Consider the following 144,179-nt stretch of genomic DNA (forward strand, 5'->3'; position numbering starts at 1 on the left):
TGTTGTTGCAAAAAACATTACCCCTTGTGTTTTCCATCTGTCATGCTCCCTAAATTCTGGGAGAAAGAATTGCTGAACATAATTTTTTCCTTCCTGTAAGGGGAGCGTGACCTTTTTAATTTTAAGCCTGTCCACCTTCGTCTTTTCCAGAACAACTGGTTAGGGGATCAGAACTCCTCTCTCCGGACCCCACGGGGCCCCTGGAATCTGGGGACCAGGCTGGGAGGAGGATTCCGGGACCATCTGCGCCGGCTCGGAAAGTCAGAATGTCGGCACACTTCTCCATCTGTCGGGAAGCGAGGGGGGTGGGGGGAGAGCAAACGACGATGATCCCCGCATCCGAAGCCAAGACAGCTGAAAAAGCAACAGATGAAAAAGAGAGGGAGGAGCCAAGCATTGGTGAGGGTCACTAGGCTCATTTCCCAAAGTATGCTAAGATGTTTAGGGATAACCTGGAGGACAGGGTGGTGGTAGAGGGGCAAGACAATGAATGAGAGACTGTCCCAGAAGGGGTGGCCAGAATGGCATTCGATTCACAGCCATTTTAGGAACTCCTTTGTTTTCCCCCTTGTTCACTTTGTCACTTTGGGTCAAACGAGTTTTAGTTGAACTGTTATGCATTTCCTCAGCATCGTAAAACTAAATAAAAATCAGCTCAGACTTCTGAGCCCCGTTTCCTTGGTATCATGTTTTCTGCAGCAGTTCAGAATGTTTCTTGGAAGATGAAAGTACAAAATGGGGTTTCGAATGGATAAGAATAGAAGAAATTCATACAAGCCCCGGTTTTGAATTTCCATTTCAAAGGATCTGATGACAGGCTCGGATGTGTGGTGGTTAAGAAAAGGAACAACCACATGATACAGCCATTTCAGGTCTGGATTCTGAACCCAAAAGTTGTGAATCCTTGAAGGAGCACTTCACTTGTCCCCTTGATAAATGCATATGTTAAAACTAAATAAAGAAATAGAGAAATATTGCAAACAAACAAATACATGTAATATTATAATATTATATATCTTGCCTCAGTATGTTAGGATACGTTGACAATTAATTCAGTTGTCTATACATCTTGAGAGGCACTGAGCATCCAATGAAATGTGTAGTGCCATTCAACAACAAGAGGGTAGCAAACCCTGACTTACACAGGTTGCTCGGTTTCCATGATTATTAGTCTAAACAATTGTATCCATTCCTTGGCCCCCTAGCTTCCAAACATCAAATGTACATCTAAGAATTATGAGATGTTATCTAATGGGTTAAGAACATAAGTTGTAAGAACAGCAGTGGTGTCTGTAGACTGTGCAGAGGTGGAGATCATTTCTAGATCCGCAGGATGTAAATATAACACTGAAAAATGGCATACTGTCACTTTTAACCAGAGAGAATGGATATAGGTTTTTAACATAATATAGAAGGGAAAAAGCACTTGCTATATGTAACATAATACAGAATTCAGTACAATATCAGGTGTCTCTGTGCCAATGACATCCAACAGGTTATACCATTGCCTTTTTTTGTTAATTTCACATTGTTAGCTTATATGTGGAGAATGATCTACCAGGAGAAACTGCAACTATCAAAATTAGAAGATGTTGAAAGATGACTTGGTTATTCGAGCAAAACCTCAACTTTTGTCTCATATTTCAGAGCAGATCTAATTTAATTGATTTCCTATGCATTCCTTAGCATGTTGGCCAGTTCCTTCCCCTGGACATCATGGATAGCCTGTTTAAAGGGAAGAATAGGAGAGCATCATTTTATTTTTATTTCCGCTTTGGTGATAAGTTCAAAAGCTCTAAATCTAATTCTTGCAGACCATACTAATAGACCGAGGCTATTTAAAGTCTTCCCAGAGATCTTTCAGGTCAGATGTGTCCATAATGGGTAAGGTTTGCTTAAATCATAAGCAAACCTTTACCATAGATCATGCGAATCGATTGAAATCAAGTTGAAACCAAAGCTGTCATGTGCTTCCTCCAGCTCCGGTATTCAGAACAGATGGTCAATGCTAAATAGTTATAAATTTGATTCCTTGTGTGCTAGGAGGGGAAGAAAAAAAAAACATGCCACTGGAATTTCATAATCAGACGATTCCTCACAAGAACCGCTAGTTTATTTCCACCTTTAGAGGCAGAAATGTAATCATTTTGTATTGATTATATAAATACATACATACATATATATAGTATATAGATACATACACACTCTCTCTCTCTCTCGACACAAAATGTTTTGAAAGTAAAACTAAACTACAGTGTATGAAAACTTTGCCCACAGACACAAGAGTAGCATCCACTCATTTTGAAACTTGTGATTGGTTTCACTTGTAAACACTTACACGGTATATATGGTAACACATGTAAGCCTACCCATTTCCTGCTGCAATAGGCAGTACAGTATATTGTACATACTATATGAATTCTGGAAAGAAAAAAACATAAATCAAAAAAATTATAATATCCCCGAGTCAAATTACCATGAAATGAAAATCATAATGAGCAGTGTCAATGTATGAAAAGCCCAGTTCACTGTCTCCAGGGTTCATATTAACCAGTTCAGTGGTGTAGAGACTTGAACACTTGTAGTGCTATAGCATGCCATGTAGTGGGATAAATATCTTTTTAAACAACACTCCTATAATCCATATGAGGGTGCCTGGAGTTGCGTAATGAATGATAGTGCCACACTTCCGCATGAACATTCCCGTTTCTATCAAACATTTTATGATTCAGTACCGAGAAAAAGATAGCAAACCTGCATTTGTACCGGGACATACAGTACATAAATGTAAAATACTCTGGTTTACTCTCGTAGTCTCTCTGTTTCCGAAGCTACAATAAATGTGTTGTTCCGCAGGAAATCATTTGTAAAAAAAAAAGTCAATTTAATTAATTTCATTCATGAGACTATACAGTACTTAAGTGTAAGAAAACTATAAATTAATATTGCCCTTTCTAAACAAAATTCCCTGCCATCAATCTTTTTTTTATCCCCATGAAACCCTTGGATGCTCCTCCTCTCCCAAGGTTACAGGTAGGACATCCTAAAACAATTCTCCAATACTGTCTACTTAATTATAAAATCAGACCAAGGGCCAGCACAGGGGTGGCAAGGAAGCTTCTGGAAAGACAAATGAGCAAAATTAAATAAGCCCCTGTATGAATGCTGAGGGAATCAGTCAAAATGCAGCTCGTGTGAAAATTTAGAAACCACTGAATCAGCCTGTCTTCAATACATTTAGCTGAGATTGCTACCTAGAGAATTCTACATTGATACTTTTGAGTTGCCCAAGTAATCCGATGTATATTGGATATGTGTTTTGTTTTTTTGGTGGCATAATGACTACAGCATTAAATCTAGAGTGAACATGCTTATTGGCGGAAATTGGTGGTAGTGTTTGTGGGATCTGGGCTCTGGACATGTTGACATCTGTTGTCACCTTGTTACCTGGGTATCATGTAAGATACAAGTCCATGGAAATACAAGAATGACTACATAAAACACTTTCTTTGTTCGGCAAAAATAAAATGTCTTGCATACCAAAACGTATGTAAGAATATTACATTGTTTTTTTCATGTTGCGGATGGTGTTATCCAGAGTGGCTTAAAACATAAGAGAAATAAGTGCATCCAACACTTCAGTTATCTGAGCAACATTTGCAGCCCAGCAAGTGTACGTACAACATCAATAAAGTTATAAATGTTAATTTACATTAACTTAACTTCAAATCAAATACTAATTACTATGTAAAAACATATGTAAAATAAATTATACATTATATTATACATATTAGACATATTAGAGTGTAGAATCAACTGTCTGAATAGCAGCTAACAAGCTAACTAAAATTACTATTTTTACCCTTTCTCTCTTGCTTGCGCTGCTTTAAAATTTTAATGGAAAAAGAAAAAGTTTCATTCATTACTTATATTGTGGTCTAAAGATGACTTTTTAAGACAGTCTGGGAAATGATTTTGTGTCAGTTGCATTGAAAAAGACAAGGAGGGCTTTTTATGCTTATTACCTTACTCTATGAGGGTTAGATTGCCAATTAACTTCCACAGTGCAGGATCCACAACATCTTTATTTTCTTCCACCTCATCAGCACAAATTACTTTCTCCTGGAATCCCTGTCAATCTGTCATTCAATGCCCTGAGTGAAAACAACTTTGCATTGATTTGTATTGAACTTTGAGAGGTTAGGTACGAAGATCTAATCTCGCTTTTATCTCCAAAACAGAGAAGAGAAGTTTGTGCATGTGTGCATCTGTACATTACTTGAGTGTAGGCATGTATGACCACACGTGTATCTGAACAAAGTACTATACCTAAATCATTAGGGCAAGTAGTAAAGACTTACAATAAGTCAGGTTTGGATCTGCTAGTCACCCAAGCACAGGTGACCCAACAGGTGCATTTTATAACCAAACACCTTGTAAGTAACTAAGCTTCCCAGTTCTCTTACAGCATATTCTCCATAGGTCTGACAACTAAAGCAATGAAAACCTCAACCAAAAAGCCCTGCCAAGTTCCAAGACCTGCTAATGTGAGGAGCATAGTAAGAGGTGGTAGAATGAGCAATTGAGCTGGATGAACCATTTCCTGCCTCTTTTAATGCCAACAGGAAGTGTGTTGTCACACCCTCATTGGACCAGAGAAAATGTACCACAGCTGTTGACTGAATCCACAGAGCCCTGTAATCAAGCACTGAGTCAAAGGAACCTTCAAATTGAGTTATGAAATCGAGATTATGAAATCGAGGAGAAATAATCGACCTAAGCAAAAATGAAAAGATGCACTGACGCAAGTAGCAAGCTGAACAGGATAGGTGACTGCTATGCTTAAAATTATGAGACATAATTTTGATCTTATAACTGCATATTGAAGGTGATTATGTATTGAACATTATGCTGCACACCATGAACAAAATGAATGCTCAGCTGTAAAAAAAAAAAAAAAAAAAAAAAAAACTAATGTGGTACAACAGATGGTTTCTCAGGAGGCACAATTAACTTGTGACACCCCCCCCCCCCTCCTCTCAACCCCCCCAACCCCACATCCCCCCTCCCTTTCACTTCCCATCTTGCTGGATGTGCCATACATCAGGAAGATTATCTTTTCTGGAACAGGAAAACAAAGCTTAGTCTCTTCTGCGGGTAATTATAAAACCCAGGCTTGATTTTTAAAGCCTTCACTTAAAAGCATGTGATTCATGCTCAGAGAGGGTGCTGTGACTGCTCCACAGATAGCTTCAGAACAGCCTCACTGGGGTCCATGGCAGTTCTCAGTCAACCAACAGATTGACCTGAATTAATAATTCCAAATGAACAACTTCTGAGGGATTTCCTTCCGATTTATGTTCGCACTGATGTTCCTGATAAATATTCATTGATGTGGGTGTTATCTGCTCTGAAATTATTATTTGCTGTGCATATATCCCATTCCTAGATGCATGTCCCACTTCAGAAACCAATTTTGAACTGATTTCAATAGCTCAACTGTAACATTTCCTAATAATATAGCAAGAATGATCCATGAAATCATATTTATCTTACTTATATGTATAAAAAACAGCTATATCAGTCTATTCTTTGTGTGAAACATTCATAGTTCCTGTATTACTCTGTTGAAAATATTCATTAATATGCAAGCCATCATCTTGACCTGTCTGGGCAGAATAGGTCCGGCTGTGAAAGTGACAAGAGTGGAATAGATGCATATGATTTATAAATTCTGTGTGTTGATTTAATAGATGGGCACCCACTCAGCTCGATGACCTGTCTTTTCTAGCTGGAGAAAGGTGGGTCATAAGGTTGCATCTGATTATTCCCAGTCAGGTCAGATCAGAACATCCAATGTGCTAATGTGACCTCTATCCAAATACTGAAGATAATAGGTTAGATTTATCACAGAAAGCACGCCCTTGTCCCTGCAACCCTGGATGAGTCAGACATTTACAATTGCTGTTATTTAGAACAAAGCCTCAGCACAATTTATGCATTCAAAGAGATATCCAATGAGGAAGCCAGAGTATGCAATCTTAAATGTGTCTATTGCAAAGGCAAATGTAAGTGAATTTTATAACCATGTTATGAGTCATTTCCATCTGCAGCACTGTAAAGCACTACAGACGAAAAGGGTCAGCTGTTCTCTCGAGTTAAAACAGTTGTCTCGAGGGCAAGAGGGTAGAATAAAAATGTTGAAAGTGATACTGCCTTTCACCCAAACTTACAATTTTTGGCAGAGAAGCAGTTTCCTGATAAGTTTAATAAATTAATTCCACTTCCTTTTCGGTCTGACTTTCAAAGCCTTCACAGAGAATGCTGCTTTAGCCTCTAGGAAAGGACAGTGCAATGAATCAACATGACTGACAGGGCTGACATTTTGGTGAGTTAAATCTGCTTTAAAAAAACACAGGGATGGGCCACTTCTGGGCTGACTGTTCAAGACCTGTCAGTTATGACAACAATGAGCAGAGAGGGGTGGGGAATGGGGGTGAGGGACCCCGCTCTAATGTTTGTCCCTCCTAAACCCCCCCCCCCCTCCCCCCACCTTACACCTGTGTTATCTTTTGTTAAATGACTGTAGTACTTCCCTCAATTATACAGTATGTCATATGAAGTAACCAAGAGGTGGCCTACTGCATGTAACAAATAGGTATCTTGAAGACTAATTTCCACAACATTGATTAACTAGTCATATCTTGCTTTTGTGCAAAGGTGTGTTGGTACAGTTTGTGTGGGCATGTATGGAGAAACTGAAATTATCCTGTGAAAATAGCAATAGAATTCTTTCAAATTCTTGATGCTATATTGTGAGCAGAAAGTGATGTGACTGTTAATATCAGCCTGGCCTCATAACTGAAGAACTGGGAGGCTTAATTAAAAGTGGGATGATTGAGTTCTTCGCAGGTTCATAGATAAATATGGACATGTCAAATTTCGACCTATCAGACTTGACTTACTTCACCCACATTGTGTCAAGGCATGAAGATGTTTCTGCGTGTGGGAGCATTGGGTATTTTCAGAGTATGGCTGCCGCATTGTATGAGAGATGTTTCGAGACTATTGCATGAACAGTGACACCTCTTTAAGGTTTGATATTGGAGCACTTCTGTCCTATGAGTATTCTGACGTTACAATATGATCCAAAATGATCCAACATAGTAAGAAACATCAATATATATGCTCATTTATGATATATATGATATAAATGTAATACATATTACATATTTATTACGATGCTAATAGTACATATTTTAGAAAGATCAATTGCCTTTTATGCCTTGCAGTGATATGCAATATTATGTACTTCGATACTGCAGTGATAGCTCTCACATAACTACCTGTCTAATTGGGTAATTACAGTGATTTAATCAACTACAATCCAACCCCCCTGCCCCCCCCCCCACCCTCCACCAAAAAAGAAGTGCAGAACTGAATATGTCATTATCCTACAGGTTCTCAGTGTGCAGAGCTCGCTTCCTTCCAAAATCACCTCACGCACCGACATCAACATGTGGCATTCCACCTTTCTAATGCATACATGATAAATGAGCTACAGCTCCCAGCAACAAGCCAATTTTTCCTTGATATCTGTTTGAGCCGTCAAAGCATACGGCTGCCTGTCTTGAAATATTTAAGTCGTCTCACTTGGGTCCCGACTTCCCCTAGCTTCAGGAATGTACTGTGAGGCCGGTTACGCCCTGTCGGCTGGGCAGCATGAAGCCAAAGAACTTTTAACACGGGTCTACGTTTAATCCACACACTACACGACACGTCTAACTACATCTAAGGTTTATATAAATGCTTCTTTTTGATGTTAACTGAGTGAATGAGTTGAACAATGAACAATGCCAAGGTTCCAGATTTATTACGTAGCAATCCACTATAAGAAATCAATACTGGGTTTTGTATTTGTATTCATTACCTGAAGTATTAAAAAATGACTTTTCAATTAGGTGTTTTTATTTGTTATTTAAACCCTTTCATTATCACAATCAATAGTAATAATAAAATAAAAAATAATTAATTTAAGTGTAGGCTATGAGACATGCATTTATGTGTATGCATGTCTCTCATTGCCTACACTTATATAAATGACTATTATCAGTAACTCATAGCAAACACAGAATAAAAATAAATGATATTTGATGGAAAACACATTTTCAACATATAAAAATGGCAAGATATTGGCTACCATGGGTTATTGTACCATATAGTTTTCATGTTAATCCCGTTTCCTCAAGTGTAAACTGTGGCAATGATGCTGCCGTGTCTGACTTTCTTGCAATTAACCCTTTACTTACCAATTATTTAACACAGTGAAACCGTTAGCAACAGACATATCATGGGATAGGCTATGTTGCATGTGCCCTTTTTGTATGTGCTGAATCTCTGCTAGCAGAGCTTGCCTCTGTTGCCCCCTTCTTTAATTCTTGCTGCAAATTGCAGCAGGTGCTTTCATCCCAAACGAATGAACACCTGCGCATTAGTGCAACGCACGCTTGTGCGACCAGGTAGATTGGCAAAAAGGGGATAGATAATATCATTTTCCAAAGATAGATTTTATAATTTTCATGTGATTCATTTGGTTTTGTCATTTGCTCTCTCTCTCTCTCTCTCTCTCTTTCTCTCCCCCCCTCTCTCTTTCTCTCTGTATGTGTGGGTATGTGTGAGCATATGTATGAGTGTGCCCCCCCCCCCATCTTTAGACTTCAGGATATCTGCAAGTGGATTTACAGTTGTTGGTGGGGAGACCCTTGTGGTGGGAGGGGGGGGGTGGTGGGTTGGGGAGACAAAGGAGCAGTTGTTCTTAAGTGTCACAGAGCAGCATGTATCGGACACAAGATTAAATGTCCCTCAAGCATAATGGGAGGCGAAGCAGTGCCAAACAAGCACCAAAGAGGCTTTTGATGGAGAGCAAACAGATGGCTGAGAATTTGGAAACAGGGTCAGACGGACAGAAAGGACGGCTCTTTCCCCCTCCTTTCCCCCGGCTACATTCGATACGCTGCAACATCATCTGATGTTTGCCTTCTCCTTTTAATTAAAATAGATGATCCGGAATAGGAGCTTCGTTGTGTTCGCTCGTTGGAGTTGGTTGGGGGGGGGAGGCCTATAGATTAAAAAGGCTACTTTGTGCGAGCCTTTTTGAATGAAAGGACTGCTGTGTCATTTGTCCGGTGTCAGAGCAATCAAAGATAACCGCTGTTCTATCGATAACAACCATTGTCACGTTTTAATGAGTTGTATCTACATGCCAGTCTGATAGCTGGTGGTAAGGAGACCCCAGAGCTATGTTTGTGGATCTAATATATCTTATCTTATTTGTAAATTTTCATTAAATGTCCATGTATTACACATTCATAAAATCTTCACTCAAGCAGTTAAGGATTTTCTGGTTTTGTATGATTGATTTCCAGATATGAATAATTAGTCATAATCTGAAGAACAAATGGCAGTTTAATTGTAGCTTGATATAATTTGCATATATATTGTATATGTTGTGAACTGGTGATAAGCATTACATGCATGTGTGTAATGCATTATATTCAAATATTAGCTACACAGAAAGAGTTATCAAAATTCTTAACCCTGTATTCCCCACCACTTGATACCAAAGTTAGTTACAGACACTTGTAGCCACAAAAGTTACAAAAATGTTTGCAATGACATAACTGTGGGTCTAGCACCAACACCAGAAAACACTTTTTCTTTGCGCAAACCCACAAACACATAAGCAGTATCCATTTGTGATTTCATTGTAATTTTTCCCGGTGGACTCTGGCCTTAAAATGTTGACTCTGCATTTCTAGGATGATTTTGGAATCCTGATAGCAAAATAGTTTTATTTTTTTCCACACTTAGCAGAGAAGGTTGAACACCTGCATGGTGTACTGGAGCCAAAATGGACGTGATTCCTCGTTCCAGTGAATGCACTTCTCTGGTTTATAAGCTGATGCACAGGAGAGAGTGGAGCCAGGGCTACACGCTCTATCAGTGAACGAGGCCAGGCGAGTCCACCTTATAATAACAACTGAAATGCAGAGCCCATTCTCTCTGTTCTCGACTACGGTCGAACCGTGTGCCGATTCTTTTTCTTCACTTTTCTCTTCAAGTTTATTTATGGTCGCGAGGGATAATAGTTTTTAATCTCTGCATGATCTTCAATCTTAAAGGACCACCCCCTTCGGTTTCCGTTTGCTACAGGAGTATGCTAGCAGGTGTTGCTATGGGCTTGATTAATGAAAGGGCTCGTTACCTGACGTGAGAGGCCGTGTTTGTGCGAGGGCGTGGCCACGCTGACTTCAGACACTGGTGCCCTTTGTTCGGCTGAATGGCGCGTTGTGCCGAAGTGGTCGAGCCCCGTCTGGGTTTTCTTGACAGTTCGATGCTGGTAGCGGCATTCACACCCCCTGCATTTCCGCGCCCTCGGCCCCGGACGGGACTGTTTGTGAAAACATTTCACGCCCCGAGTCCCCTGAGTGGCTGTTTTGAATGTTGCAGATTTTTCTGAAAGGCGCCTCCGCCGATAAGGGCGGCCATGTTTTGCTACGCTGCAGCGGGGCGGAAACAGCTCATCGGCAGATATAAAATGGCTCTCTTCTGTCAACACCTTTTTCAAGCCGGAACATTTGACTCTTAACATTTGGGACACCTTTGCTCTAGTATGTGATGAAATGCATCGCAAGTAAGAAGGGAAAGACAAGAAAATTGTCTGAACTACCCTGAACTACCACAATTTTACTATATTCTACCTGAATAATTTGCCCTCTGACAGTGATAATAGCACAGTGTGTGACACAATATACATTTCATGTAATTACATTTTATCATTCCTGAAGGGGCCCTTTGGAGTAACACAGTATAGCACAGAATATGGTTTTCAGCTGTCATAAGCAATAATATTGCATATCACATTAAATATGGCTTTACTAAATTTACTACAATGAGTTTATTGAAATCTTATATTGATATTTCATTTGAAATTTAAGCTTTCTGAACACACACATACACATATTGTACAAAAAGTTTCAATTATATATACATACACACATACATACAGCATATATGGAATATAAGAAATAGCATAATGAAATATTTAGCAATGAAAGACATTAGTTCTTGACTGCTAGCAGTACAGTGTGCTGTACACGGTGCTTTGAAGTTGCCCCCATTGGTCAGAGCTATAGTCGGGTCTTTGTTGGGCCTGTGCTGTGAACGCACTCTGCTTCGGCTCCTGCAGCTGTGCTCAGCAGGTCAGCGCAGGGTGAGAAGGGGTCAGCCGGGCCCTGTGAACCGAACCACGGCCTCCGGAGCAGAGGAGGTCCTCCACGCGGGGTGAAAGCAGGAATGAGGCTGCTTCAGGAACCACTGCCTCCACAGCAGAAAAGGAGGTGGTGAGTCCAGAGCAGACAAATATATGGTGAGTCCAGAGCAGACAAGGAGGTGGTGAATACAGTGCAGACAAGGAGGTGGTGCATCCAGTGGAGACAAAGAGATGGTGATGAAATTACACCTTACAGCTTATCAGTTCACGACGCGTCTAGCGGCACCAATAAGTCAAAAAGCAGACCAAATTTAGAAATGGTATGGAGGTTAAGTGTATGTAGTACTGCCAGTAAACAAAAGCCTTTGAGGAGATTTCATTGTGTTTGATTACTGATAGCAACAGAGCGATACCACGGCGTCTGACTGCACTGCACAGAATGTAGACACAGACTCATTGTAAAGTGTGGGGTTAGTCACCAGAACATTATTCATCTCTCTATAAAAAGAATGCAGATTATCATCAGATGTTTGGGACCTGCAATTTAGCACTCTCTGCGAACAGCCTAAGGCTGGCTAACTCTGCTATCTGTCATACGGTTGAGTTTGCTAAGTGACAGTGAACGTCTCCTCCGACCAGTCAGAAGTCTAGCCAGACAAAACACGAGATACTACGACAGGCTTATTCATTTTGACTACAACGTTGTTATTGATAAAGCACAACAACAACGTCCATACAAAAATACTCTGAAATTCAGCTCGGGCTGGATAACGTCATATATGCCATTTGCTCTTCAGCAACAAATCACATGCACGTATACGTTGGTTCTTACACAATAATCCTCATTTTCTATTCACTAAAAGGAAAAGCTGTTGAAGAACTGCCTAAAAAACTAATAAGAATTTAATGTTATTACTTTAAGTCACAGATGAATTGCTCTATATTTAAACTGAACCTATATGTCTGCCCATTCAATGCAAAATGTTAATAATGAATGTATTCGGGTTAAATCAAACTTTTAATCATGGCTGCATTTGGAGAAAATCTGAAGCTTCCTTTTCATCCCCATTACCCAGGTGCGTGAAACAAATGTGGTTATTTTATGCATCACTTTACTAGGTAATTATATTTCCACATCTTATGTTTCATTAAAAGTCACCTTGTGGCTCTGAAGATCACTTGCGGGTCAAGAAAGCCTGTGACCCTTGACCTGTGCTCATGCCCTGACCATACAGCTGCAGGTCTCCTCAGATCTTCATGTCATTAGCCAATCAATAACCCATTAGGGCACGGGTCTTCTTCCAATGTGTATATATTAGTGGCCCAAGCCTCATTCCATGGCCTTAACAGATAACCCATTTTTAATGCTAAAGGTCCATGTGTGGCGGAGTGTGGCGCAGTAGGTAAGGAACTGCGCTTGTAACCGAAAGGTCGCAGGTTCGAATCCCGGGTAAGGACACTGCCGTTGTACCCTTGAGCAAGGTACTTAACCTGCATTGCTTCAGTATATATCCAGCTGTATAAATGGATACAATGTAAAGTGCTAAGTAAAAGTTGTGTAAGTCGCTCTGGATAAGAGCGTCTGCTAAATGCCTATAATGTAATGTAATGTAATGTAATGTGATGGGGGAAGAAATTCAAGCAAAAGGCCATCATTTGAGTTCATATAAATGCAAAATCAAACCATCGCTGACGCTTTTTTTTTTTTTTTTTGGAGGAAAACGGAACCACTGTTATCAGAAAGCCGCTACCAGCTAGAGGCGGTCCTGTTGGAGTTATCACGCTGGCATTCTGCGATAGGTGACGTAAGGCTCTCTCCACGCTTCCACTGACCGCCCTGACTACAGCGGTAGATGAACTACAGATGTGCTGTAGGTGCTCTGTCGCAAGTGAGCATTAACACGATAAACATGCAGCTAAGATGGGTCAGTGTGGAAACCAGGCGTGGAATTAGCATATGGCCATCTCACTGCCGAACAAACAGCTGGCCCAGTTGCCATTCATGATTGCAACTCGCCTTCTGTTCTGCCTATTACTGAAGAAAATCCCCACTGCCACCAGATAGCAAGCCTCTGAGCACCTAACTAGTTCCAGATCATTCTATGTGAAATGTATTGCTACACACAGTCATGATTATATTTTTCCTTCAATGGTGTGGTTTGTGATAGAACAGGGTAGATTGGGAGTTCATCCACTGATTTTTGAATTTAAGGTTGACTTGTATGATCTCAGGGTTTGCATCTCCACAAAATCTTTAAGTGCTAAGAGTCTTTTATAAAATATTGAAATTATCTCAAGCAAAATGTGTAATATTTTCGATTGTGATCAACTAATTAGAATTTGTGAAAAAGCACAATAAAATATAAATAGCTTTGATTATTGTCAGTTTCTGATTAGCCCACACATAAGAAACTTCCAATGGTTTGAGTTCTATGAATGTTTTTCTGTTTTAAACAAAGATTTTGATATTTTTTTCTTAAATGATGAATCACGTTCATTGCCATTCTTTAATGGTCTTCCAATTAAATAATGGTCTATTTCACCGAGGCAACCTTCGATTTTGATTTATGTCGTATTTAAATGGCGTGTAGCTGTTTACACATTACTTTTATTGTAAGTAATGGTAAATATTTGATTTAACAAAGCACTGTATTGACACAGCCATTATGTCACATATAATGCTGCATTGCGTACAAATGTGATGTGGTTTCCTTTGTGGAAATGTTGTGTTGGTATTGTGTGAAGGCCACCCTCATTTCTTTTAAAGTCAACTTTCTAAATCATTAACCATCCCCCAGAGAGATGGAACTCAGCAGTAAAGCATACAACCGGCTACTCGCAAAGATCAGAGAAAGATACCAAGTCTTGTAGGAATATTAAATTATTTCATTCCTTGTGTAGAATGCAGGAAATTAAGACGAATGTACGTTGATTAATTCTATTTACACAGTATTTACTTAAGTGTTAGATGTGTATTGCCATAACTGGTGCCAAGGCAAGTCGTTCACACTGGAGATAATAGAAATTACCCTGACCAGTTGCCATTCATAATTGGTATCTCACTTTTTTTAGTCTTACGTCACCCAAGATTTAATCAGAAGCTGATGGGTACTGGGATATGGGAACACTCTGATAACAGATTGGCTTTTAATGTTTTATTCAAAAGCTAGTGTTCTGGAACTCCATTGCTTCGATTGACCAATAGTGATTGTTACATCAACGTTGTTACATCAACGTTAGAATATTCAGTTAAGAACATTCTGATAACATATTTGTGATCTTGCACCTTAAAGGGTTAATCAAACCAATCCTGTAATTCCCTGAAAGAGGAAAACATATTGCACATTTCAATCATACGATGCTGTTCGTAAGATAACATGCTATTTTCTTTTAACATTGATGCAAAGAGAATCTGTGAATTCAAGACAAACTTCATTCCTGCCACCTCCATAACAGCACAATACTTGCAAGCAGCTAAACTATCGGAGTTAAATGAACTAACAGAGTTTATATGTGTCCAGTAGGGACTATGTGTACTCTATTACAGTTAAAAGACTTTATGATAATTGATTTTACTCTGAACATTTTGCACTGGTAGTGGTGATTGCGTTGAGCAGTGGGGACACTAACTTGAACAGAAATCCCCACCAGCTCTGCCAAAAGTGTCTCCCAACACCTTGCAGAGCTTGAACAGACCACATATACTGCGGGGGAGTGAGGGGATTAAAGCAATAAATCCCAACCCTGCACACCTTCCCCCAGCTGTTAGTCTGAGGCAGAACAAGGCAACCACTCCACAGACAGACCAGCTTTCTCCTTCCCCCTTCGCCTGCTAAAAAAAAAAAAACATCTGCGCTTTCCAGAGTGTACAATATCCACACTGTTCAAGCACACAGGCAGCCAGGAAAGAGAGACAGAGTGAAGGGGTGGACGGAAGACAACAAGCGTCAGGCAACAGCTGTGGGGACATCAACCAGGCAGGGAAATATGGAATAAAAGCAAAAAGGGGAAATGAAAGGCAAGTACACTTCTCATCCATTTTACCGCCAAATTGGAACTGGATAAAAGGCCGTGGCCGTTGTCTGTCAAAGACAGGTTTGACTTTTGAGTGCGTGTGTGTGTGTGTGTGTGTGTTACTGGTCCTGTGGCTTTCATATGACAAGAATTAGCCCACACACTCGCCGCCGTCAGAAGAAAGGCCTACGGAGGTCAATCATAATTAAACCCGAGATTGCCGCGCTCAAAAGCAAACGCGGGAAGACAGCAGGCAATACTTCACTCCGTTCTCAAAGGGTGCATTGTGGGTACCGGGCAAGGGGTGAGGGGTGATGGTGGGGGGGCTTGTGAGGCATCTTCAAAGGAGGAAACAGATGATAAAACAGATGCATTTTACAAGCCGCAATAGCAGAGAAAGAACCCCCCCCCCCCCCCCCCCCCACACACACACACACAGTAATGGCTACCAAAGTGAATGGGATTACAGTTGCTTCCTGAACAGAAGAACACATGCTTTCGCATGTCAAAATGGCATCAAATGGGACTTTACATTTGTATTATTTCAAATGTTTATGGAAAATGAAGAAAACTGAATGAAGAAGACTGGAATATCATTCTTTTAATAAAGAACTTCTTTGTTTGGTGTCCTGGTGGTTAAATGTTACCCCCACCAACAAATTTAACATCCTCAGTTACAAAAGAGGAGATGCAACTTGTAATTGTGCTAGAAATCCAGCAACACAATAATCATCTCAAACTTCTGCAAATGCAAACTATTCGTGACAGCATAGACTACACTATGCAATCTCTTCTGTAAATAAAAAATAAAGATTCACATTTTTTACTGGATAAAATTTGAATTCTGGATCTCATGTACACTTTCAATTATTTCAATATTATCCAATTGATACATGATTTTTGGGAGTCACATCATGCCATTATTGACCTCCCAAAATCTCTGATAAAATGGTAACAGCATATGAAAACATGAATGAAAACCACAGCCCATTTTGAAAAGCATTTAGATCAATGACCTATTTCTTTAGATATTGCAATGGCATTATGAGGGAAACAATAGAAGATAGATAAATAGACAGACAGACAGATAGACAGACAGGAATATAAAACATGTATTCCTACAGTATTCTGCTGAATAAAATGCTTATAGTAAACTTCCATTACACATCCATATATCAAATGCATGCATGCATGAATGACTGCACGGACACACACACAGAGGTCATTTTTAAAGACTATACACAATCAAATTTGAATGAAAGTAGTTCAGAGTTAAAACTATTCAACTGAACAAACATGAATTTGATGACAGTAAATAGATATTTTATTCTGAGTAATAATTTACTACATGGACTACTAATCGTTTTGATTATATATACACACGGACATCACATAATCGCTGCTCTCCTACATTACGTTCACAAATATGTTTTAATACAAGTGAGCATATAGCCTACGTCATATGTGGTTGTTACAACTGTCCCACATGGTCATTTTACTGAGGTGAGTTTTTCGACTCTTCTGCTCCCCTTGCGGCTACTTACAGTGGTACAATTTTGTTATTTGGTTATTTGGTGGCACTTCAGACGAATAAATTGACTTCTCTCACTGCAGTTGTCCCGCCTCCGCAAAATGAACCTTCGTGCAGGAACAGGCAGTAAATTACTGAACTTGAAGTGTAGCCTATGCATTTGTACAACAGATTCCTTGAAACGAGCCAGATTCTGTCATTGTAATAAATTGTTAAACAACTTCAGTAAGTTTGGACTCATTCAGTTCACTTCAGGCGAACGCACCTTGTTTTCACAGACATCTCAGTTTTTTTATCATCAATTTCATCTATAAATTGATAGCTTCATTATAAAATAAACCTAAATATATGTAATCAAAACAGACATTAACATTTATTTCAGATGGCTTGTTTTTCATGGGGTCTTTTTTTTTTTTTTAGTAAAAGGACACAAGTCGCATAGTTAGTGTTTTTGAAAGACGCATGTTACTTCAATTGTGAATAACTAATGACAATTTACATCGGGACAATCTCAACCTAGCTTGATAGGGGAAATTCTACAATCACATATTGGTTAAATAGAGCGCAACAGACTTACCAATAACCAGTCCAAGGTAAATCTTACGGGTCTTTGGGTTGTAGTTTGCAGCGGGGCGCCAAGCAGGCGACATGCATGCCTTCTTTACAGAATGGTACAGTGTTGGTGTAACACAGTACAATTTCTTATTTCTGATGTGTCTTACGTTCCTTTAACCAGAAGTTTGAGCATGTGCTGTGTTCGTGTTCGCTGTCTCAAATGTGTTTTTTGGCACTATTAAAATAAATAGTGGTATGCATCTTGCGTTGTAAAGCTTGATTTAACAGGACAATGGCATATAAAAACACTGACCGGGGCATATTTTCTCCGTGGGGTATCATGCGTACTTTCCCGTTGGGGAGTAGACACTGCCCCGTTGGCGAATGCAAGCTCACGGGAACTCTACGACTGCCTGGGCGGTGCTAGTGTTCATTAGGGGCGGGTGTTCCGCTCAAGCCAAGGGTTAGGTTGATTCGCAATTGATCACTTGGAAAACGGGGTTGTGGGGGAGGCAGATTTTCCTGGTGTGAGATGTGTTTTGTGCGTGTCCATTCTGAATGCACAGCAGAGATTGATCGGAGCACCGAGACGAGGAACTACGGGATACTGCCAATACCAAGCCAAGGCAAATCCTTAAAAAACATAAACAAACTAACGCCCACGCAGTTGACTAAGCAAGGACTGCTACTGATTGGACTTTTCGAACCAGTTTTGTTTTGCCCATTGCTTCGCCAGTAAACTCGTAGTTTTCTATCACGCGCTCAGTTTTTGATGCAATTGCTCGTCAGAGGCGTCGGAAGCGCAGTGGAAAGAAGGAGATCAGAGGCCCGATTTCCCGGCATCGCCGCAGGTCCACCTCTGTTTCTCCCGTGGAGTATTTGAGCCACTCACTACCGCAACCTGGATGGATGGGTATGGGGAAAGCAGGATTTTACTACCCCGGGGCTGACCGCCTCCTCCATCCCCCTCCACTTCTATCTCTCCTCGTATTGATCACTTTCTCATCCAGGGTCCAAATAGGTAACTTGCTCTTTTATTTATCGCTAATGTGTTTTACTTATAATGTGTGAAAGATGACACATTTGGGGATGTTTAGTTGCGACTAAAATTTTAACTGAAACATTGACTATAAGTCACTTGATCATCAGTTGACGGTGATGACAAAACAATAAACGCGTTACTGGATTTTGGTGTTAGCCTAGTCATATTCGCTTATACCACCTAACACTTCGCCTTTTTATTGTTTATGGAAGTTACTCATTTCTCAGGGCAATTTCCTTCTAATGCGGCTTACCCTGCCCTGTTTACAGAGTTCGGATCGTGTTTCCTTCGACAACCTTATGATAAGAGGACTGAGGATGCAAAAAGAATCACCTATACTTAGAACATAGCTAGTTTACGCATTGAATGATTTCTTACATGCGACCAACCGTATGGAAAACAGTCATTATTCGGCATCTGGTTTATGTTATTGGTTTTGCACAAATAAGTAGGATCTTAATGAATGATTAGAATGTTTTTCCAACATAATACGAATGAATTCAATTTGTTTAAGAAAATATGCAGTAGCTTAGTATACAGTGAATCTGTTTTTATGTCAACTCGACCGTACATTTTTAAATGTTTTCAGTTAATAGCATGTGTAATCTGCATCACTTACACGTAGATTTATTTTATTTTTTCTAATGATCGAGCTGCTGAAACTGACTGGAATTCGCAACAATGAAACCAATGCAACATAATTATGTTAAAAACAGTGTAGTGTGGTATTACTGTTTCAACGTTTTACAGGATTGTTGTGAATAGCCTTCCGCCATATTCAATCTAAGACATTGCTTTTGTGCAGTTTTGGGAACTTTCAGTCTAACAGCAATTGTAAAATAGCGAGTCTCATTTATGTCTTGCAATGGTGTCGTTTCATGAATCCATATCATGCCTCGTGCATTTTGAGTTGGAATCTTAATTAAATGGACTATTAAGAATGTGGAGTTCACTCCTAATTTCTACAAATGTCTAGGAATTAAAAATGGAAATACAAATAAATACTCTGTTGGTTGCAGGTATTTTCTGAAAGAGATTTAAATGAGTCCTAAGTGGCTGAGTTGGCCAGTGAATAGGGGACTGTTATTTCTACACATCGGGTTCGCTGTTTTCTCCTGGCTCTCTGACAGTTTCTCCACTTTGGGTGTCCTGACCACAGGCAGCATGCGTTGCCATTACAAATTAATGGAGAAGGAATGCTACTGGGTGTTCATTGAGCAGTCGCACCTTCATAATTAATTTAACATGGCCCTGGGCAGCTGGACGTAATACACTGTGATAGTTCTCATTGGAAAAAGAAAAGGAGACCAATAATCTTTTTCAAAAGGCTTTGGAGACTTTCTTAAAATCCCAAAATGAAAGCATTTTGTAGCATCTTTGTTAGGTTAAATTTTATGAACCTTTCTTTCCAAGATTTTGTATTATACTGTAGCCAAGAGCGGGGAAATGAGTCATGATTTTTGTTTTCTTATCCCAGATGGGGGTATTCTGGAAGGTGTATTGGCTTAATTGTATATCTGGGCATTCCAAGTATCTTATTTGCCATGAAACCACAGATGCTAATTGGAAAATTGCAGCAGGTCACAGCCACCTCAATGTCCTTTTCAGTTACACACAGTACTACAGTGTTAGACATTATTGTATTGCTCTTGTCATGCGCATGTGCATAGAACACACGTGTAACAGGCAGCAGATGTCTAATAACTGCCTAATATGTATTTATTATTTATTTTTTGTAAACCGATAAATGGAACAGGATGAGAAGAATGAGAATGTTTGATAATGTATGTAGCCCACCAGTGACAGCAAGAAGCTTGCTAAAATTAGAGACGTGAGATCCTGGATCCTATCACTTTTGATCCCGGCATTAGATTGCAAGGTTATTACTGTGGTCCATTACGCCTGAGATATTGTTATTTTCAAACTCTAGCTGCTTTTGATGGGGCTAAAATGGAAGGGGCTTTTTTTCTGCTGGTAGTGATTGTGACACATCATTAGAAGTGGCGAGGGGGAGATACTGAGAGATTGACTGTATTATGCCTGTGCATACTTCTGAGTGTCTGCATTAAAGAAATGGAAGCTATCACAAAGGGTTTGCAAAGGGATTGTTTCTTCCTCTCAAACACTTACAAAGACCATTTGGAAAGTGGAATGTTTTAGGCCTATGTATGAAATATGTAGTAAAATTCCATTTTCATTACAATGGATCATTTCTTAATAATTGAAGAAAGAGGGAAAACTGAAACAAAAGTGACTTACTAGCTTGACAGAAGGTTCAGTAAATGTGAAGACAACAAAACATTTTTCATGGTTGTTTAAACTCAATATGTTTTCATTTGAACATAACCACACAGATAAAATGAGTATGGATTTTTAAGGTCTTTTGAGAGTTTAAGCTTGAATGTTTGACTAGAATAATCTAGTTTCGAGTTTTGGTTTTAATGCAAACTATATATATTTGTGTGTGTGACAAGTAAAAAAATATGCAAGTATAAAATTGTCTAAAATAGAAATTGCTTAACAGTCCATTTTCTCTGAAGATATATTGTGTATCATTGGTAGTGCTGGCTAAAATGGAAATGCCTCAGTCAATCAGTTAAGACTGAATATGAAAATATATTATTATTGGCCTATTTCAAGTGGACTTTATTCTTGATTAACAAGACCATAATAGCAATAATGATTTGTAGAATAAGAATTGTTGCTATAATCCAGAGAATTTGGACTAAAACTCTGACAAGCAAAATTTGAATAACTATGAATTACGTTTTTATTGGTAAACCTTATAAATATGTCAGCGTATGGGTGGAGCAAACAAGAAAACAATCACATACAAACAAGAAACAAATTGGCTAAATTCTGTTCTCAGGAATGTGCATTAATGTCCAGTTAGCATAGAAGCCTTTTAAAGAGAATTAGAGCATTTTATAAAAGAGAAAAAAGGCTTCAGCACATTCCAGGTTCACAGTTGCTCCTAAAAGACTAAAGCTCTGGTAAGCTGAAGATGTTCAGTCAGATGCAGAGGCTTGTGAAACTGGCCTCTCGCCTACTTTGCAGTTGTTAAAATTCACTCCTTGAGGAGGTGTGGGGGCTGTTGACCTCCCTGCCCTGGCCAAATTCCACGTCTTGAAATTTCACTCCAGTACACACAGACTGGGCCCCTTTGCAGCTAAGGATTGGTTGCTCTGAAGAGTACCTTCAGAAAATATTTCCAACTTTGGCTAATTGCATTGGGGAGCATGTTGTGTGCTCTTACCAGACACTGAAACTCTCTTGGGCTGGAAGTGAACATTAATTGACTAGTATGGGAAGAAACAGAAAGCTATATGTGTTATATATAGTTGTTGCTGTTATGTCTAGTTCGAGTTTAAGAGGCTGTAAGAGTAGCTGTGTACAAACACGCAATGTGTTTTCACTTCAGTCCCCCGGGAAAAATCTAGTTTTAACTGGTATTCTGCAAGAAAAGAATGGCAGTTCATATTGGTCTATTTGTTAGCAGTCAGAACGCCATGAATTGTCAAATTTGTTGTGCTGTCTCAGAGAAAAATGCTAATCAATGATTTCTTTATGTTAAAGACAAGTGAATGGGGCTTGAGTTTGGAAGAATCTAGAACACTAAATACCAGCTTTCAGAGTCACGTGTCACTTGTAGCGCAAGGGTGCGTTCCTGGCAATAGTCAACAAAGTCTGAGTGTTGATATGTTTCAAGTTTCCTTAGAACTACCCGTGTTATCAGTTTAGTCTTGGAAATGAACATTGGCTACAGACAAATTAGCTGAACCCTTTGAAGAGTAGGCTTTTTGGAATGGCTTTTTGAAAATTCTGAGTCAGTGTTCTAGAAGTCCATTGTTTTGAAATACCAGGAGTGATTGTGCCATCAGCATTAGAATGGACATTTAAGAACATTCTAATCTCATATTTGTGATCTTACACCTAAATGCTTGGCCATGGTTTTAACTGCATATATTTTAAATTGCAGCTGAGACCTGAATCTGGATTTTTGTGCTCATAAAATGGGAGGCACTAAGTATAATCATTTTGGCACATTAATGTAATTCTGAGAAGGGAATTAACTGTAATATGCATTACATTAGTTTGATACCTGAACAAGATTCTACTCAAAGTTAAATGGCAAAATATTGTTGCACTTAAACTGAAAGAGCCATTTATGTTTGGGGAAGTTAAACTGTCTTTTATGACTTTTTGGAGTGTCAATCCAACAGATCAAATAATCCATCATCTAAAGGAACTGTTAAATGTTCTGTATTGGAGTTCTAGTCTTTAGTACTGGAGTTGCCATATTTTTTTTTTACCATTGTGTCCTTATAGACCTTATAGACTCTTTTTTAAAATGACAGGTCAATTAATAGGTTTGTAGTTGGGCATAATTAAATGTGAAATAGTGAACAGAGTGAAATATTAGCAATGCAATTTTGCACAGAATTGAGAAATTCTGACACTCAATGTGATTGCAATTTTTTGTCAACATTTTTAGCTTGGGGATATGCTGTCCCCATCTGGTTAGATTTGTTTATTTTTGTTTCCTGTTTTGCCAGAACTGACCAATTGAGATTTTGAGTTTCCGCTTCCGACCTGCTTGTACCCTATAACATTTGGAACATATGTACTGTCCCTGTGAACTGTTTCAGCCAAGTGATGTGAAAAAAGATTTGCACTTTCAGTAAAGTGCAGGTGTTTTGAGCACTTGGAGATTTTCTGTACATATGAGGAGGCTGTGTGATGTAATAGTTACTGGGTTTGGAACACAAAGGTTGTTGGTTCATTTCCCAGCTAGGGGGGCTGCATTTGTGCTGTTGAGCTAGCTGCCTCCTCTGAATCCTTTCAGTGAAATCTCCAGGTCTATAAATGGAGCGTTTGTGAAGATGCGATCGGTGTAGTTCCCTCTGGATAAGAGAATCTGTTAAATGCTGAAATGACATGTAATGACAGTTGCTTTAATCCCAGGGGCTAAAACAATGTGTAGTCGTAAAACGGAGCTTTTGTCAAATCAGTGAGATAAAACTGAGCCTTTGTTGTACCTGCTGAAGTTTTCTGAGGGCCAGACGGCTGTATCCCACCCCCCCTCGGGCCACTGACTGGTCGCTGATACGAGGCTGGAGGCTCGCGAGCTGAATGGGGAGATGGGCAGGCGTGAGTCCGCCTGGGCCGTGGTGAAAAGAGCCTCTGTTCTGCGGCGGGCTCGCAAACCCCACAAACACGGCTTACGTTTCTTCGCCGAGCGAGCCTTATTGACGTCTCCCTTCAGTCACGGCCCCCCTTTCATCTGAAAGCGCCCGGCTCGCAGCGCAGGCCCGCGGCCCGTGCGTAGGGCGGTTTGCAGATGACTCGTTACCCGGCGCGTCTCTTGCGGCGGCTAACGGCTATCGTGACACGAGGAAGGCCGGCCGACCGCTTCAGCCTTTCAGCTGAGATAACTGACAGAAGGAAGTTGTTCTAATCGAGCGATAATTTGCTTTCCTTGCCCGGAGGGAGGGGATTTGAATTTGTCCTGCAGATTTGCTGATGGTGGAGGCGATAGCGAACTCAGCAGGATGATGGTGTGGTAGGTGGGGGAGGATGGAGTCACTGCTTATATTGTGCTGAACATCATACTCTCTGTCTGTACTGTCATACTGCCAAGATGGTCTCACACAGGGCTTGGTTTTGGCCTACATAATGCAGGCCCTTTTTTATATTTAAAGAAAGTAGAATGTTTTTTTTCTTTTTCTTTTTCCTGTTGCATTCTTAAATTCAGCTGTCAAAAAGGCTTTGGTGTGTTTGTCAGTTCCCTGGCAGTGAATTACCCTGTAACCAAATTAGCTGCCTTTGAATCCATCCCGGTGTGAGTTACTGGCCGCTGATGCAGAGATGGGAGTCTTCCTACGTGTAAGATTCCGTGATTAAAGGCGTGTTAATGGACAGAGTGCGCTTGGCATCGGGTCGGATTAGAGTGCCTCTCTCTGTCGTAATTTGATTTCCCTACACTTTGCTGTTGCATTAAGGCGCTTGGATATCTCTGATAAACGGAAGGGGTCTGTTTTTATGTTGGACGTAATGCCCCTGTGCTGTTTGTTTATGTTAGGGATATTTTTGGGATAGAACTCTCAGGACAGGGTGTGTGAAAGGGTTAATTCTCAAAGGGCAGATATCTGAGGCTAAGTGGCTGTAACTGGGTCATGACTTGAACTAGAAGTCTCGAAGTCAGGGCTGCACTTCCGACTGCAGTCAATATACAAGGCCAAGTTTCTGTGGAGGCGATTAATAGAGCTGGGGTTTCAAGGTTCAGTTTGAACTGTAGGCTAGATGTAGCCTAGGCTAATCCCTTCCAACATCGCAGTTTGCTGTTTGTCTTGAGCCCTTTGCACTTAAATTATTTTGGATGGCTGCAAAGGAAACCATGAACTGGTTATATCCAAATGATATGTGATAACTGTATGCTCAGTGTTTGAAGTATTTGTTTCATTTTCATTGTGGTTTTCTAAGTTCACGCAGCATGTAGGCTATGTATGTATGTGTGTATGTATGTATGCATTTATGCATGTATGCATGCTTCACAGGTGTTTGCAAAAATCTGTAAACTTGCAGTTAGATAGGCTACACCTGGGAAAGGTGTCTTCAATCACCTTTGTAAAGAAGCAGCAGCTCTTTGCCATTTGAGCTTTTGAACCTGCGTAGCTGGCTCTGAAGTCTGTTGACATTATCTGTAGGTTTTATTGAACCTAATCTCTGAAGACAATTTATGGTTTCTCCCCTGCGATTGAAGCTTTATTTGGGTTGTATAGCTTCTTTTCAAAGATTAAAGGAAATTTCACACCCTTGTGGAGCTGACCTTGCGCATATGAGGTGGTACTGTTATCAACATCAAGATTAACTTTATCTGAGTGGCCAATAAAAGCTCTTGCGGAAAAAAACGGGGCACCTTGTCATAAGAACGGACTTTGTGCGGAGGAGACCACGTGATGGTTTCAGGGACCTGAATTTGTGCCCACTGGCCGTCACATTAATCTGATGCCTTTGAACGTGATTTAACAGATTGTCCATTCATGGTGTTCATGACCATGGTTATAGCATAGTGTTTTCCTCTGAGGGTCATGCTATCATTCCTTTGAACTTAAAGGGTCAACTAAATTGTTTTAGCCAACTTCAGGTGTATGAACAGCCTCCACTACATTACTACATTGCTTTGTATTCATAAGATAACCTTATCCTGCTGGCTTAAGTAGCTTTTAGTTTTGCACAGAGTACATTTATGCTTCTGGCTAAATACCTTATTTAAGGTATTTACAACAGCGCTTTCTTACCTAGTATTTGAACCTGCAACCTTCTCCTTACAATTTGCCCAAATCACAACTTCACACGACACCGTGCAATGCCTGTAAAATGAAGGTCAAGTTTAGTTGAGGGCTGTTGTGGATTACGGGAATAACGCTTTTGATGTGTTTGTTGTGCTTTTGTCGTTTTCTTCGCAGGGGTGTGCCAGGTCCAGACCCCGCAGTGCCGAATCCAGAAGTGCACCACCGACTTTGTGTCCCTCACCTCCCACCTGAACCCGTCCCTGGATGGCTTTGACACCGAGTTCTGCAAGGCTCTCCGGGCCTACTCCGCCTGCACCCAGCGCACCGCCAAGAGCTGCCGCGGCAACCTGGTCTTCCACTCGGCCGTGCTGGGCATCAGCGACCTCATGACCCAGCGGAACTGCTCCAAGGACGGGCCCACGTCCTCCACCCACCCGGAGGCCACGGTGGAGCCCTGCAACTACCACAGCCGCCACCACGGGCCGCACGCGGCGGGCGGGGAGCGCGCTCGCCCCGCCTACCTCTTCTGCGGCCTGTTCGGGGACCCCCACCTCAGGACTTTCAAGGACCACTTTCAGACCTGCAAGGTGGAGGGGGCGTGGCCCCTCATCGACAACAACTACCTGTCGGTGCAGGTGACCAACGTGCCCGTGGTGCCTGGGTCCAGCGCCACGGCAACCAACAAGGTGAATGGTTTGTCCGGTTTCGGTTCGGTTTGAGCCCCGTCGCTGCCGTACTTCGTCAAAAAAAAAAAATAAAGAAGGTCATGCCGTTACCGAGCTTGGAAAATTTCCTCATGAGAAGTTCGGCTGTTATGTAACTACAGCTTGCTCCCTATGGCGAGGTAACGAAAAAAAGAATACCAGCCTCACCTCGACCGCTCGGGTTGGCGGAATGGGCTTCACTTTAGATCCTGGTTTCTGGGAAGGAGACGGGTCCGTCTTATCATTAATGCACTTGTGCGGATCCCCTGCGGTAATTTGTTTGGCTCTGAGGGTTAAAGAGCCATTGAGAAAGCCTGCGGATTGATCTGTTGATATGCGAAAAAAAAAAGAAAAAAGCAGACCTCCGCTGGCTTGGGTCCAGTCGAGTGTGGCGAAGTCGAAAGGGAAGGTTGCCAAGGCGCCCCGCGTTCTCCCCGAGATCGAAGCGGCCGCCGCGTTTAGCGCCGCCGATAAAGCGGGGCCGCGCTCCTTTAAACAAACTCGAGCGGGGCTCCCCGAGAAGGCGCTACGCTACGCCATGCTACGCTAAAGTGGCGGCGCTCCCGGGAAGTCTCCCCGTCCGCAGACAGGGACCCCTGTCGCGCGTTCCTCTTTAATGCGGTCGAGCGCGATGAATGCGGTCGGGGAGGAGTGCGGGTTTCCCCCCCTCCTCCAAACACGCGTGTGTGCGCCGATGTTCCGAGGGGGTGTCTGGAAACAGCCGCCGGGCTCCTTAAGCGAGAGCCCGGGGGAGTGCTGAAAAGCCTGCCGGCTTCGCCTCTCTTTAACGGTCACCGCCGTGCCACTCAATAACGTCTGTGTCGTTTTTCAGAAAGCTGCAAAATACTCAGTAAGAGCTCTCCGCAGTACAAGTTCAAAAATGCATTTCCAGAGCTGCCTGTTGTCTACAGTACTTGGGGTTGGAACTTGGAATCCGTCTCGAACTGAACATGTAGGGTAGCAAGAATGAATGCACTTTCAAAACTTCTCTCTCATGTTTTATGGTATGGTATTCTATGGTATAGAATGGTGCTATGGTATTCTAAATATGTATATAGAGCACTTAATAAGTTTCATGGTGATGCGAGCTTGTTATTGGGACTTGCCTTTGCTCCGTAACTATGTTATTATGTTGCACATATGATTATATCTGGAGTGTTTTCCTGCTATGATCATATGTAAGATAGGTAATGGAAGTAATTATAAAAGTAATTACGCTGTTATGACCCAGAGTGCTTAAGTGAGATGTGGGAGGATGGCCACTGAACGTAAAAAATAAAATAAAATAAAAAATGCTTTTAAAAACATTGAAGTCAATAATATGATTTAAGTGTAAATTATAGCCAATGAAGCCAGTATAAATTGAACTCAATTAAACATTGCTGAGCTGTCCAACATATTCAGCATGGCCAGATCAATTTGTGAAGGGTCCTCATACATCATTTCATGTTTTGTCAATTCCCTCTACAGGCGACAGTTTCATCACACATTTTTTTGCCAGGAAGTGACCTCAGTTTCAGTGTAGATTGACTGTTTTTGAACCAATTTAAAGCGAAGTGATCTGCTTCTCTGTGCAATTCCCACTGTGCAGCTGAAACAATATCACGTGTACAAAAGCTGCTTGCTCGCCTCGGATCTTTGTGCTTATTTATTATTAGCTTGCATTTAGGCGGAATTCAGAAAATGACTAATCAGAAACTGCAATCACAGAGTCTGAAAAATGAAAAATGAAAAATGACCGTCTTTGCGTAAATGATGCTCTCGCTGTCTCAGGGTTTTGAATGCTGACTGAACGCAGCATTGCGTGTGTATTTAAATCTCAGGTGGTTAGCAGGGGCACTGATCCTAGATCAGTTCTCTTGTTCTCTACTATGGGATGCCAGTTCAGGGGGGGATAGAGTGCCCAGTCTGGATGGAAAATGACAGCCGTTAGCAGGCAACCAACTAGCTCTGCTTGGGGATGGAAGGGTGGTGTTTAAGCCATTGTCACAGTACTTCCTGTAGGGGACAGCACTTCCTGTGGACAGTACTTCCTGTAGGGACAGTTGAAGGGTTTCCAGTCTGCGTGTCAAGTTTAAGACATGATATGCCGGTGAACATTTATCAGTGCCTGTTTAATAATGTGGCACCTGTTCAATAGGCTGCATTATTTTGATAAAATCCACTTGCTTCCTGAGATGTATGGTATTGAGGTGAATGGTGGCTCACAGAAGTCACTGTCAATGGTATCACCACAGCATTGTTTGCTAGGTAACTGAGCCCGGTTTACTAAATGAAAACATCTAGAGATAAGTCTCTATTAGGTTTTTGGTCATGCAAGGTCCATACAACGGAAAGGTTGTTTGAATTCCCGGTAGGTATTACCCACTGTCTTTGCGACTTAGCCTTGCATCTATGTTTCTGATGGCTCTGAAGGATCCCCTGAGGTCTTCTTGAGAGAACTAGCCAAAAATGTGTCCGGATCCCTGGAACAGTTATTGTTCTCGTGCTGTGTGATGGATACAAGCACGCTTTTGTTCCTCATGATTGAAAGTCTTATCGGGGGGAGGTGGCATATAGACCGGTTTCCACTCTGACCAAATATTCACAGGTGCGAGCGAAACAGAGGTAACTGGGACAGGGAATTGGAATCGCATTTGAGAATCGCTAATTGTGCTAGCGGCTGTGTTTGTGGACGCTCTGGTGTGGAGTTGAAAGGAGGGATTGTTGAGCTGCCACGTTATCTCTGTTACCTGAAATGGTGGTCACAGCAATCCTTTGACATGGACACAGACTGTTTCTGTCACCAGCTAATGGTTGTAGCAGGGGAGCAGGCTTTCAGAATGAACACAGTAGGGAGGGTCTTTCTCCTTTTTAAATCTGGGGGGCAGGGGGATTTTTAGGTATCACAAAACAGCCACCCCCTTCACAAAGAAGAAAGCGAATGTGGTTAAAAATACAAGCCGGCTGTTTGTCCTGGATTTGCTTTATCCTGGGTCATCCAGAGCCAGTTGAAGGCTCTAGTCAAAGGCCTAGCTGATGCAAATAGCCTCTCCCCTGGCCTTGTGACTCTGGGAAGGGACGGGGTGGGGAAGGGGGCTATTATTAGTCATTCGACATAATTATTAGCACACTCCCTCCCCATGTTTAACTGAGGAATTCTTAGTTTGAGGGCCTAATGGTCCACAATTCATCATCCTTCAGCCCCCCCCGTCACTCAGACAAAGCTACCATTCAGTGGCTGGCTAATGCAGTGCCACACCACCCATTACCCAACCGGCGTTCCATCCACTCCTGCTACAGCGGTTTGTGTTTTAGATCAGCGGAGGCTAGTGGAATCGAGTTAAAATGCAATCTGGACTCCGGGCATCCATCGTAGAGAAGAAAAAAAAAAAATTAAAAAAGCAATTATGACCGCACAAATGAGGGGCAAGCGTGTCCGATTCGCTGTTGACGTTGAAGCGGTCGTATGAAAAACAGAAACAAGAATGCACTGTTTTTCCCCCGCTTCGGATTCTTTCTACGGAAAAGCGCGAGCGGGAATTCTGGGAACTCGAATGTTTAGAGAACTCTTTCTCTTCCCGAGCCAGAAATTAAAATTAGAGTCGTGAGAGAGTTAAATCTGTGGTTAAAAACAAATTGCGGCTATAAGGTCATGACGTGCATTGGCATACTATCTTAGTGTGAAAAATGGAGAAATCCTCGTTTATACTGTGTATGTACCATGAAGACTAATTTGGGTTTTGCTGTTCAGGAGAAGCAAAATTACGACTTTCATGTTGCTTTTCAGACTTAACATATAGCTGTAACTGTTAATTTCATTGCATTGCCATGATATAAATTGTGAGGTTTTTTATGTTTCAGAGAGAAAAGAACACAATAAGATATTTGCAGATTAGTTTTTTGAATGGTGAAATTATGGTGTGTTCCCTCTCGCAGATCACTATCATCTTCAAGCCGTACCAGGAGTGCACCGAGCAGAAGGTGTACCAGGCGGTGACGGACGACCTCCCGGCGGCGTTCGTGGACGGGACGGTGAGCGGCGGCGACAGCGAGGCCCGCAGCCTGTGGGTGGCGGAGAAGGCGGCCGGGCGGCACGTGGAGATCCACGCCGGCTACATCGGCGTGACGGTGATCGTGCGCCAGCAGGGCCGCTACCTGACGCTGGCCGTGCGCGTGCCCGAGGAGCTGGCGGCGGCCTACGACGAGACGCAGGACCTGCAGCTGTGCGTCAACGGCTGCCCCACCGCCGAGCGCATCGACCAGGACGGCCTCCTCCTCCCGCCGCCGCCGCCCGTCCTGGGGCTCCAGCAGCAGCAGCCCGGGTTCCAGCACCAGCAGCACCCCCGGGCCAGCCCCAGCCACGCCGCGCGGCCCGGCGTTGGAGGCTTCACGCCGCAGAGCGCCATGGCCAAGTGCCAGGAGCAGCTGGAGGTGAAGGACATCTACTTCCACTCGTGCGTCTTCGACCTCCTCACCACCGGGGACGTCAACTTCACCTCCGCCGCCTACAACGCCCTGAAGGACATGGAGACGCTACACCCCAAGAGAGAACGCTGGCACATCTTCCCCCGGGCCAACTCCGGCCCCTCCCCCGCGCCCCTCCTTCATCACCTACTACTCCTCATCCTCATCACGGCCATGCTTTTGTAGGACTTTTGTGTACAAACTTTTGAGAAGATTATAAATATATATATATATATATATATATATTGTCATAATATATTGAAGAAGAAACAAAAAAAAGAGACAAAGGAGATATATATGTATATACTGTGTATATGAAGGGAGGATCGATCCTGGAAGAAAAGACACATTCCTGACTGTAAATATTGTGTACATTTAATTTTCAGGAACGCTGGATGTAGTTTTTTTTTTTTTTTTTGGGTGACTTTTTGTGATTCTTGTATACCTCGAAACTGAGGACGTTGTTTAAACAAAGCACTTTATTTTTTATTTTCATTTTATTTTTATTATTTTTTATTTTTTTTTTGCAAATACGAAGCAGTGTTCCTTTGGACCCAAGATGAGGCCGCTCAGATCTTTGTCTTTTGCTGAGTTTTCCCCCTCTCTGGCTTTAGTGGTTTTGTGAAGTTTTTCGGTGGATCTGTACATAGATGCTCGCACCCTCGAGCCAACTGCTTGGTCACGCGGAACGGTTTCAACAAGAATGCAATTTTTCCCCGTGTCCGTGTTGGTAGGGAGAGGGGCAGGACCGTGCTGGCTTGTTGATATTCTCTGTACGTCAGCACATTCACGTTTGCGGTATCTCTTTAGGATATTTTACATCTGTTGTATTTATTAGCCTCAGTGTGTTCATAATGCGGTTGAACTCTAGATTTCAAGTGTTGAAGTTAGGGTACTGGTAAACTCTTTAGAATTCATAATAAACCAACTGAAAGATCACAGATTGGAACTAGTGTGCCGCACTCCCGGATGAAGGGAGTCATAATTATACTGTACATATATGAGTGATTGTTAAATAGCTTTCTGGGGAAGCCATCTTATGATTCCAAGCCAGTTAACCAGTTTCAAAAACAAAAGTGATATCATCACAACTGTCAGTCTTACAAGTTAATATCAAATTTTCTTTGAGAGGAAACTGAAGCATTTATAGTTAGGCAACAAAGACAGCATTTATTGAAGAACTGAGAGTCAGTTGACCTGTAAAGAATTTCTACTTTCTAGCAAATTGTTGGATTGAAGTGAAAAAACATACTGTCGGTATGCTAACACTTAACGCCTGCCTTAGCTTTTTTATTCTTACCTGTGGATATTTTGCCAAAACCTTCCAGTTATATCAATACATCCCACAGGCCTTTTCAGCAGGAGCAGGAAGAATGATAGATGATGGATGAATGACCTGTTTCATGTTTCTGAAATATGAACATGCAGTAATGGGCACGTGTGGCTCGGTATGATTTTGGGCTATCTCTAAAAATAGGACAAGTTCATCTTAATTTCTCAAGGGAACAGAATCACTCTGACAATGTACGTCAGACTAAGGAAGTGGGGGTGGGGGTGGAATGACGTCTATGGTAGGTATTTTATACAGCTGAATTGGTCTTTGGGTGTGGCTGGTGCGAAGGTATCTTGTTCATGTTCTGTACATCTAATGCAGTTTTTCCCAGTACACAGGGTGCTCTTAATCCAGGTGACAAAAACTTGCGTAGAGGCCAAACAGACGGTTTTATCAGAGTGGACTGTGCCAGGAAGCCCTTCTGCTATTCGCCCAGAGAAGCAAATGGAAACAGAAGACAGTCCTCTTCAGAGCGCTCCCATAGATTCTCTGTCCTCGGTGTGTTTGTTTTCTCCAGCGATTTGTGAAGGACTCTTAGACAAATGTACTTCAAGAGCATGCAGAAAATTGACCCTGTAGAGTGGGTGATTTCTGCACTTTCCTGCATTTGCCTCATTCTAGGGCTTCTCTTCTGTCAGACAGGTAGACTACCGTGTTTGTTTCCCTTTATATTTTCAATATTTGATGTTGTTTACAACCAAAGCCATTCTCATCTTCCAGTCCCATTCACAACCGAACAGCCTGAGGACTCTCGCTTCTTAGAGCACCCTTACACCTTTAAAACTCCCCGTCTGTGTTGCTATAGCGCCCACGCTCATCGAAAGCACAATTAAGGCGGGCGCGTTTGATGTGCTTCGGCGTACGCCGCCCGTTGCGGAGGAGCGACCTTCCTCGGACACGATTCGTCCGTTGAGCGTCGTAGCGGGCGGACTCGCGCGCGTTTAACAGCGAGTCCGTTTGAAGGAAGGCGACGTGCGGAACGCCGGGGATCCCGGAGAAACGGCACATGAAAGGTTTGCGTCGGACTCGATTCATCATCCCGCGCCGCCGCACCCCCGCGCCACGGCCCGGCAGAAAATTGAATTTAATTTCAACCTCCGGCTGACATTGAAACCCATTTGCCTGGGGCAGGTAGAAGGCGAAATCCTATGAAATTGCATTACGGGGAATTTGTCCATCGGTTCAGTTCTCTTGTGAAAGCACTCCAGGTCACGAGGCCTTCACGGGTGGCATGCACGTAGTCCTTTCTGTTACGAACGGAACGGCAGAATTTAACACTCCCCGCTCACTCTCTCAACCTTTGAATCTTGCTACTGTAGATTAATTCTTAATTCCTTGCAACTACTGCAATTGCCGAAGAGCTGCTACCATACTGTGACACGTTTTATAGTCCGTAGACAGAACACTGGGAGTTTTTCACAGGCAGTGGTTTGCGGAACCATAGATATCCCATATCCCACAATGCATCTTTGGGTGACATATCTATGGCCAGAACAAGGCCTCCGAGTGCAATTAATGCAAAATAAGCCCTCATCCTGTGTTTTGCCATGTCAGCATTTTACTTTGTGATATTTTTTGTCGTGTATGAATAACCGTTATCTGTTTTGTGAAGAGTGACTGCTCAATGTTTAAATACTTAAATTATTTATAAATGTAGTGTCCTGTTAGAGGATATTAAGCTCCATATTCTTGCTGTTGGAAAAAAATATTTCAGATGTGATTGTACTGCCACCTAGTGGACACCAGTTGTTACGTCAGTGTTTTACTATTTTACTGGATGCGGTAAAAAACATGGAAAAAAAGAAAAAAAAAATGTGTGCAAGTGTTTTATTTAAAACATAATAAATGACAAGAACAACATGTGGGTTTCTTTTTTTGTTTCAGACCTACTTAAACCATTGAATGAGAACTTATTAAAGATTTGGTATAAGAAGAAAACAGGCAACAATCTACTGTAATGGAGGTCCAAAAAGAGTACTATGATGCGCACTACAAAAAAGTAGGTGTGAATGAAGAGTTTATCCAAGAAAAAAAAAAGTTATCGAATTCCTAGGCCCTACACTAGATGTCTAACATAAAATTAAGGATTCTGGATTTACTATGTATGTATGCACATTTAACTTTTACCTTTGTTTCTTGGAATGTTCTCTGTTTCTTGCTGTTATTTTTTCAAATGTAATGGTATTTCTATGAAACAGCTGTTCACTGATTATGTAGTGTGCCCCTTCCTCGTCCCTTTTTGAGGTCAAAGTTGATAAATACTGCTAAGTTTTCATAGAAGTCATGAGAAATGGACAAATTCTAGAATGGCTGCCGAATCATAAGATATGCTAGCCAAGCTTTGTTAGACTTTAATGTTTTCATTTGTTTCTGTCAGGCGATCCAAGCCTGATTAGCGTTTTCATACCCTTGACAATGTCTTTAAGAAGGCAGTGAATTTACATTTAATCGCTAGAATTATAATCTTATAATAATTCACCCATTTTAGATATTAAACAGAACTATACATAAAGACTGTATATACACTTACATCTTCTACTTTTCCTGCAAAGTGAGTTTATATACAGGTATAGCCAGCTGAAAAGAAGCTTAATGAAATGCAAGCATTTTTTTCCCCTCTGGTAATGACTGTATGTGGCAATGAAAATATGAAAGAATGAAGGTGAATTTCCCAATTTGCCATTGTGGGTCAAAGTTTATTGTACATTTTATATAGGCTGAAAAAAAGCACCACAAGTAAGCAGTTGAGATTTCATTTTTCATATTTGGTCTAGTTTCACTGTTAATAGTTCATGCAAATTCACAAAATGCCTGTAGGGTGTTCTGCACTTTAAGTTCATATATTTTGCAGGGTTCGTAGAAAACACGAGGCTCAGCAGCAGCAGTATTGATGAACTGTCAGCCCTTCACATTCTCCCGTGTCATGAAATTTTCATGCGTTTCATTTACTCCTATCGGTTTTCCGTGCCATATCTCATCTTGTAACTGTAAGCAGTTTGTCACCTGAGGAGACGGCCTGTGTGGTTACAGGCTCCCAGTGACAGTAACCGTGACGATGCAGGTGGTGAATGAAGACTGCAAACCGCAGTCACAGAATGTCTCCTTTATGAGACGTCTCTCCATTGCAGGCAAACAATGGTTCATTTTTGAGAAAGTACCTATTTAATCAACTGCTTTGCATGAATTAGCATATATAAAAAATACCTTAATGAGTTTTGCAGGTTAAAAAAAATCACAAACACACACACGCGCACACGCACGTGCACACGCACGTACACACACACACACTATTTCAAATTTCACAGCAAACTGCATTACAAGAGGTCTTTATATCCCCTAAAAGCAGATACTATTGTACCATAGATGGCTAGATATTGATCTACGTCAATGTTGGAAGATATTGTGGAGGGGTGTCTGCGACCTCTACTGCCGCCATTTCTTTCACTAGAAGCTACCTTATAGTTTTCTTGTGCACATGAAAGGGAAAGTTCCTATGATTCGCAATTTATAAAGAGAACGCTACATTTATTCATAAGCACTGAGTAAGGAGCCCGCCTCATTTCAGAAAACAAAAACATCTGCTTTGTGTTGGTTTGCTTTGATGCTGCCAGCAGATGTTATCACAAAGCAAATAGTGAGCCTGGTTTTGGCAACAACAAAAAAAAATTGTTCTCAGAAACACGACACCTGTTCTATGAACAATTCTTTTTTTTTTTTTGGTAATTGTGCACTGCACATTTATTATATTCATATGAACTCATTGTGTATTAAACAAAAAAGAGGGCTTTTCTCTTCTCTTGCAAAGTAAATAACAAACCCTGTCTTCCATTTTCACCATTTTTTCTGTTTGATTATAAGGAAACATTTGTTTATCGATTTTCACCCAATAAAGCAGAAAGCATTTCTCAGTATTAAAAAAGTTTTTATATGTGTTCATTAGGGCCGCATGTATACTGTATATAGAGTTAAAAATACGCTATCAGACTTACTTTTATACTAAACATTTTTCAGTATTTCACCAAGAACATACACACATATAAAGGTAATTCAGAACACACAGCTCCTCCCAGAAATTGTGAAGATTTATTTATTTTTTTTCTTCAAAAGGACAGCTCATTGCATGCATGAATTCCCTGGTACATTGTTATTGGAACACGTCATGTGTCTTGCCTGAGGTAGGCTCTGTGAGAAATAGACTAGCACCATCTTCAGTGAGCTCTGAAATGATGTTTCCCCTGTGTTATGTTAATGTAGTGAAGAGCGAATACCTCAGTGCATGATCGTGTATCCCCCGCAGGTAAATCTTTAGTAAAATTATCCAGCTGCATAAATGTATTATATGTTAAAATGTAATCTGCATGACTTGCTCTGGATAAGAGCGTCTCCTAAATGTCAAAATATTAATTAAATGTAAATGAATGTGTGGAGGAAACCCTTACTGCTGTTTCCTCAGTAGGTTTGGTCGGGTTTTGTGAATTCTAGATATGTTGAATTGAAACACGGTCAACACTGAAAGCAAGGATAAGTTCGAACCAGAAGCGCTTTATTGCAGAGTCTGCAGGAGCACAGAGACAGTATGTGCGGACCGACGGGGGACCCCCACAAACCGCAATGAACTCAACATAACAAAGAAAATGCACACTTTTTATACGTTTATCTCCTGTTCATGGAATCATCCTAAATCTTTACAAAATTGCATAGAGTATTTCAAGGCACATGTCATTATCTCATGCTTGAGATTTATGCACTTCAATAAAGGGCATGTTCTCTTCTCACGCAAAGGTAATAAAATGGGAGTTAGGCATTATACATGAAAACTGTTAAAAGAATACATTTTTAATCACTTATATGTTAGGATATATAATGTAAAACACTGGTTTAACAGCATATTCTTCCACATTCCCCCCTTGAGACTTCTACGTTTCAGTCATACTTCTAGACATAGATCAAACCTTTCACTTGGGAGGGAATCCCAACCTATTACAAAAAATCGTAAAACACAGTGCGATTGTGAAGATCAATTTGTGTGTTCGTTCATAAAATATGTGATGAATAATAAATCACTTATGTGAACATGCATTACCATTATTATCTGTGTGGTACACTTCTAAACATGTAAATTTCCATAATTACAAGGTGACTGCTTGTAATTATGCTCGTATGCTTGTATGCTCGTTTTGAGCAAAAAGTCTAAGTACATTGAAGTTCGGGCGGTACCTTCAGCCAATAGACTAAGTAATTTCCATTGTCGCCATCCACTTGACACAGTACCATCTGGGGACTTATTCCAGGAAAGAAGCATACTACACCATCAGCAGAGCAGGAGATTGTTGTGTTTAATTTACATAGCAGATCTCGTCCCAGTAGGTTAACTGGGGTTCTTGGGGTATACGTCAGTTGAGCTGTAGTTTTCAGTCCATCAATAGAGATCAACTGGAGTTGCGTGAGTGGTACAGTTTGGGGTATTCCTGCAAAACCCTTGGTCTTCACACCGAGTGCAGTCAGTGGGAGGTGACTACCATCTTTTCCGATGCTTGAACGTGTGGCTCCTGTGTCAATCAGAAAACTACATTGTTTACCCCTTTTGTTAAAAGGATTTGGGGTTCTTGTTCAGGGGTAGCTGAGGAATACGACAACATCTGTTTTTCTTCTTGTCCTTGATTATTTGGACTGTCCTCCCTGGTCTAGTCACCATCTTTAGCTTTGGTTTTGCTGCCCCGGGGGCACCCAGTGAGGTCCTCCATATCCTCGGTCTTGTGGTTGTTCCTGAATCTGGTTTCTACCATTCCAACAGAATTGTGGCGGGGATTTGGTTCCATCCTTCATATTGGGGTGCTAGATCTGGCCAGGGGTTTTGGAGGCAGTTGCGCCTCAGGTGACCTGGTTGTTGGCATCCCCAGCACACTCTGGGTTCAACTTTTCCCCCTTGGTCACCTCCGGGGCCTCTGAACGGGCCGCTGCTTCTTCCTGGGCCTCCTCTCTTCCCTCGCCATTGTCCCGGTTGACTTCCATTTCCCACAAAGATCTCGAGTGGCGGCTGAGATTGCTGTTTCCAAGATCGCTGTGCCTTGTATTGGGGCTGTTGCTGCCTCTGGTGTGGCAGCTGTGGCACCATGGGCTGTGGCGTCGGAGTCTGCATGACCACCGCTGCCAGAGTTGCTGTAGATTCCTTACCTTTGTCTTTTTCTTCCATGGCTGCTAACTGTTTAGCAATCGGTTTTTTCTGCATCTTGCTGGCTTTCTTGTCTTTCTCACTGTCTCTATGTCTCCTGACAAAGTGAAGAATATGGGCCCTTATTTCTTCCCATGGCTTGGCGTCTAGGTCTACAATGTCGTTGAGCTTTTTTTGGACATCTTTAGGCAGTCCTTCTCTTATCAGGTCAGTGAAGATCAGCATTGATACGCTACTGGTGTTCCAGGGCTCTCCTATCTGTGTCTGCCATTGTTCTTGCTTCTGGCAGATGTAGTCATCAATGTCTTCAGTGTCAGACAGAGATGTTATATCATACCACATTGCTGTATTGCCGTCTTATGAGTTATTCAGCTCCTACTTAAAAGAAAAAAGACAGTTAACACATTTATACATATATATTATATATTTATAAGCAACGGTGAAATAACAGTAAAAGAAAATGCATTTATTTTTTCTTTACTTAACTATGGCGACCTCTGGCGGTAGGAAAAATGTATTAACCTCTGCTTTATTTTACTGTGGCGATCTCTAGTGGTGTGAAAACAATTTTCACCGAATTACTTCATGAAGGGTGTGTTTTTATTTATTTATTTATTTATTCATTTATTTATTTTACTCTACCGTTGTATTATCCGATTCTCGGACATACAACACTCTCCTAATATACTTATTTGATTCAAATTTGGCATGTTACTATTTCAACCAATTAGGAGCATGCTTTCTATCTTTAACTTTCTACAATTTCACAAATTACGACATGCGCAATAACAACAAAAACTTTATACACTTTATACACTAATGTCGACTAGTCCAGGTTGCTTTTAGGACTATTTAGTTTTAATTATCTTACAATCTATCAGCCAAGGTACCGCTTATGTCTGTATCTCTGCCCAAGCAGTAAATCACAGTACCCTAGTACTCTCAACACCAAATTACATTTATGGTGCAGCCGATCAAAGTCACAGTTATGATCGTCGAGCCATCAACCTGGGCTCAGTACTTGAGGTAACCAATTATGACTACAGCATGCTTCGCTCACTTATTTACAACTTGAATACATTTAGCAGCACTCCTTGGTTTCGGTAGAATTAATCTCCCTCGTCGACGGATGGAGGACAACAATGACTCTAACAGACTTTTCCCATACGAGGCGTCTGCTTACCTTTTACTATTTTGCGCGTTTTTGTCAAGAAGTCCTCTATCCGTCGGCAGAAGCAGGTCACTCTCCCGGGGTACTGCCCTCCTGGCTGGCTCGCCACAATTGTGGATGAAAACCTTGGGAATCTTATCTTTAGGTTCTGTACTTGGCTGCGTACCACACGTACACTTCTCCTACAAAAACATATCCCAGACGTAACCTCTCTTCTTACTTAAATTATAGGCTACTTTTTTCATATGTAACCCGTGGCATCAGGTAAACGGTGACAGTTTACAGGTGTTGGGGATAGACCTGTAATGAGGAAGCTGTAGTTCCATAGCGTATAAAACCCGTGGTAACCGCTAAGGGAACTATAGCTTTCTCCTTAGAGCTAGCAGTGTAGGCCGCCAGCCCACTTGCTTGTACCAGTCTTGACAACGTATTTAGTCTGTCCGTGTTTAATGAATTGCTATTTATTGCTCTTTTCACTTTGTAATAATAAAACGATATTTGCATTTTTTCCATCAATCTGTTGTGTCATTTATTTGACAACTGCCTTGGGGTAACCCCTGTCTATAGTAATGGAGTTCTCTTTAACTCACTAAAGAATGGGGTAGTCAAGTAGCCAAATAGGCGGTGCTACACATAGCAGCCTTGACATTTCAGCATTCCTAAGATAAAATAAGAACCTAGTGCATAATTAATCCTCAGCATGAAGAAAGAGAACGTGGGAGAGAGGGAGCACATCTCCTGTTTATGGAATCGTCCTAAATCTGCACAGAATTGCATTGAGTACTCAGATGTTCAGTTTGGTGATTGCATGAGAATACAACCTTTTCTAGACTATTATTGGTGTGATACCTACACCGATATTGTTCTCTTCCTGTGGTTTGCCTTCCTCCACAAAAAGAGACAACGGCTTGTGTAGTAATAATAACAATAATAATGCATTTTATTTCTAAAGCGCTTTTCCCTTGCTCAAAGTGCTGTACAACACTGCAAATACAGTAAAATAACCATAAACATTGGTAAAAGAACTTACATTGAACAAGAAAAAATATCCACAAGTGGAACACGTTAATTCAGTGACAATGAAAGAGAAAACACAGAAAAAAACTTGTTAAAACAGGTTTTAAAAAATAGTGTACATAAAAGTGTGTAAAACCAGCAGAATATACATTGTTAAACAATCATCTTGCTTCAAAAAAATGCTTGAAGAAACTCTTAGGCTCTGGTACAAGTCATAATGCAAAGGAATTTCTCATTCACAATGTCCAATGTGAATGCATACCAATTACAATCTACATTTGGAAATGTACAGTATGGCATTATCCTGAAAGTACATTCCATCACCGTAGTTACTTATCCATGTAAAATCTGGGATAAGAACAATGATGCTTGTAACTGGAAGCAACAGAAGCTGGCAAATATTTCATTTGAAAAACATTTTCAATCTTGCAGCGTGTTGCAATGATGACCTCTAAATAATGTCCCCCCCCCCCCAGTGCAGTGGGGTGGGATTATGAGTAAGCCCAGTTGTATTTCTGGTGGTGGTAAGCCTGCGGGTCAGCCCAAGCGGAGGATCCGGGGGGAAACTTAATGTAGCAGAACCTTCTTTGCAATCAACAGGAACACATTTGGAAGCGCACAAACCCATGGTGATGGAACATTTTAATGCCTTCCGGCAACATCTAAAGACATCTCGGTTTTCTAATGTTCAGAATAATGGCCTATGATTGGGATTTATGGATATGGTGGAGCAGGAAGTGTGATAAGGCCAAGGTAACCATCAACGCACAATGAGTTTACACTGACTATTTTATGGAAAGTAACACTATAGAAGCTGAAATCAGCTAATACCACATGCACTTTTTGCCTACATTAAGGCTTATAATGATGCGGTGTGAACTTGAGAGACAGAGTTTGGCGAAATGAGTCAAGTCAAGTGAAGCAGAAACCCTGAAAAGCAGATCTCTGCTGACAGACTCTGACTGTCAAAAACTGAGCACTGTCGATCAGGCCTGTTATTAACACTACTCTTCTGCTGTTCAGATCAAGCATCGTGTTCACGGCCAGGTTATTATGTGTTCAATACAGTTTCCATCATTTTGACGAAAATATTTTCCTTCAACATTAAGGCCTTGGTATTGAAAAGCGAAGCTTCCTGGATGTCATATTAGGAACGTCCTTTTGAGGTGAAGCTAAAGACCTGTTCTCCATCGTCTCCAAGTCCCGTCACTTCTGACATAATGAAGAAGGATCAACATTCCTTCACATCTTCCTTGAGAGTAATTTGTGAAGACCACTGTTTTTCCAAGAGCAATATGACCATCTGGCAACAGGGAAGAAACATCAGTTCTTAATATAAAAAAAATGTATTCAATATGTTTGATTTAAAATATATCCAAATTTGTACTCAAAACCTTCCAGCATAGTCACAACATGCTTCTTATTTGATAACAGCAGCTATTAGTGTTTATAACTATTCAGTGAAAATGGCTATTACTGTGAGGTACCATCCACTGTTACACCAGTATGTAACATAACGGTAAGAGAAGCATGGGCTTACACTTTCAATATGTACAAAAATAAGGAACACAGGTTGTACTGATAATCAAGACTGATCAAGAGTTCCTTACCATTTTATAACAGCACTTGTGGTCATCAGAAGATTGAACATTGTTATTTTAAAAATCAGAATTCTGAGAGCCAAGATGAATACAATGTCAGATTGCATCTGGATACCTGGGGGGAGAAAAGCATAAATTTTGGTTGTTAATGTTTTCGTCTTATGACGGTATAATGCTACAATGGAAGGTATTAGTGTTTCAAATATAAACATGTAATTTTGTTAAATTGTAAAATCAATAAACTATATTAACATTCGATACTGTATTTGTACATATTGTATTTGTAGTCATTCGTACATATTCTTATATGTTCCACCCTTTCCTCATTTAACATCCACAAAAATTCAATGAACATAAAGCATCATACATCTAATACCATATTTCCATTCTGTAGAAAATGTAAGTATGGGATATCTTGTAATTTACCATTAGATCCATCTTCATAACAGCTGCCAGCAAGTTCTTCATCTAAAATAGTTTAAAGTCACTTTAAAGTTTTTTTACACACTGTTTACTTGCTGAATTCACATACACGGTCACAAATGAGGCATACTAAAGATGTCAAACATAGAGAATAAAATATTTTGATGCATTATATTTTATTTAATATGTTTGTCACTATCAAATGCAAAATTAGCCTTTCTTAACTCCAGCTTGCATATGGCTACAATCACAATAGACTGCATCAAAGCGCTACACATTCAGTAGCTCACCCACGAAGTCGATGTAGCGTCGCTGGATAACCATCGCTGGGTTACTGTGAGTGATGAAGCAGGTGTACGAGTCCCATGCGTCGGTCGGCACCGATATGACTGACAGAGCGCTGTGTGTGCCATCCTCTTCCTCGGCCACGCTGTGGGTGATGGGACTGGACCCTTCTCCCTTTGTGGAGAGCCAGGTGATCACCATGTCGCCACGCACAGGGTCACTGACCAGGCACACTAGGATGGTCCTGCTACCCCTCTCCCTGGAGAGGTGGAATGGGGGCGCCAGGGTGGCAAAGACTTCGGCCTCCACTCCCACTTAACAAACGCAGGGGAAAAAAAAGAAAACATCAAATAACAGGACATTAATGACTGATTATGTTAGCAGTGTGGAGTGGCAGTTAGGTGAACGGATTCCTGAGAAGATGATGTTCTCGCAAAAGAACATGCTAATGTTTTCATGAATTAATTTCAGCATACAAATTTTGAATTCTAAATTAAAAAAATTATTGAAAAAAATAGATGTTTTAAATCAAACAAGCATGTACAGCAACAAGTTGTTCTTAATTTAAACACACTTTGTAATGATAGATACTGAAAAAAAAAAAATTCAAATAGCTTCATCCCAGACTCTCATTGTTTCTGGGAGTTACACAGAACCACAAACTAGAAACAAAGGCAGTTAATTAGATTAGACATCTAATTGTTTGACCCTGTTTGTCTTGTAGGTTAATATGCAGTCCATACTCACTTGCCATGAAATGGATGGTCAGGAAGCTGAGGAGCATTCTGCTGCACTGTGCAGTTTCAATGAGCTGAATGTGGCAGGCCAGGGGATTAGTAGCTTTGGGTCATGTGACATGTGACACCCGCGCCCTGAAATCTCCTCTACACTCTGCTCTTACTTTTCTGGGCTCTCTGCCAAGTAACCCACAAGGTGTTTTAGAGAGAGAGAGAGAGAGAGAGAGAGAGAGAGAGAAGAGAGAGAGAGAATGTTTCACACCACCACTATTATTTAGTAGCATTACTACTTGTTTTGTTCTGTTATATTAGATTTCACATTCAAATGACATAATTAAAAACTTTCATTAAAAATAACTTTAAAGGCTTTTAAATTAGCTCACAGATTAATGTATTTGGTAAAACATTGCCATTTTCAGTGGATGTGTTGTCTTAATGCTTAATTTGAAGTGTAAATGGGAAAAAAAAATATATGTGTGACACACCTGTCTTTCTCTGGTGAACTCTGAGATAACACACTGATGGTATCACAAATTGCTGTTAGAAGACAGTCCTCTCTAGTGAATAACTCCTTGAAACATCCCACACCTGCTAAAAACTTATACACAAGCTTGTTTATTTGAATCAACACAAATTGTTGCCCAATTCCCTGTTGAGTTTGACAAAAACCAACAGACATTTTCATATTTATTCTGAATTTAAATTCTATTGAAAAAGCTCCACCATACAGGCATTGAGCAATTTAAATAATCGCACCAAAAACAAATGAAGTGCTTATTACTGCTGTCATCACAGCAAAGAAGACTTCAGATTAAGAATAAAAAGGCACAAAAAATCGGTTTAAAAATGTTTTAATCAAATATTTACATCAGCAACTCGACTTTATTTCTCTGCTACTGTCCTATATCCAATAAATATTAATATGATAAAAAAATATATATATATAATAAACCCCCTAATATAAGTCTCTCTCTCTCTCTCTCTGTGTGTGTTTGCGCGCGCGTGTGTTTACTCTCATAAAATATCAATGAATTTATTATACAGGGTTTAACATTTGCTTTAATAAAAAACCATAGTGTAAATGTTGTTCTTCTACTTGGTCAAATTAGCAGACAGTTCATCAATTGATAACTGTAGCGAAAAGTACAAAGGTTGTAATAAACAAGTTTTAATGCGGGAATTGCGAAATAACCGAACGTAGCAGCATTTCGCTCTGAGCACCTTTTGTTCAGCGCAAGTGCAGCACGGCTCTATTCAACTGTCATTTGCATACGGGACACAGCGAGTCAGCAGCAACAGAGGCGGTAGAGGCAGCTCTACACCGGGGAATTGTGGGTCAGACATATGAAAGAGAAAATGAAAGCTGAGAACAGGGGAGAATAACAGGCCTGAATGATGCAGCTGAATTGAAGGTAAACGTGCCCAGCGCGCGCCCTCCGATTGCGGCGAAATCGTGTTGTGTCTGAGCGTGTTGTGCCTGTGCTGCCGGGGTCTGTAGTGGGGAGGGGGCGAGAGCTCGCTGGTCATCGCTGCCAAAATCGGGAGCCGACTTGGCTGGCATTGCGGGGAGACGAGCTTCAGTGAACGAGCCCTTCTTCCTGCATGGGTTGCTGTTAGTAGGTCTAATCCACATCAGACACGCTCACACAGACACAACCAGCTCTCTGTTTCTACTGCACGCTGAGGGTAAATCCACAAATGTACTGTACATTCTGACCTTGTACTGTTTACAGAGAAGATAAGGATAGTAAGTTCAGTACTCACACACTTCACTCGTCTGTTTGTGTCTGAGCACAGTTCAGCTTGTGTGCTGTTCTTTTATGGTGCACTCATTGTGTTGTTTTTCAAGGAAAGGTCAAATACAAGACAAATGTATTTTTAGAAGAACACTACATCCACATTTGTCAAGTTGAGTCTGTGTATTTATATATACATTTGTGTGTGTGTGTGTGTGTGTGTGAGAGAGAGAGAGAGAGAGAGAGAGGGGGGGGGAGAGACAGAGAGGGACAAAGAGAGAGAGATCTAATGTTTCTTTCACCTTTCCCCTCTGATAGGTTGAAATCTGTGTGGGGGAGCATTTCTGGATATTTCTACTCAAACCAGTTGGAATGTAATGAAATCCAAACAGAGGCCCTTTTCATCACAGCCTGATTATCACTGGTGTTAGCAAATTTTAAAAAACTCTTTTTAGATTAGGTTGCGATTATAATTTACTATTCGATTTTAGAATATGTTTCTCCTGATATTAGCCCTGTTGCCCTGTTACTCTGTTGTTGGTATAAGCAGTGATGACTCGCCACACGTGGCCACAAACGGTCTGCCGTTTCCATGGAGCAAAGTCAGGCTTCCAAATTATATAATACCCATCCACTACCACCTCCTCATCCACCCGAACCTGACCGCTCTAAACTTCAGCGGGTCTGTGAGGATTGAGATCGATGTGAAGAACAACACCAACTGGGTAGTCCTGCACAGCAAGAACCTTGAAATCACCACGGCTACAATTCTGGACGAAAGCGAGGCCCTACAATCAGACAAACAACTCCCCGTGCTGGAGTACCCAGCGCATGAACAGATCGCCATTTTCTCTCCTAAAATTTTGATCAGTGGGGAGAAGTACTTCCTTCACCTTGAGTTTGCTGCCCCGTTAGCTGATGGTTTTTATGGCTTCTACAGAAGTACTTACAAAACAAAAAACGGTGAAACAAGGTAAATAAAATTCTTACATTATACAGCTCAGCTAATTGTTTGTGGTGTCCCAGGGATGGTGTTAGAGAGAGAGCTACATTAAATACTTTCAGCCTTGGCCCACCCAAAAGGACAGACTCTTAGTTGTCCAGTTATCTTACACACCTGCAACAAGATAAGTCAAACATATGATTAGGCTTTAGTAAATATGTGCAGTGCAATATAGACCAGTTAGGTCTGCTAAATAAATTAACCTTGAACTTTAAATGATTATGTGTCCATTCTGTTGATTGCTGTTTCTTTGTGTGTTTGTTTTGTGTTCAGGGTGTTGGCATCGACACACTTTGAACCTACCTCTGCACGGATGGCTTTCCCATGCTTTGACGAGCCCAGCTTTAAGGCAAACTACTCCATTAAAATAAGGAGGAGACAGACACACATCGCACTGTCCAACATGCCCATTGTATGGATGCTACTCTGTCTTTTCTACCTGCTAAGGCCTGAAATTTATGTTTCTTTTGGTTGAGTTTCATGGTGTACTTTAAAAATGCCATATTTTTGGGTAATGAGACATATTCATGCTATTTCAAGTGCTTAGGAACATTTCAGAAATTCTAGTTAAGTCTGATAGCAGGTACTATGTTTGTTCAGCAAACACAGAAAGCCTGACTATAGCTTGTTCAACTGTGATGTACATGCATAGTAAAATTCAAAATGAACTATCTTTGCTATTGAGGTACAGGTATAATGATTTGAAAATTTCTTATTCAAATTGTATTCTTTATCTAGGAGCAAACTGTTCCCCTGGAGGACGGTCTATTTGAGGACCACTTTGAAGCTAGCGTGCGGATGAGCACATACCTGGTGGCATTTATTGTCTGTGACTTCAAGTCCGTCTCTGGAAGAACCACATCTGGAATAGACGTATGTGCTACAAACAAAATCCCTTTGACGCCAAGTCCTCTTTCACCGAACCCTTAAGATTAGCATTTGGCGCATGGTAGACACATTACGTTCAGAGATATCCATTGGAATACATTACAAAGCGTACATTCAGAGCGATATTTGTTTGGGGTGTCTCGGGGTTTCTGCTAAAATGTGAGATTCCTTTAACAGTTTCTTCCCACTGCAGGTCTCGATATATGCTGTCCCAGACAAATGGCACCAGACTCATTATGCTCTTGAGGCCGCCGTGAAGATGCTGGAGTTCTACGAAGAGTATTTTAACATCTACTATCCCCTACCGAAACAGGGTAATACTGGCTGTTTTGGGTCCTTCTCCTATACCAAACGCTTATTTATTCAGATTAGTAAGGAGTATGAATACCATTTCTCATTGAAATAAAACTGGCTGCGAGTAACATGGTGACTTTCTTAAAAAATTTCTTTAAATTAAAAATGTATTCTTTTTTAAAGCCCAGCAGATAATGATGTTCATGAAAAAGGTTTCAGAAAGTGATTTGACTGAAAATGTAAAACTGAGAGATATTATTATTATTATTATTATGTAATTAATCCATGCATTACAAAACAGCCCATATAAATGTTTTTGTGTGTGTGTGTGCATTTCTCTTCCTGCTTTAGTCATCACACTATTTGTGACACAGTGTGAATTATTATGTGAGCGATTTCATCCAACCTCAGGGAACGGAAGCTCTGATCAAATTTCAGCTCCCGCTGTGTGCTTCCTGTTCTCCCTTAGATTTGATCGCCATCCCAGATTTCCAGGCCGGAGCCATGGAGAACTGGGGTCTGACCACCTACAGGGAAACGTCCCTCCTGTTCGATCCCGACACGTCGTCGGCGTCCGACAAGCTGTGGGTCACCATGGTGATCGGACATGAGCTGGCCCATCAGGTGAGTTCAGTGCTGCTGTAAGTTTAGACTTCCAGTTGTACCGCGTGCCAACTGTTTGTTCCTGGGAGCCAGACTCTTTTTTAGAAATGGTTCACATGAGCCAAGTATTTTCCATGTACTGGGTATAAAACCATACGAATAAAGTGTATTGCTCAAGAGTATAAACAAAGTAGATGCCTTTTAAAATCAGGGATAGCTGTTACTAACTTTATGCTTATTGTGTGCAGATGTAGATGTGTGCATAGCCAGAATTTTGAAAAACCCGAATCATAGGTTGCCTGTTGAATAGTCCTACTGTATGCTGAATACTTTAATTCCACTGATACTTTTCTTTAACTGTTTATCATTTCTGCTCCATGCTAAAGGACTTTAATCTTTAAATTTTTTTATTTTACCCTTTCACTCTTCTAGTGGTTTGGAAACCTTGTGACAATGGAGTGGTGGAATGACATTTGGCTCAATGAAGGATTTGCCCGATACATGGAGTTTGTTTCTGTGGATGCCACCTACCCTGACCTGAGAGTGGTACGTTCCAATTACCCCAGAACACGTCATAAACATATAACTTGCTGTCGCAATGGCCTGAGCAGTCACTGATCTATTTATGTAATTTTGCTCATAATTATGATGGGCATTATGTTTGTGAAAAATGTTTAGTGATAACTGTGCCTTCTGAAAGAAATAAAGAACAAGGGAAAGATAGTAAAATGGTAAATGGAAAGATAGAACCCTTATAAAAATCAGACTGATGAATACTTTGTGCTCCCATAGGAGGACTATTTGCTTGACACCTGCTTCGCTGCCATTGGTCGGGATTCGCTGAACTCCTCCCGACCAATCTCCAGTGCAGCTGAGAACCCCACACAGATTAAAGAGATGTTTGACACTGTGTCCTATGACAAGGTAATATACTCCAAAACATGTTCAGATGATGATGTTAATAATACATTTTATTTGTAAAGCCCTTTTCCAGTGCTCAAAGCACTGTACAGCACTGCAAATACAGTAAAATAACCGCCAGCATTGGTAACAAACCTTAAATGGAACAAGAAGAAATATACAGAAGTATGACACCTTAATTCAGTGACAATGAAAGAGAAAATACAGAAAAAGGGCAGTTAAAACAGATTAAAATATTTGTCTTCTTTATAGGGCTCTTTAAACAGATGCGTTCTTAGTTTCACCTTAAAGCTATCTGAAGAGTCAGCTGACCTGATCTCCGCAGGAAGGGCAGTGACTCAGATGGGCTTCAATAGAGTATTTTGTGTGTACCTTGAATTGTTTGGGTGGACAAGCGATGACCGAAACAGCACAGTGTTGATTACATGATTTGAACATATTTTTAAAACGATCATTTAAAACGATCATATTTTTAAAACAATCATTTCGAGCTGCAAGTGCAGTAATTTTTGTCTCACAGACTCATTTGTTTTGTCTTAGGGTGCCTGCATCCTACACATGTTGAGACACTTCCTGACGGATGATGTGTTCCAGAGCGGCATTGTCCGGTATCTGAGGAGGTTCAGCTACAAGAACGCCAAAAACGAAGACCTTTGGGACAGCATAGCCAACGTATTTCTTCTTCTTTTTTTCTTGCTCAGTCCTTCTTTCATGTCACAGAATATTTTACTTTTAAATCCTTTCTTTTCACATATTAATAAGTTAGCTGCCCTAATAGTTATATTTGCTGTGTATCTCAGCATATAAATACATAAACATATGTTCAATAGTTGTATATAAAAGTATATAAATATTTGTTTTCAGACCTGCAGTGATGATGATTTTACTTCTGGAGAGTTCTGCTACAGCAGTGGCCAAGCAGCCAAGAATGCAGTGAGTGGATATCACTCTTTACTTTATTTTTTTCTGTTGTGTTTTTACTATTTTAATTCCCTTTTTATCACGTGTTCTGCCTTGCACTTTTTTACACTTGTTCTTTTGTGGCTGTTATTTAAGGACTTTAACTAAATTGTGAATGTATGAACAAAGCTATACAAAAGTATTATTATTATTATTATTATTAAGTTGGGAAACATGTTCCGTTCTTGAATGTCCTTGTGCATTTATTGTACTGAAAAACGCACACCAGGTGGCGCTGTGCTATTAAAGATGGCCCTGTCTTCTTGCTGAACAGTATCGCTACGCGGGAGAGCACCTGGACCTGAAAGTGATGATGAACACGTGGACCCTGCAGAAGGGCATTCCCCTGGTCACTGTGGACCGCCAGGGCTCGGTTCTGAAGATAAGGCAGGAGCGCTTCCTGAAGACCATGCTTCCCAGCGATCCGGCTTGGCTTTCCATGCAGCAGGGGTGAGATTTTCCCCACTGACACAAAAGTTACATTGCTGAAGGAATACCGCCTAATCCATCAGCATTACTGGGCATTAGTGCAGCCATTTTGTAGACATTGTTGCCTGCTGAATTTCCTTAATGCAGTTGCAGACTGTTCATCCTCTATTCTAAATCAGATGTTTGAGACTACCTTCTACATGATTCCTTGAAACAACATCTGTACATTAGGCTATATGATATTTATTCATTCTTAAACATTAAATTGTTACAGTGAAGAAAAGGTGAAATTAAAAGGTTAAAGAAAAGGAAATATTTACTATTGGGGTGTACTAGATAATCCTAAGACCCTGTCACTCAAATCCTTTTACCTGGGAGTCAGGTGTGAACACAGTCTTGCCAATCAGTATCACTAATTGTTCAGTTAATTATCTGTGAGAAAAGAAAACCAGGGCTAAATTTGAGCATCCATGCTTTAAGATGTGTGTGCATGGAAACTGTTTTTCAGCTACCTTTGGCATGTTCCTTTGACATACATGACAAGCAACTCCAAGACTATTGTGAGACATCTGCTGGAAACACAATCTGGTATTAATAATTTTCTTGTTCCTTCTAAATAATTTTATTGTATGTCCTGTTTTTACCCACTGTGCTTGTACAATAAATTCATCTCATCACAAATACACTGATGTTCCTGCTCCAGACACCATTAAGATACAAGGAGATGTTAACTGGGTGAAGTTTAACACCGACATGAATGGATACTACATTGTCCACTACGAGGGGGACGGATGGGACACCTTAATTAACCTCATGAAGAAGAACCACACAGCTCTGAGTTACAAGGACAGAGCCAACCTTGTTCACAACGCCTTTCAGTTGGTCACGTAAGCCCACGTTTCACTGTGCCATACCACAACGCCCTTTTTTATTAGTTAAACTTGGTGAATACTTTTGCTCTGTGCTTATTTCTAAAACACATTAAGGAGTCCTTCATACAGATGTTCATACATTTATTTAAGCAACTAAGGTGAAGGTAGTGGAAAGCATAAAAATTACATCACTCTGGAGAGAGAGAAAAAAACAGTAATCTTTTGTCTTTTGTATAATGAAAATAGAAGGAAATTATGAATCTTAAGATTTTGAAGAGTTAGTTGATGTTCATATTGCACATAGTGAAAGTTGGTGTGTAGTGTACAGTATATTAGATTCAACTAGATGGGCCTCACCGTAGTGGTTAATGTTTACAGGGCAGGAAGGTTACGGCTGAGCAAAGCTCTTGACTTGACCGGCTACCTGAAGTCTGAGACACACAACGTTCCCCTCCTGCAAGGACTGGGTTACCTGGAGACCTTCTACAAGATGGTGGAAAAAAGGAATATCATTGATGTCACCCAAAACCTAAAGGTACAGCTCTACAGTATGTTAACTGCAACATTATCAAAGTCTTGGGTTTCTAAACCAGGCCTGCTCTGGCTGGCTATGGGATCTTAATGGGGTTTTTTTTGGGGGGGCATTCATTGGCCATCAAGTGGTGACTTGCTGTCCTTACTACACCAGAACACACAGGGGTGTTGTCCTGTAGCTTGATAGCAGAGCCCAGCACTTCTATAACAACATTCCACAGCATGTGGACCAGGAGCCAAGCCTATCAGTGCTGCTTTGGGCTTATTGCTAAACATTTGCGCTGAATAATGTGTTTCGCATAGATTAACTGAAGGACCGTGTGCTCAGTTCAGAATGAAAGCTTCAACAAAGCACGCTGTGTCATTTTGGATTCTGGTCTCCTCAAAGTATTTTTCTGTAACTTTGTTTACAGAGAAAGCTAAATAACTCAATATAAAAATGCGCTGACGAGCCAGACGTTAACAATGCCGTACGGTTTGTCAGTAAAGGATCGGTTCATTACGAATTTGGAGAATTTGGACCCTTTCCACACGAGAACCACAGAACAAAAAGTAGTTGTCTCTTTGGTATGAATAGTGAGTCTGTACAGGACCTGAGCACCATTTAAAGCACACAAAGTGTATTTTACTGATGGTGGCCAGACAAAGCCATACAAAGTAATACCAAGCTATTAAAGTCAGTAATGACTAAGAGTCATTAAGGAGTAGTTGTTACCACAGCAGACCTTTGGCCAAAATCCTGAAATCCTTAGAAGCTCTCAGACCCTTGAGAAGACAGTAATGTACCTCTAAGGGCAAGTAATGTTGGAGACGTTACCTTTTTACATGCGTGCCATTTTGTGCCTGGTGTGGTCCTTGCAATACAGTTATAAGACAACTGTAGGCAACAGAACAACCATATAAAACTTGGGCAACAAGGTAAAAATAATACGGAACAATGCCACCCCTGGCATATACTTGTGATTTGCTAAATGAGGGTGATGTGGATTATTTGAGTTTAACAGGGACAGCAAGTTCAGTACTGTGCTATTATCTGTTTACATTGAGCACACTCTGTCTCCTCATTTCTGAATTTGGGATCTATGTCTATATTCAAAGTTCAGTTCTGTACGGTCACATGTTTCGGCCTACATCATAACATATTGTAGCATTTTAATCAATTAACAATACAGTTTTTGTGCCAACAGAGCACTGTAATAATTTTGTCACCAAACCCACTTGCTTTTGGAAATCTTGTGATAAGTGAATTCACCTGATTTCATTATATATGTGTGTGCATGTGTGCGATTCTCTTACCATTAAACACAGAGAAAGAGACAGATCCGTACAATAAATGTGCTTAGCCTGAGCTACAACGTCTTGGTGAGGAGTTGGCCATTTCTGTGTTCTGGTACAGGCTTACATCCTGCACTACTTCAAAGCTGTGATTGACAAGCAGACCTGGAGCGACACAGGATCTGTATCTGACAGAAAGCTGCGCTCAGAGGTCTTGTCCCTGGCCTGTGACCTTGGCTACCTTCCTTGTGTCGAAAAGGCAAAGGACCTGTTCAACAGCTGGGTGAAGTCCAACGGCACAATTAGGTCATTCAACTCTCCGCATCTTCTGTGTGTCTACATATTTTGTTAACCAGGGCAATATGCTAAATGAGTCTATGCTGTCTCTACATTGCATTTCTGGCATCCCCTGCAATTGGCGATAGCATTATGCTACAATGGATACAAGCTGAACATTTTATATGCACAAGAGTATAGTATGCATTCTGTCATTTAGTTATTTTCTAAACCATTCACTGTTTTTCCCTCTCTACAGTCTACCTACCGATGTAACTGAGACCATTTATTCCATCGGGGCCCAAGAAGAGGAAGGCTGGACTTTCCTCCTGGAAAAATATCAAGTTTCCTTCTCTGAGGCGGAGAAATACAAAATCCTGGGAGCATTAACCACCAGCAGAGTTTCTGATAAACTTTTGAGGTGATTGAATGTTCTTTTTGACGACAGAATTTGAAATACTGCTTTGTGCAATTCAAGATCACATTTTTGAATGGTTCAAATGTGGAAGTAGTGGTACTTTCACAATTTGGTTTTAAAAAATTATAATAAAAAAACTTTATTTGTTTTGATGAGTTTTCTGTGGTTTCCCCAGGCTGCTGAACTTGGGCATGGAAGGTGAGGTGATCAAGACACAGGATCTGTCCTCATTAATCTACAGTGTGGCTAGAAATCCCAAAGGTCACTTTATGGCTTGGAACTTTGTGAAGAAAAACTGGAATACACTGGTGGAAAAGTATGGACATGTTTGTTTAACTTCTTATCACTCTTTTATTTCTTAGATTTAACAAGTCTACCTCATGTTTTTAGATCAACTGTTAAATATTTTGATCTGATTTTAAAGTCTAGCTTTAAAAATCTTACTTATCATATGTTTGCACGTTTATCATTGTGTTTCCCCTACAGATTTCAGCTGGGGTCTTTCTGCATTAGAAATATAATAATTGGCACAACTGCACAATTTTCATCTAAGGACGAGCTTGAAGGGGTAATGACATGACCTTTCCTCTATATTACAGGATTTTTATCTTTTTAAATTGTTATGCAATTGTTTTTTGTTTAAATAGTTGTGCTGTAATTTTAATGGTGCAGACACAGCATGTAGCTGACATGGTCTGTGTACCAAGGGTACAATAGTTTGTGCAGCAGCAAAAAAAAAAAAAAAAAAAAAAAAAAAGTTTTTTTTTCCCAGGCCTAACTGTCTAGAAGTACCCAGTCTCAAATAAATGTATAATGTATAAGACAGGTCATTTAGAGTGTACTTGTTTTTTAATTTTTTTATTCAGATCAAGGAATTTTTTGAGTCCATACAAGAGCAATCATCCCAACTCCGGGTCACCCAGGTAGCTGTGGAGAATGTGCAGAAGAACATTATGTGGCTGGAACGGAACCTGGAACCCTTGCGGATGTGGCTACAGAAAAACTTGCCCCGAGGGACGAATTAGATTACAGCACTGATCCGTCCAATCACAAATGACAATGCTGATGTCAGACTGTAGCCACTCAGTGTGGCAGCCCCTGTGCCAAATGCCACATGACCATTTGCACTAGTAGGTCAGTTCTCTGTGATTGTTGGGAGGAGCAACATTTCCCTGCGAATCTGGGCACAAAGATTCCCCTTTTCCCTTTCACTTTGCTTTGTTACCTTGCATAATTAGATCCATAGCCTCTAAAAACATTTTTTTTTTACTCCAAAACTCAACACCCATCCCATCACCCAACCTGGAAAATCAATAATGACATGTTGGGAATCACAAGCTATTGAACTGCATATCAGATGTTCTCTACATATCCCTACTGATCTGTAGGATAAAACAGGCCCGTTCTCTTGAGTTTGCACTAGCATTAGCGACATTAGCAACATAAAGGTTATTTGATACATTGAAGGTTATGGAGATGTTTAATTATGAGTTAACTGATAAACAAGAATTCTGACACAAAGCTGGTGTTAAAAGAGAATGTTTTTATAATAAGTTATAATAATTATTATTGCAAATATTTTAAATGAATGAGCAGCACTGAACATGAATTATTATTATTATTTTTTGTAATGGTTTGATGTTTTTGCATGATATTTCATGAAAAACGTTTTTCTGGTAAATACAATATGAATGTGTGTGCAAATGCTTGATTTTGGGTCGTGGGGGTAGTATAACTTTTAAAATACACATTTGATATTTGGGTCATTCTACAGAAACGGTGGCATTCCTGTCTCTCACCTTTACAGCAAGCAAAATACTTTAAATTGAATTAATGATCACATGTAATATATATTTTTGATAAATATAGACTGTACTTATAATAATAAAACATATTTGAGTCATGTAATGAGCAATTCTTGTTTTTTAATCATTTTTATAAAATAGCAAGTGCAAGCAATTTGCTTGTCACTCTGACCATGTATCGAAGTTTAGTGCCATATTTTGAGTTTAAAAAAATTATTTTTCTCCAATTTAAATGTCATAAAGTAAACACAAATGTCACATTCATGGAATGGAGAACTTAAAAAGCTGAAATACCAATTACATATTATAAATAATATAACGGTAATAGTGGTCACCCCATGTCATGTCATTGGTGTTACTGCCTCACAAAACTTTTATTTTGAAAAAAATTAAATGACTTTTATGAGTAATTTATGGTTCAAGAGGTCATTGGAAGAAGTGTGATCAACATATGCACATGGTGAGTCTGCTGTCTCTCGTCATTTGTTATATATTTGATGATTTATGTGTTAATTCTACATGAGGCTTTTAAATATGTCATTGGTGTTAGTCATTTCATAGGAAGGGGAATTAGCAATAGATAATAGAAATGGTTTAAATTAGATATTTGAATGATTTTAATATTATTGAAGACATGTGGTTTGAGGTACTGCGGCGTCCATTTTGTAAAAAACCATTCGTTCGACAAATTGTCATTGGTGTTACCGTCATTGGTGTTACTACTCCTCCTGGTAACACCAATGACAATCAGTAACACCAATGACATTCTTTTGTAAATGAACTTTTATAAAAGCTTCAACATAAGTATTTAAAGCAAAATAGCACATATTGTTTCTTTTTCATAACTTCCTATTATTATTGTTTTTGTTAGGTATGGCGATTTTGAGTGCAGCTGAGAAGCAGAGGCTTTATAGACAGCGCAGGGATGCTGACCCTACACGTAGAGCAGAATATTTAGTGAAAAGGCAACAGGGTTATGCTAATGATATAGCAACAGGAAAAAGACAGAACATAAATGATCTCAGTGAAAGGGCAAAGAGAGGTCAGCGTAAGGCATGGCGAGTCAACCAGGCAAGACACAGGCAACACATGAGAGCAGGAGAGAGAGTCTTGACCCCCCCATCATCTCCAGGGAGTTCACCCAGCATCTCAAGGTAGAACTGAAGATATTGGGTCTCATTCACTATTATTGTAAAGTGGTTTGCATGTGCAGGTAATTTCTAATTAGCATAATACACGTCCCAGAAAAGCCCATATAAGGGCTTCTTAGAGTTGCTTAACAGAGATTCAAAATCAAAAGATAAACCAAAATAAACAATTGAATATCTTTGCGTATACACCGTTAGTGAATGAAACCCATTATGTATATAGGAAATTACAAGTGTATTCAAACAAACCTGGAATTCAGATATGTTGCCTTTGGTTTTTGACTGGTGGTATAACAAGGGAGAACTGTAGTTAATAATGAGATCCGTAGAACATTGTTTGAAGCTAAACAATGGAAAAAAGCATCTTCCTAACTCATGATTGGTTTACTATTCTGACATATTGCACCAATGTATTTGACAGACAACTTCAACAAGGAAGGAGAACATGCAGGAGAAATGTACAAAGGAGGCAGAGGAAAATTCAAAAGTTGCAAGATAAACTTGAGCAAAGCAAACGACAATGCAACAGGTACAAGAAGCGTTTGTCCCGTTTACGGGGTCGCATTGCAAATTCCGAAAGCCCAGGAATGAAGACAAAAGTGATCCTCCAAGGTTCTACAGTCCACTCTCCAGTCAAGAAAGCTCTAAAATTCCACTTTGCTCTTGTTGGAGATTTAAATGAAAAGTACAAAGCAGCCAATAAAACAAAATCAAAACAGGACTTTGCAAACATTCTGACGGGAAAGCTGATCAGAAAATACAAATGCCAGCTGCTGTGCCAGAAGAACATTGGCTTCTCGTACAAAGCTTGGAGAAAACCAATGATCAACTCTCGAGAAACCACCACAAACAAGAGGAAGACTGTGAGACAGTACTATCTGAGAGATGATGTCAGCAGACTGACCACAGGAAAAAAAAACACAGTCACTGTCCAGAAGGTGAAGAAACAGAGGAGGTTACTCTGTGACTCTCTGCTTAACCTCCACAAGAAATTTGTTTCTGAGCATGGAGAACAGATTTCTTATGCCTTCTTCTGCAGGCAGAGACCCTTTTGGGTTGTGACACCAAATGAGCAGGACAGAGAAACATGTCAATGTAAGTCTCATGAAAATCTGCAGTTTATGGCAGATACACTGTACAGACTTGGGCTTTCAGAGTCAAAACACCTGGATGATATGGTTGACAGCACTGTCTGCAACAACGTTGCAAAGTCATGTGCATATGGTGAATGCCAAGAATGTAGACTCACCACATATCCCCTCACCAAATCACCATCAAATGGTGTGGTAAATTTAACCCAGTGATGTCTAGAGAAGATTGACCATTCCAAACCAGGTGAAGAGTCTGAGAAGACAAGTACAATCACTGTCAAAAAAAAGTGCCAATAACAGAGAATGAGCTTGCTACCCAGTTTCAAGATAGGCTCTTCATGTTTCGCAGACACATCTTCAACATCCGGTGGCAGTACAATGCTTATAGAAATATAAAAGAGAACCTGACATCCATGAATTGCCTTATACACATAGATTTCAGTGAGAACTACACTTGCAAGTATGCAAATGAAATCCAGTCTGTGCACTTTGGGGGGTCACATCAACAAGTGACCCATCCTCACTGGTGTTCTCTATGTGCAGGACCAGCCCCCCATTCCCTTTAGTACGATCTCACCAAGTAGAAGGCACGACCCAGTAGCCATATGGGCTCATCTTGACCCCATCCTGGAGATGGTGAAAAATCAGTGGCCTGATGTCCAGCACCTTCATTTCTTCAGTGATGGCCCTGCCACCCAGTACAAGCAAAAGGGCAATTTCTACATGATTTGCTCAGAACCTCACCAGAAGGGCTTCCCCAAAACTACATGGAACTTCTTTGAGGCAAGCCATGGGAAGGGTGCACCAGATGGGGTGGGGGGTGCATTAAAGAGGTCAGCCGACACCTTAGTCCGTCGGGGAAGGGATATCCCAGATGCACTCTCTTTCTTCCAGGAGTTAAATGACTCTGGAACGCAGGTGAAACTGTTCTATGTAAGTGAGGAAGATGTTGAGACTAGGGCACAGAAAATGCTAGAGGTACCTCTTGTTGCAATAAAGGGGACCATGAAAATGCATCAGGTTTTGAGCATCACACCTGGCATCCTCAAATACAGAGACATTAGCTGTTTCTGCCAGGCAGCAGAGGGCGTGTGGGATTGCCCATGTTACAGTCTCCAAGAAATCATTGTAGGAGCTGTGCCGCCTAGAGAAAGTGTCCCCTCTGCCCCACAACAACAACACCGACCTGATGTCATTGAGGCTCACCATAGCGGGCAGTGGTGTATTGTGAGGTATGATGACCAGCCATACCCTGGCATTATACTGGAAGTGGAAGAGCACAACATAAAAGTGAAGTGAATGCACAGGAATGGAGCAAACCGGTTTTTCTGGCCAAACCCAAAAGAGGATGTAAACTGGTATGGGGATGACCAGATCATGTGTTTCATGCCAGAGCCAGTTCCTGTGAACAAACAGTCAGTTCAGGTTGACCAGAAGATCTGGACATATGTGGAGGGTCAGCTGCATGTGTGACTACAAGTGAAATACCAGTTGCTGGAAGCCTAAAGTTTATGTAAATAAAATGTTTGTTTACTTGTGTTCTTATAAATATGTTTCACAGCCAGGGTGCCTGCCATTGTAGTAGCCTACAGAGTCTGCTGTATGCCATACAGATGTTTGGCAGACAACTAGCTGGCTCAAACAGGATGAACCAGTCCAGCCCAATATAACACCAAGTCATTGGTGTTATAATGTGTCACTGGTGTTACTGAATGTTTGTTTGGTGATTTGATATTAAAGGGGTCATTTTTGACTTTATAATAATTTTGTGTTTGTTGATTGTTGCTTTATTCGTGAGTTGGCATTTTAAGGATAGTATCATTCAATTTTGATACTGTCCTTCAGTTATTGTTGATATTATAGCAAAAACCTGATGGTGTAAATGAAAAAATGTCACACAATACAACTTTACACATACCTGATTGAAATAAATAAATAAATAATAAAACATTTTTCTTTTAATTATTACCAACCTACTATGTCTTTGAGTATATGTGCAGATTGAATAGAGAAATACTATTCTGATGAGCTTTTAATGTTGTTTTTGGTATGAGTAACACCAATGACAAAAAGACGGCACAAGCATTCTTTGAGTGAATGTATAAAAATAATTAAAATACATTAAGCTTTCATATTTGTGGATTGTTAAAGGCAAGAGGTTAATTAATATTGTACAATAAGTTTTGATTAAGTAAAATGAAATGTATTTCAAGACATGTTGCAATTCCAAATGCCACCGTTTCTGTAGAATCACCCATTTGTTGAATACATGCTGGGGAACAGAAATTGACACTCCAAAAATATTGCTTTGAAGTGTACACTTTGTCATATTTTTGTAATTAGCATATTAAAAACCTGTCCATAATAATGTATATGAAACAATGTTTTTTTTAATATATAATTTTTTTAGAGACAGATTCTATTCTTCAAGCTCTGGTCTCATGAGATAATGCACGCCTGATCTGGTAGTAAGCGCATGGCTCCAAAGCAATGTGCTAGACCTACTATGTGTGCAAATGTATGTCCCAGAACGTTCCTCAAAACCTCTCATATATATAATTCGCACCCAATACAATCTCCCAATATTTGTAAATTAGGAGTGCCTAAATTAGGAATCGCCTTTCAAAACTCCCACTAATATTTATTTTCCGTCTTATAATTCATTTAGAGTAAAATTATATTCTGGCAACCCTTATACTTGAATGGATGGGTAGGCTACTTTTGTAATCGTCGACTTTGTCTATTCGTGAACTATTGCAGACAATTTTATGTTACAATTATTTAAAAGATCTAAAGAACTCCCAAAAAATTCCAAGTTCAAGCGTTCTTTCAACACACCACAATGGACTGAGATCTATGTGGCAGGCCAGCGTCAACTGAATTATTGATTCGTTCACCGACAAGTGCAAACAGAAAGTGAAACTTTAACATAGAATCAAATTTAAAACTGACTGTTGAGCTCGTGCCCTACTTGTGTTTCTGTGAATCCAGTCAACGTCGAGCCGAACCGGTTTCTTTTTCAAATTTGCTGTTACACCACGAAACCTAAGTTTGGAGAAAACGGGTGTTGATCATAGGTGCACACTTAAAGCTCACGTAAAAAAAAGATGAACATAGTTAGATCAATTTTAAGCCCTGCCTGCTGCCATCGTGTGAACTGAACTACATGCAGCCGCGAAGGTATGTGAAAAGCATTACTGCTCCTCCTGCGTAGCCTAGCATAGCTGCACTTCCTGATTCAGTTTTACCGTATACGAAAACTCCGAACGCCAGTCAAGTGAGAATCATTCATTTCTAGCGCTAGATTGTAATAAAATTGTTACGCTCATTTTAAAAAAGACTACCTTTCCTCACTTTTATCATTTACATTGTTTATGTAACCTGCGTCTTGTTAAACAGCACTCCTGTGTTCGAGTCTCTAAACTGAACTGTACAAACTGTCTTCTAAATTCTGCAGCACATCTTTCAGATGAACCTCTTTCATTGCCTCAACTTGTCACCTGGAAATCAACAACACCATTCAATAATTACTGAATTAATAGACTACTAACAGTCATATTGCATACTACGTACTACAGTTATTCTAGATTTGAAACATGCTAACAAATGAGAAGCATCACCATGTGAGCACACTGAAGCTTGCAGTGTGCTTTCAGTTGGCTTTGGCCTGCACTGCTATCATGAGTGAGACCACTAGCAGACAGCCTTTTCCCTGGGACAGACTGCGACTCCCAACTAATGTTGTTCCGAAGCACTATGACCTCAGCATTCACCCTAACCTCACCAATTTGAACTTCACTGGATCTGTGAGAATCAGCGTTGATGTAGAACAGGACACAAGTTACATAGTCCTGCACAGCAAAGGGCTGGACATCACCACGGCAACGATTTTAGTTGAAGACGACAGGAAGCCAAAAGACAAGGAGCAAAATCTAACCGTCCTAGAGAATCTACATCAGGAGCAGATTGCTTTGCTTCCACCCTACCAGTTACACAGAGCAAAAAAGTATCAGTTGTATATTGAATTCCAAGCAAATTTGGCAGATGGCTTTGATGGCTTCTACAAGAGCACCTATATGACTCGTGATGGTGATAAAAGGTGATTTATTTATTATAGCTAAGACTGTTATACCGATTTGTTCAATCTGTTTCAGTTCAGAATCAAATACTGATGCAATTAATTGTTTATCAGAGTCCTGTGTGCTACAATATAGCATTTTCACTGCTATATGATCATCTTCATCTGCTTAAATGATGAGGTAGCTGCTAAAATTGTAACTAAAACAGATCTATAAATGTCCATTCTGAGATACTGTATATACAGTAAAGAAGACTGGTTTGTTTATATTTAATGGTATCACATAAAAGTATTTGTTCTTCATTAAATATATTTATGTGTGGAGTTTGTTTTATGAAGCACTCAAGCATAACGTTCCCATTTTTCCTGTAGAGTATTGGCAGCCACAGACTTTGAACCCACTGCTGCAAGAATGGCTTTTCCCTGCTTTGATGAGCCTTTGTTTAAAGCCACATTTTCCATTAAGATACGAAGAGAAAGAAGACATATCGCACTATCCAACATGCCAAGGGTAAATAGTCATTTGTATTACTTGTTCTCTAAATTGTGCTCTGTGTGACTATAGATGCAAAATTTATTTATACACAGGATCTGCTGTCTTCGTTGACCAGTTAGTACTTTGGTGGGTAACTCATGGTCAAATTAATCAGTTTGGTTCTTTTACCTACATCCTGATATATTTAGATCCAGACTGTGGAGCATGAGGATGGTTTGGTGGAAGACATCTTTGACAAGAGCGTCAGGATGAGCACGTACCTGGTGGCCTTTGTAGTTTGTGACTTCAGGTCCGTTAGTGCTACTACATCTTCAGGGATTATGGTGAGTTGCTTTATTTTAGCAGCTAATGTCCAAACTTGTAAAACCTAAATGCTTTATTCTGTTAAAACTGACAGTGCTGCATGACATAAGGGTTGAATTCAATTCTACTTTGAATGTATTATTGCTGATAAATTCCAATTCAGTTCTTGAACTGTAATTGGTATTTGTGGATATTGAATTTGAATGAAATTAAGTTAAACTCAATTATTCAACATTACCATTCTTAACATCCCAGTGATCCCATCGTGGAGAAAACTCTGTAACAAGTTGATGTAACACAGTCAAGGCGTTCAGGTACACTGGGTTGAAAAGCGAACGTTTTCTTTACATAATCGGACGTAACCAGGCTGCATTCGAGTAAAATCTGAGCTATATTTGGATTAACCGAGTTGATTTACATCAAAACGTCTCTCAACCTAGATTACCACCACTCTAGATGTCTAGATTTTGCCTTTTGCTTACTGGGATAGATAGAATTGATATTTAAGACTGAATGCCAACTGAGGCTATTTGAGAGCAGTGTCATGGCAAAAGAGCTGCACATTTGTGTATTCTGTATTTACAGGTTTCGGTGTATGCTGTTCCGGAGAAGTGGAATCAAACCCATTACGCGCTTGAAGTAGCGGTTAAATTGCTGGAATTCTATGAAGCCTACTTCAACATCAGCTTCCCTTTGCCAAAACAAGGTTGGCAAATCTTGTGTTTTTTTTTTCTTCCAGTATGAATGTTTTCCCAAATATTTGCTGTTCGGTATTGTTTTTAAATATTTTTCATTTTTTTTATGACAACTACCTGTTGTCTTCTTTGTTTTGTAGACCTGATTGCTATACCAGACTTCCAGTCGGGGGCTATGGAGAACTGGGGTTTAATAACCTACCGAGAGACGGCTCTACTTTATGATCCACAAACTTCATCTGCCTCAGACAAGCTGTGGATCACCAAGGTCATTAGCCATGAACTGGCTCACCAGGTAGGAATCGGTGCTATCAGGAACAGTGCATGTTCTGATCCAGGGGTGTCCATATCTGAAAAGAGCCGGTGTGGGTGCAAGTTTTTGTTTTAGCTCAGCACTAAGACACCTGATTCTACTTATCAAGGTCTTGATTGAAGACCATGATTAGTTAAATAGTTAAATTGGGTGTTGTAGTGCTGGGCTAAAACAAAAACCCTGCACCCATACCGGCCCTTTTCGGATAAAATTGGACACCCCTGTTCTGGTCAGTTTTAACCACACAGCAGCCTGACTGTAAAAGCAAGTTTCAAACTGCAATTTCTCTGGCGGTCCTCAGTGGTTCGGCAACCTGGTGACTATGGAGTGGTGGAATGACATCTGGTTGAATGAAGGCTTTGCGCGGTACATGGAGAGGGTGTCGCTCAGTAGTGCCTTTCCGGAGCTTCTGGTGGTACGTGGAATGCATTTCTCTGTAAAATTCCGTTACGGAACCCTGCCTTGGTTTGAGTTCACCGGTCTGCTCTAATTATCCCAACAAATGAACCCTTTTTTTACAGGACGATTACTTTATAAATGTGTGTTTTGGAGCCATGTCCAAGGATTGTCTCAACTCCTCACGCCCAATCTCTAACCCGGCTGAAACACCCGTTCAGATTATGGAAATGTTTGACACAGTCTCTTATGATAAGGTAAGTAGCCATTGAAACCTGCCATATGATGTCACCAATTAATAATTATTTCATTGTTTTATGAAATTAATGTCTTGGACCTTACATTCAAATAAACTCTCACTTACTCTGTACTATCAAATCCTGAACAGTAACTCAGTTCTGAAGAGGAAGATGAAGTACTGGTGTAAGGAGTTTCATTTTACACATCAAGCACCATTCCTCTGACTTCCTGTGTCTTATACAGGGGGCCTGCATTCTGAACATGCTGAGGGACTTCCTGACTGAGGAGGTGTTTCAAAGTGGAATCATTCGCTATCTCGAGAAGTACAGTTACGGCAATGCCAAGAGTGCTGACCTGTGGAACACCGTGGTTAATGTAAGCCTACAAGCTACAAGAGGGAGGATTTTATGTATTTCCTCTTGAGCGCCACAAGTTATAGTTAGCATTAAAAAAGACAACAATCAATTGTTCAGTGGGCCCTCTCTCTCTGCTTCCTGCAGGTTTCTTCTGAGAGGGACTTTTCCACGGGTGGTTTCTGCCCCACCACTTCACAAGCCGAAAAAAAAGCTGTAAGTCACAAGCTGAAACAGGATTTCCAAGGATATCTAGGTCACAGATTGCTACTGGGTGTAAATGCGGTATTGCTATCAACCAATGAGAGAAAACAAACAAATAGAAATATCGAAAACAATATATCAAGTTGTAGACCAGTGCCGTAAAAGCCACATTAATATTAAGCACATTCCTTGAGTGACAGTTCTTTTTCCCAGCATTGGTACACCTGTGAGAACCTGGATATGAGGAAGATGATGGACACGTGGACACAGCAGATGGGTGTTCCTCTGATTACAGTGGAAAGAGCAGGACAGAACATCCAGATTCGCCAGGAAAGGTTTCTGAAAGGCGTTCTGGATGATGATACAGAGTACCCCGCTCTACAGTCAGGGTTGGTGATTACCCATAACACATAAAATGGTTAGGTGCGGTCTTTTTCCATTATGTGTTCAACGCCTGGATCACTTATTTCTTATTGCTTTCATTTATGCTAAGACTTTAAGAAATAAACGTAGGCGTACTTAATGGAATTCGAGAGGGAGATAATGTGTTTGTTTATAGTTTATCATACATCAATGGAAAATATAACGTGGTTTTGTGGTGTCCCTTTGCTTAATAGGTACCTGTGGCATATTCCTCTTACGTATTACACCAGCAATTCCAAAGGTGCCCACAGACATTTGTTGAAAACAAAGACTGGTATGTTTGGCTAGAATAACTGGTGTTCTGTTGTGGAAACTCCTTTTGGCTATTTCTTCTTCCATTTATTGTCAGTTTAATTCTTTTCTATTTTCCTATATTTTTCTCAGTCAAATACACTATGACCAAAAGTATCTGGAAACCCCTTGGTCTGGGGCTGTTTTTCGTGGTTTAGGCTACGCTCCTTAGTTCCAGTAAAGGCAAATCTTAATGCTACAGCATACAATCACATTCTAGACAATTCTGTGCTTCCCCAACAGCTTGGGGAAGGCCCTTCCTGTTTCAGCATGACAGTGCCCCCGGGCATATACGGAGGTCCATATAGAAATGGTTTTGTTGCGAACAGTGTGGAAGCACTTGATTGGCCTGCACAGAGCCCTGACCTCAACAACATCCAACACCTTTGTGATCAGCTGGAAGGCTGACTGTGAGCTAGGCCTATTCGCCCAATCAGTGCCTGACCTCAGTAATGCTCTTCTGGCTGAATAGAAGCAAATCCCAGCAGCAATGCTCCAACATCTAGTATAAAGCTTTCCCAGAAGAGTGGAGGTTGTTACAGCAGAAGAGGGTGGACAAACTCCATATTAATGCCTATAATTTTGGATGAGATGTTGGATGTCTGGTGTCCACGTACTTTTGGCCATATAATGTACAAGATAATGACTTTGAATTGTGGTTTGCACTGCATGCATATCCATTGTGCTCATGGGCACTGCAGTGTTGTCAGCGAGATTTCTTATTATGCAGACACCATTCACCTAGAGGGAGAAGTCCGTTGGATTAAGGTCAACGTCGACATGAGTGGATATTACCTTGTGCACTATGGAGAAGAAGGATGGGATGCCCTGATTGGCCTGCTAGATCAGGACCATACAGCACTGAGCAGTAAAGACAGAACAAATCTCATCCACAATGCCTTTCAGATTGTCAGGTAATGTAATGGTTTCTCTTTTGTGGCCTGTAAAGAGAAGAAAGAAATGTTATATTTATACCATAGACGCGTTATACCATACAGTTTGGAATCCGTTTGTATTCACACCACATAGAAATATGTCCAGAGCGACTCCCTACAGCGAGTTTTTGATATTTTTTATTCAGCACTGGCAAGATGTCCCTGGACAGAGCTCTTGATCTGACACGGTATCTGAAGCAAGAGACAGACAACCTCCCCCTAATACAGGGGATATCTTACCTCAGTATTTTGTACCACATGATGGAAAGACAGAACATCTCAAACACTGCAGAAAATCTGAAGGTTTGGCTTTTGTTCTTTGTTCTATTGGAAGAGGGCTTTCTAGATGTCTATAAAATTCATCTTTAAAATCAGTCAATACATAAAGTCTATTTACATATTTTTGGTACTGTTTTATTACAATATACAGACTAGTGTTCAGAGGATGTTCTTGCAATTCAATTCATCACAAGAACATCTTAACTTTTTTAGCAAATGTATATTCAGGAACTACTTTAAAAAAGTTTATTTTTTTATTTTTTTACAAATACCGATACCAAAATGTTTTGGGGTGTTGTATGTATTTTCTTTTTAGACTGCTAAGCACATTTCAAATTGTTTATTTATTTATTTATTTATTTATTTATTCAGAATTATATCCTGTGGTATTTCAAAGATGTGATTGACAAGCAGTCTTGGAGTGACGAGGGCTCTGTATCGGAGAGGAGGCTCCGGGCTGAGCTCCTGGAGTTATCCTGTGACCTGGGCTACCCTCCCAGCGTAGAGAGGGCTTCCCAACTCTTCCGCGATTGGCTCGCTTCAAACGGCACCAAGAGGTATGAAACCGCAAAGCAGGAGGACTTCCAGGAAACAAAGGCTTGTTCTATAAGAAAACTAAAACTTACTTCAGCCACCTGAGAGGGCCCAAATCAGCCAAGAAATGAAAACATTTCTCCCTCATCCCAAGGCCAAATGAAATGTTTTCTGTGGCTACGGCACATTTATACTTGTCCATGGGTAACGTCTCAGATCACATTGTACTCAGTCCTTTTCATAGCAAATAAGTGAAATCAGCCACCCCAGCAGAACCCAAAGTACTGAATTCTTTATATATTTTAGGTATGACTTTATAGTCTGCATTTTATGGTTTATATTTGAATAGAACATTCATTCCGGCAGCTGAACACTGAAACGTTTCTATATTCGTGTGGCATTTTATTTTGCAAATAAGACCAAAAGATGCCTTGGTCGTTTCAGTTTCTTCTCTATGTTTTTAAATATCCCTGGCAATACTTGAGACCAGACATCGACCAGCTATTTGAAACCCGTACCAAACTGTAGCTTCTTACTGTGCTCTGTAGCCCATGGTCCTTCTGCATGTATTACATTCAGCTTTCAGACTGTGCATTTTATTCACTCTTTCCCCAGTGTGCCAACTGATGTTCTGAGGCCAGTTTATCAAGTTGGAGCCCAGGATGCAAGAAACTGGAACTTCCTTCTCAGCGCCTACAAGAGCTCGCTGTCATCAAGTTACAAGAGCAAGATTCTGTATGCGCTGACTAGTAGCAAAGATCCTGGCAAACTTTCCAGGTGTGTGTCGGAGTTCAAATATGGTACCAACCTCTTGCAAAATGTATTCTGTTTTGCATGCCTGGGGAGTATAATTAAACTGAAATGTGGTGTAAATACTAATATATCAGCACTCTTAAATTACCGCACTGGAGATGTACAAGTTATAACTTTGCAAATGTATTTCTTGTGAACAGCATTCTGCAGCAGCATCAGTAAATGCCATTTTGGAACTTTGAGTAAATTGGGTGCTTTCACATGAGTCACAGCATCATTTTGACTTGTAGCATGAATACACTTTGTTCTATGTTATGCATTGTACTATGAATAGACTGAAGGGGCTACGGCTCTTGTTCTCTAGGAGGGTACAGCGTGTGGCTTTAAGTGTGATGAATCCTGATGATTTTACATACGGTGATTGGTGTGCAGGCTGATCGATCTGGGAATGGAAGGAGAGGTGATCAGAACTCAGGATCTGCCTTCCGTCATTGTCACCATCTCCCGGAATCCAGCAGGACAAGCCTTGGCCTGGAACTTCGTCAGAAAAAACTGGAAACGGCTGTTGGAGAAGTAGGTGTTACCCAACTGTGCAAGAAGATTCACTTCCTTAATTCCTAAGGGTTATATTACAGCACATTCACTTACTTGTACAAATATGCCTCGCTCGTATTTACGGATAATGTGCACAGCTGTCATTTTAATAGTGCAATCCGGTACCTTTTTCAGTGTTGTACATACAGCGCACTTACCCTGTTGATAATACTACATTTCCGCACACCTCCCCTCCCCCCTCCCCATATGCTAGCCATAAACTAGAACTGCTCGTTGACAATTGAGGACAGTTGAAGACTGCAAGTCATGATTGAGTGCCAGCTTGCAAGTAAGCGATGATTAGTGGTCAAAGTGTTGTTTGTCATGAGGAAATGTGGATCATGTGATGGCTGGAGTGCTGAACAGGGCAGTTATTCATGTAGTCACAGCAGGCATGTCTGTGTCTGAATTCTAAGGCCACGGCTAGGTTTCATAATACTCTGCAGTCTCTATTGGTTAGCAAGTGTTACATTATTATTATTTTTTTAACAACTTAGCTCTTTTTTTACAGCTGGGAAAGCAATGAAGCACTTAGAACTTAAATGTGCATCTTTCTAGTTCCCTACTCACTACATCTAAACATGAGGCTTTTACACACTGTTTTTGTATGTATGTTTGTGTTTATGGTGATAATGCTAAGGACTTTAGTAGACATTACACATACACGTTTCATACTCAATTATAAAAAGTATGGGGTTTTATTTTCATCACCAAAAATCTTGTTAATGCATCAAATAATGCAGCTTGTTAATACCAAATTTTGGACTTACTGTAGTTGCACTAAAGCTCAGTAAAAAAGGACAAAGATGATGTCACACCTGAAAAACAGGAGAACAAGGCCACAAATTTTAAGTCGCACTTCAGAAAAGCACACTATCATCAACTCTTCCTCTCTCCATCTCTTCTGTACATACTGCATATAAGAACACAAGGAAATGGTCTGCCATTTTCTCCAGGACTTGAACTATGATTCCTCTATGGCATTATAAGACTATATCACTTATGTAAATGACCTTATCTTTTCCTTGTAATACTGTATGTAGAATGCTATTGCAGGTTGTTGGTTACTGCCCTGCCTCCAAACACTAACAAGTGGTATCCATAGATTTAGGAAAAGAAAACTAAACTATGTGAAAGATCCTCTCTCCTCTCTATTATGGAGGTGTTCTTTATTCTTCCATTTTTATGTGTAATTTACTGGACATTACATTTGCAGTAACAAGGTGAATTGCCTGGTTTACCTAGGTTCCATTTGGGATCATCACCATTCAGAGGAATCTTGAAGGGAACCACTGGACATTTTTCTTCAAAGAGGGAGCTGGAGGAGGTGAGATTTGGTCACGCAATGAAATTAAGTTAAACAGGGTTATAACACATAATGCATTTTTAAAACATTGTTCTTTTTCTTGTTGTAATAATAATAACAACAACAACTATTATTATTAGCTTTGATTTTGTAAGCAAGGTTTCTTCTTTTGTCATTTGCAATTAATTTGTTTTTGTTCTTTTCTGGTAGGTAAAGGCATTCTTTGATTCATTAAAATCACATGGACATCAATTAAAGGTTACTGAACTTGCGATAGAAATGATTCAGAAGAATATCCGTTGGCTGGAGAGAAATCTCCATGTGTTGAATAAATGGTTGTCAGAGAATATTCCTTCAGTAACAGTGTTTTTATAACTGAAACTGTAAACTAATGTACAGTACAGTTGCTAATTTCTATGTACATAATTATGTGAATATTGATTACTTTCATCAGTTTGTTATGTTTACATCAGGATATGGATGACACAAAAAACTGTATTGTCCTGTGTGGAATTATTAATAAAACACTGATTACTGCTTGAAAATGTAATTAATTAATGGAAATTTGATTTGAATTCCATACACACAAACACAATATTATATATGTATATATATATACGCACGCACGCACACATGTGTATACATAGACATACATACATATTAAGCTAGTATATTTACATTCAGTAGTTTATGGTAAGTTAACATAAAGTCTTACTGTCAGCACTTCATAAAGCACTGTAGATATTGCTCAACATTTACAGATGTACATCCTATTGTGAATGTAATTTGATACAGTATGTTGACATAGTACACCTTTACAAAAAAAAAACAGCAGCCTTAAGAGTTTTGTTAACAACAGCCATAAGTGCTGTAGGGCGAAAAAGAACATACAAGAACATACGATATAATAAATGCTCCTTACCTCTCTTACACTTGTGCGCAGAGCAGATGTTTGATCATTACCAGTGATGCAAATCAAGTCAGCAGGACAAAACATTCATTCGTCAACGTAATTGACTCCACAAAAGGCTAGCTGGCGAATAAAAGACGAACCGTGATACGAAGTGCGAAATCAAATGATTTGTTCAAATTGTAACATTAATTTGAGAACGTTATGAGTATACAATATTCCTGATAAGCAGTTTGACCCGCCTTATCAGAATAACAACCAATGGAAATGCAACGATCCTGGATGTTTCTTCGATCCCGGAGATGGGTCTGAATGCAGTTCATTGGTCCGAATACATGTTGGAAAGAGGAAGTATTGATGTTTAGCTAGCTGGCTGCGCTAAAAAGAATTATCGGATGTCTTGCCTCATGTCAAGAATTTAGAAGTCAGTAAATAATAGAAAAAACTGGGTACTGGTAGATCGCATTTTAATTGTCTGTGGCTTAAAAACAAAAAAAACTTTTCGAACTTCATGTTTTTTTTTTCTCCGAAGAGCAATGGACTGCGAACTGACAATGCGTGAGAAAGTGATTGTGGTCTCATAAAACACTCAGGCTGGTTGGAAAGCCTGCAGAGCAAAGTTTGCCTAGCCAAATTAGGTAACGGTAACTTGTAATTTTGATTTTGTGACAAAAGCAGACGAGTGGAATTCTGTCACATTGGCAATTCGTGATAATCTCAAATGGAATCGTTTCAAAACGGTAAGTTGGATGCTAGGGTGAGGCACTGTCAGCTAGCATGCAGGCTAACCTGCCAAGTAAGTTTCTGTATATGTTTACTGTCAGCCTAGCTACGCAACGTCAAAAGAGCCAAATTAATATAAATGTTACACCTTGCTAGCCAAGAAACTATAGCGGCTGGGAAACTAACCAAGCGCATACTAAGTTCAACATGTAACTTATGAGCTCTGTTTTAACAGCTCAATGAAAGGTCACATTATTAAGCTAGTTTTACGTTAGCTTACTGGCTAACGTCAAGTTAGCTAGCATAAGTGTTGACAACAGGAAGCAGCCAGGTGATTTCCCCTAACTGGATGTGATGGCTAACTAGATAGTCGCCTTGCTAAATGGCTAACGAAGCTAATGTGTTTCGTAGTAACGGCGTTGTTCCTCTTGCTAACTATTTAGCAAGCAAGCAAGCAGTCAGCTACCTCGGCTAGTGTTTGCTATATTGGCTACAAAAGCGCGACCCAGCTGTGAAAGTAGAAGGCACTTGCTAGCTAAATAGGCTAACGTTAGCTACAATAGATGACAGGTCAAACAAACGTTAATATACGATGGTAACGTTAGTGAAGTTGATCAGTTGACTGTTGTTATGTTGATTTAGTTGTAAAGTTAAGTTAGGCATTGTATTTGTTGAACTTGAATCAGCAGGTGTTCGGACAAGCACATGTCAGAACTAACGTTAATAATAGCCAGATCTAGCATGGTGTTGTCGGAACAGTCTGCACCTGCTGGCTTATTGGTTAGCTTGCTCGCTGGCCATCTTTAATTAATGTTAACGTTAGCAGATACGACATCCTGCTTAATGTCATGGCACATTTGTATCATAACGTTACACGGTTTAGCTATCTAAATGCGTTAAAGCTCTGCTTTAGGACATTCATGTTTACTATTATTAGAAAGTGAACTCTGTCAGGCACATGCAATGCTTTGTAATGCTCATTAGCTAGACTTGCCAGTACAGACGCCGTAACATGGGTAAAGTTAGCATATTGCAAAATAGCATTATCCTTTGCGGAGGCTTACTTTATTTGACAGTACTGATTGAATGTATTGAACAGTTTGGCATATTTGTTCAATCTGCCTTAATTTAATCTCTGATACCATAGATCTGGATATCCATCACTGGACCTGGAGTGCATATATGTTCTTGGTTTTTGCTACCCTAATAATAAATAAATAATTATATATTAGGCTTACTGAGTGCAGGTGATAATGAGTTGAAGGTACACAACCCATTCAACATTCATTTAGTAATCCAAACTCTTGCAATCTTAACACAATTATCAATCTTATGAAATAGCCTATACAGTGCCCTTCTTAATGTTTGGGAAGACTTTTCTTGATTTGACTCTCTACTCCACAATTTTAGATTTATAATCAAACACTTCTCAATTTTTATTAGAGGATATTTTTATACATTTTGGTGTAGAAAGTACAGCACTTTATACATAGTCCCCCCATTTCAAGGGAATATCGATGTACACTTGAGGTTACAGTTTGTATGGAAATATTAAAATATTCTTAAAAGACAGTTTAGGAGAAATTAGGCTATATCTCAAGGAATAGGCTCTATTTAAGGATGTGTTGGCAATACATGTGCATGGTGTTTAATTCTTCCAGCATACTCATGATTTGTATAGTCTACGTGTCTGAGTTTAGCAAAGCTTTGTATTCCATCCTTAGAGTAATGAAACCCTGCCTCTATATTTAATAGACCACTTCAAAGTTTGTGAACAGTAATGACGTAACAAAGATGCGTGCACGTTTTGGCAACGGAGCAATGTTGGAAGGCAAGCTGAGTGACTGCTAAGCAGCTAAACTTCCAGGGCAAGTTATCTTAGAAAATCCTCCAGATCCCTATGGTATAACCGACTGACACTTTGGCATGTCACAAATGACTGAGGGCCCTTTTTATAAGCATTGTGGATTGCACCTAAATATTTTTGCAAACAAAACCCCTGCCCTAAAAAGATGAGGAAAAATTGTTCTCCAGTTTTTGTACTGCTGATATACAGATCCTTCCACAAGCAATGGCATCCCCAACGAAGATGCTGTCACTGTCATACTTTGTGTAGATTAAAATTTTATTTTCAGGGATGTGAGGCTGGGGGCCTGTGGGCCAGTAGAGCAATGCCTCTGGTAGAGGATATCATGAAGTGGTTCCCTGATGAGTGGCCAGATATAGACTTTTTTTTTTTTTTATGGCTCCAAAATAGGGCTTAGGTGGTGACTTTATAAAGAGAAAAAGTTATCATCCTTGTTTTGTACCTGTTCCTTTACAGTAGCATGAAAGGAATTTCCAAAATAAAAGCTCTTGGTGTAAATTATATATCAAGGTCTCCACCTACTGTATTGTTTTCTGTGAAGTTCCATCAACAGTACTCACTGCAGACAGACCCAAAGCCCAGTCAGTGTAAAAGATAAAAATAAACTGCTTAGAAAGTTGTCTGTTATTTGCACAATAATGTTTTAGTTCTTCCAGCCTTTTATTTTGAATGTGCCCTGAGTTGGTAATTGTATGTAGTGCTCAGCTCTCTTGCTATTAATAGGCAGTTTCTCCTCTTCGGTAGGATAGATTTGAGTTTAGCATCACTGCATTGCTTGCCCTCAAATGACCTCAATTATTCCTTTTTCTGTGTCAAGCAATTCCGAGAATTGACTACTCCCAGAATTTGCTCACAGGATACACAGTTGCTTTATTTTGTGTGCAGAAACAATGACTGACTCTGGAAGACCAGGCTAGCCACAGGATTGTGGGGAAAATTCAATTTGAAAAGGCACATTATGAACTGTCCCTTGGGAGAGGTTTTATTATAAAGTAAAGGCCATATTGTTACAATGTAAGTGAGTGAGTCTGAGGAACCTCTGCTCTCTGTTTTTTTGTAGTATTGATCTTGATTGCATTTCAATTGAACAATGGTCAGTCAGACAAAGGACATAGATATTTTTAAATTTCTATTTATTTGTTTTGGATTAGGATTGCTTGTTTTGGTTAAATAATTTTCAAAGCATATTTTAAACATCTAAGAACCTATTGACCCAAGCTTTTGAAGTTTTGTTTAGATTAGAGATAAGAACTCCCAAGTCGCTGTGCTTAGAAGTTTTTGAATCTGAAGTCTGTGTCTTATTATTGTAGGGGGTGGGTGGCTAGTGTTCATGGACTGTATACTCAAGTTGAGTGTCTGTTTTAGCAACTTTCATAGCTTTAGATTGCTGATGAAGTTCTTTTTCTGTCACTTTGACTGATGGCTTTAGCCAAGTCATTTTCTGGAGTTTGAGTTCTGTGTTTTCAGTTGTATCTTTGTGTTTTCAATGCCACCTCCAGACCGGGCCTCACTGCCTAGGAACATGATTGAAAACAGCATGTTTGAAGAGGAGCCGGACGTGGTGGATTTAGCCAAAGACACCCCCGTGTACCCCCTGGATCCCGAAGACGTGGCTTACGAGCCGCGCAGCTCCCGGCTGCTCGTGCGGGGGCTGGGGGAGAACGACCTGGACGAAGAGGAGGAAGACTACGAGTCCTCGGCCCGCCTCCTCGGCATGTCCTTCATGAACCGTAGCGCCAACCTCCGCGGCAACACCTCCCCCTACATCCGCCAGGACCTCTCGGGGTCCTGCTCCATGCCCTCGGCTCGGACTCTTGTGGTGGGGGTGTTTGTCCTGGTGCTAGTCGCCTCCGTGGCCATGGTCATTTACTTTTTGCCCAAGTGCACGTTCACCAAGGAGGGCTGTCACAAGGGCAACGCCACCATGGAGCTAATCTACCCCATCTCCACCAACGGAGAGCTCTTCCCCTGGACCGAGCTGAGGTTGCCAGCCAAAGTCCGGCCCGTCCATTACGACCTCTTAATCCACCCCAATCTGACGGACATGACATTCCAGGGTAAGGTTTCCATCACAGTTGAAATTGCAGAAGACACCAAGACGGTTGTGCTTCATGCTGCTGACATGAAGGTCACCAGGGCCATGTTTCAAGACAAAGAGATCAAGATTCTGGAATACAAGCCTTGGCAGCAGATTGCCATCAAGCTCCCAGAGGACCTTAAGAAGGGAAAATCATATGTTCTTACCCTGGAGTACGATGCAAACCTCTCAACCAGCTACGATGGCTTCTACAACAGCTCCTACAATGACAAGACTGGTGCTACAAGGTAACTTTTCCCCCTTTTCTAGCAGTGTGAAATTAGCATTTTTACATAGGAGAGTACTCTGCTGCTGTTGAATCTTTGTGCCCATGTGAATCTGTTGACGGTCAAGACACTCAGCTTGTTTATTTTTGATTACATGAGTCTGGTTAATTCCTAAATTGATGCAAATTCCATATTTGTTGAAATCTTTAGATTGTCCAACTGGGTTCTTTGTTTATTGTCCTTGAGCCTGGTTATACCCTAAGGTCAGACCTTCTCTATAGAGTCTGTATGAATCAATTATATTCATTTTTTCCAGCTCAGTGCATTAATTGACCAGAGCTTCTGGCCTGCCAAGAGTGACCTTTGTCTGTGCAGTTTCCATTTGCAAAAGCAGATAAAGAAAGAGGCGGTTCATGTGTACTTCAGTGCGCAGCAACCCATTTATTTGCTTTGCAGATTTCTAGCAGATTATTTTTTTCCACTGCTACTTTATATTTTATGTGTAATTCTATTATGCATCTAGACTATTTTTAAAGTGCCTTGCGCAAGAGTGCAAGAACAGGCTCTCCCGGCATTCAAACTTGCAGCCTTTCGGATCGAAGTCACTACATCAGTAACTACATCAGCACCATAACAGCCAATTAGGCTACTTGCTTTCTAGGAATTCTAGCAAAGCTTACTTTAGGAATGAATTGTGTTAACGAATGCAGCTTCGATGTGTTGCGTCTGCTCTGATATTCTGGGTCTTTTTTATTTATGTATGTATTTTTTAATTTGTTGGTTTCTATGACACTCTCGCACACAGGGTCCTGGCAGCAACGCAGTTTGAGCCTCTCGGTGCCCGGAAGGCTTTCCCGTGCTTCGACGAACCGGCGTTCAAAGCTACTTTCCTAATTAAGATAAAGCGAGATCCTGGATACATCAGCCTTTCAAACATGCCCAGGGTAGCAATTCATTTGCGCTTAATTAACCTCCGCTGATGTCGATATGTAAAGATACATTTATATATCGATCGAAAAAAGCCTTGCCTAAGGACAAGGTTCTGTGTCTGGGCCAACTTCCTTAATGAGACAGGCCTTGTTATTTGTGTATGTTTTGTTAACACAAAATGAGTATTTGTTGCATTATAGGCTACTATTTGTGTATAACTGTATAGCCTACCAGTGTGATTAAATGTACAGATTTTAAATAGCAGGTCAAAGCATCATAATGCTATATGAAGTAAAAGTGTACCTATATTTAACCCTCGAAGATTACTGAAAATTTTAAATCTTAAATTGTGACTACCCAGATGCTTGTCTCTTGATTGATATTTTACATGTTAGTCTGGAGAGGACAAAAAAAAACAACATTTTTTTTTGTTTAGAACAAAACCACAAAATTGCCAGATGGGCTTTTTCAAGACGAATTTGAAAAAAGTGTGATAATGAGCACCTACCTGGTTGCTTTCGTTGTGGCCAACGAAACGCAATTCACGAGCACCAGCACGAATGTTTCTGGTACACTGGTAAGCATTACCATTCTTTCATAATTATACAGCGTTAATATACTTCCGTTATTTAAACTGCTGCTATTAGATTTTTGAGTTGAAATTGATAACTCGGGATCATGCGATTTACCCAGAGGTTACCTAACGTGTACTTCCATTATGATCCTTCTCATAATTTTTCAGTTCTTTCTAAGCAGACAGGAAAGCAGTGTTCAGGTTTAGAATCGCTTCTTTGGTTGAACACTTTAACTTTATTGAGAAAGACAGCGTTTAAATTGACCGAACGTGCAGCACATCCTGTACAGTATTGTTATGTCTGTGTTACCCCGTTCTCCCCAAGGTGTCTGTGTATTCGGTTCAAGAGAAGGATCAGATCAAGTACGCCTTGGAAACTGGGGCCAAGCTGCTGGAATTCTACAACAATTTTTTTGGCATCAAGTACCCTTTAAACAAATTAGGTAATTCCTTCCCTTTGTGGTCTAAAAATAACTTTTAATGATTGATTGTGCTGAAGGAGCATAGTTGAGAAACTTTAGTTTGCAGTAATGGCATTGCCCACCTAAAGAAGAGCTGATAAAATGACTGATGACTATTTGATGAAATTAACTGTATATTATAGTAAATCTTGAATTGTTCTGAGGACTGTAGAACACATTATGTTGCATTATGCATACTAATGGTAAAGTTTTTTTTTTTTTTAATTTTGTATACAGAGCCAAACATTTTATTTGAGAGTGTCTATTTGCCTGTGACCTTAAATTCATAACGCTTCAGTGAGCACAAACATTCCGTATTACATGTTGTGACTGTTTATATTGACAGACCTGGTGGCCATCCCCGACTTCCTGGCGGGAGCCATGGAAAACTGGGGGCTGATCACGTTCCGGGAGACGACTCTGCTCGTCGTGAACGAGTCTTCCATCCTGGACCGCCAGCTGGTCACATCCGTAATCGCCCATGAGCTGGCGCACCAGGTACTGCGGGGACCCCCCTCTTTCAGCCCCACGCTTCAGGGTTCCCCCACAGGAAATGGTCATAGTGGAAAGTGCTCATGGAGGGGGGGGAGATTCACCAAACTACATGCCGGTGTTGTTAATACAGAACTAGAGTTTCTTATGGAACTCTCTATCTGCTGTGAATATTGTTGATCACTAGCTAGCTAGTGATGGCTAGTTCGCTAACCTTAGTGCACGGTCCAGTGATTTACATAGATACAGTTAATGTTACGCCTATATTTATATAGTTTATGAGATGATTATATTATTAACTAGTCATTCCAAACAAACAAATGTTTTAATAGCTCCACTAATGGCACAGATGACATGTCACTTTCTCTTAAAAATGTCCAATAGGTTCCGAATTAATGTCAGTGACACCATTTTGCGCAGTCAGCATGTGATCTGCCAGCTCCACGGTACATCTAGGATCAGGTACTTTCACGCTCTTCTCTGTCGGCTCAATAGAAAAGTGAGTCCGACCTGTTCTCAGGCACACACCTCATTCTCCATCACATTAATCCCAGCGTCGTTCCCTCACCACCAGATGTCGTTGGTGAATTTCTCTTTGAGTTTTTACGGTTATGTAATATGATTTTTTTTTTTCTTTCCTGATGTCGTGCGCCATAAGGATCGGTTCCTCGTGAATTTATTCTGGCCGTGTAATTCGAAACATTCGCACGGTAGGCGGCGTTTCACGCTCAATTAGTTTCCCGCGATTGCATCGCGGCACCCACAGGAACGCTAGCTCTTATCGGAGTGGTTCGACTATGCGGGCGGGAATGGCGACTTTGAAGAATTTCCCATCAGTGCTTTCATAATGAACACCTGTCGAAAGCAGCCGGATTCACTGGCCTTAATGGCGAACGCTCCCTTAAGCCTTCCCTTTGAGTAGGACCCTCACGTACTACTTCACAGACAGACTTTTATATAAATGCGTACTTCCTTTTTTCATCCACAGCAGGCCCTGCAGTTGATTGAATGGATAATTTAACGTTTTAGCTTTTTTGTTGTTGTGTTTGTTTTTCAGTGGTTTGGTAACCTTGTCACCATGAAGTGGTGGAACGACCTTTGGCTAAACGAAGGCTTCGCGACGTACATGCAGTACACCTCCATCATGAAAGTATTCCCAGACCTGAAAATCGTAAGTTTGCATCCTAATTGAATCTTTTTTTTTTTTTAATTTCTGTGGAATGGCCGGTTAGATGGGTTAGCCTGTGCCTTTCAGACAGACTTTGCAGAGTGCTCTGAGCACAATGGCATGTCAGGCGACAGGGTTTACTGTTTGTTTATAATGCTGCTGCATCAGGGGCTTACGCTTAAGAACAGTTCATCTGACCACCAGCCCTGCCTGCAGCTTTTAAACGGAAACATCGCGTGACTGCCGACTGGGGAATAGCAGGGCATTTTCCATTCTCTGTCCTAACTGCCAGAAATAGATTAACCCAGCATGACCGTTGTCCATGTCTGTAACCTTATACTGCATGTAGCTACTTACCCATTACATTAGATGCGCAGGACCTCCCAGAAGCCGTTGTCCTGCCAACAAACCAAAGTTTTTGAATGTTGAATGTTTTTTTTTGGTGTTTTTTTGGTATTTTGTGATTCAGGATTGCACATGACTAGCCTAAACCACACATACTGCTTATATCCATCCATTATCTAACCCGCTTATTCCTGTTCCGGGTCGTGGGGGGATTGGAGGCTATCCCATGGTGCATTATTGGAAGATGTCCCAGGATGCATTGGGCAACAGGCAGGAGTACATCCTGGACAGGGCGCTAATCCATCAGGGCCCTCGCACCAGTCACTCAAACAGTAATACTTACAGGCAATTTATAGAAACCCACGCGGACACTGGGAGAACACGAAAACTCCACCCAAAAAGGCCCTCGGTCAGGATTCGATTCGGTACCTCCTTGCTCTGAGACCACAGCGCTACTCACTGCACTACCCTGACCCCCCCATTATACCCCATATAACCCTTAATAATTTTGAGAATGTAAACCAGCGGTAGAGCAGACCAGGCCTAGACAGTGTAAATGAGGGACTGCTGTATTCTTCCAGGTGCTGAATGCAAAAGGGCACACCTGCCGTTTGGCAGAATGCAGTGGGAGGGCTCTGGATAACGCTTTGCAGCGGTTGAGGGCCGATCGAATCAGATCTGAGGATCACTGCCGCAGCTCCCGCAGGCAGTTATGTGCTCGAGGCCAGCGGGCACAGATAAGAGCGCAGCTGGCATCTGCCGTCCCTTTCACTGTCCTGCCCGCACTGCCGACGGGGTCACATGTTCGCTCGTGTCGCGCCAGCGCAGATACCATCTCGGGTTTGCCCGCCGTGGGTGAGGGCGCCGGGGAGATAAGAGGTGTCATTTGGACAGAAACTTAATTTATTTATTTATTTATTTTTTTTTGTTGTCTTTCTCCAGGGTGACGAGTTCTTGAGCACACGCTTCAGGGCTCAGGCCAGTGACGCGTTAAATTCGTCGCACCCCGTCTCCACCGCCGTGACCACTCCCGAGCAGGTGGAGGAAATGTTCGACTCCGTGTCCTATGAGAAGGTATGCGTTCAGTTGCACTTCTTGACTGTAATCGATACCGTCTTCGCGCGCTCAGAGCTGTTTGTGAAACGGCCTAATATTTTATTGACTTCATGAATCTGCTATGGGCTATTGGTAAAAATGTCAAAATGAAATGTGTGACAGAAAAAGGTAGGAAGTCATTTTGGGCTGACTCAGAAAGAGGGACTCACCCTTCTTGCTTATAAGACGCTCAAACCAGTGCGCGTGAAATTTGATATAAATGGGCCAATTAAATTTTTTCATGTTGAAGTGTGTTCCGGAAGGGTTGCAATGCTGTCTGTCGTTTTCCTCTCAAAAACTCCAGGGCGCTTCAATTTTGCACATGCTGAATTCAGTACTGTCTGAAGACAAATTCCGGGAAGGGATCATTGCGTATTTAAATACGTACAAAAGCAAGAACGCAGGAAGTGAGGACTTATGGAACAGCCTCTCCCAGGTACTGTTGCGTGTTTGCTTGTGGAGAACATGTGTGTATATTATAATACACAAGGAGCATAATTTCCTTAGCCATAATTATTTTTTGGAAGTTTATTCAGCCTATATTCTGTTGCAGAATGCAAAACTACACTCTTTGCCTTGCTAATAAACCCTTTTGAAGAGGGAAGCATGCGTGGCACTGTGTTAAAAATGATTACATTTCATTTTCATTATGTGCGTAATCCAAGTTGCTTACTTCACTGACACTCTTAACACTGTGGTCAATGAAACAGGAACCCTGTGGTTTCTTTCAGTGAAACCGGAAGGGTTATTTCTGTGAAATGCTGAAGGGGCTAAACTTTTGACTCCTAGTCCTAGTTGCTTATATTTGCAGTCGTTAATTTTTCTGCTGCTGCGTAACTTTACACCGTCCTTCTGCTGCTCAGTTTTCAAGACCAGCGTCAACGTCAGTCATCGAGGAGCAGCAGTTAATCGTGCTTGTCCTGATAAGCAGGGTTCCCATGCATCATGGGAAAACCTGGAATTTTTAATGCAGTTTTCTAGTCTTGGGAAATGAGGAAATTGCCTAAATGTTCTGAAAAATCTAATCCCCTCCGTGTTTTTGGCGTACACCGATGTGGTACTCATGCGATTGGTCCAGGGTTGGCAAGTCTGCACTTGCATTCTTCAGTAGTGAGATGAGAGCTCTGTGCTTTCAGACGAATTTGTCGCTAAGTTATGTTTTAAATTTATGCTGAACTTTCCGAGTATCCCTGCCAACAGCCCTCATTTCTGGGCCAAGGCGATTGGGGATATAAAGGACTTTTTGCAGTTTCACAGCATTTATAAAAAATGGAAACCAACAGGAAATAGCATAAACGAGTTGTATAAAGGGCTAGTATTCAGCCAGGAGATATTTACCCAAGTCTGTTTTTGACTAGACCGCAACAGCGAGGCCAGCCTAACAAACGCAAATGTCTGTGACTGAGTGATGAAGTTACACCATTGGTCAGCCCAGTTAAGAAGTTACACCATTGGTCGGCCGGATCGTGTGTTAGGTCCAGCCATATACTAGGTTTTGACCTGGTCTCGTTTTCCAGGTAGCAGGGCAGTCCTTCGGCGTGGCGGAGATGATGAAGACGTGGACGCAGCAGAAGGGCTTTCCCCTGGTCACGGTGCGGAGGAACGGAACTCGCGTGAGGCTGACGCAGGAGCACTTCCTTCTCACGCCGGACCCCACCAACTCCACAGCCACGCCCGTGTCCGAGTACGTCCATAGATTTTCCTGCTTCTTCAGTTTAAAATGTCTGCGTTTAAAGTGACATTTTCTCAGTTTAAACGTGGCGAAAGCTGAACTCTCTTCTTCCTCCTGCAGCGCGCTGTGGCACATTCCCCTGACTTACGTCAACGACAGCTGCAGTCTCGACCCGGGGTGCAAGCAAGTGATGTTCCTCACCGAAAAGACGAGTAAGCCCGTCCCCGATTCCGTTAAGACGTGGGTCAGCCGACGCGGCCTTCTGCACCGGCTTCTTCCGATCTGTCTCCGCCTTCCGTTCCGAGTCACGCTTCTGTTCTCCTCCGTAGTGACTCTGGACATCCCGGAAGGCGTGGCGTGGCTGAAGTTTAATTTTAAGAACGAGGGGTTCTACATCGTGCACTATGCGGAGGGGTGGAGGGAGCTCACTGACGCCTTAAAGGACAAACCCGCTGTTCTGACGCCAGAAGACCGAGCTTCCCTTATCAACAACATCTTCGCCCTGTCCAGGTATGCCGGTGTCTGTTATCTGACACCAGAACCAGAGGCCACGAGTGATGCAGGCTTCGCGGTGGCATCCCGATTCTGATTTGTGGGGATAAATGTTATTTTCTGGGTGGCTTGAATCCTCTCCTTTGGTTTGACTGGTTTTTTCAGACTGGGGAAGGTGTCCTTCAGGCAAGTTATCAACCTCCTGGGCTATATCAGGAAAGAGACGGAAACTGCTCCTGTAATGGAGGCTCTGCTCCAGCTGGATCACATCTACAGGCTTCTGGAGAAAAAACAAGATTTGCCACTGATTGCAAGGATGCAGGTACCTTCGAGATGAACGACCTTCTTCCAGGACATTTATGCTCCTTAGCTGCTAGTTATTGTTCACATTTGGGCACTCGGGAGCTCTTTAGGCCTGAGTGAAAGGCAGGGACAGTGACGTCACAGGTAACGCGTATTGCCGCACAAGGCAGAAAGATTTGCTTGCGGTTTTCGTGAAGAGCGTTTCTTAAACGGCCAAATCTTTGCTTTTTTGTCCCGCTGCCTCTTTTGGAAACAGGTTTTCGTTTTCAACCACTTCGGGGAGTTGATGGACAGTCAGGTTTGGGAGGAGGGGGCTTCCGTTTCCCAGGAAAACCTGAGGTCGTCCCTCCTGGAGCTGGCGTGCAATTACAACAGGGAGAACTGCACGGAGAACGCCAAGCGCATCTTCGACAAGTGGGTGGCCTCCAACAGAACAGAGAGGTAAGGAAAGCCATGGAATGCATGGTAGAGCTAGCCTTATGCCCAGATGAACAGGGGGAAATGCTACAGAGCTCTATGCGCTGTACTGCAAGATCGCCAGTGTAGTTGGTAGCATGCGGGCAATGCTATGTGCTGTAGCAAGCGGGCAATGCTATGTGCTGTAGCAGCGGGTAATGCTATGTGCTGTAGCAAGCGGGAATGCTATGTGCTGTAGCAGGGGTATGCTATGTGCTGTAGCAGCGGTAATGCTATGTGCTGTAGCAGCGGGTAATGCTATGTGCGTAGCATGCGGGCAATGCTATGTGCTGTAGCAAGCGGGCAATGCTATGTGCTGTAGCAAGGCGGTAATGCTATGTGCTGTAGCAGGCGGAATGTATGTGCTGTAGCAGCGGGTAATGCTTGCTGTAGCATGCGGGTAATGCTATGTGCTGTAGCAAGCGGGCAATGCTATGTGCTGTAGCAGGCGGGTAATGCTATGTGCTGTAGCAAGCGGGTAATGCTATGTGCTGTAGCAAGCGGGTAATGCTATGTGCTGTAGCAGGCGGGTAATGCTATGTGCTGTAGCAAGCGGGCAATGCTATGTGCTGTAGCAAGCGGGTAATGCTATGTGCTGTAGCAGGCGGGTAATGCTATGTGCTGTAGCAAGCGGGTAATGCTGTGCGCTGTAGCAAGCGGGTAATGCTATGTGCTGTAGCAAGCGGGTAATGCTATGTGCTGTAGCAAGCGGGTAATGCTATGTGCTGTAGCAAGCGGGTAATGCTATGTGCTGTAGCAAGCGGGTAATGCTATGTGCTGTTGCAAGCGGGTAATGCTATGTGCTGTACTACAGGATAGCCGGTGTAGTTTCTAGCATGCGGATGATGCTATGTGCTGTACTGCAGGATACCCGGTGATCTCCGGAGGGTAGTGTACTCAGTGGGCGCTCAGACGGAGCCTGGCTGGCTGACCTTGCTGGAGGCCTACAGGTACTCCCGGGTCGAGGCGGAGAAACGCAAGATCCTGCAAGCGCTGGCCAGCTCGCAGGCCGTGATGCACATCGTGTGGTGAGTCTGGAGCTTTAGCGTTCTCCCCCCCCTCCATTTTAACAGTTATCCTCCTTTTCATCATTCGGGTTCTTATGGAATGGCGGCCTGCCTTGGACTCTGTTGGGTTGGTTTTTCGCCTACAGGTTGATGAAGGCCACTCTGGAAGGCAGCCTGGTTCAGACGCAGGAGCTCCCGATAATCATCGACACGATATGCCGGAACTTTCCTGGTCACTTGTACGCCTGGGACTTCGTCAAGGAGAACTGGGACGAAATCACTAAGAAGTAGGCGGGGCATGGATAAGATGCGCTTGTACCGATTTGGCTTATGACGTTTCCCAGCAATACTTGCATGATTTTTGTAATGAGCGTAAAATTTCCTTTCTATGGGCCAATCCTGAGCAGTCATTTTTATAAGATCTCTAGTTGCTTCACATTTACATTTATTCTTTATGCATTTTTGCCTGTGTGTTTTTGAGAGAAACTAGTATATTGATCTGTCTCTACCTACTGCGGCATCCTGTTTTTTTTCCCCATCCCTGCTCTGTCTAGGTTTCCCTTGGGGTCATTTTCCTTGCAAAGGATCATAACATCCACGACCTCCCAGTTTTCCTCGAAGGCGCACCTTTTGGAGGTCGGTGGAAAATCTTTTAACTGCTTGTTATTGTTCACATTTGGGCAGCCATTTTTCAGTTTGTCCTGGATCATGCATCCAGCGTGTTCTTGAGCCTTGGAAAATCTCGTTTTTGTAGGTGCAGAACTTTTTCGGATCGCTCAAAGAGAAAGGTGCCCAGCTGAGGAGCGTCCGGGAGGCTACGGAGACGATCAAGTTGAACATGCGGTGGATGGACGACAACCGGGAGACGCTGTGGCTCTGGCTATAGGCCGGTGGTCGGTACGGTCCACACGGTAGCGCCTCAACCATTTTTTTTTTTTAAAAACAATTGTTTTAACCCCCTAGCGATGTCATCGAGGCAGAGAGGCTGTTTGCACTATTAGGAGTTCTAGCTAGCTCAGGTCCTCACTTTGTTCGTTTGCGTTCGAGTCGCGTCGGGGCAGAACTCACTGTGAGATCCCTGCGTCGTCCCGCTGCAGACCAAACCGTAGATTTTTTTGTAAAGGTGTTACCTTGCCTTGTTACTGTGCCCGTCGCAAAAATGAGGCACCCCACCCGGACGCGTGAGACGTGATGTCACCGCGGGAGGCTAATTCAGAGGTTTCACTCCACAAGTTACATTCGCCCAGGAATAATGGTGCACTCCTATTGCGTAATGATTGTATTTAAACGATGGTTTTTACGGATGTTTAGCCTTTGAAATGTGCATAAATTGTCCTTTAGGACTATTAATTTACACTGTGCAATCTATGTGAGAGTCGAGGGTTTTGCGATGCTTGTAAACTTGTAATTTTAATGTATATCGTTCCTTTAAAGCAGATCTGCACCTGAACATCTTCTGCCGTTTTGACAGATTACATTCTGTGCTTTCGCTTGAAGGTGTGTGTTCAGTTGTATATATGGCGTGTAAAGATTTTTGAAGGCTTGCACATATGATTCTTTTTTTTTTTCATCCTTCAATGCAAAAGCAATGGCTGCAATGTTGGGGGTTTATGGAATGTATGCCAACCTTTCAAGTTGATTTCGTCACCGTTTTTGGCCGGAAATCAATTCCATGAAATCATGGCTCAGATTTATTTGGAATGTCAGTGGTACGGGGAGAGCCAGCTGTAAGCTCTGGCTTCTCTTGTCTTTGTCAGGTGACCACAGCTGTTATTATGGATTCACTGTCCTGCTGGAAGCCTTACTGATTACCCAAAAGAGTTACAGTCCATGGTGTTTTTCTGGACAGATGCATTAACCATGCACTGTCATTTAAAAAAATATAATGAACAGAAACCCCCCAACAAGATGAGGGAACATCGAAGGCATTTCTAACTTTCCAGTTCTGAAAGCGCACAAGATATTTTGCTGAGATGCGCCTCATCGTGACGGTCCTTTGCGAGATTTAAAAACTACTTTAACTTTAGCTTTATAAGATTATATATTTTTTTAAATGGTAAGTGGTTTGGTTTTTACACTGTTGGGTTAGCATTAGTAGAAAGTATAATGTTGTGCCCAAAAATGGCTGTTTAACAGCTGTTGAATCACAGGTAAACTGTAGGCCCAGAATTGCTCGTATATGAAAGTACAGCTGTTATCCACTGGCATCTTTCCAGGGCTCTATGAGGAGGAACCGGAGGACCCATAGGCTCATATAAATTCACATTACAGGTCTAAATGCTCAATTACAAATTTTTGCTCACACCTGAAAAAACCTGCATGCATTAACAACAACAAAACAAAAAAAAACATAATTTGTGAGACAGTTCGTTATGGAAACAAACAAAATGGCGGTGCTAGCATTGATCGAGGGCGTGTTCCGAAACACCTTACTTGCTTACTGAGCATACAAGTTGTATACAGCTTGTACAGTACAGATACCCAATAGCAGGCAAGTTAGCCGTTTTGCACATGGCCCGAGATTATTTGCTGTGGAGGTCGGCTGAAGCTTCATGAGCTGTTGAGGATCGGGGCGAGAAGGTGGAGTAAGAGTAAGAGTGATAAGGATAGCGATCGGTACCGAGCAGCCAAGTGTGGCGTTAAAAAAAGCACACGAATTCCGATCGTCAGCTCTCGCAGCGGGCGCTTGGTGTCAGGTTGGATGCGTATCTAGGACCGCATCGAACTGGACGTGGCCCAGATCTCGTGCGGGAAGATCAGATTTTTGCCTTCACTCAGCTCAGAATGAAGTCAGATCTGTGACGCATTTTGGCAAAAAAAATAAATAGATAAAAATAAAAAATCTGATTTGGGCCACAGCCTGTAATCTGAACGTACTGTAGCCAAATTGGCACCCGAATACCTCAGTGCTTCAACGTTCACAGGTTGAATCATTGTATCAGTTTATTGATAGCTCTCACAAATTGAGTTGTTAAAAGGTCATGTTCTACATTTAAAAAATGATTAAAATGTTTTTCGTTTTCCTATTTCTTTAGCAAAAGGATTATACTTTTCAGTGCTGTTGGATGCAACTTTCTGGTCTCTTCTGCTCAGAAATATTTCTACACATGGAGCTTTTTAGATACATTTTGTTTGTGTAGAAAAATTGGGCTTTTGCTTTCCGGTTGACATGTTTTATTTGTTTTTGGTTTTGTGTTACAGTATTGTAATTTTGTAGGCCTTTAAATCACATACAACCTAGGCAGGTCTTATTTTAATTTGTTTTTCATTCTGTTACTTTGGTCACTCACCTATGTGCTGACATTGCTCTACAGGGATCGGTAATCTGCCCTCCAAATCCATGTTTTGCTTAAATGATTAAAATGTTTTAAGTGAAGGTTATTTTGGAAAATCATACAATTAAATGTGTCTTATTGTACAGTACATACCGCAGTGGAGAAGTAAGACTGAATCGTAATTGTCCAGTTCTACTTGATGTAAGATAATTATTGTTCTGTATCTGAATTTTTATTATATTTCCCAGTAATCTCCCTAGAAAAGCTTACACTTGGACTTTTTTTTTTGAGGTTAAAAAGGAGAATTTGTACTTCACGGCAGTGTTGAAGGACTGTAAATGCGGCATTTGTGTTCACTAGGCTTTCTTGATGCTAAGATGCTCAGGCCAAACCAAAAAAATAAAAAATAAAGATGAAAAATATTTTTAGGATTTTTTTGGATTCTGGCTTTTGTATTTGTATTTTATTTTATGACAAATAACAATTTCCAATTCCTAGCTATAGCGAATGGCAGGCCTAGCTATAGCGGATGGCAGGCCTAGCTATAGCGGATGGCTCGCCTAGCTATAGCGAATAGCAGCCTAGCTATAGCGAATAGCAGGCCTAGCTATTTTGGATGGTGCGCCTAGCTATAGTACAGTTCTCGAAACAGTGACAGTGCCTTCTGGGACCTTGACCGTGCACAACTGGCCAGAGTATAAGCGAGGTTAATGATACAGTGCTATATGAAAGATGAACCCCATCTTACTTGTACTGAACACAGGGAATGGTGTAAATTCTTTTAGCCTTGTACATAAATTAAAAATAACTACATTTGATAGTAGCAGTACTGCCACGAGGATACAATTAATTTGGAACTATTTCTTATTACAAGTGATTTGATTAACCAAGATAAACCACAATAGAAGGGAAACTATTAGCCAATGAATAAATAGACCATTGTGCACGTTGTGAAAATGGTGTTTTAGCAGGATGTGCCGTCTGGCAGACCTCAGAGGCAACCCAATCTGATTGGCTTCAGTGACAGGAAAAAAAAGGCATTGCATGTGATACCCCTCTTTAGGAATGGGGCGAATGTATTGACTCGTAAGACTGGTTAATGCATGATATACCTTTTTTTAATGTGAGAGAAATGAATGCTCCACAAGAGGGCATGAACTCATCACATTCTGAGTCACCCATCGTTTACCACAACCGGGGAACATAAAACGACCACTACAAGGAATTTAGGAGGTCTGCTCTTGCATTGAGAACATAGTGGTTTGCCTTTCCAGGAATACAACCAAGATGCATGACTGGACAGGTGGTGGGCATTTCACTCCACACGTGAGCTGAATCACGGTTTATGCAGGTACAGTATGTTTATTCAGAGAACACACATTAGTTACCTACAGTCAATTAGCCTACGTCACACTCGTGGATTCGTATTCATAAAGCATTCAAAAACTTCAAAACTGTCAGATGCATGATTTAAAATGCACTACGTGGCCAGAAGTATGTGGACGCCTGACATCGAACATCTCTTCTAAAATTATGGGCATTAGTATGAAGTTGGTCCACCCTTTGCTGCTATAACAACCTCCACTCTTTTGGGAAGGCTTTGTACTAGATGTTGGAGCATTGCTGCTGGGATTTGCTTCCATTCAGCCAGAAGAGCATTAGATGTTGGATGTTGTTGAGGTGAGGGCTCTGTGCATTGTTCTCGACAAAGCCATTTTTATATGGAACTCGCTGTGTGCCCAGGAGCATATATGATTAAAGTAAAAATTTCTATGTGGTTCTTTACACTTTTGTCTTGACCAAACATGCTATTATTATTTGGTCCAACAGATGGCAATATAGAGGTTCATTAAATGACTGAAAATCTGTACTTCTACATTACATTACATTGCAGGCATTTGGCAGACGCTCTTATCCAGAGCGACGTACAACAAAGTGTATAACCATAACCAGGAACAAGTATGTCGAGAACCCTAGAGAGAAGTACCGGTCCAAGTGCAGGGAACAACCGCATAGTTCAACTTGGACCCTGAAGGTTAAACTGATTAACACTAACACAAACGAGAACAGCAACAATGCAGTCTATGCAAAAATACAAGCAGTAGTTAAGACAGGTGCATTAACTAAGTCACCTACGAAACAGCTACCTAGTTACAACCCTAAGCTTACAGGGAGGTAAAATTTGGATCTTGTGCAATCTGGATCAGAATTATCCTTTCTGAAAATGTCCAACTTAATCCTGGATTGAAAAAAGGGGGATTTCATTATCTGGACAATTGTGATCCAGATTAAAGGTTTTGAAATACTGGTCCAAGGTGAAACTCCCAAGTACAATATCAAAAGCTCCTGTTTGAGTTGAATTTCCCTCCTTTCCCAGCTTTGTTGACTCATAGTCACTTCTTTAAAATGCGCAATAACAGACCACTGCTTTCTTCAGTGTTTATTTATTTATGGTTAAAAATTCCCTCTGGTAGATCACTTTCGAACCCTTCTCTGAGTCTTTATCTCTGAATGTTGTCAGTTTTGGCTTGGTGGTTATATGTAGTGATTATCATCATCATACGCTTCTTTATGTAACCTTCAGGAATCTCATAATGGAGATGTCTCCTATCGGCAGGTCAGTATCAAGGTCAAATTCTCTCATGGCCTGTATATCTGTGGGATCTTTTCCCCTGGAACGGTCTAGATTTTCAGCCCACAGTACTGCCATGCGTTATCTGAAGACGGAATCTCCCTTTTGAGTAAACGGGCCTTGCCCACCTCCGTCTATTAGCATCACATGACGCCGCATTTAGAGAAGTATGTGGCCAGGGAGCCCATTTCCAGCATAAACGCTTTGATGATAGCTTATCAGCGTGGCATGTTTGGCACGGGGGATTCGAATGCATATAGAGAAGACACGAGCGTAGTCAGGTCATTCTGTCAGACCTGCATTCCGCCTGCCCTCATTAGCCCTCACCCCCGATCTCGAGGGTCAACCCGGCCTCGTGACTGCAGAAAGACCGTTTTACGCATTCGCTGGTACTCGTGTTGGGGCTGCCATAAGGAAGGACAGGGGCTGAAAAAAAGTTAAAGGGGAGTGCATGGCAGTGGAATTCTGTGCCCTTTTCTGGCCTATAGTATGCGGGCAGGTCAGATGTAAACGTCCCTGATAAGAACAGCACGTCGAGAATGTGAGATGAGCAGTTGCGCGAATTCACGTGGAATAATGAAGTCATGCCAGCTGCAAAGTACACCCACATTAAAACCCCGTGTTATGTCACTGGCTCACTGCATAAGGCCTTAAAGGGATGCTTGCCACTCTGAGGATTTTTGATATTGCTGTTTTACAGCATGTTTTTTATTGGCCCAGACAGTTTTTGGCCCAAACAGTTTTCTATGTGATGAAGGACATTTCTGTTGCCCTGTCTTCTTTACAAATGGCAGATATGGGTCACTTGGGGAGCTGAACAACACACAGGGTCACATTTGAAGACGTTAAAAATGCATAATTTTTCTTACAAAAGGCTTTATTCAAATTACAAATGGGAAAATGCTCATTAAAAGGCAGGCATCAGTTTGAACCAAAGGAGTTACATAACATAATGAGCTCACACATTCCAAGCATACAGATTCATTACAATTTCTCAAGTCACATGTATGTACATTATATACTCAACATTGAAAAATACTCAGTTTCTGTACTGTTGATCAGTGCCAATTGCACTTTTCCCCCTAATCTGTGCCACTCATTATGCAGAACGAAGGCAAGACATGGTGGAAAAAAAAGAATGCTTTTACAGTGTCAGTGTCTTAAAGAAGTAATATTGAAACATGGTGCGCATGAGCTGTCCTCCTGAGTTCACTGTTCACTCGGCATTGTTCAAAATTTTCACTTCTGTTAAGTCATTTGCACTTTGCTCTGAAGCCCCCTCGTACGTGCAGTTCTCCAGATCGCCCGCCTCAGAGTTCTCCTCGCTGTCCTGCGAATCTTGGCCCTCGTGCTCCATTTTGACAAACTCGATTTTCGAGGCTTCTTCCTGCTCCTTTGCACTCAGCTGAACCTCTTTCTCCGTCAGCTGTTTTTCCTTCTCTGCCTTTTTCAAGTTCCAGAAATAGCGGAGGTTCTTCTCCGGGTACGTCACCTTCGCAAGGGGCAATTTGAATATGGTTTTAGTTTCCGTGGTGATCAGCAAGAAGGTCAGCGCTGAGAGGCAGAAGGGCCAGGTACACGCTGGCAATCCAAACTGAAAATGGATGATTAAGAGAGGTGATGAAAGCCTGATCTTCAGCCTGACACTCAAAAAAGTCACATGTTCTTAATGCTAAATTTTTTCTTTTTTTTTTCTTTTCCAAAGACAAGGACAAACATTAATTGTCAGTTGGTCACAAGGGGGTGGAGACATATTGTTGATTCTCCCTTCTGTGAGCGTCATTTGCACCCCTGGATTAAAATACTTACTGTAGACATCACATTGGCGATGGCAGAACCCAGGTATGCACAAAAAAAGGCTGGAGAGAAAATAAAATGGGCATTTATTCAATTTCTGGTGGTCAGTACGAAAGATATAACCACAAACTGTTTCATCCCATTCTGCAGATTAGGATTAGAATACTAAACATCCAAAACAGTGGCAAATTTATAATTTAACCCTTTTAAGAGTAGGCTTTTTTTTATTTATTTAAAAAAAAATGTTTTTCAAAGAAGGTTCTAATTCAGTGTTCTAGAACTCCATTGCTTTCAGTTACCAGTACTGATTGTGACATCATCTTCAGAATGTTTAGAACATTTCAAATCACATATTTCTGACCTTACACCTTAAAGGGTAAAAATAAAAGACCTACCACAAGCAATGGCCAGCAGATGGGTCTGCCACGTCAGAGCGTAGAACATGCCTCCAACGGCAATGCAGGCGAGGACACAGTTATAACCCCATAGACCGAAGTAGATGGCTTCAAAGGGCGCGGCCAGGGCAAGACCTGCACGCCGAAAGCAATAAAAGTTATTCTCAGAAATGCAAGCCGATGTTTCACAATTCCAGATGGTCTGGGTAGCAACATGTTTCAGATGCAGGTTGTTGCACATTTTCTTGTAAATCTTTAGCTGGTTGTAAATCCGAGTGTTTTTCAGCTACGTAGCTACATAAATAGCTACATAAAGCTACGTAACCGGAAAATAGTAAAATTTCATTATACACCCCCCCCCCTCAAACCAATGGGGTATCCTCACCAGAAACCATGCCAACTGCTGATCCAATGGTGGCGTGTGCGAAAGTGATTGGTGAAGAAATAAACAAGGAGATCATGAAGATCCCGCCCGTCCATGGATTGTCACATCCATAAACTTGTCCAATGCCCACGGGTACTGCGCGGAAAAGCTGCAAAAGAATGAGGGACAATTGCATGTAAACTCAGAACTCTGTCCAGCGCAGCCCTGTCCAAAAAGGGCACGGCATGCATGACTGCGTTTCAGTCATTAATAGTGGTTATAACATTTTCCACGGATGACTGCACATGGCCAAAAAAAGAAGAAAAAAAAAAATGTGGCACTACCAGCTTAATGGGATTCCTCAATACCACTGTCGGTCACATCTCTGCTCACTGAGCAGGGCCTTTTCTAGAAATTTCTGTCACATGCACCCATACCCATTAGGGGTGCAGCGATCATGAATTCTTATTACCAGTTCCAGTCGTCAGTTTTTTAAAGCCAAATCAGCTCATTACGATAGCCGATTTTGAAAGTTTTTTTTCATTTTAAATTTTTTTTAAGCAACAGGTAACAAAGAAAACATAAGACTTTTTTATTTGCTCTATGTTACCAATACATTCAGATAACTGTATTATTATTATTATTATACACCGTATTATTACTATATTGTTGTCCTAGCCACACAGTGAAGGACCTCTGATTCAGTGTGGCTGAATCTTCTCAACTGATCGGTGAACCCCTAACACCCACACTGAGCTCTCACGTACCTTGGCTACATCCACTTCAGACCAGGTGATATTAGGAAGGGAGGATCTGGGTTGAATGAGGACTTGTGGGAAATAATGATTGTAGTGGCCAGTAGCCACCATATGCAAGCAGACCAGGATGTTGAAGGGCAAGGTAAAAACGGGCAGGTCCCACCTGCTGTTAATCGAAGCCAAGGCACTGGAAACTATGGGGCTGCAAGCAAAAAGAGAGAGAGAGTTTTTTTTCCCCCTTCTAAAGACACTCAGAATAATACAATGAACACTCCATTTGAGAATTTTACAATCAATTTTGTCAACAAGTTCAACACGTTAAACACATACTGCATTGATTCTTCCTGAACCTCAATTCAGGCCACAACATGCTGATCAGAAGTACAATGCGCCGTGTATCTCTGGATCATTACGGTTTCACTGCCTGATGTTGGAGTACAGTATCATACAAGTCTCATCAAGCCGTAAAACTGTAGTGATTTTTCCTGAACATGAGATTGCATTTATGGCTTCATCTACAATTCGGGCAACAATATGCTCATCAAAAGTACGATGCGCTGTTTGATCGTGGGCCATCATAAAAGGACACTGTTGAGGCGTGTCCTTCTGTGCCTCCCATTTTATGGGGTAGCCAGAGGTATTTTGACGGGCGTGGCCAGTGCTTGTTTAGAGTGATGGTATATGGTACATTTGTGTGTTTGAAACATAGCCAGCTAGTTACAGTAGATAGCTACATTTTCCTAAATTAGCCAACTAATGTCATAGAAGCTGCTATTGGAGAAATTACTTGGAGAACTGATATCATTGCATATTGTGCTGGTACTTCACTGTGTCACATAATATTAATTGTTCATGTGTAAAGCAATACAAACTTTTTATGGGCTTACCATGCCATTGACATGAAAATGTTTGGAAGCAGAAGCCACCAATACCAGTCGCCCTTGGCTGAGAACACAGCCATAAGAAGACCGACCAGGATTCCATTGTAGCCATACAGACCAGCAGCGATGGCACCCCTTTTATGAAACATTACCAAAACAGAATACATGCAATTTGAATTACATGTCATATTCTAGTACACTTACTGTAAACAGCAGGGGCCTGTATCACGAAAGATTACCGAGGTAGCTGGAGAACTGCACCGACTAAAACTCAGAACCATTCCCAAATCTGGAATATGGTCAGATGCAAAAAGAGCTGTTCTGGGTTTTACTCAGTGCAGTTATCCAGCCAACTCGGTAATCCTGCTTCGTGATATTGGCCCCAGGTTTTCTAAAAACAAAACATTTTGGAAACATTCAGAAAAATAGAATTTGGTATGTAAATTCATCAACACAATAAATTATTAATACAAAAAAAAAAAAAATTGAAATGTTAAATATGATAGCAGTTTTAAATATAAACAAAATAATAATAATAATAATAATAATAATATATAATAATAATATATTATAATAATAATAATAATGCAGTATTATATGTTCGAGCCAGTTTTTTTTTTTTTTTTGATCATCTAGCTGGACCAAATTGTTCCAGGAAAGAACTAAATTGATGTAGAGTGCATTAGGGTAGAAGTTGGTTACCTGTTTTGCCTCAGAATTAGGGCAGAGATGGTGGCAAACAGGGTGCCCACAAAGCCATTTAGTGCCCACCATCGGTTCTGGAGGATCAGTCCCCCGAAGATGATGAGCCCGCTGAGGGGATTGTTGACGAACATCACCTGGGCAGCTCCGCGGAGCACCCAATCCAGAATCTGGATCAGGATAAACTGTCCTTGAAGTGTACAAGAAAAGAAAGGAATTAAATTCCCATATTAATGAGGAAAACGTTCAGAATATACTTTGTACTTTTTTACTACGTTATACTTTTTTATCTGTGGTCACGTGCAGTGACCACTAACTTAATATCCTTATCAAAAAGTCGCAGGAACCATGTGAGTGTATGAAAGGATGTTTAACTGAATGTTTGGAGAAACAGTGGGGTGACACGCTGCCTTCCATGTGCAGGTAAAATAAAACTGCTCATACTATTGAATCGAGAATTAATAGCTGTGGTCACAATTCAAAACATTTTTTGTGAGTAATGTTACATTTACCTGAGAATGGCCACAGATAATCTTTTTATGTTTTTCTGTTGCCTACACAACATCTAATAATTTTGTTGTCATTACAACTACCATTTCCCCATTCCTGACTTTTCCCCAAATAGGCATGTGACTTGAATTTTTCTTTAAAAAAAAAGATCTGTTAAGGAAAGGGGAAAGAAGGGGGAAGGATAACGGAAATCAAACCAATATAACAATCAGGGAGTGACGTCCATTTTATTCCATTTAAAAGGATATCACAATGAAGATTTACACATTTAACCTTTCCAATTCCCAAAGCATACACATATAAAAGTAGCCATGTCCTCAGTATTGAATTTATAGATGACTTGATCTAACCTTTCATCCATTGCCCAAAGACCTCCATGTCTCCTGAGAAGTATGACACCCATCTGAAGAGCTTCTTGGTCTTCTCTAGCCCACATGACCCTTCAGGCTGTTGGTGTTCATTCTGCTGCACTGACTGTTTATTTGTGTCTGTAGCACTCTCTGCAACAGGGCTTTCCATCAGTGTTTGCAGTTCCTGAAAGGTATTTATGCATTAGAAATGGAACCATTTTCTAACAGAACTATTTGCCATATAACTCAGCTAAAGGAAATAAGGGAAGAACCTAAGGGAAATTAAATAGCTGATCAGACTGATTAAAATCCTTGGATTTGAGTTTGGTACAAAAACGCAACGTACAAAAGTTTGCAACGCGTCGGCCTGGCGTTGTCATTTGCGTACTAGCATAGAGTATGTTTCCGGCCTGAAACAGTTCGGGAATGACCTTGCACGACCAAGTTGGGTTCTTCTTTCAACCACTGCATGACTCTTGTCACTAAAGACTAAGGACAATAAATTATTCTAAATGTAAGCAAAATGGAACCGATTCATTTTAAAGAATCAAACTTCCCAACGCTACTGAGGAGGAGTCGAGTGACCATAAACGAGTTGCACGTGGTGCCTCATGCTAATTGGTGGGAGCCCACAAGGGTCAGTTGCAGTCCAATAAACCTTCCCAAAGACATCGCTGTAGTGCCTGAGGGGGCAGGCCCAAAGGGTTAGAAAGGTGCCTAACCCGAGGCAGGGGGGAGAGGGTCTCCTGGAAGCAGTCAAACCAGTTCCATCTGGTTATCACAGCACATATACTTCAAACAGCTACTGCTGTTTAAAGGAGATAGACAAGTGACTTAAGTAGAAATGTGGTTGGTAACTTGGTAATTTGATTGTAGCCTAACAGGTGCTTTCTACAGCTGTGAATGACCACCCTATGGCTCCTAGCTATTCCTAGGCAGCGTTACTCTGATCTCAAGGTACTGACACAATCTGAGCAGTACAAGGTGGAAATTATTCAAGTGCTGATAAATGTACCCCATCACTTAAAAACCATCCCAGTCAATTATGATTTATGTCTGTGTGTTTTTATTTTATTTATTTTTTTATCATGAAATATACGCTAAGAGATCAATGAACACCAAATTCAGTGAGTAGTAGCCTACAATTACAAGGGGACCGCAACGCGACTTCAAAAACAGCAGTATCTACCAACTCCTGTAGCCACTGACGTGGTGGTCAGCCTTTCACAGCACACAGGCAAAGAAGGTCCTAGGTTTGAAATCTCTTTGGGTGGAGTTTCCCTGTATGTTGTTTCCTCTCACATGTCCAAGTATGTAGGCTAATTGGAGACTCTAAATTGCATGAGTGAATGGTGTGTGCCCTGCGATAGGTTGGTGGGCTGTCCAGGGTGTATTCCTGCCTCCCACCCAATGCATGCTGGGATAGGACCCTGACCAGAATAAGCATGTATAGATAATGGACGGATGGAAAACACGCACATTGTGGGAGGCTAAAGCGATGCCAGATGATCTCGTCTGACAATATGTGGTAACTCCAAATAAAAGAACCACATGAAACAGGTGAACTGGGTGGAGAGGGGCAGAGTTAAGGTAATGAAATTTAAATCACATGGAGCAGCAGCATTTTAGTGATAACTAGGTTCTGGTTTTTCTTTTCTGTTTTAGATTATGGTGTGGGGGAAAAAAATCTGAAAAATCTGAACTCCTATTTTCAAATGTTTAAAATGAATCAGACGTGCTAGGGAGCACCACTGCTTTGTGCTGTAGCAAACACCACAGTCAATTCATGATCTTTAGCCACACTTCAGTGCTTTAAACATGATACAATATCTAGATGCTGCTTCAATTGATTCAAATGTTTTAATTTTAAGATATTAAATAGACTCACAACACTGGAAGAAATATTAGCTCGCACTGCCATCACATCGGCTAGCAGCACACCGGTTTCAGCACAGCGCATGCAATCTATCGATAAGCATTGCTAGAAACTCTGGAAACTGCATTGTAAACATTCAAGTCATTTATTTAGTAGTGCCTAATTGGATACTACACAAATATACTACGCAACTTGACATTGCATTTGTACAAACATGTTCTCGTGTTCAGCTGATTAATTAACCAGTTGCTGAATGGAAGACGTTGAACTTGTTCGAACCACGTGACACAATTTCTCAACAAGACGAAATTAGCAAGAATACGAGTGTTGAGCAAAATAGTTTTTGCGGCAGAATTATAAATGTGCGATTTGAAATCACTTTTAAGACAATTATTGCAAATGTGAAGGTTTACTAAATTAATGCATATGATTAAATTATCTTCAAAATTATGTGTTAATTAATAATAATAATAATAATAATAATAATAATAATAATAATAATAAAACCGACAAAATAGTCGCAATTACCTCTGCAAGATGCGAATCAGGCATAAATGTGTCCAGAAAACTGAGGTCTGCATGAATATTTGGAGGTATGAACATCATTTCCACAAACTCAAGGGTTTATGTAATGTTGCACACTACCCCGCCTCCTCAGCTGTCTGCAAAAAAAAAAAAAATGATACAAGTGATAAAGGCTTATACACACGCAACATTAACCCCAAAACACCACCTAGCACGAGTGCAGCGCTTTTTAGGGACAACTTGTAATGCTTTTTTGCATACTCCCTAGACTGGTTTTCATCGAGTTCTGCAGGTCGGTTCAGACTCACTCACGGAAATATTGCCATCGCAGTGCACACAAGTCAGCATATTACCGAGCAGTGTAGTATAAAGCCTAGGTGCAGTATATGACCTACAGTATCTGGACACCCCTTGGTGTGGGTCTGTTTTTCATGATTTGGGCTAGGCCCATTTGTTCCAGTGAAGGCAAATCACAGTGCGCAATACAATCACATTCTGGATGCTTCTGTGCTTCCCCAACAGTTATTTGAGTATGGCAATTCCCCGGGCGGACGAAAACAACGGTCTTTGTTTTTTTCAGAAGTAGCCGTTCATTATAATGTTTGCTTTATTTATGTGGAGTGATTAGTCGCGGGAGCCAATTACTAATCATGGAATACTGGAATTAAAGTTTAGTTTTCCTTTCAAGTGCGCGAGGCTAGTTCTGTTGCAGCGTCTGTTGTATTTCACTGTCTCTGGTACACACACCTCAGTTTAGAAAGAGTTGTGTTTTTTGCCACTTCATGTCAACCATATGGGAATTATGAGCAGAGCTCAAAAGTAGGCTCATAATTAGGTTGCTAAACACGTTAAGGTTATTTCATTAAGAATTCAGTTTATTAACCCAATGCAGTTTTGGTTACTTATCTGCGTAGTCTGAGTTGCTAATTCTATACCAGATGACCAAATGGTTAGTTTTTGTGCCATTTGTTCATACTTGAACCAGTTAGCGACGTATAGAGACCCCCAGAAAGCACTCTCAAGCTATATCTCCTCTACAATCAGGAGATCGATACCAGTCACTTTACGCACAAAGCAGCGGAAGCGATGCGCCCTACACCTAGCCATCGGTGGGTTGCCAGACGGTGTTTCATCGCGCTCGTCCGGGTAACAGTTTGTGCTGGGACAAATCTTTCACTTGGGGTTAAGTAGGGATATGTTAATGTTCACATTCTTATGCGCGCACGATGTAAATCAATATATTCCCCCTCCATCCCTCCCCCCATTTAGTTGTCCTACAATGCAGCCGAGACAGTACCACATGACTGGATAAACAGGACTTTAGATACAGTAGGTGTACATTTTTACAGTAAGACTCAGATATATTTAGATGGTATATTTTTGTAAGACACTGAACATCCTGTTTTTAATCAAATGTTCCTCCCAAATTTTGTTTGTACCAGATTCATGTTGTTATTGTCAAAAAAAAAAAAAAAAAAATCCAGATATAATTCATTATTCAGCAGGCCTGTTTGTGGTTTGGAGGGACGCCTCACTGGTCAGAATAACATCAGGGTACAGGAGGAGTGAACAGCTTAGCCAATAAAATAAGTTTATATCACAAGGAAGGTGCCCAGAACCCCGATTAAAAGTAACCAGACCGTATAAAATCCATTGCCAATTGAAAAAAGATATACATGAAAGAATGTAAAAGTGATCTGCAATTCTTTCCTTACCTTTACATTTTCAGGAGAACTACTAGGCTTCGGGGTTCTAATGCTTGCTTTGTAATTGCTTTCGCCTCCAATGATTTTTTCCCCCTCAGAATATCCGTTTTAGTTTCCAAGGAAACCTCTTTAAACAGATGTTTTGTCAGCTCCCTGTCTGGCCAACCACCTTGTATAATATGAAATGGTTTAATTTCCAAGGACCATCTTTGGAGGAAATAGCTAATCCAGCAACAATTGGCCACAGTAGAGGAGGATGTGCAAACATTTGTGTGTGTTGAAAACATCAATATAACTGCAATGCTGACAGAAGAATGCAGACAATGTTCTCATGTTATGTCGGCTGGCTTCAAGTCAACTTCAAGTTGTTTTAATGTACAGCACTGCACATTGGGAACAGTCTCTTCTTAAGGTGAGAACAGACTACTGCATGCGATTTGGCACAATTAGAGAGCTGCATAATCTGTCTCTAGTTGTACATCTGGGTTGTTGTCACAGACATCCAGCCCTTTTTTTCAGAAGGCAGGTGCCCTCTGTGCTAAAGGAAAGGCATACATTGGCATGGTGCATGTGTGACTGCACCTCGGGTCATCTTACAGCAGCTCAACCAGAACTTGTTGCCATGGCTTGGCCTCCAAAAAAAGATTTTCTTTGAGAAAAATGATGGGGCGTTTCCAAGCCTGCTATTTAAAAAAATGTAATGTTTTTAATTCTAAAATGTCTCCAACGAACTTGTCACTTAGCAGAGGTGATGATTATATGAAATTACAGCTTTTAAAAGTCACCTCGACCTTAAACTGTCATGGTCAAGCATGTTGTTTGACTTGGATTTCTAGTTAGTTTCCAGAGTAATGGGCCATGTTGTTTAATGTTTTGGTATAAGTTTTTATTAGATCATCCATAATCAGGCCAGTCATATCTGTGAAAAATGCATTTAGCAAGGATTCTGAAGTTTTTGTTCTAAAAATTCTAAAGAATTTGTTTTCATATTCCGAGATTCATTATTCACTGAAAGTGCAACACAGAGCTAACTGAACTATTGTGTTATACATTTATGAATGACATACTGCAGTACTTTCTGGTCAAGATGCTATTTGCTCAAGGTAAAAAGTAATATTTATTTGTATTATATATATTTTTTTTATTATATACCAAAAGATGATATCTAAAGGGACGATTGGGCATTTAAATTAAAGGGACTATTGGGCATTTAAATTATAACTGACTCCCGTATATTGCTGTCTAATTGTATTCAGAATTATACAACAATGGGGAATAGGGTTGTTGCCATTTCTGAATAAAGTAATAAAACAATACATGTATGTTTTCTAATGTAGTTCTTCAGAGAAACTGATGAAAATTGAGTTTTTAAAACTGACCAACAGGGGTCAGAAGAGTACCATTGTAGGATTGAATGATGAAAATTCAACAGGGATTGATTTATTATTTTCGGATGATACATTTTAATTATTTGTTTTATTCTTCTGCAATTTTAAAAATTTATTTATTTATTTTTTACCAATTATGGCAGTTGGGTGGGTTCAGGTCTAAACTGAGGGTTGATTATATAGGCCTCCAAACACAAATTCATGCAGAACATTGATTTCAAAGTCCTCCGTCCAAACATTGACCATTCAAACCCTGAGCACGCCCTCATCTCCTCAAACTTCTACAGTTTATGTAACAGCATTATTAACTGTCTACTAGCAAAGTAATCTAATGTCTGTATCAACTAAGACTAATCATAGCTATGGTGCACATTTAGTTTGAGAGGACCAAATAGAATGCACCAAGTGAAACCATTAAATAGTGACCTCTTCTAATTGGGGTCAACCTAACACTCCTCCACCTTAAGATGCAGCAATAAAGGCATTCGTGCTCCCTCTTGTGGATGCCTGAACATACTGCAATCTCGTGACCCAACAAAATGTCTTCGAGATCGTTCTCTTTTCTTCCTATTTGAACATTTCCTAGCCATCTCTTGCATAATGTCAATTCACACTGCCTCGTCCTTGATGTGCTGTATATCCATATCACAATCTGAATACAAAATGTCACTCACATTGAATTATTTGATTTATTTAAACAAAATATAAAATAGTCAAAAGCAGCGCATAGTGGATAGTTGATATTCTTATTGTAAAATGTTAATTTTCTTCAATTTAACACAGGTGATCTGTATATAGAGGCATCCTTGTGTGTTTTGAAATTAAAGCCAATGCTGAAACTTTTTTCTTCCCCTTCTCATGAGCTTCCTTGTGTTAAGTCTTCTCTGAGAGTCTTCTTTTCCTTTTACACCCAGACAACAACAGGGTGATGGCCTTCTCCACCTTTTACACCCAGACAACAACTGAGTGATGGCCTTCTCCACCTTTTACACCCAGACAATAACTGAGTGATGGCCTTCTCCACCTTTTACACCCAGACAACAACTGAGTGATGGCCTTCTCCACCTTTTACACCCAGACAACAACTGAGTTATGGCCTTCTCCACCTTTTACACCAGCAACAACTGAGTGATGGCCTTCTCCACCTTTAACCCAGACAACAACTGAGTTATGGCCTTCTCCACCTTTTACACCCAGACAACAACTGAGTGATGGCCTTCTCCACCTTTTACACCCAGACAACAACTGAGTTATGGCCTTCTCCACCTTTTACACCCAGACAACAACTGAGTTATGGCCTTCTCCACCTTTTACACCCAGACAACAACTGAGTGATGGCCTTCTCCACCTTTTACACCCAGACAACAACTGAGTTATGGCCTTCTCCACCTTTACACCCAGACAACAACGGAGTTATGGCCTTCTCCACCTTTACACCCAGACAACAACAGATTAGGCTCTCCACCTTTTACACCCAGACAACAACTGAGTTATGGCCTTCTCCACCTTTTACACCCAGACAACAACTGAGTTATGGCCTTCTCCACCCTTTACACCCAGACAACAACGGAGTGATGGCCTTCTCCACCCTTTACACCCAGACAACAACGGAGTTATGGCCCAGTGCGGGCCCACACTTACCTCTTCAACTGTGCCCGCATACCACCATGGAATGAGGGCAATGAACCCATCCTAATCTGGCTGCCAGAACGTAGCCACAACTCAACCTGGATAAGACCATGTATGCATTTGGATCACATTTAGACCAGAATCCAAATGCCGTCATAAACCTTAAATGTGGCTGGTTACAGTCAAGCCACTTTTGGCCCAAAAAATTGAAATGCCACACAAACCTTACATGTGGTTGGCAGCATTTGGCCGACAATATACACTCACCATTTCCATAACGGACCCTCAAGCACCTAAACCCAACCATATTTGGCACAGAATTGTCTGCTATCTTGGCAGCATGTTATAACCACTCAAAGGAGACACAACTGTGCAACAAGAACACGTGGTACGGTATGTTACAGAATTTTCAGAATGTTGCTGTTACATAATGCTTGAAAAGTTCAAGTAAGGACACATTGACTGTGAAATATTTGCTAGAGGACAAAAGCAATGAAAAGATGCAACATGAACATTAAGCAGAAATACTGTACGACAGGATAAAGCGTCATATATCATTTCGAGATTAATTTCCCAGACGGAGGAACACATCCGGAAACCCCAGTAAAGAGTTACTATAGCTGCAACTGGCTTTAACAGCTTGCAGACTATCAAATAGACAAAAAAACAGCAGCATGCTTTAGAATGGTATTTTCTTTAGAATGGTATTTTCTTTTTAAAATTAATGTTAATGACCATAGTGGCTCAATAGAATTCACAGTGTTGCCAGACTTTGTTTAAAATAAAAAAATATATATATAAAAAAAACAGTACTGGAGTAGGTTTCTGACAAAAAAAATCTATATGGGACTCATTAAATCCACAGAACCAGGTGCTTCAGAAAAACTGTCAAGGAAACGGTCAGTGACTTGAGCACATGCAGGCTCACATTACTGGACGTCACACTATATGTGTGGTCATCCGTGCATAATAACCTGAAAGTATCATGGTTTTAATAATTAGGTGTCATGGTTTTGGCTGATGCCACCATTTCTTTTCCTTCCTGCGCCTTTTCTTCAGTTATTACGGCCATTGGTTTTTTCATGCGCCTTTTCTTCAGTTATTACGGCCATTGAGCTGATTGAATTATACACCTGCAAATTTCTTTTTACAATTTGCACCTGTTGGCGTTCTATTTAAACCCCAAGCAAGCTGATAAGCTTTGCTTCAGTGTCACTTATGTTGCACGAGAGCCGGTATTCTGTCAAGCAAGGTAAAGGTAAAGGTAAAGGTAAAGGTAAAGGTAAAGGTAAAGGTAAAGGTAAAGGTAAAGGTAAAGGTAAAGGTAAAGGTAAAGGTAAAGGTAAAGGTAAAGGTAAAGGTAAAGGTAAAGGTAAAGGTAAAGGTAAAGGTAAAGGTAAAGGTAAAGGTAAAAGGTGCGACATTGGATTGTTGTGGCTATAAAATTAGCACAACAGTCTTTAGCTTTTTTAGATTGTTGGCAACAAGTTAGTGCCACAATCTAAGCTCAGTATTCTTTCTTTAGGGTGTTACTTTTTCAGCCTCGGTTCGAGGTCTGTTTTCTTTGAGTTGCCCCGTTTTTTGCTCCGGCAGTTTTATTTTCATACTCCTTAAGCTTTAGTTTTTTTTTTTTTTTACCCAGTACGTGGGTTGTGTAGAGCTTTTCTTTGGGATACTCTCCCTAAGGAGTATTGTTTTCCTTTCCCTTGTCTCTTGAGACTTTGTGGCTATTTAGCTTAATAGCTTCAAGAACCCCCTGTTCAGTCGCAGTTGGTCTCCCAAAACTCCCACTCCTTCACATTAGGTGTAGATTTATACACAGATCCAGAATACTCCACATCACTCAAACTCAAGTTAAAGTTTCTTTCTTTACTGTACTACGTGTTCAAATATGTGTATGGTCATAGACTCTGAGGAGTTTGATTTAGTATTCACAGCTACATCATATTCAATGTTCTGCCTCTTGCACCTTTAATTAGATTGCCCATTATTTTGAATGTCTTTGAAAGTATAGATTTGGAATTGGGGATCATAGAGAATTTTATGTCAGGATTTTTTGTCTTTATTTGACCTCATTTCAACAGTGCCCGCAAAGCTATCAATGTAAAAGATTAGATGTTGCATCACTACCATTGAGGCAAACAGTGGAAGAAATGTCAGATTAGTGCTTTTGGTCATGATCCTATTAAAATCTGCATTAGGCAGTGGGAATACTTTGGTCCAAGATGCAAGCATTGCCCAAGAGCGCACCATTAACTTTGTGGTGAGATCCATTCATTGGCAGTTGGATACTCTTTATGTGTTACAGACTTAGAAATGGCCCCAAGCTTCTGCATAGTTAAAAGCTTTCGTGTGGATTATTTAAAGGAAACCAATAGGGATTCTATTTATTTATTTTTAAGCTTGTGTATGGTCCTGTATGATAACACTACAAGATTTAATTGAATGGTGCAAATGCCAGAGGCTTCATTTTAAGTGTCCATCATTTGCCATCCGACAAATGGGAAGTAACCAAAGCCTGCCCACACATCCTTATTTGGTCATTTGGTTTGGATTACCCAAAGATGGTAATCAATTCCGTAATCATTTTGGTTTTGCTTTCCCCAGTAGAATGTTCTGATTGTGCATTTTATTGGTGAGCTATAGCTTTGCCGCTGCAGTTTTTAAAAAATAAAGTGTATAAGGTGTGTGTGTGCTGGGGAGAAATGTGGAAAGCTCCTGGATGTGCGCAAAATGTTTATTTTCTTTACTGCATTCATTTAAATTAGACTGTATCCAGAGTTATTTGGGACCTGCACTGGGAATTTACATTTCATTAATTTATTTGTTATTTGTTTGTATATTTTCCCATTGTCACCACAGTACTACAGGTAAGGTGTAGATGGCAACCTGCTGATGCAAAATGGTAAGCTGCTGGTCTGAAGAAATGTGGGCCTGGCCATCGTTTCTCAGCCTTTTGGCTAGGATGAAGTGTAATGTGGTCCTCACCAATGTGAACCCATTCTGCCCCCTAGTGTTACAAAGTAAGGTTGTCCTGCGACTGAAGTCTGAGTCATCATCTTAAATGTATGGCACAGTCTGTGCCTATGCTCACTTCCTAAGGCACTTGGGTGCCTTTGTACTGGGACTGATTTATAATGGGCACTTTCATCCCTATAATGTCACACATGTTCCACATCGCTTCTCAGCCTTTTAAAGGCCATAATTTATTTTGGGAGATAAAAATACATGGCTTGTCCATATCATTCAAAATGATCAATTTTATGTCTGCATATTACAACGGGGGAAGAAAAATCTCTTTGTGATTTCCTGTTGTCATGAAAACTTTACATTTCATGCTGAATTGACAAAACAAAATTATGGAGTGTGACTATGGAGTAGTCGCTAGAATAATTTGTTTATTTTAGGGTTCTATGTTTAGCTTTTGTATACCAGCGACTCGTTGGTCAGATTATATTCATCTGTTGAGATTACTTTGTGTTATGGCCCGGGGCCGATGTTCAGTATTTAACTTTTCAGTGGGTCTTCAGTGGAACTTCTGCTTATCTGACGTGACTGAAGACATTTGACCGCATAAACTCTGGCCCTGGCCAAGCCTACCCATAGCTGGTAATCAGGCAGTGTGATCCTCATGCATACTCCCCCGTCCACTCCATTACTTCACTAAAGCCACTTACTGCACATTAGAGAAACCATTTCCAGCCTCCAGGAGAAATCTGTGCAAAATATTTAGGCCAAAGGAAATAGGTTAAAACATGAAACCTACAACTCCCACGTTGGGAAAATAGCGAGAAGGATTCCAATTCAAACCCATTTACATTCTAATGGCTCTCATTAAGCCACACATCTTGTGGCACACATTTGACACACCCATCACTATTCTTTAAAAGAGATGATCAAGGTCAAGGATGCAGCTTCTGCCATTCATCTAGCCGTGTGGTTGTGTTAGAGCATGCCTGTTTCATTGCCAGTATCGATCAGCAGTTTACTATTGTCGGTGATGCGGCTTGTGATCCAATTAGGAGTGAGGGCAGGTATTCTTCCTTAGTGACATCACCACAAGACAATCGCCTGATCCGCCATGAATGGCAGATGCTGAAGCGGCCTACTCGGGAGCTGTTGGCGATTTTCCCGCCGTGTGAATTGCCATTGCCGTTCTTGGCCAGCTTCAACATATAAATAAAGATTTCTGTGACACGAGGTGCCTGGAGGGAGAGGGCAGTGGTAAAACGCTGTACCTGGCCGCACCAGAAGTCATGCCGCTGTGAAAAAAGTTCTCGCCCTCCATCATACTCTGAGGCATATATGCTTTAAATGCCAACCACCAATATACAGCGGTGTTGTAAATCCTGATTCGGTTTCCTTTTGGAAGGATAAAAATAAGGGATTTTTTTTCAGCAGAAGAATAAAGGATAAAGCTCACTGTGGGAAAAAATGCATGTTTTCATAAACACATTCGGGCAGTTGAGGTGGGATGGTAATTATTCCTTTGTGAATAGTTAAAGGGTCAGTGAACTCAGGAAAAGTGTCTCCTGTTTCAAGGCCTAATAGGTTATTATGAAGTGGTCCAAGCAGACAAGCACAGCTGGACGGGGAACGCTGGGGGACCGAAAAAAAAACCTACATCTGTGTTTTTTAAGGTCCTGCCGAAGTCGATCGAACTTGATACTGCATGACTCCAAATCATAGGAATGTGAGTTTCCTTTTTAAAGGGAACGTTTGGCCCGAAATGCAATGAGATTTCCATATGGAAGCCTTGAGGCTATTATCCAGGATTCGCTATAATAGCTATTACAGTCATATTCAGTCTTGCGTGAAGCCTCACGGAGAACAATAGTGGCCTTTTCATTTTGTTTGATTATTTATTTATTTTCTCGCTTACTTTTTCCAGCCCTTTTCTCTCCTTATCACCTCATCTGTTCTCATTCTCTGTCTCCAACGGCGTGCCTCTTAATCAGAGCAAAGACTCCCATTCATTACACCGCCTCCTAAAATGGCTTCTAGCAGTGAACCGCCACAACAGAATTAATTACGAGTGCATAAGCAGAACAATACTTCAGTGAGCATAGTTACCATGCATCTTGATAATATTATTCTTTGAAAAGATTCTTAGCAAGTGCATTAAATATATTAAACAAGTAAACTTCATAAGTACCAAAAACTTTTTGCTAAGAGTGACTACAATATTGATATTCATTTGCAGGATGCATACATTAAAATGAGTTTGACACCATTTTAATGTACAAGCTGTTGTGTATATATTCTGACCTTCATTTATTGTATATGACTGCACTTTGGCAAAACACGCCCCTTGGGAAGACCCTGTAGGTAGAATATATTAGACAGCATGAAAATACATTGTAAGTATATATTAGTAAACCTATTTAAAAATCATGGTTTGTTATACTTCTGTTTTAATGTAGTAATGATGCACATTATGGCTTGGACTGGAAGTATGGCCATCTGTAAAAATATTATTTGAGGCCCAGAGATGTAATTTGTTGCTACTTGAGAGTGTCATTGCCATCACTAGTAAAATGGTTGCTTGCAACAACCAAAAAAAAAAAAAAGAAATTCATACCATTTTCAAAGCTTGGCCCTTGGTGAGAACACACAAATAAATACAGATCTGTAGCCCAAGTGAACTTGAACTGTTTTGCGAAATGAGGAAATACTTTCCACCGAGGCTTGTTTTCGTGGTTTCACCTTATGAAAAATAAGTCTTCAATGCTAGCAGTGAAATTCAATGAAATCTGTGCCAAGGGTTACACACTGTTTCTTTTCTTTAAGTTTCAATAAATGGGACAGCCCAGAATGTCTAATGAAGTCCAGGCCTGGTGTTTCTTTAGCTGCAGGTATGCACACAATGGTCTACTTGTTGGTTTGACCGTTTAATCTTCATTACACCCTCCGTGTGTTTATATTGTACCATTCTCATCAAGGAGCAGAAGGGACTACCAGATTGTCATGAGCAGAGAGAAGGGGTGGGAAAATCAAGCATAACCAACACATCTAAACCGACGCTGAAACAAAGATCATATTTTGTTTAAAGTTTCTTTTATTGAAGCTTACCAAAATTCAGCAGAGGTGCAACATTATTTCCATACCCTCACCACATCTATGTTTTTTTTTTCCTGCAGCCCTACATACTGTAGCTATCAGGTTGACCAAATCACCTGTCAAATGTATTCCCCTAATTGCAGAAATCCATATACTGGGTTTTTTTTCCCCAAATGGTGCAGACATTATTTTTTGTATATATTTTTTGTAGCTTTAGGCAACACGAGTGCAGTCAGACCACACAGGCACCCAAGCAACCGGAGCGCCTCCATTGCGTAATAAGATGGGGAATGCCCTTCCTCCATGGGTGATACGACAGCCAATTAGAAGTTGGCTCGCATGACTCCTGGCCTCATTCAGAACTGCCACATTACATTTTAATCATATCACCTATTAAAATGAAATGTACTGAGATAGGGAGGGATAGGAGGTGGAGGGAGGCAAATGTTTTTTCTTTTTTTTACTGGGGGGGGGGGGGGCATTTGTGAAAGGTATATATAAATGTCACTTGTAATTGTTTGGTATTCAAATAACAAAAAAACTTTAACAAAATATTAATTTTGTGCACATTAGAACCTTCAATATTATTAGTCACAACCTTTCCTGAATTAAAATCATCAAGAAATAATTATTTCTGACATGGTATATATGTGGCACATCAAATGTTACGCAGGTATAAAAGGATTAATTAACAACTGCATAGCTATTGCTATTACTCACAATACATAAGACAAGCTGATATGAACGCTAACGTTCTGTGGCTGCAATCACAGGTTTCGTCACGCTGCTTAAAACCATAAAGAGCTCTAATGCTTCTTGGGAGGCGACGGTGCTCTGAAGTTAGTTACAGAAAAAACCTTTCGTAATTTAGAGTCCTGGCTCTCTGGGACCATTTGTCAATCAAGCCCCGGGTTGGGTTACAGACGAGGAAGTCGACATGCCCCCTCGTGTTTTTGAAGCTAGGTCCCCCCACAGCACATGGAAGCTAAAGGTCACGGAGGCTAGGATATGTTTTTCAACCTGCGAAACCTGGGTTCTGCAGTAGGCCTGCGTGCACTATGCCCTGAGCCCTGACAGCACACGATAACATTCACTCGCCTCCATTTTATTATCCGTTTTTTTTTTAATTTTATTTTTCTAAATGGATTGCGTGAGCCGTTATTCAACGTCAAACCCGAACCTGAGTGGTATCCACTCACCACACCGCTGTCCCCGCATTCCAACAGAGATCACTTGACTTTATATGGCTAAGAGCCGCGCTCGCACAGACAGCCCGAACGGCAGAAGTGGTTTCCAGATGTTGACGCAGACAGACAGTAATTGGAGTTCGTGATGGCTTCCAGCTGTCGAGGACCCCGGCCAGCAAATTCTCAAAGGGAGTGAACGTTATGTGCCATAACTCACGCAGAAAAGTTTAGAATAATAATAATAACATACTCCGCTGTCCCGCAAAGAAAAATCGACTTTATGATTGCAATAATTGGCAGCTTTGTTTTTACTAAATCTGTCAGAAAAAAAGTAGGTCATTGGACGATGGCCTTTTTTTTTGGGTGGAGGCCCTGAAGAGCGAGAAGCAATCAGAGCTGTCATGTGGTTGACGAAAGACCTGCCCTGCTGGGGAAAGTACACAGCTCAACTCACCTTGCAAACTAACCCGTTTATTTAACTTTGCTCTCTCACATATTATTTTCCTTAAGTGGTGAGCGTGCTCATTCAACACTAACTTGAAAATGACTTGTGTTTAAGCATCAGTAAGAAATGAGCATATGTCATTTGTTGGTGCTGCTTGTTTCTCTGCTCATTTTTGTATCAAATTAGTAAACGGACAAATTTGTTATTCATTGGCAGAATTCATTGACATATTCAATGATGGATTAATTTATGCTTGCAGGTGGCTGGCATTGTTTCATTTGAGCTCAAAATAGCTCTCATGTTGTATGCAGTATAAACCTAAGGAGAATGTAGAATCTGTAGAGGACAGATGCTACAGAAAGAAGTCATGGTTCTTTCCAGAAATGAGTCTGGGTTGTCTGACCTTCCCAGTACTCAGCTACTGCCAAGTTCCCAAAATTAAATTTCACTTTTCAGGTTCTAGAGCAAGAATAGTTCAATTAAATTAAGATATATGTTTACATGTATACACATCTATTTCTTGAGACATGCTGTATGGCTTAGCACAAGTTATATAAGTTGGCCTAACTGAAATTTGTACTACTAAAAATGCATAGTATTTGACTATACTTAGTTTGGTGCTAAATATTTCATTGACATTAAATTGCATTAGTAAAAACAAACCAAGCAAGACGCTGCTCTACAGTAAAATACAAATATTTGAAATGAGCAGGGATTGATGATGCTGTGATAATTTTTTCTAGGGTGGGAAATTAGCAATAGTCAACAGGTCATAAATAACATACTGATATACCAGCTTGTCCAAATCTATTTTCCACACATGGTGAATTACTGTCTTGCTATAAAGACAAATTCTTTTGACAGTAGGCCCCAGAAACGATGACGTTTCAATCCATGGTGTGGATTTAGGAAAAGATCACATGTGACCGGAGATGGGTAGTGTAGTCAAACCTCACCTCACCGCAACTCCTCCAGTGTGATATTTCATCACAAGGAGCATTCAGACAGCTGCTGGCTGTGTTTTTCATTCGCTATACATGGATGAAAAGGCTTTTTTCACCCCCAAACCATGTGAAAACTAGGTCACAGCTCAGGAGAAAGTTTTTTGCATTTATGTTTTATTAATGCCAAAGTACAGTGTCAGAAGGCTGTACATATATCCCTGTTGCTCTGTAGACAACATTGGGACTTCTTTTCATGTAGAAACCTATGGCAAGTGGCTCTCCAAAAATTGGATACAAGACAGACCGGGTTAAATTCATATTGTACTTTCAATACAAACAGCTCATTCCTTCACATTCATTATTCATGGAGTTATCCCCTTTCCCTGAATCATATTACACACACACACACATATAGTTACACATGAACTAATTAAAAGACAGCAAGGGAAATCAACTTGATTGATCTTCACTGCATAAGCGTATTGGGAAAAGTGAGAGTCTCTTTCCTATACGTGTGTGTGCTATTCTCTTCATGGCTGATCTGAGAAAATCAGATAGTAGCACAGGGGAAGCTAACGTGGCTATAGATAGATGGTGCTCTTAAATGCTGTACATTTTTGTGAGTGTAAGGACTGCCATTGCGAGAGAGATAGTTGACACTTCTGCAATCCTGGCCTCATTGTGTTGACAAATCTTTCACCTTGGTTGATTGTAAACAGACGAGATTCATACACCATTCCATTTCTCTGAGCGGTTATGTGTTTTCATTATGTTTGACGGCCTACAGTTCATTCCAGTAGTAATTGTTTGGCACCACTCTTATGGCTGTCCAGCTTTTAAACTCAGATACTTTGCATGACAAAGCAACTTGTACTTTATGTTTTACAAATATGATACTTTATGTTCTGTAAAACATTGACGGCACATTAGTTACACTGTTAAGTACAAATGTATAACTCACCTCACATGACACTGCATGCAGTAAGCAAGTTGTATTACATAGTAAAGGTTGAGAACAACCTTTAACTGGCTTAACTTTCAAATACTAGCTTCAGATGCTGCAGATGTATTGACATCTGTAAATTTAAGACAGTAAATCAGCATTACACATATAACCTGTTTTTTTTTTGTTTTGTTTATTTGTTTGGTTGTTTTTTGGAAATGTTTTGCACAGTAACTAATGTTCCACAATTGTCTCCTGGAGGAAACCATTGTCAATAATTTCACCATATCATAAGGAAAAGGCACCTGACCACAGAAAATGACATGTGATTACTTTGCCAGTTAAGAGACATACAGTTCAAGGTACATATAGTCAAGGTTTTACACAGGTAAGAATGACTGAAATTTCAAACAAGGAAGGAGTTATTCAATTAGCAACCACTGATGTTACTTGAATGGCTTGCACAACAGTTATTTCAGGTTTGTATTTTTCCCCAATATATTTTATGGAATTTAGAGTGAAAAGCTTGATTTTGATTGTTGATTGTTCATTTGCTTTCAAATTTGTTCTTATCTTGCAGTTTTGAAAATAGACAAAGAATCACACAAATAATTCACCATTTATCGTGTCTGGATGTGACAGATTTTATATCTCGTACCTAAAATGTAAACAAAGAATAAACAGTACCCACAGTCTTCAGGAAGGTAGAATTACTTAGTCGAATGACTGCCTTCTGTGTTTACAGAGGCAAGGATATCGATGAGACAATTTCGACAGATGTCACAAGTTTTAAAATCATGCACATCTGTTCTAGGGACAACAAATTGTGGTGTAGCTCAATTTGAGGTGGCAGTATTCCTGTTGTGACTGACAAGGGGACAGAAGCTCAGTAGCTGTGTGAAGAAACACCTGCATAAATTTCCCTGCTTCCCAATATGGCCTTCTGAGCTTCCTCCTTCATGTGCCCAACTGTTAGCTGTCACCATGCTTCCACACTAATTAAATGTGTGCACAACAAAGGCATGCTCTGCAAAGAGAGGAGTTTTAATTCCCAAATATTCACATCTGTCATTTCAAACAAATAACTGCCAGAACATGCTTTCTGGATTTGTCGTTTATTCCACGAATTGAACTGCCATTGCTGACTCTGTATCTGGATTAAAATTAATAAAAGGAGGGAACCAAAGATCAACATAATTTTTCATATTCCTGGTTAATGTAATTGATAGAATGCTAGATTATTGTACGTGCATGCTAGTTTTGATATATGATGAATGTATAATGGAACCTGAACCATGCCATGAATATGAGAACCTGTTAATGGAATACTGTTGCTTTCCCATGTTTTGTTTACTACCTGTGCACACATACATTAGTATAAAAGGACAGGTGAGTGCGCACACACAGCGCAGAAATGAAACTTTTTAAAAGTAGGATTCGTAGGATAATTTGTGATGAGCAGCTGAGCGGACCTGTGTCTAAAAATGCGAACTAAACCTTGAAGAAACGTTTGTGGATATATAACGGCGCTGTGGACAAATTCAAACTACATCAGACTGGCACCATGAGAAACCGAACATAAATTCCCTTGAGAAGCACTGTATCGATACGTACTCACTCATTCGACAGACATCGACGAGCCTTATAAGCAGCCTCCTTCAATTTCAACTCCCGAGCTGGTAACTTGTCTATCCATCTCTCCTGGTCAGTATGCTGTTTTCTCTCCTGAGATCCACTTTTTGTGGGTGTAAGGCACTTAGATACGCTTAGGTGTAGCTAGGACTCCTCTTCGGCTACCTATCATAGCTGACCTTACAACTGTTGTGGCAAATAGACACTTAACATTGGACGACAGACATATTTCCCAGCAATCTTTGCAAATCAGTAAATAACAGTAATACCAAAGAAATGAACACAAAGTATTTAATTGAATAGTTTGAACAATATGCTTTCTTCAGAATTGACATGTAGATTAAGTCTGATTTAACCACAGCCTACTATACTGAGAAAGCATGCTAACCATGACCAAGATATCTTTACTTTTTTAATAACATATAAATTAGATAGCACCTGCATTGTAACTACAATGTTTAATGGTAGGTATCTGAGGTGCATTAAAGAGGTCATTTATACATGCAGTTTTTTCCCCCGCCTGTAATACTGCTGCTAGAAAATGTTTGTCATGTTTTTTAATGGAAGTGTTTTTGATGTTGTATACATGACAGACGTAGTAATTGTTTGTTTGTTGGTAAATAGAGAACAGGGCTAGCTAACATTTATTTAGAAAAGTTAGGTTTGGTGTCAGGTAGCTACAGTTGCCTAGTACATTTTTTTTTAGTTAAACAGTAGAAACGCCACAGTGGTCAGCTGTGGTAACTTTTTAAGAAAATCAATAAATCTGCAGTTATGAAATGCATATGGCTCCCCGACTTTTTTTGAACATTGAGCATTCTTATATAATTTGGATGCCAATATTGTATAAGGGAATAAAGTTATAAACATCTATACTTAGTTAAATGGCCATGAACAGCTTTGTAACTAGTAGACGTTCTTTAATGCCGTCATTTGCTCATGATTTTAAAGTAGGTAGCCCAGTGAGAACAAGCCCAAATATAGATGGAATGTAGACATTTAAAGGAGCTGAAATCAAGGTTGCATGTTTTGACAAAAAAGACTAGGCTAACTCAATTCAGCCTAAATTAATCTCCTGTTTTACTTCAGTATGGCCTAGCTGTATCCTAGCCAGCTAGAAAACTTTCACATTGCAAGCAAACATAGCCGGTTAACCAGCATAATACAGTCTATTCCTTCGGTAAAAGATTTCCATTCGTCCCTTCAGTCCGTTAGATACTGTCTGTATGCGGACTTGTGCTCACTGGGAGACAAATGATAGTCATCCATAATTTTCATATGAAATGATAGAGAATGGATTTCTTGAATATAAATGAGTTCCCACAAGGATTATACAGCTGCAAAAGCAATAGTTATAGAGTAAAAGACAATTATTAGTTAGCATTAGCAAATGAGCATTACCAGCGCGCCACCGATTAAATACTTGCAGAAGCCGCAAATGTACATTTTGGTGTGTATGTGATATTTTAATTGGCTGGTGAAGCTTAAATGTCCAATGGTAAGACGTATTGTTTGTGGACCAGGATAATTTGTGATGATGCAATCAGGCAGGAAAAAGAAGGAAAAAACGCAAAATACCCTAAGTGTGGGGCTTTATTGTGTGGATGTGTGAAGTTGTTTGTGAATTCTGTCTGTTGAAATGGGGTCAGAAGGTACAGAAATTAATGTGTTAAAGGGCTGAAAGTTTGTGGTCATTGTGGTTATTTCTGTGGGAAACCCTGAAAAGTGCCAACCTTGGTGCTGTATAGGTATGGGGCATGCCATAACTTGGTTACCAAGCCATAACTTGGTTTTGTAGCAAAACTCATTTGGAATCAGGATAGTATGTGTGGTACAGTCGCAAATGACTTCAGTGAGTTAAGTTGTGTTCTGATGGTGAGTTTCATATTCTGCTATGTGATGCCTCTTCCCCTTTTGATTCTTTGTTTTGGTTGGTTATATTTAATAAATCAAACATTGGCAGACAGTAATGTTTCAGTGTCTAGTTTGGAAAAAAGTGTTTCTCTTTCTTGGCACACACAGTGCGTTGTGATTTAAACGATTATAAGGATGACATTCGTGTGCCTGTTCTTTGACTAAATGTTGAAATACAATGAAAAAACTGGGGTCAAATTCATACAGATACCTTATTCCTGCCAAAAATATATTTGCGAACATGGACGTGCAAGGTCTGCTCATATATTCACTCAAACATTAAATGGAACGGCTAAGAATGAGTAAGAATTTCCTATGCTTAATTTCAAGCATTTGAATTAATTGAACATGCATGTCTGTAAAAATAGAATGAAGGAAACAAATACCTTTTAATCCAAATTCAAGTTTTCATCCCTCAGTCATTCATTCAGCAGCACACATCAACAGTTTCAAAACTCCTCAGGCTTCCTACCACATAACATACATTAACAAAATGAGGATGTATTAAAAATAGTTCTACATTCTGAATCCAACCGTCAATGCCCTTGTCAACCTGTTCAGCACTCTGAATGCTGAAAAAATGATTTAATTGAATAATTCTTCTCTAAAATGGGGGTGGATTGTGGGTTAGGCTCATTTATGACAAGGACTGGTCAATCTAATGGCTTACAGTGTACTTAATTAAAACAGCCTTATGTTATTTAAAACTGAGCTAAGCGTCATGCTGTTATGAATTTCTAACAAGACCAAACTAGAATAGGTTAGGTGGTAATTCAGTTGAGCTATTGCATAGCTCTAAAAAGCATGGAGGTTTACTTCTGTTTCTAACAATAGAGATGATGTTTGTAGACAAAAAGTTGTTTAATCCCACCAATTGTAATCGTCACTTTCAGGTAAAATAGGGGCGACATAGCTCAGGAGGTAAGACCGATTGAGAGAATGCGAATGAGAGGCATCAATTGTAAAGCGCTTTGGATAAAAGCGCTATATAAATGCAGTCCATTTACCATTTACCAAAATACTTTCCATGTAACAACACCAAATTGCACCACGTTGGTTTCCACTTCAAATTAAAACTGCTTCTAAAAATGTAGATTTCTACTGTCTGGCCTCAACAACCATTATCAATACAGACAGGAATATTTTCAATCATTGATTTCAATTAAATGTCACAGATTGCATTCAACTTAAAATCAAAAGGAACGTGATCTTTTTGTGTTCTGTACCCACAATGGGTGTCTGGCATCTGGCTTTGTCTTCTGGTGTCTCTTTTACAGGCATTTAGCAGACGCTCTTATCCAGAGCGACTTACACAACTTTTTACATAGCATTTTACAATGTATCCATTTATACAGCTGGATATATACTGAAGCAATTCCGGTTAAGTACCTTGCTCAAGGGTACAACGGCAGTGTCCCTACCTGGGAATCGAACCTACGACCTTTCGGTTACAAGCCCAGTTCTGTGACAAACTCTGCGGGTGAAGTGGTGGAGGAGGTGAGACCCATAGATCACATACCTAGATTAGGGCATTAGCGTGACTTTTACAGTGTTTACAGACATTTTCTTTGTTGTTTGTGGCAGGAACAACAGGCAGCATTCTTAGAAACAATATATCCAATATTCCAATGTATCCAAATCACTGGCCTAAGGCCATAATCTAAACACTTAATATCTGACGATATTGTTCAGAAGGATCAAATATCCAATAAAATAATAATAAAAATCAAAAAATATGTTTGTCTATATATTAAACGACATTGGCCTCAAGGATTGAAGGTCTTAGATACTGGGCTATTCTCCATCTTATCATTCAATGGTGTGAATGGTGTAGTCCACTAGTGCAACGATTACACAGATCAGCCGGTGAGGTGTGATGGGTTCGGAGGGTTTCTCCTCTGGAAGTAGTGACAGCATACAGTATCAGATGAGATTAAGGGCACAGGTTGTTTATGTACAAAACAGGTGTCATTAGGAAACAAAGAGACCTGCCCCCGCAGATAGGATGGGCATGTGTACCCAGTCGAGGCCCCAGAGGGTATTTAAAGCAGGCTAGAAGACCAGTGCGGGTTGGGTTGCTGTACCGCAAACTTTTATTGCGTTTAAATTACCTTCTCGCTGTCCAGTGTGATTACAGTAAACTTTTACTTTCTTCAGTAAAGTGTCTGCTGTCTTGGTGAGTTCCTGCATCGTCTGCATCATCTTGCATTTAACTCCATGGGAAGAAGCTGGGTCCTAACAGCTGCACCATGAAAAGAAGACCACTGACTGCTTACTGCAGACTGATGTTTGCTAGTGTGTGCTCTGCAAAACAGATGGAGGATGCTACATCTGACAGGCCTGCAAAGACAAGGCATTACAAACGAGGGACAAAGGAATATGGGGAAAAGAATGTTGTAAAAAAAATGTATTAATTGGGATGGCAGGTATGAAACTTTGCAGCCCCACGGCTAGTTCGCTAGTTGCTCACTGGTAACGTGTTAGCCAATGGGAACTCTGGACGAGTAAGAGGCATGGGTTTAAACCACACCTCGGACACAGGCAAGTGTCTTATTACTTTTCACACTGGCTTACTTGACAACTAAGAATTGCCGAAAAAAATATCTTTTAAACTATTGCTTTTGCAACTGTCTAATCTTTGTAGGAAACTCATTTATATTTTTAAAATCCATTCTCTATCATTTCAACACAATTCAAACCTGAAATGGTCATCTACCTTTTTTAAAAGAATGAGCAAACAACATTAAAGCATGTTTCTTTTGTTGGAAATTTTGTTTATTTTGTCATATTGTTTGAATTCTTTTGGGTAAAATATCCCCACACTTTAGTTTTGATTTTGGAATTTTGACCATGTTTAACGTTAGCTAGCTTGCTAATGAGTCGACAGAGCTAGTGTATAACGTAAGTGGAGACAGCACGGAAATTAAGCATGGAAATCTGTGTTGCACATACACATTTTCACCATACAAAAATGTCAAGTTACTCATACATTCAAAGCACAGTCTATAAGTCATTAATTCAAACTTGCTCAATTTTGGCCTGCCATTCAAAGTACTGATATCAAAATTTGGCCAAGTTACAAGAATGAATATGAATGAATGAATGAATGAATGAATGAATGAATATCTTAGCTCACACAAATTAAACAAGCTCTGTATTCCAAAGCAGTGCTACCCAATGTTTCCTAAATTATTTCAAGTAACTTGGCTCAGTGCTTTTTCATCTTACTGTCTGAAGGGTTGCAAAAATGCAAGAGTTCAATAGATATTGTAGACTTAACTGCTTACACTTCAACTTTTCTATATATGCTAGCAGCACAATCAGGTAGAATACAAGCTTGCAATCCATACATTTGTCTCAAATTTTGAATTCCAGGTTGTCAAAGCAACCCAGAGAGTGCCATTGTTACCCTCTATATTTAGAAAACAGATGACATACACATTTTCAATATCAGCAAATAGAGAAAAGGTCAAACTACACTTGCACAGGCACAAAACTTTCAGTGTCAGCCACCAGATTATTTTTGACAGAGCTGTCATAATGTGTTCAGTCTCTTTCTCTAATGAGGGCTCCCAGTATCATTAAACCATACATCCTTAGACACTGAAAGTACTTTGTGAGGCTGCTGTGCTGAAGCTTCCAATATCTCTTCATTATTTCACATGGAGTTTAACCCGTTATGGGACATATTCTGCAAAACTGAATATTAAAATGAATTCGACAGCAATTGTATGCATCTGGATCCTCAAAAGCTTTTTTTTTTTTTTGGTTATCATTACACCTATTACATGTATGAAGTAAAATATTATAGTGATGTACGTTAATAAATGTAGAGGGCATCCAATAAACCTGAATGTAACTTTATAGTTACCACTCTAGTATGTAAATCCAGTTAAGCCTCTTAAATGGCCTTCCACCAATGTCATCTCAGGAAATTTTGTAAAACTAAATCGTACCTAAAATTGTACCTCACTGTCTGTTTTTAAATATCATTGAAAAGTTACTGTTGTTAAAGTTACATTGTTACTGTAGCCTATGTTGTTTGTTTTGCTTGTAACAAATCTTGTGTCCAGTATCCCTCTTTCTTTTAACTCTTTCATCTACTCACTCATACAATGTAAACTTAAATGTATATATTTGGCTGTGTCATCATGTGACTCTTTTTGTATGGTGAGTTCTCATTATACACCCTTTGGGATGGATTTTGCCTAACCTGAACCTGTTTTTTTTTTTGTTTGTTTGTTTGTTTGTTTGTTTGTTTGTGTTTTTACATTGTCTTAAAATAAATAAAATGATATATAGCAAATATAGCACTTTTTAAGCACCTCTAATGAATCAAAATGTTAGTTTACTCCGTAAGACCACTTGCACCTTGTGCAGGGTTACGTGAAGTCCAATCATGGCAGTAAATACTACAGCTCCCTCTAGTGGTGACAATGGGACATTCCAAAGGGAGGTGTGGTTTTCGAGTATTATTCCACTCTTCCGATTGCACTTTGCAAATTGCTTGTTGAAATGTGGTTTGTCACTGCCGTGTTTTATCGGAGACTTCAAGTGTACAAATCACAAGACCACATCATTATGTCTTTTTTATCCTCTCATGTGGCAGTTATTAGGTAATCAACTACAAAGTATGACTCCTCTGCATGCATATTTTACTAATAACTCATTTGGAGCTGTTGAGTTGCCAATTTGTTGTGAATAACTGTTATGTGAATGGTAACTCGGTGAACCACATTAAGTAGTGGCACATATTCTACATTATTTTGTCCTGCTTTGATTAAATCTATCATTGCAGTGCTTCTGGCCATATCTCCATCGAGAAAAAAAATGGTCACTGTTCATGTTTACTCTGATGCTCATTCAGACAAGGATAATGCACACAAATTAACTCTTGCCATGATGTTTCACTTGGTGTTTTTCTGGTTTCAAATTTGCGAAAAAAGCTTTTATATTTGATCAAAATATAGACATATTTATAATTTGTTTAACCCACATTAATACTGCTAAATATGTTGTAAACCAGCCAGTTTATTATAGATGTACAAAAATTAAATTAGGTGAATTATCTTGTGTTTACTGTAAAAAAGGTCCATGGTAGAATCAACATTTTAGAGGGTATTGTCTTACCCTGATGCAATTATTGTTTTTTATTTTTTGTTTTTTTTTAATGGCATTTCATCCTCCAGAGCATTTTATTAGGGCAACACGATGGTACACTCGCTTTTCACCAAGAAGGTGTCGAGTTTGAATCCTGCCCAAGGGCCGCTCAGTGAGGAATTAGCATGTTCTCCCCGTGTCCACGTGGGTTTTGTCCAGGTACTCCGGTTTCCTCCCAAAACATGGAGGTTAAGCTAATTGGAGTTTAAATTCCTGGTACTGTGAGTATAAACATGTGAGTGAATGACGTGTGTGTGTGCCCTGTGATGGATTGGTCACCTGTCCTGGGTGTATTCCTGCCTCTCACCCAGTGCCTGCTGGGATAGGATGCAGCCTCCGCAAATAAAAAGTTTAGAAAATGGATGGGTGGATGGAAAACATCTATAACCAAAAATCTGTGAATTGTCTATAAAATAGTTATGGGTAAAAAAAAGTCATTAGAAAGTAGTATCAGAAACCTGTGCATCACAGTCCAGCCCACAGCCTTCAAAGAGATTAAAGGAGTGTGACAGTTTGGCTTTTGAGGGGAAGCAGTCTCTGGTGGAACGTACTTCAGAACATGCCCCGGTCTCCTCCCTATCACTCACTGCTGTTGCCTTGCCAACTGACTCCTCCCTCAAGGCTCCCTACTTCCTGCGCCAGGATGGTAGGCATCTGGAGACTGTCCTGGCCTTCACAGAAGCTGTTATGCAGTTAGCGTTCTTTTGGAAAATGTCTGCCGTGTGTCACACAGGAGGCTGACTACACTTTGCTGGTGGTTAAAGGGAACTTCTGTCCTTCAGTGTCATGCATGTAAATATCATGAAAGCTGCTATATAAATTCAATATTTTATTCCATTAATAAGCCTGAGATGTTGCTGTCCAATGTGCCATGTAGCAATGAACTGCAGGACCTAGACTCTATTTATTTATTTTATTAAAACTCTACTGCATTGAATATAAAAAATATATATATATAATAATAATAATAATCAACCTGCTCTAATTTAATGATATAGAGAGGATTTCAGTGAGTTCATCTATTATTTTACTGGACTCATTCTCATGACTGATGCTCAAAAGCGTAGGCTACACTAGGTGAATGCCAAGCATGTTCCCTGGTTCCGTTCCCCTGAGAACTCATGCATTTTAATTGGGCATCACTTAGCCTGGTGGCATTATTCCAGTTGTACGCCAATTCCTGACAAGGTCTGGTGAATAATCAGCGGTAATTATTGCAAGCACCACCTCATACTACTTTAATGGGACTAAACATTGTAAAAATCCAATAATCACATTAATCCAAATGCGAAAATGGCACAGTTTAAGTGTTTCTGCGAAGCAGTAAGAGAATTTGTGATAGGTTATGCTTCAGTGCCCCTTTCAAAGAGTCTATGCCCCAGTGGTTACACACACTAGAATACATGAAATCCATGAACATGGAATTTTTATGTATAAACGCGACACCAATTCATTTTACACTCCTTAAGTGGTGTTATGAAAAGAGTCAATTTACTTACTGCACAAAAGTTATGTGGACATTAAGTAATACATCTTAACACATCTGAAAGTATTTTAAATGTGCAAAAGTACCGTATAAAGCAGCTGAGACAGTAAGAAACTTACAAATAGTTATACTTCTTTTTGTTTGCCTTTTCCTCTAGGGTACCATCCAACAGACGGCTTCACAGAGTGAAGAGAATCCATAAGCTCTTAATATTTAATTGTGTTTCACAGAAGTAAAATAGATTCTGCAAGCAAGTGAAAAAGCATTTATTCACAGGACATTTACACAGCACCTATAACCAGCACACCCCTATCTGATTTCTGAGAAAATCTAAGACCAAGAAATAAAATAGAAAGCCATTTGTTTGACAGAGGAAGCCTGAGTTGCTCCATATATTTTCCACATTGTAGCTGTAATCACAGAGCGGCGTAGCTATAGATATACTACAATAACTCAAGTGTTTTTTGCTCTATTTAAGCCAACTGGAGCTCAGACATGCTTCTCAGTTGAGCAAAGCGATGTTATATTGTGTTATCACAAGAAAGAAAGAGGGAAAAATCAACAGTTGAGTCGTATTAAGGATGCCTCCAGTCAAACAGTGGAATGAAAAGCACAGTGCCGCTCTCCATTTCTAAAATCCGCAAATGAAAATAAACTAGTATGTAGAAAAGAGGATTAGAAAAATAAAATGCTATTTTAAAAAGATGCCAAAAAAATGATTTAACCGCATTCGTTGTTGGTGCTGACTTCTCAATGGCCTATAACATGTTCTCTGTAAGTTATTACATCAAAGAAGGGTTGGCAATGACTTCCAAAAAGTATACTCTTCTCAAGTAAACTGATCTGCCAAATCAAACAAGCCAAAGCCTCACAAAATCCATCCAAACTTGGATTAGGTTGGGGTGGCTGGCTTGGAGAGCTCAATAACAGAGTTTAAAATCATTCAAGATGACTGAAACTAGGACAGGGAGCCTTGGCCTCGGTCACATTATGTCTTGCGGTTACCGCTATACCGCTATATTTCTCCAGAGGGGGAGAAGGATGAGAGGACAATCATTTGTTTTTCGTTTTTTTTTTAGGGTTTTGCTTTCACCTTTCGCTTTAGGAAATATGGCAGATGACAGCAGAATGATTTGTGAGGCTAATGTCAATATATGCCAAGGCTTTGGTTAGCCCACTACAGCAAAGAAACGCATTGTCTTTGTCCTAGTGTGTGAGTGAGTAGAAACTCAGTTGAATGATTCCTGACACATGAGCCAACCTCTAAAATGGGAGCCATGCTTATTTAAATATGTGTTATTTCCACATTCAGGATGCCCAGGAAATGAGTGACTAATGATATCAGCTCAGCTGCTTTTGGTTAAAGCATTTGCATTTCTGATTGGGTGTAATGAGATCAGTTTTTCACACACCATAGTTTGCCTGCAATAAGATAAAACATGTTGAATAATAAAATAATAATGAAATATTAAATAAAATAATATGGAATAAAATATTTAATAAAATATTTAAAGAATAATGCCAATGTTTTGTTTAAACTTTAGTTATTAGTTTGTTTATTTATTTGTTAAATTTTTATTTGTTTTACTGGCTATTGGAGTGCTGCCTTTTCCACAGGGATGTGAGGCGATTGTCTCTTCCGGCTAAGAAGTAAACTGAAACGAGGAGCAGTTTTATATCTAATCTTACCACAGTTAGGTCACAGGGCTGTCTTCTCACCACCATTGCACCTCAATAATAGCCATGATATGAACTCACGTTGCCGAGAGGCTATGAGACAGAGCAGATCTGGGACTGGGCTATGTTCTTTGACTGGGAGTTTGCTAATGATGTGCTGCGGCATCGTAGGCATCGCTCTGCCAAGAGTAGGGTAGGCTTAAGTTGGCCCGGCTGTGTAGCTCTTTCAGACAGGATGCCTGCCTACCGGTTGTCAACAGAGAAGGTTGCACTTCCCCCTTGACCAGCGTTAGCTCACTTTTTTTGTGCCGTATGGCTTGCAGTGAAGACAATAATTACTGGCTCGTGGGTGAGAGAACTGAAAGCAGTGTGCAGGCTTCGAGCTGCGGTTTTGCATGTGTGTGGGTGAGGGTAACCCCTGCCCTTGGGGGGGGGGGGGCACAATTGGCAGCTTCAAATTGGGGAGCAAAAGGGGTACTGTCATATGGACGCGCTCGTATAATTATCTGTTTCTATGGTTAGAAAAAATATCCATTATTTGACACCGCTCCAAGAAAATGTGTCACAAACGCAAAAATAGAAAAATGTAGAAAAAAATAGAGAAATTTTTGATAGGATTTTCAAGCTGCTGCTGAAACTGTTCCTTCTGTTTCACGGTCACATAACTGTGATATGTTACTGAACTCTTTTACACATCGCACTGGCTACAGATAAAATCAGATTAAGCTGATAGAATCACAGCAGGGCAAAGATTATGTTTCAGAGGTTTTGTACTTCATTTTTGTTTTGACTTTCCCGCTGGAAACCAATCATTGATATTGCGTTCCACAGATGCTTGGACATCGTTTTCATTTGAATATTGTATAGGGTGCAGTTTGAGTGTGTGTGTGTGTCTGTGTGTGTGTGCCTTTGTGCGTGTTTGTGTGTTTGCTCGTGTGAATTTGTGTTATGGAACAAATCCCCTGCAGCACTGGTTAATTTCTGCTCTTTTATGTCTTGAGAGTCAGAAAGTGTGCAATGCTGAAAAATCTCTTCCACCACATAATATTTATTTCTCCTCGTGTTGAGTGGAGTTTCGTGGAATAAAAACCACTGCAGCTGCCAAGACCCTCAGCACTCCCAATAGGTGTTGTGTAAAGTCACACTTCTCCAAGGGGAAATCTCTAAGGGAACACACGCAGCAAGAAAATAGCCCAGAACCACTTGTGTGTGGATTGTATACCTGTCATTGTGCAGCTGTGTGCTCAAAAGCCCTGTGCAAATGAAACTTTCACAAGGACTGTTTGGATAAGCATTATTTCCCTGCTAAATGAAAAGTGCCGTTTTACTCAACGCGTCCTTCAGCTAACAAACGGAAGTGTTATTTGGAAAGCCCTTCCCTGAGAATCTGCCCATCGATGTGAGTTTCCTTTGCGCTCACAAAGTGCCGTGTCTGCATTAATAGGGTAACACTTTCTATTAATGGTCTTTTGTAGGAACTATATATACATTCAAAAATACTTATGTCAATTATAGAGAAAGCTCACTGTTCAGTGCTTTCTCCAGGAGTAGCATCTTTTCCAAACCGAGTAGCAGATTGCTTGTGCTTTTTTTGGGGGGGGGGGGGGGGGGGATGCTGTTGTTCTTCAATGAAAAACAGAGTAAGGCTCTTCTACACTTATATACCTGAAGTGACAGGGAATGGATAGGGCATGGGGACCTTGCGAATGAAGACTAGGCTAATACCTAGAAATACCTCAGAAATTCCTCATCTGTGAATTCAAAAGGGGTCCCTGCACTCTTGCACATCCATAATCATTGACTTAAGATATATAGTGACCGGCATTGGCGTTTTTAATATACTGTAGGTTGTCATTTAAAAAAGAAATCATTACGATAAATCATTTCTCTGTGGCAGTTTCAGTTTCAGATTCAGATTAACTTGCCATTTAACATAGAAGGTTCCAATTTATCCTAGAAGGCTGTGAGGAAGTATCTCATTGAGCTTTTGACAGATATTTTTCTACATTTCTGATATTATATCTTGTTTGGAAGAGCATTTAACTCTGCACTTTCACAGGCTGTAAATAAATAAATGCATAAAATGTAGCTGAATTCCAAATCTTTTCTACAGCCCTAAATGTATTTGAAAAGGATTTGAATGACAGATAGTGAATTTTATCCATAAGACAGTTGAGATGAACTATTATGAATTAATCAGACCAAAATAATACATTTCCGCTTCATAGTTCTCCTGACAAATAGCATGAGATCTGGTAACAATTGTGTCATATTAGGTTTGGTAGTCAGTGCTTCTTCAAGAAAATGTCTCATGCTGATAATGAAATCTATATTAAAAGCACAAGGAAGAGATTCATTTATTAACCTGTCCAATTCTGAGAAAAAGAAAAAGATTATTTTGGCGACCTAGGGAAAATCTTCTTGCAAAGCTGAAAATGCAGGCACCATGCAGGAAACCAACTGGTAATTAAGAGCTTTGCAAATCTAAATTGGAAGCAGAAAAAAAAATCTGTGAAAGAATAACGTCTACATTTCGCTGACGGCTTCCCATTGCATGTGGCTATTTTTTTTTTAAATATCTTTTTGTTTGTTCTAATGGTTTGACCGCAAAATGTGCCAGGCTGGTTTGGAATATTATTCCTCCTGTCTGGGATGTTTCCTTTCTCCTGTTAAACCAACACCGAATGCGGCAAACGGGCTGCCTTAAATAAATACCGCCGCGAATCGCGATCGGCCCCACCCTGCAGCGTTCGCCTGACACTGCCTCGCTGCTGAGGCCTCTACCCCAAACGTTAGGCAGACGCTCCGCTCCCTCTGTACAACATGTTCCCTGCCGTGCAAAACACACAACATAGCCCATGCCCTCCCCCACAACCACCAACTGAATGATCAATGTTAAAAAAGGAAATAAATTTAAAAAAACGAGCAAGATATTTCTGAATTTTGACTCCCCTATTGAAGAAACGACAACAACAGCGAAAACAATGCTCTTTTTAGCTACAGTATGGTGTTCTGAAGTTGCGCACAAACAAAATGTTCAAACGCCAGGCTGATTGAATATTCATCTTTGAACAATAAGATGCACTGTAGTATATAGCAAGGCTGGGGTGGGAAACAGGAAAGAATAAATCTCACGTAGGGAAGGCAAGGAACGGTGTCCCTGGGGTCTGTGATTCTTTGTACCGAGGGTAGTACAAGTGTGATCTAAAACCATACATAAATCTCCTTTCTAGTATTGCTGCATGTGCTCAACTGTCTCTCAAAAATGTAGAGAGACACTAGGATTTAATGCCACTGGGGACCACTGGAAATCTCTGAAACACCCTGTAGAGAGAGCGCTCTTAATTTGAAATGTACTGTGCATTCTCTCGCTTTTTTAGGGTAATTGCTACAGTACCTCTACAGGTCAATCATGTTTGTTATATTGCAAATTTACTCACAGCATAGGAATCCTGTACCTACAATTTGTATACCTTTGAAATACATGTATAACAATACTGAAAAATAAGCATTTTTCTTTTTTTAACCTGAGGGCTAATCTGTTAATTGCTCATTTCACTCTTGCTGATTACATCAGCAAAGCAGAAGTACTAATTTATGTAATTTCTTAATTGACTTTTGAATCAAATGCGCCTTTTTTGCATATTCATTGTGTTGAGGGCAATGGGGCAAAATGCAAACTGTGTACCGTAGTAGTAACTTAATTTTTAATTTAATGTCTAATCTACATCTCCATAACAGATCATATTTTTGGATTGACATATTTTTTCCTTGGCATTTTCTCTCAGTGACAACCCAAAATAAGTGTCTTAGAAGCTACAAGACAGCAAACCATTTTTATGTCCCTTAAGAGCCTAAGTCTTTTGCAAGTCCATAAAAATCGAAATTGAATGAAAATGGGGTGTAATAGTCAGAAGAGATTTTCACAGAGTTGGGACTAGGGAATTTAAATCATTATCCACATCTGATGGATACTGTATGTGGATACCAAGGCGTATAATGAACAGAAGTGTATCCTGAGTATGGTATTGGTTATGGATTCTTTTAAATCCCCATAAAGCAAGGTATTTAATTTGTTTCCTAATTGTTTTTGCTTAAATTGCACACATAAATTTGAAAATGTGTGCATTGGGGCTCTGTGGACAAAAACTCTTGCATGGAAACACAACACAAGCAGCGTAAACATTATAAAAGCACGCAGGGCTCAGAGCATTAGATGAATCAGACGAATCAATCAATCAGAGTTATAAAGGCTTTATAATGTTCAAAAACCCATAACCCTGTTGTATGCCTTCCTTTTCTTTGCCGAGTAGAGAAATAAGGGGATTTTGAAGATGTGCTGTCTGTGCAAATCCACACATAAAGACTTTGACAGCCCTATTAAAATATCCATTCTTTGCGGAAGCCAGAAGTACCTTTCTGCAGATGGGGATTAGCATTGTAAAAGAGAAAATGCAATGTGCAGTAAGTATGTTTCATACTTGAGTCACAGCATGCAATTCAAATAATGCTCAATGTCTTTTGTCCACCTGAATGCACAAATGGATCTTTCAATCATCCATCATGGACTCAATTATTTCTGGGGCAAGAGAACAGAAAGACAAACAAATACATCTAATAGCTAGCATTTGAAGACAAGAAACCCCAATGAATTAAAACTCAGAAATGTATATTTTTTTAATCCAAAAATAAATGGTTTTCCTGACATTGTGACTGTAAACTAACATGTGCCATAATGTGAAGTTGCAATGCAAGGTCTTGGGTGCAGGTTCTCAATGTGAACACACCAGACCATGCATTAGGACCTCCCCCTAGTGGGCTCTAATCTTCCTGTACGGGCCAGTTCTTTACAAGGTTCACACTGGCAGAATATCCAGACCTCGGGTTTGAGCAAGACCTGGAGCATCAGATACAGTATGCGAACATAATAATGTCTTGCACCAGCTAAGACATTAACCAAGATTCAAGCTAACCTAACAGCAGTTCTGTTGCCTTATATAGGACAGGGCTTAAATGGTTCAAGAAACAATGAAAATAAAAAATAAAAAAAAATAAAAAATACTTGATGAAATCAATTGTTCCCTAGTCAGGGACGAATCAGATTGAATCCAGGCCTCGATGCAGTCGGATGGGAACCTTTATGTGTTGTGTGTTCCCTCATCCCATTGAAATGCAGACAGCTATGCCCAATCCCTGCTCGCCACGGAACCTTTTAAGCCCTTGCTTTGGGACATTTTAGGAAAGGGGGGGCCGTTATTAACGCCACACCTTTAATTAATCACAGCAAATCTGCTTTCTTTCCATTCGCTGACAGCTGAGTCGTCTTGAGGAGCAATGGCACGGAACTCTGACTCTGACACAGGCCAGATGTTGGCGAGGCCCTCCCGGTTTTGTTCTAAATGAAAGAAGGGCAATCGGCCAGCAAACTGAACTGCTTCCACCATGAAAAAAAAAAAAAAATTACATGTTTACAATAATGCGCCACAGCTAGGGCACTGAGCGTATGTTTCTTTAAAGCGGCACAAACCCAAGAGAGAGAGAGACAGAAAGAGAGAGAGGGGAGAAAAAGGGGGAGAGAGAGAGAGAGAGAGAAGGGGGGAGAGAGAGAGAGAGAGAGAGAGAGAGACTGTTTCATTAACATTACCATTTTTGGAGCATTACTTTTATTACTTATTGTACTTGGGTAGTTTTTCCTTGCCGCAGTTTCTTGACTGGGCCAGAGTACTTTACAAAAAAAGAAGTTATGCACTGAGAGATGGAACTGTTATATAACGTGGTTGCTTAGAAAGATCGTGGAGTTTAAAAGTACAAGGAAAGGAAGAAAGAGAGAAAAAAAGAGAATGGAGGGGGAAATCACAGTACTAATGCCCAACAGAGAAGGGGATCATATTACTCATCTTTGCTTTTCTGGAGAGTTTAAATGCCCCAGACTAATTCAGAATGGTAAACACACTGAGCTGTGTCATCCAGCCTGGAATGTTCCGAAATTACCTGTTACATAAGCCCAGGATGACATCTTACACAATGCTACAGTACAAAAAGTATTGCATGAGCCTAGGACTCCTGAGAAGTGGAAACATAAACCAATCAAACATGGCAACATTATGCACTCCATCTGTAGGATTATTAACATTGGCTAACTTCGGGAGGTGGGGGGTAGGTTCTTAGATTCTTTACAAAATTGGAAAGTTGCATTTTTACTTTTAAAAAATCCCTTGGACCACATAATCCCACAACCTGTTCACTATGTACAGCAGACACAGAGGACTGCATAAATCGTACATAAATCTGAGCGTGTCGAATGAGCTCATTTTAATAATGCATCGCATTCTGACACATTATCGTTATGAAAGGATGTCGCTTTGAGCTTCATTTGTTACGAGAACCCCTGGGCATTTTTGACAGGAAGTATGCCATCAGTGTTACTGACTGTCAGTGGAGACACACACATACACCACACAGAGAGGTACCATGGAGAACACAGCCAAAGCAACATCTTAATTGTGACACACATGACATGTCTAATATTCAGACTGCGCATCATTAAAAGAAGATAGATAAATGGTGTTAGAACTTTGTTTACTAGATCATAATGACAACAGTGACTATGCTTACAGGCTATTACTTACTGTGCATCGGTTTCAAAATTTGTGAATGAATAGTAGACTAGGCCTGTGAGCCATGAAATCTAAATATATACGTCTGAAGGCAAATGAAGGTGGAAAAAAGAACAAGACTTCATTTTGCTCTTGAACCATAAATGTATTTGTCGGGTAACTTCATAAATCTGATGTCACTGGGCACAAAAAGGGGACGGGAACGGCGTTGCAGTTTTTACGACAGTCCAGCTCAAAGCTCCTGCTTTTTATCATCGCGTTCCCACTGCTATTAAGGGCGATGCCGCAAGAAGCCGCTGCATCTGGTCCTGCGTGCCGTTCACTTCGGAACCAGTCCTCATTACAGCCACGAGAGGTGGAGGCAGACACGGGTCTGCTCTCCAGCTGTTTCGGGAGGACAAACAGAATCAGCGGTGAAAGAAAAAAAAAAAAAAAAAAAGAAGAAACATTAGTGGCTAGCTCGGTCATAAAAGTCAGCCTGCTTATAAAGACGTGTTGAATAGCAGCCGCACATTTAGCAGGATTCGAGATTTATGCATGTAATGCCACGCACACTTCGCATTGTGACACATATTATGGAACCCTACACGGTGTATTGTGCTCAAATGGAATTTCATGCGCTTGTTGATACCTGGTCTAATCAGTGATCTTTGTCTGCTTCAGCATCGAATCCATGCGAGCAATGCAACTTGCAGATTTTCCCAAAAACTTCCCAAAAAAAACATTTGTTAATTATAAACTACTGGCAGACTTGTGATGCTGTACTTTTCTAAAAAGGAGCACATATTTATGTTCACTACACAATGTTAAGTGCAGAAAAAACTTTAGGATGGATTGAATGGAGGCCATGTTCAGAACAAACTAGAAGTTCTACAGAGAGAAACGGAGACTCATTAATGAAGCACAGTATATGTGTTGCTCAGTTTTTCACTCACTGATGTCAGAATACTCGGTGCGTCGGGTTGTTTACTGAAGACTTGTGGTTCAAGCTGGTGCACAAGTGTGGCATTCTAAGTGGATGCACTAGACTGGTGGTTGGATTGTGTCCTTTGACAGCATGCTGCTGCTTAGGGTTAAAGCTGATGAAGAATCCCTGGCTAGTCTGCCTCCAATTTATGTCACAGTCCAACTTGGAGTCTTTCATCATGAGTAGAGAAATAAGAGATTTACTTGGCCCGTTGAAATGGCAAATCCCAGTAGCCTATTAGACAATGGCACTTACGAAAGACAAGCCTCATCACATGGACAAGGCCTGGCTTGTTAGAGGAGAGGACTTATGAATCAGTTAAGACCAAGAATTGAGGAGGAGGAGGAGGAGATGTGGCAGAGAATGAAAATAACGCCAAGTGAGAAAGGGCCCATCCCACATTCAATGCCGTTAGTCAGGTCTGACATCGCACATGACAGTTTGATGTCTCGACAGTAATGGCATGACAGCCTTCCTCCATTTTGAAGGTTCGAGTCCCCTTCTTTTGATGAAAGGGAAGATGTCTGGGATCACATTCCATTCCACAACCAGGGTCTGTCTGTTTTGGGTTAATGGTGCCAGGTCTGCTCCCACCAACCTTTACGCTGAGGACACTTTGGTTTGCTGTAGGCAGGTGGGATTTTAAGGGGGTGGGGAAATAACTGAGGATTTGAAACCTAGATAGGCCTACCTTTCTAGTATGAAGTGTCAATTTTGCTAGTTATTAACTGGTGGTTTTGGTATGTTTGCCTCTTAATAATTCCTGCTCAAGAGATTCTTGGACACCTTGAACAAATATACAACAGCCTATAGGAATCAAGCATGTCACCAAATGAGATAACAATTTTTATGAAGCTCACATTTACTTGTGTTAGTTCATTGCAGTTAAATATATAAGTTCTATGTAATTGCAAGTGAGTGTACGTACAATATAGTTTCATATTATTGCAGACATTGTGTAATTAAACAAAGACGTTCATTGATTAATTTTTATTACTGGGGTAATGTAATGAAATTAAATTAGATAGGGAAAGTTAAGTTTTGTTCAGGGGTAGAGTGGCAAAGGCTAACAAGATAGCTTGGGCAATTCCACAAACATTTGTTATTATTTGGCTGCTATACAATGGTGGGCTATTGCACAGTAGTTACAAAGTAATTACAGTATTATTAAGCTGGAATTTGTTCAAATGAATATAAAGCTGTATCTGTCGTGATTGTATGCATAGTTCCTGAACCACTCAGAGCTCAGAGGGTAAACTGCAAATGTAAATCGAATGAGAATGACCTCCAACATAAAGCTATAGCAGTAGTCATCTGCATGATTCATAAAAAATGAAATAAAAAATGAAGGAGCAAATGGCTCACATTTTCCAAAGCTCACACAAAGGTTGTGTAATAAAGTAAAAGGTAATTTCTTTAAATAACAGTTTGCTTGAATCAACCCTAAGCGCAGGCTAAAGAATCAGAAAAGACGCAGAAGTCCTACCATTTTTTAAGTAATACATCTGTCGAATGACTATAGAAAGAGACTTGCAACATGTGAGCACCCGACTGTTACAAGACTGTATGGGGAATATAAGTTCTCTGCACCTTTATGACAGATTTGCTGTCTGCTGTTAAGTATTCAATTTGCTCTTGTGGTTATTGACAGCCCTACAGGCAACAAATCCCAGTCATCTGTCAACAATTATAATACCATTCCGTTTATTCTTCAAGTTGGCTGTGTCATTGTGGCTCAGAGTTTTTATTCAAAAAGGACAGATATCCAAGGATGGTTTACACATCATCGCAGGGTCTGGGGAGGAATACAATAATAAAAATAGCATGATTAAAAGATCTGAAGTGTACCGCACTCAAATCCACTATCGTAAAGAAGAGGCAGAAAAAATACTACTGTCGCCATGGCAACTAGCGCAGTGTGCTCATAAACCTGATGGATTGCAATTGCCCTTGCTGTGTATGCAAAAAAAAAAAAAAAAAAGTCTGGAGACATCTTTTATTTGATGGCAGGTTGCTATTTTCAAATGTGATTTCCAGTCCAGAAACTCTCTGGTGGATAGATTGTGAAGTGTTGTTTATTCATGGGCTCTGCTGCAATCCTCTTTGTGATGGCCAAGCCTGCACAACACAAATGAAAATCTACACTTCAGATGTCTGCTGTGATCTAAGTGGACCTTTTCTCAAGTACATACTACATTTTCAAGGGGTATGTTAGTGCGAGGGGTGGGACACTTTTGGAGCATTCGTCACATGTAATGCAGTGTCAATTGGCAATTGTGTTTCTGGGGAAAAAACAAAAACATGTCCTTGTAGAAGCTGACAAAAAGCTGCAAACTTAATGCAAATTCCTGACATTTACCTATGTAAACAAGCAGACTTTATATTTTTTAACAAAATTGGTGAATGCAGTGCCTCATTGCAGTTTTAGCTGAGTGCGGACTTATTACACAGTTTTGGCACAGTACTACAGAGAAGGACCTTATGGACTTTAACTAAGATTTATCACAGTTAGGATTCATGTGTGTCTTGTACACAATTTATATTATTGTCTCAGGTATCGAAAGTAAGTTTACAAAAGCATTGCAGTTTACACTTTTATGGCTGGCACAATTCTTTGATACATATAAGTACATGGAAAAAGCTTCAGTAAGTCATTAAGTGACACTGATTTAAAACGTTTTCATTGGTCCTTGCACCTGTCACTTCTTATAATTGACAAGCTCCACTGGCACTGATCAAATCCACTGATCAACTCAACGGACCACGTATACTGATAAAATGTATTGTGCGCCTTCACTGATCAAATTCATGTATCAGATCAATGTATGTTATTGGTAAAATCCACCAGCCAAATCCACCAAATGAATCAGTTGACATGCCCTGAGGCTACAGCTGTGTTGCTCACAAACATTGAAATTTTTAATGATCCCCATCTGAAATCAATTCTGTAGCCTCAAGCCTAAACTAGGATAACTGGCACGCGTAAACACATTGTTTATCTATTTCTATGCTGAGCCTCATACTGATGGAATTAGTGATATGGTTTACATAAAAAAATAAAGAAATAAAAAATGGTTAATTGGAAACAGGCACTAGAGCCATACAGGCACTGACAAAGATTCTGCTATTTTCTCTTTGTCTCATCTTAAACCTATTGCGTGTTCCCACTGTCAGCTCCTTGTCTCTTCATAAATCTCCGCCAGTCCCCTCTTCCACCATGTCGCTGATGAAATTGTTCTTCCATCTTCCAAGGTCACAATTTTTTGCTTGCCCTGCAAATGAGAGGAAAAATCAGAATAGCTGACAGTAATTGAATTGTGCCTTTTAAAACAAACACATTTCCATGTGCCGAACTGTTCAAACATTACCTTTGAAGTGGGGTGTATTTTTTCAGCAAACATGAATAAGTGATTGTGTGTACTTAGCTTTAGGTCAGAAAAAGAATGGCTGAGACAACACAGGGACACACAGCTGGTGCCCGGCGTGTTTGTGAAAGAAAGCGGGAATACCTGCAGCTCGCAATTTGATATAACCTTTTTTCGTTTTTTAAAAAACGTTTCATAAAAAAACATACAAACTGTTTCTCACATTTAGAAACACAAGCCGTACTGTAGATTTGCTATAGCGGTCGACCATCCTAAAAAAAATAATACTGACCAGGTAAAAAATATATATATAAAAAATGTTTGCTTAGGATAGCTGACAAGTGACACTGTAATTGAAGTCTCACGTTATGGTGTCTTTAAAAAGCTGGCAGATGGAAAAATGTCTCACTTAAGTGTCAGAAGGTTAACCCCGCGATTCCTCCGCCGTCCCCCCCTCTTGTGTTTGGAGAAGCAGACTTGCGTGCCTGTGCCGAGTCCTGGGTTAGGTTTTCTAATTACCGCGAATAAAAGCGCCTTTTTATTCCGTGGAAACCTGAGAGCTCCTCTGGGAAGGGTTTCCGGTAAGTAGCACTCGGGAACTGCAATCAACTGCACAGGCCTCTGTGGATAGAAAAAAAAAAACTTCTTCCAGGGTACAGACAGGCCTGAAAAGCAGATTTTTTATTTTCTTCTCTCTTTTTTTTTTTGCACAGAGAAGAAGTCTGTTGGGTTCTGTTTCTCTAAAAGAGCCTGATTGTTTGACTTGTACAAATGTGCGTAGCTTGCTAGGCAAACTTCCACATGCTGAAAACAACATTTTATTATATCATTTAATTAAAAACGTTGGACAAATGAGCCACTTGGAGCCACTGTCACTTGACAAATGATTTACTCGATGATATTTACTTGTGTTTAATTTGAAGTTGATTTTCAGTAAATTTTTTCCAGCTTCTGGAACATTGCTGTATTGAAAATTAAAGCTTGACTAGAAGAATAGCAATACTAAAAATGTTTGTTCCAGGGTTGACAAATGCACGACTTGTCATGAGAATCCAGGACTCATGGGAATAGAGCCAGAGGTCAATATATTGGTTTATCTGGGAACATTCTGGGAACTAATTATGAGCCCAAATAAAATAAACAAAAATAATGTGAATGGGTTTTTAAATAAAAATAATAGTAGAAACATACATAAAGAATACAAGAAAGTCCTTTGAAGTCATGTACTGTAAGAGTCAAAGACTGTTTCAACCCCAGCTTCATCTCTCATCTGTATTTTTTAATGGATGTGTAATATTTAATGTTTATTGCCAAGTTTGTCATTACAGGCTATGGTTATAATTGCACCTCAAATTCAAATGAGTGAATTTAGTACATGACCTGAAGTCTTATATTTGGTTCAATACAAAACATATGGTGTAGTGTGACAGATAGAACAAGGTGAAATTACCATTCAACTAAATCCAACGGTCTGCATTTTATATTTTGGGACAAGTGGAATAGCAATGTTTTATTCTCTACATTTTTGGATGGATATATGTTCTCACTTATCTGGCTGCCATTATAAAATCCATATTGACAAAGGGGGAAGAAAATCTGTTTCCTTGAGTACATCTACATTTTGCTACAATATGTTGTCCTCCCATGTCAAAATGCAGGCCCACACGCCTCTAACAAAAATCTATGAGTAGCTTTTTCACCCCCCAAGTCTGAAAACACTTTATTATTATTATTTCCATCAACTTCAGTAGGAGTTTAACGGTTTTAGAATGACTTCATTTTCCTTTTCCAGCAGATGTAACTCATCTGGGTGTGTCTCAAGAACACAGTCAGTATACTTTAGTAGTGGGCATTATGGTTGTTATTAGATGGCCAACCTACTGTAGAATGGATGGATGTCCCACCCAAGTCCAACCAACATCCTGATCTCCCATTTGGCCAAGTCCTCCAAAGACTCATTTTTAGCTTTCATTATATTAGGGACATTTAGTCATCTTGAGAATTAATTTAACCCCTTCTGTATTGCCCTCTATAATCCTGGTCTCTTCTGAAAGGTAACCCTTGGGAGTTTCTTTCCCAAGAGTCAGAATTACTGGTAGTTTTTTTCTCACCATTTTTAAAAAATTTCTTTGAGTGGATACAGTTGCTTGTGGCTGTGCCTGGTGGGCTAAGGAACAGGATGCAGCCACAGTCACAATGCTGGACAAATCCTGGTTCAAATTTGATGACAATACGACCAAAGAAGAGCATTCTGCATTGTTTTTTTTCCTGAGCTATATCCAGGCAGGTTTCCACAAAGGGCATTTGGAGACTCCAAAAGGACACTTGGTAACCAAAAGATATTATGTGTCTTTGGAGGTGTAAAATGATATGTATTGTATACTATATGCTCATGGAAGAAGTATGTTTAAAAGTAGCTTGCTTTTCCTCTGCATGTCACCCTCCCCTTCCCTCTCTCTCTCCACCTCCTTCTTCTTGTCTTCCCCTTGCCAGCTCACATTGTATAAAATGAACACATTGGCAATCTAGTTTACTAATCCATTGATTAAGATCGACTGATTTAAGTTTTAGTCAAATACTCCACCCCATCAACATGTCAAAGTATTCTCGATTCGTAAAATTCTCAATATTCTCAATATGTTTTTATTATTATTAGTATGCCTACTCCTTATTTATTGTTATTACTGAACAATAATGGTTTACTGAACAATATAATAAATATATATATTTCAGAGTTTTTTTTAGATACTCATGATATAAAATGGGATTGGGCCCTTCATTGAGCATGTCCTCTACTATGGAGTCAAAGTCGTTTTCACTGTTATCCTCAGAAATATTCAATCAGATCAGTGATTTCTTCCAAGGCCTCCAAATGCTGTCTTATGAAGTTTTGTTGTAAAACAACCTTTGTAGGTGACCTTAGCATGTATTAAAATAGCTGCCATAGAATTCTCAATGGAAGTCCCTTTCAGAGCCAAAAAGACTGACCACCCAGTAAACCTTGGTCATGACAGAAGATTGAAAATAGAAATGAAGGTCAGACAACCAGCAGATGCCAAAAAAATATAATATATATATATATATATATATATATATATATATATATATACATACATATACATGTGTGTGAGATGAAAACCCCTCAAAGTGACATAAAGAACTTGGATATAAAGGCCATAAAAAGGAGGTTTGCCCTCTGCACAAAGTGTCAACCAGCAGCCGTTATATGAAACAAAGCATTAAAACCCTTTAAAAGAGACCATTGTTTTTAATGCAAGGACCTTAAAGGATAAATTCTCCCGGACACCCTGGACCCTTATCGGTCTCCGAAAAGCCAACAAGCAGATGAGCCTCACCCACCAGATGATTCTCGATTTACAGCATTTAAATTCCATGCATTCTATACCGCCAGACGGAGAACAGTGTATTTTTCCGAGAGAAAGGGAAGAATTGAAACAGTCTTTCCTGCGTTTCCTTGTGATGAATGCACTAATCCTTCTATTCAGAGGTTCTTTCTCTATAATTAACTTGCAGCTGCCATAGGGAGAGGTGTCCTCTTCTTTTTGTCGTTGCCGATAGGGAGGCCTTTTGTGAACTATGTGCAGTCACTTCAACTTGAGGAAATTCTCACAGATTTGTTCTGGAAGCCAGGTCTTGGGTCTTTTCATTGCACTCACACACACACACACACACACAGACAAAACTAGCCTCCATTGTGCTGCAACAGTGGAGCAGTGTGCCAAGTTCGAGCTCCTTTCCCACTTTAGGGTTTTGAGAAAGTGTGTTTTCAGAGGAATGCCATTACACCGAGGACTTCACAGCCGACGAATGAATGAGCTATGCTAATGCATTTGAAAGTGAGACAGAAAATAGAGACAGCTTTTAGTGCCAATTAAAATGAAAATTCCGAGGGGCAGGTGGACCCGTTTCGACAGGGTGACTTGCTGGGAAAGCTACAGTAAACATGGGAAGGGCGATTTCATGTGAAAACTTATCTCCCTGTTTGAGAATATGAATTTCACAAAGACTTTCTCTTTTTTTTTGTCTCAGTATTCTGATTTGTTGTCTGTGTACTTTTGCTGTTCTGGAACATGATATTTCTTTCTCCTGATTCTGCAGGTTCGTTTATTCATTGAACAACTTTGTTACAGCCTTCATATGTATCATGGTTTAAAAGAATCTTTATGCTGATACAACCTTGTATCTCAGACATTTCTGTGCTCCTTAGGGCTTATGGACTTCCCTGGAAATCAGTTACAATACCATGCTTACATTGATTCTACCACCTCTTTCTGGTCCCAGTTTCTTCTCTTTATTGCATTTTTATAGATCTCACAAATACCTCACAGTATAACTTCGGAATAGGGAGCTCCAACCTTTTAATGTGAATTTAAATTCACACATACATGTTTTCCATGTGTAAACATTAGTTCACATAATCTAATACATTGTAGAACTGCTTTTCCAGTTGCTGCGTGTAGATATGCCAACATGGGCGTAGGTACACCAATTGGGAGTGACGCCAGAATAAACTTTCATTTGTGCATGGGCCATCTTATTGGTTGACCTCTAGGAAATAAGTTCTGAAGGAAAGAGCATTCCCCTCATGTTTCGTTTTGGACAGGTCGATGACAAGGTCAGTGCTGTACAGTTTTCATTTTTCATTTCGTTCTTGACCACTTTTGTTTCTGCTGATCTGTTTATTATGCAAATTTAATGTGAAGGCATAAAATTAGTTCCAAGAAGTTATGGAGCATTGTAACTGTTAATGCATAAAACTACAATGTGGAGACATTTTGAAATGAGGTTGCCTGCTTTACATTTGAGTAACTAATGTATGCAGTCTTTAGCTGAGTGCCAGGATGTATTGTTCTAATGAATGACTTCCAAAAAACAATTATATACAGAGATTACAGTAAGGTATTTTAGTGCATTGCGCAGTCAAATATTTATTATGCATTATTTGATTGCCAAAATGTTCCAGAAACGTTCTTAATGAAATAAAACAGTATCTCCAACCAACAGATCTGCAGCACGGGATAGGATTATGACTCATTTTCCACTCCTTTGATCTGGAAGCAATGCATCAAACATCTATTACAATCGCACGCACAGAATCCATTTTTAGGTCTTGCTCTCCCGCAACAAACAAATAGACTCCATTCAGATATTCATCTTATATTCCAAAGGCGAGCATCTTAAAGTTAATTAGTTGCTAATTGGCTTTTCCACTGTTTTTTTCCCCCTGTAATTATACTGCCTGTAGCCATGCTACTGAAGACAACAGTGATAACACCATGTACTCTCTTTCTGCATAATGACAAAAACCAAACAGAGATGAGACTGGGTACCTCTTGAAAGAATATACTGTTTTGAAATTAAATATAAGCTACCCGTCTTCAAATGGGGCTTATTTGATCAAAACAATGTATAAACGTCCTAAAATATGTGTGATTGTTTAATGTATTAACTTTACAGGGGCAATGTATAATATCAACATAGAAGTTAGCATAGTACACTGTGCCAGAGATAGCTCCGAGGCTAATTGCTGTACTTATAACATGTACTCTTTTAGCAGGTGAGAAAAAACTATAGTAATGTTCAAAAAGTAAAAAAAAAAACAAAAAAAAAAACGAAATAGTATTGAACAAAAATCTTGATTGTACGCCAGAAAGCCATTGAAAATATAAAATTTGCTGCAAACAGCAATTTAAGTGGCCAAGTACAAACAAGCACGTCATGTTATTCATTGCTATTTCTATACATACGGTTGAAAAATGCTAATATCTAGTCCAGAATGTTCTACAACATCACAGTTATATGCGCCTTGAAGAAGATTTGATGGATTTACAATGCTACAGTGTTTCCCCTAAAATATTAATGAAGCAAATCTTATGTCTGACAGTCCATCAATAATGCGTACCTTTATTTTGGGCGAACGGGCATTTCTGAGTTCATTTCACAAATATAGACATTTTTTCAAAATGGTAAAAATCCAGTGTGACAGGTTGCAGGAGTGTCAATTGCAGAAATGTTCATTGCATGTGATCCAAGATTCAAGCATACATGGATTATTAAAATTCTTTGATATGAGAGAACCTGGGGAAAAAAAAAACAACATTTTACGTATGAGGTCACTATGTATCTATTCCATTAATCTGATCTAATTGGTACATTGCCCTTTTGGGTTTTGACTGTGTGCCAAACCTGGTTTAATTTCTCATATAATTTTCACTTTTGTGCTAATCTCATTTTCAGAATATCTTCCAAATATCATCTGCCAATTTTTGGAGGAAAAATATATCCATACAATGCATTATCTGTGCATTTCTGAATAAGCTATTCACCCCTAGAACTCTTAGTATTTTAAAATTTCACTGCATACATTGCAAGAAAATATCACATTTTTGAATGTACAGATTCACAATGTCTGAGATTCAAAATTAGAGAACTAAACTTATCAGGAACAATCATGTGAACATTCTTTCCTGAAAGAATGTGCTTCCCACTTCAATTAGACCTGACAGTAACATGTGAAAATGCCAGATGAGTTTAATTACCGAGATAAAGCCAGTGGAGTTTAAATACAGAGAGAAAGCCAGTGGAGTTTAAATACAGAGAGAAAGCCAGTGGAGTTTAAATACAGAGAGAAAGCCAGTGGAGTTTAATTACAGATAGAATGCCAGTGGAGTTTATCCCAGTGGAGTTTAAATACACAGAGAATAACCGTGGAGTTTAATTATGCAGAGAATGCCAGTGGAGTTTAAATACACAGAGCCAAGAGGGGAAAGCTGTAACGTGCTGCACATCATACAGTATAAGACCTACATGGTTGAAGCAGGTCTTGTCTCAAAAACCATTGCCATATTTATTAACTTTCTTTGCACAGTGGGTCCAAACACAAATGCACTGTGGCTAAGAACATACCAAATGTTTATAATTTTGCATGTTACTCCCTTAACCTGTAAATCTCAACTAGTTTCAGAATGTAAATTACCCAAAGACACACACGCACAAACACACACACACATATGTATGTATATAATAATATAAAACCCCTCCCCACTTCACTGAGAGCTTTCAGACAGGGTCTTGTTTCTATGTGAATTACGGCAACCCGTACCTCATTCTGTGTTTTTTATAACGTTTATCTTAAGAGGTGGGGGTGTAAATGGCAAACACCGGCAGACACTGCGCGCTCCAAAGCTCCATCCTCGTATAGCTTCCATTCTCATTACGCGCATTAAACCTCTCAGCTTCTTCGGCTAGGACAATAACGCAGCTCCCCGACTGCCAGCGTCAGCCGCATTTGGAATAAATTAGCTCCGCTGTTGGCACTGGACGAGAGAACGGCAAGGCACAGTGAGCAAAACGCAAAGCATGAAGGCCGAGAGGCAGCTTCGAGCCAAGAACCTCAAGAGTCTGGCCTGAAACACTTGCCTGCATTGTATATGATTGCAATGATTAACTCTTTCTAACGCCATGGTTTGTTGCATCTGTACACATGCACGCAACGGGCTTAGGAAGAAGGATCGACTCCCTTGATTCAGGTTGGTCGTCTGTGGCAAACTAGAATGTTCCAGCTAGATGGGCAGCACAAGGCTGGAACACCCGGAGCAACATAGACCTTGTACAGGTGTGTAAAAATCTCTGTTTGCTTGTGACTAAAACATTTAAACTTGCCATTCAGTCATTCTCAAGTCATTAGATCTAGATAATGAAGGGGTAGAATCCTCCAATAATCATAGTTATGATGGTTACAGTCTTTCAATAGGTAAGGAGTGCAGTTTTCATATAGGCCTACATTTTTGTACATTGGAGTACAACGGACCAAACATGCCTGCTAAAAGTAATGCATATCATGGCGAAAATACAACAGATGCCCATTTTCCTGGCACAGTATATTGGCCCTTAGAGCATGTTTGTGGTGTTATTGTGACATCAAAGGCAACCAAAGCAACGCATCTGGAAGAAAGAGCTGAGTGTAAATATAATTTTGCTGCAAACATAAGAATTTTAATGACCACAGACATGCTGCAGGTTTTCCATTTGTCTTTCCTGTTTCAGAAATCTTTGAGAAAAAAACATGATTGTTACAACTGCAAACTGTGTGTATCTGTATGTGTGTGTGTGTGTGTGTGTGCATGCATG

The 144,179-nt window shown here is 40.3% G+C and overlaps 6 protein-coding genes and 1 long non-coding RNA gene across 11 annotated transcripts; 4 read left to right on the top strand and 3 right to left on the bottom strand.

The window, feature by feature from the left end:
- The first annotated feature begins 17,794 nt into the window (after nucleotides 1-17,794).
- Nucleotides 17,795-34,052, top strand: rgmb (repulsive guidance molecule BMP co-receptor b). Its single transcript, XM_064296743.1, has 3 exons — nucleotides 17,795-18,393; nucleotides 25,884-26,395; nucleotides 30,332-34,052. The coding sequence occupies exons 1-3, from the start codon at nucleotides 18,282-18,284 to the stop codon at nucleotides 31,043-31,045; spliced, it is 1,338 nt and encodes a 445-aa protein (XP_064152813.1). The 5' UTR covers nucleotides 17,795-18,281; the 3' UTR covers nucleotides 31,046-34,052.
- Nucleotides 34,053-36,714: 2,662 nt separating this feature from the next.
- On the bottom strand, nucleotides 36,715-40,166 carry LOC135233324 (uncharacterized). Its single transcript, XR_010323809.1, has 2 exons — nucleotides 39,548-40,166; nucleotides 36,715-38,739 (listed from the first exon to the last, which is right to left on the bottom strand). It is a non-coding gene; the product is annotated as an uncharacterized LOC135233324 (long non-coding RNA).
- A 277-nt stretch (nucleotides 40,167-40,443) lies between these two features.
- LOC135233327 (pre T-cell antigen receptor alpha-like) lies at nucleotides 40,444-44,675 on the bottom strand. Of its 2 annotated transcripts, XM_064296750.1 has the most exons (6): nucleotides 44,084-44,675; nucleotides 43,609-43,775; nucleotides 42,867-43,175; nucleotides 42,580-42,621; nucleotides 42,163-42,268; nucleotides 40,444-41,855 (listed from the first exon to the last, which is right to left on the bottom strand). In XM_064296750.1, coding segments are annotated over exons 2-6 (495 nt in total). In that variant the 5' UTR covers nucleotides 43,646-43,775; nucleotides 44,084-44,675; the 3' UTR covers nucleotides 40,444-41,854. The 2 variants fall into 2 exon arrangements, with proteins under 2 accessions (XP_064152820.1, XP_064152821.1); XM_064296751.1 differs by lacking the exon at nucleotides 42,580-42,621 and having other exon boundaries at nucleotides 43,609-44,675.
- A 191-nt stretch (nucleotides 44,676-44,866) lies between these two features.
- Nucleotides 44,867-55,503, top strand: LOC135233326 (endoplasmic reticulum aminopeptidase 2-like). 2 transcript variants are annotated; one of them, XM_064296747.1, is made up of 19 exons: nucleotides 44,867-45,010; nucleotides 45,653-46,307; nucleotides 46,611-46,749; nucleotides 47,076-47,210; nucleotides 47,419-47,539; nucleotides 47,989-48,143; nucleotides 48,555-48,668; nucleotides 48,915-49,046; nucleotides 49,584-49,715; nucleotides 49,908-49,976; nucleotides 50,278-50,453; nucleotides 50,941-51,020; nucleotides 51,136-51,319; nucleotides 51,683-51,839; nucleotides 53,235-53,419; nucleotides 53,649-53,810; nucleotides 53,983-54,123; nucleotides 54,294-54,375; nucleotides 54,674-55,503. In XM_064296747.1, exons 2-19 carry the CDS (start codon nucleotides 45,829-45,831, stop codon nucleotides 54,830-54,832), a joined length of 2,802 nt encoding a protein of 933 aa, XP_064152817.1. In that variant the 5' UTR covers nucleotides 44,867-45,010; nucleotides 45,653-45,828; the 3' UTR covers nucleotides 54,833-55,503. The 2 variants fall into 2 exon arrangements, with proteins under 2 accessions (XP_064152817.1, XP_064152819.1); XM_064296749.1 differs by lacking the exon at nucleotides 44,867-45,010 and adding an exon at nucleotides 45,077-45,214.
- A 5,169-nt stretch (nucleotides 55,504-60,672) lies between these two features.
- Nucleotides 60,673-70,589, top strand: LOC135233325 (endoplasmic reticulum aminopeptidase 2-like). Of its 2 annotated transcripts, XM_064296745.1 has the most exons (19): nucleotides 60,673-61,031; nucleotides 61,309-61,950; nucleotides 62,302-62,440; nucleotides 62,614-62,748; nucleotides 63,314-63,434; nucleotides 63,564-63,718; nucleotides 64,038-64,151; nucleotides 64,258-64,389; nucleotides 64,616-64,747; nucleotides 64,873-64,941; nucleotides 65,143-65,318; nucleotides 65,547-65,626; nucleotides 66,374-66,557; nucleotides 66,725-66,881; nucleotides 67,230-67,414; nucleotides 68,007-68,168; nucleotides 68,577-68,717; nucleotides 69,984-70,065; nucleotides 70,255-70,589. In XM_064296745.1, the coding sequence occupies exons 2-19, from the start codon at nucleotides 61,448-61,450 to the stop codon at nucleotides 70,417-70,419; spliced, it is 2,832 nt and encodes a 943-aa protein (XP_064152815.1). In that variant the 5' UTR covers nucleotides 60,673-61,031; nucleotides 61,309-61,447; the 3' UTR covers nucleotides 70,420-70,589. The 2 variants fall into 2 exon arrangements, with proteins under 2 accessions (XP_064152815.1, XP_064152816.1); XM_064296746.1 differs by lacking the exon at nucleotides 61,309-61,950 and having other exon boundaries at nucleotides 60,675-61,031.
- Nucleotides 70,590-71,265: 676 nt separating this feature from the next.
- On the top strand, nucleotides 71,266-88,549 carry lnpep (leucyl/cystinyl aminopeptidase). 2 transcript variants are annotated; one of them, XM_064296752.1, is made up of 18 exons: nucleotides 71,266-71,694; nucleotides 75,044-75,869; nucleotides 76,654-76,792; nucleotides 77,215-77,355; nucleotides 77,678-77,795; nucleotides 78,160-78,311; nucleotides 79,363-79,476; nucleotides 80,761-80,892; nucleotides 81,218-81,349; nucleotides 82,431-82,597; nucleotides 82,706-82,797; nucleotides 82,915-83,095; nucleotides 83,243-83,399; nucleotides 83,637-83,821; nucleotides 84,703-84,864; nucleotides 84,990-85,130; nucleotides 85,398-85,479; nucleotides 85,598-88,549. In XM_064296752.1, exons 1-18 carry the CDS (start codon nucleotides 71,676-71,678, stop codon nucleotides 85,727-85,729), a joined length of 3,072 nt encoding a protein of 1,023 aa, XP_064152822.1. In that variant the 5' UTR covers nucleotides 71,266-71,675; the 3' UTR covers nucleotides 85,730-88,549. The 2 variants fall into 2 exon arrangements, with proteins under 2 accessions (XP_064152822.1, XP_064152824.1); XM_064296754.1 differs by lacking the exon at nucleotides 71,266-71,694 and adding an exon at nucleotides 72,252-72,272.
- Nucleotides 88,550-91,609: 3,060 nt separating this feature from the next.
- slc14a2 (solute carrier family 14 member 2) lies at nucleotides 91,610-99,039 on the bottom strand. The gene is made up of 9 exons (XM_064296755.1): nucleotides 98,912-99,039; nucleotides 96,508-96,691; nucleotides 95,648-95,837; nucleotides 94,952-95,080; nucleotides 94,074-94,266; nucleotides 93,328-93,475; nucleotides 92,943-93,077; nucleotides 92,560-92,609; nucleotides 91,610-92,344 (listed from the first exon to the last, which is right to left on the bottom strand). The coding sequence occupies exons 1-9, from the start codon at nucleotides 98,987-98,989 to the stop codon at nucleotides 91,967-91,969; spliced, it is 1,485 nt and encodes a 494-aa protein (XP_064152825.1). The 5' UTR covers nucleotides 98,990-99,039; the 3' UTR covers nucleotides 91,610-91,966.
- Between the last annotated feature and the right edge of the window lie 45,140 nt (nucleotides 99,040-144,179).

Source organism: Anguilla rostrata, chromosome 10 (genome assembly GCF_018555375.3).
Source record: "Anguilla rostrata isolate EN2019 chromosome 10, ASM1855537v3, whole genome shotgun sequence".
Taxonomy (NCBI): domain Eukaryota; kingdom Metazoa; phylum Chordata; class Actinopteri; order Anguilliformes; family Anguillidae; genus Anguilla; species Anguilla rostrata.

Excerpts from the sequence above, each read along its gene's own strand:
- LOC135233325 (XM_064296745.1), top strand. The coding sequence starts at position 61,448 with ATGCTAACAAATGAGAAGCATCACCATGTGAGCACACTGAAGCTTGCA. Across the intron at positions 62,441-62,613 it reads CACTATCCAACATGCCAAGG|ATCCAGACTGTGGAGCATGA; the intron begins GTAAATAGTCAT and ends TGATATATTTAG. Across the intron at positions 68,718-69,983 it reads TGGAAACGGCTGTTGGAGAA|GTTCCATTTGGGATCATCAC; the intron begins GTAGGTGTTACC and ends TGGTTTACCTAG.
- rgmb (XM_064296743.1), top strand. The coding sequence starts at position 18,282 with ATGGGTATGGGGAAAGCAGGATTTTACTACCCCGGGGCTGACCGCCTC. Across the intron at positions 18,394-25,883 it reads CTCATCCAGGGTCCAAATAG|GGGTGTGCCAGGTCCAGACC; the intron begins GTAACTTGCTCT and ends TTTTCTTCGCAG. Across the intron at positions 26,396-30,331 it reads GCGCCACGGCAACCAACAAG|ATCACTATCATCTTCAAGCC; the intron begins GTGAATGGTTTG and ends TCCCTCTCGCAG.
- lnpep (XM_064296752.1), top strand. Across the intron at positions 76,793-77,214 it reads GCCTTTCAAACATGCCCAGG|AACAAAACCACAAAATTGCC; the intron begins GTAGCAATTCAT and ends TTTTTTGTTTAG. Across the intron at positions 85,131-85,397 it reads TGGGACGAAATCACTAAGAA|GTTTCCCTTGGGGTCATTTT; the intron begins GTAGGCGGGGCA and ends TGCTCTGTCTAG.
- slc14a2 (XM_064296755.1), bottom strand. The coding sequence starts at position 98,989 with ATGATGTTCATACCTCCAAATATTCATGCAGACCTCAGTTTTCTGGAC. Across the intron at positions 94,267-94,951 it reads ATTTTCATGTCAATGGCATG|CCCCATAGTTTCCAGTGCCT; the intron begins GTAAGCCCATAA and ends TTTTGCTTGCAG. Across the intron at positions 93,078-93,327 it reads AGCAGTTGGCATGGTTTCTG|GTCTTGCCCTGGCCGCGCCC; the intron begins GTGAGGATACCC and ends TTCGGCGTGCAG.
- LOC135233326 (XM_064296747.1), top strand. The coding sequence starts at position 45,829 with ATGTTTCTCCTGATATTAGCCCTGTTGCCCTGTTACTCTGTTGTTGGT. Across the intron at positions 46,308-46,610 it reads ACAAAAAACGGTGAAACAAG|GGTGTTGGCATCGACACACT; the intron begins GTAAATAAAATT and ends TTTTGTGTTCAG. Across the intron at positions 51,840-53,234 it reads ATGTCACCCAAAACCTAAAG|GCTTACATCCTGCACTACTT; the intron begins GTACAGCTCTAC and ends GTTCTGGTACAG.
- LOC135233327 (XM_064296750.1), bottom strand. The coding sequence starts at position 43,645 with ATGCTCCTCAGCTTCCTGACCATCCATTTCATGGCAA. Across the intron at positions 43,176-43,608 it reads GACCATCCATTTCATGGCAA|TGGGAGTGGAGGCCGAAGTC; the intron begins GTGAGTATGGAC and ends GCGTTTGTTAAG. Across the intron at positions 42,269-42,579 it reads TTATGAAGATGGATCTAATG|GTATCCAGATGCAATCTGAC; the intron begins GTAAATTACAAG and ends TTCTCCCCCCAG.